This window comes from Falco peregrinus, chromosome W, assembly GCF_023634155.1.
Source record: "Falco peregrinus isolate bFalPer1 chromosome W, bFalPer1.pri, whole genome shotgun sequence".
Taxonomy (NCBI): domain Eukaryota; kingdom Metazoa; phylum Chordata; class Aves; order Falconiformes; family Falconidae; genus Falco; species Falco peregrinus.
Genome location: NC_073743.1, coordinates 26,184,417 through 26,311,370, shown reverse-complemented (window position 1 = coordinate 26,311,370; position 126,954 = coordinate 26,184,417). Strand labels below are relative to the sequence as shown.

Here is a 126,954-nt window from a genome sequence, read left to right as displayed (position 1 = left end):
GGCAAAAACCTTGCGGTTATGAGTTCTCGCCCCCTACGGTTGGCGCGGGCTCCCAGCGACGGGTCGCCTCTCTCCGCCCCCTGCTGGGGCCCGGCCTCTTCCGGGGCCGCTCGGCGTGGAGGTGTCCGCCCGTGCGTAACGGTGGCACGATGTAACGGCGTGCCGCGCCCTTCCCTCTTCCGTTTCCAGGCAACGAGGGCCAGGCGGAGGTTTCGCGGTGTCAGGGCCCGCACGCGGGAGGTTTTGGCGGACCCGGGAAGACGTTGGCCGCCGTGAGGCGGCTGTGCTGCTGCGTGCACCGGAGGAGGGTGCTCCGCCAGTGGCTGGGCGCTATGGGAAGCGAGTGGGAGATGAAACACTTCTGGCTGTACGTGGGGGCCCTGGGCTTTGACCCGGACGCTGGCAATGGCAGCTTGGGTCTCAGAACGTAAGTACGAGGGAGAAGCGGGGAAGAGGCGGCGGCGGACGGGGCCCCTCTGCAGGTCAAGACGAGGGGGTCTGGCTATGGCCGCCGAGGTCCGGTGCCTGTGGCGATGGTGACAGAGGAAGCGCCTGAACTGCTGTAGTGACTTGTGTTAGCTATGAAGAAGTGAAACCCAGAAATCATAGTAACTCCTGTTCTCCCGTTGATGCATCCCGCACAGTCGTATGGAGAAAGTGAACTGGCAGGCGCCGTACCTCTTGGTTTGAAAACGTCTTTGAGAGTAAAACGCTCTTCCCGAAATTATTTAAGCTTTGTTAAATAGGCTGGAGAACGTGTGTTTTTAACTATGCAGAAAATAAGGCAATCGATACATAACTTGCAACACTTTATAATATAATGCAGTATTTTGTAACCTTAAGCGGCCGGTAAAAATGCGGTGTTAATTCAGCATCCTAACTGCTTCTGATGTTTGTCTGTTAGGGAGATGTTTGATACATCGTACAGCCAGATGTTTCTCACTGTTGCCTATTTCATGTTTACTAAGCTGGATCAGAACCGTGCAGATGAAAGTTTAAAGTAAGTACTTGGCTTGTGAGGTTGCTGCTGTGCATATAATCAAGGGTATGGTTTATGCAGTTGCTGGAGGGTGGGGGTGGGGAAGTGGCTTCATGGGGAACGCTGTGGAAGAACATGGAGTCAGAAAATTGGTTTTGTTTTGATCACAACTCTGTAATGTATCAGAAACCATCCTGTAATAAGTAACTAAGGGTAATTTGCTGATCAAAGGGGTTTTTAACAAAAGGAATGATCTTGCTGTAACAGATTTGAGAATGTTTTGTCTGGTGAGAAAAGAGTTAACTGTTAACCATGAGGTTGCGAGATGTACCTCTTCAAGGCCAATGTTAAACCATAATCTCATGTTACTATGACAACGTTGTCTTTGTCTAGACTTTAGTGTAAAAATAGCTTAGTTTGTAATGTACAGATTCTTGCTACGGGACTGAGAGCATAACTGTTTGCTTAAACCGGCCTTGAAGATGAGAATAAAAGGGCTGTGTTACTTGTCGGAATTTGCGAGCCTGGATGGAGTTGCGACTCCCTGGCCTCCCAGCACACTGTTTTTGCTTTCCTGCCTTAATAAATACTTAGTGAATTTATTTCGGACTCTAGCTATTTCAACTATAACAATCCTTTACTTAAGTTGTTTCTGATAGGTTCTGTAACTTGGCAAGTTTGGTAAAAACTTTCCTAGCTGCAAAGTAGTCTACCTTTTCCATTCCTTTCCCAGACCAAAGAGCAAGTAACATTTCCCAGTTAAGGCTGCTGCCAGGATCTTCCATGTGGCAAGAAGTCTCCATTTTCTTGAACGCTTTTTCTTACATGGCTGAGCTATTGGAGCTTGCGCATTAAAGAAATAGCTGGAGAAAGATCAATGATACAAAAATTTCCTTCTTCCCTTCTCCTGAGTTAAAAAGAGTTGCAAACAAATCTGTCTCTGAAGTAGTCTGCATTTAGCTTATTATGGCAAGAAAACCTTGTAACTGGACAAACATCATTTAGCTATTCTTGACCAAGGTTAAATGCTGGCTCCTCCAGCAGGCATCGCTAAGAAATCTTTGTCTTAATATTGCTTATGTAGTGGTTGATTAGGTAACTGAGTATTTGAACATGTTTTGATACTGCTTTTTTTTTTTTTTTTTTTCCCCTTCTTTTTCCCATCCTTTTTAAATGCAGAAACTGTTGCTATTCATTATTCCATGCAGTGCCTCAATTTTGGAAGAATTACCGAAGACGGCTAAAAGAAATGGCAGTGAGTATTATGAAGAGTGGAAATTGGTGCTCTTCCAGTTTCTGTGACCGCATTCATTTTTGAGAGAATATGTAGTGCTTTTAAATAAGAGTTTTAAATCAGGTTGTTTTACTAAAGAATTCAGTTTTACCTTGTGTCTTATTTCACATGGTTTATCTTAAGACTTGTTTGAGGAAAAGATTGTGGCATGGTGGAATTTAGATGAATGACAGAGACTTAATCTTGGGTCTTAAAACTGCTGCGTCTTGCTTCAGGATAATGGTATTTGATTAAACAGAGGTGTGGAGGGTTCCTCGGCTCTGGGTGAGAATAATTTTCTTCAACTTGAGACATGTTTGCTTAGGTTGCCTGGGAAGGTGTTCATTATTGTGAAAGCGGTTTCAGACTAAAGTTTAAGGTGAACTTTCTATAGCAAAAGAGACAGACAAACACTGGTTGCTTAAGGTATCACTGGTTATTACGTTATCTTCTTATGCTGCCTTTTCTTTTAATGGTAGTTCTAGAAATCAGGTCTTTGTGTACTGGAACGCTTATTTTTCCATAGCAATGGACAAGGTGAAAGCCAACAATGCAGTACCTTTGAGTAAGATAAAAGCAGAAGAAAGTACACAGATTAATGACTTCAGTAGAAAATATGAAAGAAAACTTGAATGTTTTTTCAAAAGTAGGGATTACCTGTGAGGAGTTAGGAGGATGGAGATTTCTAACGTTTACCCAACACTGATTTCAGTCTTTGTGTTGAAACTGTCTTTTGCATACAGAATTAGGGATGGTGGGGGAACATGGAAAAAGTTCTAGTCTCTTTTGCTGACTGGAGTTAAAATAGCAGCTGTGGTGGCAAAGTAGTTTAGCTTTGCGTCAGGCTTGATAGCGAATAAGCTGCGGTATTTTGGTACTCAGCTAAATGTTTGATGGCTGTTGTTTAGGCTTTATTTCTTAGATTAGTTTTATGTTTAAAACTGATGTAACTTTTCTAGGATGAAGATGAAAGCTGTGTTCTACAAATTCCACCTTCTGTATTTATTTCTCCTCTTGGTCCTAAGTTCATTCACATGTTTTATCAGTTGGCAAGACATGTAGTGATTAAGGAGCTGAAAAATGACTCTGTAGGTAAGCCGTAATGAAACAATAAAAATGCATAATTTGTTGCGTTTGACAGTGCATCCATCAAGTCTTTAATATATGCCAAGAGCACTAAGTGGTTCTGAGTTGACTGCTCAGTTCAAAATCTTTTACAGGGTTCTGTGTGCTTGCATAGAGCTACTACTGATAGAACGATACGGATTGGTTTGCTTTATATTGCATTATGGGTCTTGCTTCAAGATTCATCCGAGTAATGCTGTACACTGTTACCCATACAAGCAATGGTTTGGTCCAAAAGTACTGGACCACTATACTATATTCTTACAACTTGGGGAATTCTGAAGATCAGAACTGTCCATTCTAGTCATCTTGTATTGTTTTGGTAACATAAAGAATAGGTAAAGGGTGTGAGAGTGAGGGAATGAAAATGTATACAACAGAAAGAACTGGCAAAAAAGACAGTGGGCTTCTTGATTTGTGATTCTATCTAAACTAGGTAGGTTAGGAAGCTGTCTATTTGCTAAAAGCAAATGATGTAATTAATCCAAACATTAATTTCCATTTAGGGACTGATACACCTTTTGCTGTAAAGTTGAGCCCTGAGTATATGTGCATGGCAGATGTAAGACACAGAGTTGCATACAATAAACTTCTGACAGTTTTTCAAAGAGAAAATTTTTTTCTTCAGGAATATGAGGAGAAAGCACAGTAAGTAATGCATTTAAAGAAATGGAGTCTTTTCATAAAAGCTGACTTTTGGGTGTGTGTTTTTTAAAAGGGTTTGAGGAGGCTGCATCTGCTTTACATCATGAATTCTGTTGAGCTTCTCCCCATTTTTTCCTCCTTTACTTCCCTTAATTGACTGTTCTACTGTTTGTAGGGACTTTGTGAAGCATAGTAGTCTAAATAAATTAGTTCTTCACTTAGGAGATGCTGGATTTTGGAAGATGTGGTTACTTGGGCTTTAAAAATGATCAGGGAGCTCTGCATGTATAGTACTGATTTCTTAACATTTGAAGGGTCATATCTTAGAATATAACTGTCTCAAGATGAAACATTTAGTCTTTGCTTAACCACTGTGGGACACATTTTATTTACATAATTGTCCTGGGTTTGGCTGAGATAACTTAATATTCTTCTTGGTAACTGGTGTAGCTGATGCCGTACTATGTTTTGGATTTGCTGTGAGAATAACGTTGATAATATACTGATGTTTTTAGTTGTTGCTAAATGGTGTTTGTATACTAAGTCAAAGACTTCTGTTTCTCAGGCCTTGCTAGCAATAAGGCTGGAGGAACATAAGAAACTGGGAGGGGACACAGCCAGGACAGTTGACCTGAATTGGTCAAGGGGATATTCCATACCATAGAATATCATACTGAGTATATAAGCTGAGGGAAGAAGCAAAGGGGGAATGTTTGGAGTGATGTCATTTGTCTTTGCAAGTAACCATTATGTGTGATGGAGTTCTGCTCTCCTGGAGATGGCTGAACACCTACGTGTTGAGCTTTCCCTATTAAACTGTCTTTTATCTCAGCCAACAGATTTTCTCACTTTTACCTTTCTGATTCTCCTTGATCCCACTGCGGCGGGAGCGAGCGAGTGACTGCTTAGTTGCTAGCTGGGATTGAACCATGATGATAATCCTTAGTTACTTTACCAAAATTGTGCTATTTTCATTCTTGTTTGAGAAAAGGAATAACCAGAACTTCCTATGCAGACACAGGGTTATATATCAGTGGAATTTACAGAACTTGAGTGGGATTGTTTACAGGACTGGATGGTCTAACCCCAGTCAGCAGCTAAGAACCATGCAGCTGGTTGCTCACTTCCCCACTCGCCTGTTGGGGTAGGGAGGAGAATGGGGTAAAAAGGTAATGCTCATGGGTCAAGATAAGAACAATTTAATAATTGAAATAAAAATAAATATAATCATAGTACCACCACCACCACTTGTAATGAAAATGAAAGGAGGGGAGAGAGGAATAAAATGCAAAACTAGAAAAAACCCAAGTGATGCACAGTACAGTTGCTGACCTCCAACTGACCAATACCCAGTCAGTCCTCGAGCAGCAGTCGGCAGGTCCTGGCCAGATCTCCCCAGGACAATATCCACCCCTTATTCCATACCATTTATGTCAGGCTAGACTTTCCAACACTGTCACCTTCCCTGTGCTTTGATATAAGGATGGACCATCCCTCTAAAAGTCCATTGAATTCATTTGGTCCATGATACTGAGCTCGATCTGTCGTAACAGTTGAAATTTCAAGGCAGGAGAGATGGTGTGAGGTGTTGGGATTGTTGCATGTTTAAGCCAGTTCTGATGCTATCACCGCGGTGCTGGTCTGGTTTCATCAAAATTCATTCCTGGTTAATATGGTGGTTGGAAGGAAGTCAGCTTCAGATGTTCAAATCCGGAATGGCAGAGATGGACGCCTTAAGTATATAGAAGTGTCAATATACAGTGTTTTATAACGATTAACATCACACAGTTTGAATGTTTTCACCCAAAATCTAATTGCCTTGAAGCACACATTGAAGTTCCCCATCCTCTTACATTACCCACCAAGTACATCCAGGTCCTTGAGCAAAACCAATCCTGCGGATGGGTTTGCTTTTGCCTGAGGTAGGAGTAACCCAGACTGCTTTCCCCAGCATATTTTTAATGTGCACTACAGGAACTTTATCCCCATTTACAGTAGGTAAAAGCTTTGACTGGGCAGGACCAGCTTGGCTGGCAGTTCCTCTAGCATTGACTAACCAAGTGGCTTTTGCTAAATGTGTATACCAGTGTATGAAGGTCCCACCACCCGTTGCTCTCGGTGTAGTCTTTTAACAATCTGTTGTATCATTTGATTTTCCCAGAGGCTGCTGCATGATAGGGAATGTGATATACCCACTCAATGCCATGCCCTTTGGCCCAGGTGTCTGTGAGGTTGTTTTGGGAATGAGTCCTGTTGTCTGACTCGATTCTTTCTGCGGTGTCATGGCACCATAACACTCGCTTTTCAAGGCCCAGAACAGTGTTTCAGGCAGTGTCATGGGGCAACGGATAGTATCCAGCCATCTGGTGGTTGCTTCCATCATTTTAAGCACATGGTGCTTGCCTTGGCGCATTTGTGGGAGTGTGATAGAGTCAGTCTGCCAGGCCTCCCCATATTTCAGCTGTTGCCCCTCATACCAGAGAGACTGTAACTGCTTGGCTTGCTTAATTGCAGTGCAGGTTTCACATTCATAGGTAACTGCGGTGAATGAAGAGATGGGACATAGCTTGATGCAAGCAAGATGTTGATTTATTCTACACAATCACAAGTTTATTGATGTTTTCAGAAGCTGCGTGCTTTAAACAGATTGGTTCTTTAAGCTAAGCATTACATACTAGGCAATCCCTGATTGGTTAACTACAAACAAAGGACACTTTAAGTAAGTTTTTACAGTCATCAATTAACAGCAACATGTTACTTCTCCTTGGTGCCATCCGGTACCCCATTCCCCTATCATCTCTCAGCATGACTCATTGCAGGAGTGGTCTGGAAACTAGGACCGCGCCTGGCAATCAGTTAGCTGAGGGGAATGTGCTCGAGCTTGTCTAGACAACAATTAACATGATGAGACATGTTTACAGAGCACAGGGGAGTGGGAGACGATGGCGCCAAGGAAAGGTAACACCTTGCTGTTAATTGCTGGTAGTTAACCACCAATCAGGGATTGCCTAGTATGCAAGGCTTAGCTTCAAGAACCAATCTGTTTAAAACCCGCAGCTTCTGAAAGTGTATAAAACCGCGTGCTTCTGTACAATAAATTGACATTTGCTTGCATCAAGCTGCGTCCCGTCTCTTCATTCGCCGCAAATTGGTGACCCCGACGTGATGCGTTTAAGGATCTAACATGAAGGGCTCTCGAATCGCCTATCTGAGCAACATGCAGCGAATCCCACAGAACTTTGAATGATCTGCTGAAAGGAAGCAGGAGCCGGCCTGAAATCCCTCCGGAGTTGAGAGGTGAGCTGTGGGAAATCCGTAATGGGGAATCAGGCTTTGTCCCCAGAAAGAGACGTATATGGACTCATAAAGGGTCTTCTAGTCAGATCAGGGAGTCCGTGCCTCAGTCTCCTCAAATGGTGACCCCTATGGTGGTGTTCCGAAGCCTTGGAAGAATAAGGACGGAAAAAAGACAGCTCGTGGAAGAGGGCTGCGTTCCGGAGGAGACGGCTTGGCTGAACGATCATCTTGCTGTCTGGACCAGGCGGACAACCTAAACCCCGAGGATAACACCTGTATGCATCGAGACAGGTGAGCAGCCAAGAAACTTTAGAGACTTTGAAAGAATGAAAGTGTGTACAGACAGCAGCCAATTGTATGATGCTGCCGCAGAGGGGAGCTCCGTGTCGGGAATGCATTTAACATCTTGGTGGCAAATTCTGACTACTCTTTGCCAAGTGTGGACTAATTCTACTATCGGTGCTAAACCAGAGGAAGCTGTAAATTCCACCGACAGCGCGACTCTTCTCAAGACACCGTCAGTGATGGCGATTCCGTCCACACCTCCTCTGCCCCCAAAGCTTCTGTCACTGATTGCAGCGACCCTCACAACACAGGACCAAGCACGGGAACAGGACAACTCGGACAATGATTTTATTGACACTGATAAACCTTTTGATCCAGGTCCTATAGATCCAGAAAAGGAGCTAGACCTTTCCCCCATCGCCTTGTCTCTCCTGATGCATTGACTGTATTTTTGGGGAGGGTGAAAGGGAGTCTGAGGGATTGGTGGCAGGAATGCAAGTGGGAAACACTTCAGTGATGGGTTTTGGGAGTCGCTAGGGCATGTTCAGTATTTTGTCAGACAAATCAACCTGCAGAGTGGCAGCCTGTGCAATACGAGGCTGTTAAAGAATTAAGCAAAGCAGTGCGGGAAGGGAGGATTCATAATACATTTGCTATGTCCCTTCTTGAAGTGATGGCAGAGCCTTATACACTCACACTGCATGATTGGAAGTTATGGCTTTGTATGGTACTAACTGATACAGTATATGATGTGGTTATTTGATTTTTGTGAGCTATGTGTAGTGGCCTTGACTGAAAACCTTAATCGGGGAATTGCTGTTAACTATGAGCAGTTGGCTGGAGCAATTAACTGTGCCGATTCTGTGACTCAGGCAGGGTATGCCAGGGACAACTGTTTGCAAATGAATGAGATGGCTATTAAAGCAGTCAGGATGCGGGAGTCTTGCCACAGTCTTGCAGGGTCCTAGAGAGTCACTAACTTTAATACTAACTTGATTGATTGGCTTCAGAATATTTTGCAACAAGTCGAACATCAGGAAGCTCAAGGGTTGCTTTTAAGACAACTAGCTGTGATAATGCCAATGAAAATTGTAAACGGGCAACTTTCACAATCGCAACCCCAACATGTGTCAAATGATTGTAACGCAGAACTCACAGCAGACTGTAATTCTCAAGCTGAGTTCTGGAATGCAGCATAACAGATTTTTGCTTCTCTAATCTCTTCTGTAAGAATAGTACACGCTCTTAACTTGCTTAGTAAATTAGGCTGCTAGCTTGCTAAACAAAGTAATACTACAAATACTATTTTTTTTTTCTGGCTTATTAACAGATGTTGATTCTGTCCATCATATGTTGCTACAGAACCGAGTTGCTATTGATTTTTATTATTAGCACAGGGACACAAGTGTGAAGGCTTTGATAGGATGTGTTACGTGAATCTGAGTGACCACTGTGAATTAATTTACAAAAGTATACAAAACTTAAAAGCCTTAAAACAAAGATCTGCAACAGAGCCAGGGGCGGGATGCCTTTGGTCTCTTCTCACGGCTGGGAAACTTTGGGGCATGACTCAAAAGTATTACAGGATTTATTATAATTATCTTTAACCACCTTAGTGATGTTTGCCTTATGTCTCCCATACCTTTTTTTTTTTTCCCTGTATTCAGTGTTTAGTTGATTGTAACATAAATCAGGTCATGGTCACCCAGCTACACACAACCTTTGCCTTGTCGCAATTAACAAGCAAAAAAGAGGAGGATAGAGAATGTCTGAAGAGAGAGATAGGAGAGGAAACTGGAGAATTATTTGACCTAACAAGAGATGAGAGAACAGCTGGGTATTGTGAAGGAGACTAGGAAAGATAAACATGGTTATCTAGTGTTTAATAGGTGTCTGCATGCGTGTAGTGATATATAGCTATGTAACTACATGAACGATTTCTGCCCTGAGCCTGGTGGAGCATACAGCTGCGGTTTGTGTCCGGGCTCAGAGATGTAAATAGGGGCTTCTCTGTTATGGTAAAAGTGTTTCTCTTTGCATAAAAAAGAGAGGGAATGACCCCAGAGGTATGTTCAGAGAAGGCATGCTATGTTTCGAACTTTTTGACTGAACCAGTTCTTGTTTGGTGTGCCCTTCCACCTATGTATAATGTTAATCCAAAAGAAGCTGATATTGTTTACACTTTGAATGTCGATAATTGTCTTTCTGTAGATGCTAATGTAGTAGGAGGCTATGATGGGAACGTGTCGCAGCGGTTCTTCTCTTATCCAGAGTAACAGCAGGGAAAGCATTAAAGAGTTAAATCACCTTGTTTGGTAGGCAGTTCAGAATGTGAGTCAAAATTGCCACGGCTTTTGTTATTGGTTCAGGGACATAGCTGTGAGGATTTTGATGGTATGTGCTGCGTGGATTTTAGGCGCCCCATTGCAGCAACATGTTATCAAAATCTGAGAAAATTTCAGCCTTTTTTTGGCATCCATTCACTCAATTGGCAGTATTGTTTGTTTGCTATTGCCTTGGTTGCTGTCATGTTTGCAAGGGCCCTGCAGAACATGGCAAACCTGGTACTAGCTGTTCAAAAACAAAAAGGGGAAATTGTAAAATTGTACGGAACAAAGACAGTGGGTTATTTTGACATTGATAATATGTCTTAGTTGGTTTTTTATTTGTTCTATTACTTGTGCCTTGTTTTTGCTCAATTTCAGGGGTTCTTTTGTGCAACAGGAAGGGGGAGATGCAGGAGCGGGCTGGAAACTAGGACCACGCCTGGCAATCAGTTAGCTGAGGGGAATGTGCTCGAGCTTGTCTAGACAACAATTAACATGATGAGACATGTTTACAGAGCACAGGGGAGTGGGAGAGGGATGGCGCCAAGGAAAGGTAACACCTTGCGGTTAATTGCTGGTAGTTAACCACCAATCAGGGATTGCCTAGTATGCAAGGCTTTAGCTTCAAGAACCAATTAGTTTAAAATGTGCAGCTTCTGAAAGTGTATAAAACTCGTGCTTCTGAACAATAAATTGACATTTGCTTGCATCAAGCTGCGTCCCGTCTCTTCATTCGCTGCAACTCATCCTGTTGATTGTTATCTATTCACATTCCTTGTCCTCCCAGGGTTTGTGGCCTACAAGCTCAAGCACATTACTTTCAGCTAACTGTTTGTTACTTATGGTCCTGATTTCCAGGCCCCCTCCTGCAGGTAACCTTTGTGGTCCTGTCCATGGGTCAAGTCCACCCCTTGATCCCAAGCCCATCTATATGTCAGATCTTTTCCTTGATGGCTCCAAGTATCATGGGCCCACTGAGCTGTAAATAATTCACCTTTATGTTGCCAATCCAGATCTACCTAAGCTACTTCAGTCTTAGCAGCCTGGTCTACCTGCTGGTTGTTTTGATGCTCTTCAGTGGCCTGACTCTTGGGCGTGTGAGCATCTATTTGGTGTACCTTCACAACCAGGCTCTCCACCCCGGCAGCGGTATCTTGCCACAATGCAGCAGCCCAGATGGGTTTACCTTTGTGCTGCCAGTTGCTCTGCCTACATTACTGCAACCACCCTCACAGGGCATCTGCCACCATCCATGAGTCAGTCTAACAGGTGAAGCGATTTGAAGAATCAGTCAGCAATATTCAGGCGAGCGGAGGTTATCTTTATTCGGCAGCGCTGGGTGCATGGGGGATCACTACCAAATTCATGCACCCCGAGGGAACCGTTCAGCCCCCTCTTTATACAAGTCACTCATGTCTATTCGTTAACTTTCCAGGAACTCATTAACATATCTCACACCTGGACAATTAGCACATTCCATTCAAGGACCTAGTATATCTTCAAGTTAACAACATTAATATATCTTGTGCCTGGACAATGTCCTTGAGGAGTTGTCTCTGCGCAGACTCTATTCCTTAGCGGCCATGTTTAAAGTCTCCATCTTCGCCACATTGCATGTACAACAGGAATCTAAGACCAAATGTCCCTTCTAAAGATAACCAACCCAAGGACTTAGCAGTCTGTGCATCCATCATGTTGCAATAAGAGTGCTTGGACATCTCCCGACTTTAACTAAACATAGGTGCGTCATCCTTTAGATAAGTGGTACAGCATTCGCTATTCAGAAGTATTGGCCACCTTTCTTGTTCAGCAATGTCTAACCTCTACAAACTGATTCAATTCACCTTCTCCTTCAGCAGTTTGTTGTAGAGGGCTCCATAGCAGCTCCCTTCCTCTGATGTTTTCCTACAACATGGCAGGACTCATCAGTAAACTAGGCATACTGCTTCTCATTTTCTGGCAATTTGTTATATGATGGGACCTCTTTAGCACATCACCTCTTCCTCTGGTGATATTCTGAAATCTTTGCTTTCTGGCCAGTCCATGATCACTTCCAAGATTCCTGAATGACAGGGATTTTCTGTTTGAGCTTGTGTGATCAGTATGACCCGCTTGACGTAACATCAGTTGTGTGATGTGTAGAGCAGACTCTCCCTTTGAACGTCCAGGCCAGCACAGTCTCCTGTTTAATTTGTTCAAAGGCTTGTTGTTGCTCAGGGCCCGGTTAAAATCATTCTTCTTCCGGGTCACATGATAAAGAGTGCTTATTATTGTACTGTAATTTGGAATGTGCGTTCTGCAAAAACCCACCACGCCTAAGAAAGCTTGTGTTTCTTATTAGTTGGTGGAGACATTGCTTTTATTTTGTTGATCACATCCATTGGGATGTCATGATGTCCATCTTGCCATTTTATTCCCCAAAACTGGATCTCCTGTGCGGGTACCTTGACCTTACTTTGTTTTATGGCAGAGCCAACTTTTAGAAGGATTTGGACTATTTTCTTCCCTTTCTCAAAAACTTCTTCAGCTCTATTACCCGATATGATGATGTCTTCAGTATATTGCAGGTGTTAGGGAGCTTCACGCTGTTTCAGTGCAGCTTGGATCCGTTCATGGCAGATGGCGGGGCTGTGTTTCCACTCCTGGGGTAGTCAGTTCCAGGTGTATTAAGATGCCCCTCCAGCTGAAAGTGAACTGTGGCCTGTACTCTGTAGCCAAAGGGACTGAGAAAAAAGCATTTTTGTTATCAGTCAGTGGTGGCATACAACTTGGCTGCCTTTGACTTCAGTTCGTATTGAAGTTATAGCATGTCTGGCAGAGCAGTACTCGGTGTCGTGACTTCATTCAGGCCACAATAGCCTACTGTTAGCGTCCACTTTCCATTAGACTTCTGCATTGGCCATATGGGGCTATTAAAGGGTGAGCCGGGTCCTGCTGATGCCTCCTTGGCTCTCCAGTCGGTGAATCAGCTTATGAATGGGGATCAAGGAGTCTTGGTTGGTGCAATATTGCACAATTGTGGTAGTGATTGGCACTGTTGTTCTTTGACTTTCAGCAACCCCACAACAGAAGGGTCCTCCAAGAGACCAGGCAAGGTAGACAGCTGCTTAGTTTCCTCCATCTCCAAGGCAGCTATACATAAAGCCCACTGGTACCCTTCTGGGTCCTTGAAATACCCTCTACTGAGATAGTCTCTGCCAAGGATGCACAGAGCCTCTGGGCCAGTCACAGTGGAGTACTTTTGCCCTCACTCCCAGCTGGGCTTGTTTCAGCCTCTAATACAATTAGCTGTTGGGATCCCCTGTCATTCCAGAAACAGTAATGGATTCTGCCTCTTCATAGCTTGATGGCATTAGGGTACACTGTGCACTGGTATCTACTAGAGCCTTATGCTCCTGTGGGCCTGATGTGCTATGCCATCAGAGCCACATCCGGTAAACCTGGTTGTTCCGTCCACCTGGCTGGAGGCAGGGCCCCTCTAGTCTTGGTCACAGGATTCTCCACTTACTTGTAAAAGTGGATTAGAATTCCTTTCCCTATGATCAGGAGTAAGATCAGTTCTTCCACTCTGTGGGAAACTGCCCACTGGAGACTGGAGCAGCAACCTTCCTGCAAGAACCCTTATTTGTGATTTTTCCTTGCAATTCATGTACCCATGCCTTCGGGGTTGAGGTGAGTTTTCCATTCCACTTCCTCATGTCCTGTCCGTGGTCCCACAGGGAAAACCACAGCGTACTCTGTGGTGTGTACTTCCTATGTTCTCCCTTTCAAGCAGAAGGGCACTTACTATTAGTAGCTGAGGTGTGGATCTGTACAGGTGGGGAGTAGGATTGATCCTTTTTGAGTTGCTAGACCAGTTCCTGGATAGCTGAGACAAGGGAGGTCGAGATGTTCCCTTCATATTCCCAGAGCTGGTGAGCCGCTTCATTTGTTGTCAGTGGTGCTTCATCTTTCCAGCTTATTACTGCCAATGAGTTGGCATATGGTGATGGTGTGCTCCATACAAATTTCCGCCCATGGGTTGTGTGCATGGGACTTCGTTGGGGTCTGTGGGTAACTGCGCATTGTCCTGGTCATAATAAATTATCTCTTTCATGGCTGACTCCCTCAGGTACTGGATACCTCGCTATTGCAGTCCACTTGCCTGGGCAACATGTAATGTCCTCCTTGAAGAGATACCTTCACACTTGACACTCCAGAGGCTGAGGACTTGTGTCCCTCTTCCAATTGCCTTGTCAATGCCCCCTTCTCTAGAAAGTGACCTCAGCTACTTGGCTTCCCTACCCTCTAATTCCAAACTATTAGACCCATTATCCCCGCATTGAAGCAGCCAGGTGATAACTTGCTCACCTGGATCATGGCTAAAATCTTTCTGTATATCCTGCAACTCATTCAGGGATAGAGATCAAATGGTTACCTCTTGTTCTGCCTCTTCCTCCTGTTCCTGTGATGGCCCTGCTTTGTCCTCCTTTACTAAACAAGCTGACTTTTCTGTCCATTTCTTCTTGTATATAGGGGCAACTGATAGCAGCATGGGTTGGTTCTCTGGTTCAGCTGCAGTGTCTGCCGTGGGGGTTCGAGTAGCTGCAGTGCCTGTCACTTTACCGTCAGATCCAGAGACTTTCTGTTGCCTTTGAGGGTGCTGAATAGCATTCAACAGGACTTGGTAGGCATGGGCTAGGTCCCAGCATGTTGCAGTATTTTGTGCCTCTCTGGAACTGCCAGGGTGACAACATACTTCCAAATATTTTGTTAGTTTTCCCCGATTCTGCACTTGTTCAGGGGTGAAGTTCTGAAACACTGGAGATGCCCACTGTCCTAGGTACTTGCCCATAATGTCCCACACGCCTTTCCACTCATAACTATCCAACTTGACAACAGATCTCTGTGTGGTATTCTTAATAGTTGTTTAACCTAAGACCAGGAACACATTCAGCATTCCTAGCAATAGGGTCATGCTGGTTTCAGCATCCCAAGAATATTAAAAATTTTCAGTGTTCTCAAAGCTACTGTAATTAACGTGGCGGGAAGGGCAAGATGTGGAAGGGTGTCTCTCTCCTCCACGGGAGACAAGGCAAAAGGTGTAATTACTAATAATAGTTCCCACTGGATGAGTCCCAAAGTACAGAGGGGATGGTAACTGAGTACACAGACCAAATTTCATAACCAGCAAGTCCTGTTGTATCAGAACCCCGCGCTATATAGTACAACACAATGATAATTTTTTTCCAGGCTCCAAGGACAATAAACAGCACAACAGGGACCACATTCTGCAAGTAAAGTACATAACACAACCCTGAGATCATGGGCAGCAACTTCTAGAGCAAAGAAATCAACACTGTGGTGAGTGATTATTCAACAAATATAGATACTTACGAGAAATTTGTTTTAACACACTAGTCAAATGTGTCGTTATCTCAACCCTTCGTGCCCCATGTTGAGCACCAACCACAAAGTTGTTTAACACCAGCTGGCAACTAAGAACCATGCAGCTGCTCACTCACTTCCCCACTCCTCTGTTGGGATCGGGAGGAGTATTGGAGAAAAAGGTAAAACTCGTGGGTTAAGAACAATTTAATAATAAAATGAAATACAATAGTAAGAATTATAACAACATTTGCAATGAAAAGTAGAGAAGGCGAGAGAGGAACAAAATCCAAAAGGACAAAGCCAAGTGATGCACAACACTTTTGCTGGCCATTACACATTAGCTGCTGACTAATGCCCAGCCAGTCCCTCAGCAGTGCTTGTCTGGCCCTGACCAACTCCCCCCAGTTTATATACTCAGCATGACCTTTTAGGGTATGGAATATGCCCTTGGCTAGTTCAGGTCAGCTGTCCTGGCAGTGTCCCCTCTCCATTTCTTGTACCCATCCAGCCCTCTCACTGGCAGAGCCTGAGAAACTGAGAAGTCTTTGTCTTGGTATAAACATGACTTAGCAACAGCTAAAAACATCAGTGTGTTATCAACATTGTTCTCACCACACCAAATCCAAACCACAGATACTAAGAAGAAGATTAACTAGCCCAGCTGAAACCAGGACAGGAGGGCTTCAGTTTACCCTGGTATTGAGGATGGCTTTGTAATGCAATCAGTGGGTGTGCTGAGTAGGAGTGGTGCTCTTTTGAATTTGCTGCTTACAGGTAAGAGAAACTTTTCCAGAGATGTAGTTGCCAACAGGAGCCTTATGGTCACTGCAATCAAGGCTGTAGTATTTAAGATCCTAAGGAGCATGAGAAAGTCAAGTGGAAGAATAATGGCACTGGACTTAAAAGAACAAATTTCCACTTGTCCTGGAAACTGCTAGGAGGTACCTTGTGGAAAGCAGAAGGGCTGAATATACCCTAGCAGAAGTGCTAGGGTATATTCAGAAATCCTTGCTGAAGCTCAAGTGTGGTCCATTGCCTTAAGTGGAAAAAGAAACCAACCTGGTTAAAACAGTTAGCTAGTGATAAAGCTCGGAAACCAAAGCAGCAGCATATTTAATATGGAGGAGGAGGTTGACTCCCAGACATAAACAGAGAAATATTTTTCAGGGGTGCAGTGGTGTAGTTATGAAGGTCAAAGTTTAGCTAAAGCTCCAAGAGCCTGAAAAAAGTCTTCCATAGGTATGTTATTAGGAAGTGGAAGTTCATAGAGGATTTAGGGCTGCTTCTGACCGAAATGGTAAGTTAAGTTACAAGTGTCACAGGCTGAAATACCCAATCCTTCTTTCCCTCAGTCTTCACAGATGAGGTCAGTAGCCCGGTCTCTGTGCCAAGAAGCAACAGTGAAAGAAGCAACAAACCACTGATAGAGGGTAAAGCAGAGGTTCATGTGTCCAAACTTCACATACAGAAACCTTTGCTACCTAAGGGGATGCATCCAAGGATGCAGAGATACTTAACTTACCTGGCATCATTTCAGAACTGCTCTGTCATCTTTGGAAAGATAGAAACCTAGCTAAAGGGGTGAGCTGAAAGGTTTGTAATGCCTTGAAGTCTTAACTGGTGGCAGATCATAAGTGGGTTTCCTCTGGGGTTGATACTGGGTCTATACTATTCCATGTCTTCATAAGGAATATAGATGATGGAATTGAACGCAAACCCACCAAGCTTCCAAATGATGCCAAACTGTGAGGAAAGGTAGGTATACTAGAATGGGGAGCCATTACACAGAGAGACCTTGCTGGGCTTGAAGACTTGCCCAACAGGAATTGTGTGAGGTTTAACAAAGATTAGCGTAAAGTCTTGCACCTGGGATGGAATAATCCCAACAGCAGCCCAGGCTTGCGGGAGATTGGCTGGGGTCACGGGTCAGCAGTGTGCCCTGGTAGACAAGAAGATCAACAGTTTCCTAAGCTGTATGAAAATGAGCACAGCCAGCAGATCAAGAGGTGTATTTCACTCTACCTGACAATTCTAAGGCCACACCTGGAATGCTGTATTCAGTTTTGGTTCTCCCAGTTGAGAAGAGAGATTGAAAGATAGCAGAGGTTCTGGAAGAGGACCACAATGATCACAGAGTTGGAGAACTTGACACGTATGGGTAAAAGCTGTAGAAACTGGGGGTTTTTAGCCTGAGGAAGACAGAGCTCAGGGGATTTAATCACAATGTTCCAGTATCTAAAAAGTGGTTGTAGAGAAGATGGAGGTACTGTCTTCGTAAAGATGTATGGTGACAGGACAAGAGGCAACAGGCCCAAGGTGCTTAAGGGAAAACTCCATCTGGATTAAAAACAAAAAATCTCTTGTGAGAACAATTGAACACTGGAATAGGTTGCCCAGAAAAGTGGTGGAATCTCCCTTGCTGCAGACATTCAAGACTTGGCTTGAGAGGACCACGAGTAACTTAACTGAAGGCTTTGCTTTCAGTGGAAGGCTCAACAATATAATTTCCAGAGGTTGAAGTATCCTAAGCATCTGTGATTTCTAATTCTGAATCTCCTCTTACCCTGCTTCAGAACTGTTACTGCTCTTGCTTACCTCGTGAGTGGTTCCCTTTAAAAAACAGTTCTGTGTATTTTTTTCATTCTCAACAAGGCATCAGAACTCTGAAGATCCTTTAGAATTCAGCATGATTCAGGCACCCAGTGTTTCTGAAAATCAGCCCACTGTGGTTTTACATGCTTAAAAATTTAATAAGAGCACTGTGGCTTTGGCAGAAGACCTTTGGTGGTCCAGCTGCTTGTACCCCAGTAGTCTGTTCTCTGATTTTTTGAAACTGAGGGATTTGGGTACTGTACAATTGCTGAATATATTTGGAGGTTTGTATTGATAATGTACGTTTCTAGTACACTGTTGTTCTTGGGTCTAATAAAAGCTCTTCCTATGCAATAGAGTAAGTGACAGCTTGATTGCTTAATTTGCAAGTATCTTCACAGCTTTCCTGTCTGTCTTTCTGCACAAAGTCATGGTGAATGAAGTCAAGGAAAATAAGTTTTAGGTTGGTTTTGAGTTTTTCCTGGGTTTTTTTTTCCCCCCATTTTTTTTCTCTGTGTGTGTGGTGTGTGTGTGTGGTTTTTTTGTTTGCTTTGGTTTGTTTGGTTTGGTTTTTTTTCCCATTGTTCCAAACCTACCTCAGTACACAGATTTTGAAAGAATGAGCGTGATTGTTTAGTGATTTTAAGGAATTCTGAGAATAGCAGAGTAGAAACTTGGATTTTGTAAAAATCTATGGTATCTGTTAACATTTTTCCTAGAATTTTAATTAAAGAAATAAACCGGATAGAGTCTGAATATGCAGCCCTGAAGATGCAGTCTTGCAAGTAAGTGTTTTTCCTTGTAACTAAGTTAGCATATATAAGATTGATTTCTTATTCAGTTTTATGAAATATGAACTATAGTTTTGTTGTAGACCACTTGAACTTCTGTTTTACGTGTGCTTATAGGACAGAACAACATGACCAAAACAAAACTGATAGAACTGAGAAAATAAAGAAGGTGAGCATTTTTCTTCTCCTGTGGCAACATACTGTATTTCTTCTTACATTTCTGCAACATTTATTCTTAGATTGTTATTTCCACTTGTCTACGTCTGATTATGCTAGACCCTTCATCTGCTTTTGTGCAGTTTTGATACTAATGATAAGTATTATGGTAAACATTTTAATGTAACGTTTTTTTCCTCCTTGCCTATTAAGGTCCGCAGTATGTGGACACTTGTAATAGAAATGCTTGCATCTCTGAAAAAAGAAAAGGAAGAAGTGGATTCTATACTTGATGTACTTGAAGATTGTGCTGGTCAGTGCGTTTTAGATGGAGCTAATGTTGTTTTTAGTGTTCCTGGGCTGTTGTGTGACAGAGTCAAGAGTGATGGATACCAAGTAAGTAATTTTTGTCCTTCTTGTTAAACTGTATTTTTTTTTTTTTTAGTCCCCAGGGGTGTAATTAGATACCTTTAAGAAAAGAAAACTTCACAGATGATAAGAGATGATTGCTTAAGGATGGATAAAATACGTGATGTGTATGTAAAAGTTTGTTATGATTATGGTGCCTTTTGGCATTGGTTATGTTTCAGCCATTAACCTCTTAAGTTCAATAACTGCATCATTAGGTTTGTCTCAGTATTTGATTTTTTGTTTTTTAGACATTAAAGCTAGGTTGATTAGTTTAACTATTGCTTTAACTAATGGGCTTTTATTTCCAGTGTGTAGTACATGGTGCTGTTTAGGCTGGCCACATCTTTTGGAACACTGGTTAAACAGAATACCTCATTGGTTGAAGTTTTCTTAGTTCATATTGCTTTACAGGCTCCTTTCAAACAGCTGATTCTAGAAAACAAACCTGAGGCTTAAATGTACAGTGCATTTTTTTAAAAATGAAGCAATCAGGGACTGAATCAAAATTACAAAGTGGAACTTGGTATCCCTGCTCTGACTACAGAAGACTTAACTTTCTGATGTTGATGCTGTTCGCTCATTCTTTTTTTTTCTTGCTTGCTGTATGTTGCGACGGAGGGAAGACACAGTCACTCAATATGAGTGATCAGCAGACTTCGTTTATTGTCCCTTACAGTCACCTTTTATGCCTTCTTATAATTAGCTCATACATATTACAAAAGTTAAGCTCATTATTGGTTAGTTGCCTAAATACCAAGCCCGCCCCTTGTTTCTCTTCTGTAGTTTTCTGTTCCCACCTGCAACATTCTTTTCCCACCAAAATCTTCCTGTTATTGTGTAACAAGGACAGCCAAAGACAGTGTATTTTGCTTTACTTCAGATAGGCTGAGAGCGATGTGCATTTTTGTTCAGCCAGCTGGACTATGTCTATGTGACCCTTTTCAGCTAGCCAGTTATCCACAGCTGTACTTCAAGCATTGCACAGGAAATATATATGAAGCTGAAAACCTGAATTTCTTAACAGTCATTAAGTTATTAAATGAAGCCCTGAGGGCACTGAGAGATGGAACATTGTCAGTGTGAATTAAATCAGCTGCTTCAGGTCACTGAGAACAGTATTATGCTCTGCAATGAAGTACTACAGAATTTGGAAGCGAACAGGTAATTGTCTGGAAATTTTCGGTGGTTCCCTGTTCTTTAGTCTAATGATCATGTCTTTCTACCTTTGAGTCTTTTCTGAAATAATATAATTTATACTGAGAACATGTTGGTTCAATATTTTTCCTTTCACTCGGGGAAATACAGTTGTCTTGATTGTCTGTGTAACGTTTAACTGAGATTCTTCTCTATGTAACTTCAGCTTTTTGTCCTTGTTTCATTAATATTTTTGGCTTTGTTCCTGGGGACTTTGTTTGCTAGGTGATCTGCCTTTATGGGGTTTTTTTCTTGTTATGTTAGTCAGTTCTGGGATTTTGAAACTTTTAGCTGAAACTGGCTTAGGGGAACTTTAAGTGTGTATCTGATTGTGTATATGTATTTTAGTATAGTTCCACTGTAAGAAACATGAAGACTACCTAGCAGCTGCTTTTTAGGTTGTGAATTTCAGTTAGTTCTTAGTGCAGGCACAAACTGATGCATAGCAAAGATTTCACAGGATAAGTGGAACACGTAATACTTTCCATCTTCATGCAGCATTGTTTTCTCCACTAACAGATGTGTTATTTCATTTTCCGTGCTTATATGTTATAGGGTGAAAACAGAGCAACAGGATCCTGTGTCAACAGGAGGATCTATTTCTAGAAAACAGGAGGACTGGGAAGTGATGTGGAAAAACTTTCTTGGCCAGTGTCCTTTTAATTTAATCTTAGATCAGAGTCCTGTAAGTAGCATTCAATTTATCTGATTTCAGGGAAGAGAAAGGATGAAAGTGAGAGAGGATGTACATCTAAGCTGGTGTGTTCCGTTGCAACACTTAAGCTTTATATGATTATACTACACTTGGTGCTAAGGACACAGAAGACCCAAAGACAGACACATCCCTGTATTTTCATGTTTGCTTCTAGCTTTAGATGGTGTCATGCTCAGTATTAGTGCTGTTCTTTGCAGGCTTGCCTGTCTGAACACACCATGCCTAAGTGGCCCATTGCATGGACCAGTCCTAGTTCCAACTCCATGACCACTCCAGAAATTTATGCATTACATTCAGTTTGTCATTAGTTTTCTTATGAAAAGTTTGAACATCTTCATTTTAATACCTTACTGCTATTTTTCATAAACAAGAGTGGAATATGATGACAGGAAAAAGCCCACACCACAAAAGTAATCATACATCTTACATCAAACATCTCTTAGATCTGTTAGCCGTGCACAATGGAACTATTCTTCTAAGTATTTCTACCAGGACTAGACCATTTAGCTAGAAATCAGATAGCTTCTAGTTCCTGGAAGAGCAAAATTCCTAAGGAGTTATTCTAGCTGAACAACTGACCAGTTTATGAAGGCAACTACTTGGCACAGTTTTCTGCCAAGTTGTTCTTGATGAGCTAGGAAGAGCCTTCCAGCTTGTTGTATAGTGCATCAAATGGTTATTGAAAGACAACAAAGCCTGAAGCCTGTTGTAGCAGCAGCTACTAGCAATCCCTTCTGGAAGTTTAAACCCTGTATTGATCTACACTAGGATCATTAAAGCATGGGGCCAAAACTTACCCTTGACTTCAACAGTCTTGCCTTTGACAGTGGATACAATGGCCAGAGAAAAGTTGATCTCAAAAGTGGGAGGAAGGGCAGAAAGAGCTGATAACAAAGACGTTTCACATGTTCTTGCAGGACAATTACAGGTTATGGTTTGGCACCTACTCTGGTAACGCTGGCGATGCTCTGTCTGGTGGGAGCAATTTTGAAGATCAGTGGTCAGCCTCTCACAGAGGGATGCAGTTCACCACATCTGACAAGGACCACGATCGATTCCTGGCAGGCAACTATGCATCAGAGAACAAGGGCAGTTGGTGGTTTAACAGGTATGGAAAACAGTTGATTCCTCTCGGGTGCATAGGGTGTGGGTGGCTGTACAGCCGAGAGCACTTGCCTGCCTTACAGCAGCTGGAGGTTGCTGTGTGCATTTGCCACCTCACACAGTCAAATCTAAGATGTTCAGACCTACAGATCCTCAAAGGAAAGCAATCTCCTTCTTTCACTATGAAGAAAAGCAGGTCAGTTGCATTCATTTTAAGAAAATGGGTCATAATAAATGCACAGGGGGGAATGACCTGGAAGGAAAAGAGCTCAAATAAAATTCCTTTAAGTGCTTTGGGTTATGTCCCAGGAAAGAAAACAATGGTAGCCACTGCAAGGTGAAGTGTGTATGAAGGACATTTCTCTGTTGTGGAGCATGTCTAGAGGGTGAGTTACCCCTTGTTAGTCCTGATGGTATGTTTGCTAGTTGGGCATACCTCACACATCAACAGATAGGGGCTCAGGTTCACCAGCCCTGGACACACCGCTCTCAGTTTTTTTCAGCTTTAGTGCTGAATGAGCCCCTTCTTTGACCAGGCCCTCATCACATACAAACTGAAATCACTAGAGCTACAAGAATGTATATCAGTAGTGGGATTTACCTTGATTAAAAGACATCTGCATTTTTAGGTGCCAATACGTAGCTGCCTACACTTGAGCTGCAGCCTACCAAATGGCACTACACCGCTCTGTTTAGGCAACTGAACTGAGTCCCTAGTTAATACACTTGAGGGAGTCAAGAGGTTGAATTATCTGACCAGCATAGGTGTCTACGTTAGGATGACCCACATACTTCTCTGGGTTCCACTAAATGCATTAACCAGATTCCCACAGGCTAATGCAGGACTTTAGATAACCAGTTCAGTACAGACAGATACATCTAGGTGTCTGAATTTGTCAGTGAATCCCGCCCTGGTATTTCTACATGTATGATGTGTGAAAACTGTACTTCACTGTAATGATGCAATATCTTCCCACACTAAACCTAATTTCCCTTTTTTCCCTTTCCTACATTGTTACAAGGTGCCACGCCGTAAACCTCAATGGAAGATACTACAGAACAGGGAAGTACAATGGATCCCATGACAGTGGCGTGGTTTGGTCTACATGGCATGGGATGTGGTACTCGCTAAAATACTCAGCTGTGAAAATCAGGGCTCCGTTCTTTGTTGACAGCGAGAGTGGAGATGGTGAGAATGGTCAGGGCAGCTGAAACCTGCTGCTTTGGAAAGAAAAAAGTACAGGCTGAAAAGAATTGTGTAAATTAATAGCCAGCCCTCTGCTGCTGCCAATTGACAAACCTGCACTGTGATAACTGGAGTTGCACCTGTTTGTATGAGCTGAAGCTAATGCTGCAAGTTATTTGAGCACAGCCAGCCAACAATTTAATGGAAAACTTATGGATCTTAGTCATGGAAGAGTCACAGTTTTCTTTTTCAGTGATTTTCAGGACTTCATTGGTAAGCGTTTTTGAAAAGCATTCTGGACCTTGAATGATCAAGAATGTTCTTTTAGCTATTTGTACTCTTCAAGATCTTTCTCATCTTGATTTTAACCATCCGCAGCTCAGTTACCAGAACTTAAGAACAGAAACAACAAGGTGATGGGGAACTGGAATTAATCTGGTGTGTCTTCGCTAGTGCTTTGATCTGAATCAGGAGAGTTTTTGTCGCGACGGAGGGAAGACACAGTCGCTCAATATGAGTGATCAGCAGACTTTGTTTATTGTACCTTACAGTCACCTTTTATGCCTTCTTATAATTAGCTCATACATATTACAAAAGTTAAGCTCATTATTGGTTAGTTGCCTAAATACCAAGCCCGCCCCTTGTTTCTCTTCTGTAGTTATCTGTTCCCACCTGCAACATTCTTTTCCCACCAAAATCTTCCTGTTACTGTGTAACAAGGACAGCCAAAGACAGTGTATTTTGCTTTACTTCAGATAAGCTGAGAGCGATGTGCATTTTTGTCCAGCCAGCTGGACTATGTCTATGTGACCCTTTTCAGCTAGCCAGTTATCCACAATTCCCCCGTTTTTATTTTGGGCGACATAGGCCTGGTTGACCATTTTCAATAACAGCGTTTTAACACAGGAAAATACACAGCCAACTTATAAAATCTCAGTTCAGAAGTATAATTCCAGAAATACTTGAAAAATAAAGTTAGCTTGAAGCTTTAATTTAGATGCTCTTTCTGTTCCAGTGATACAAAAAGTTTAAAAACATTCAAAGGTAATTTTACAGTTCTGAACATGGACTAATGCAAGCTCAAAACCCAAAAAGAAACCAAAATGATGTTTGACCAGGAATATTTGCAAATATTTTAGTGGAAAATCCCTGACCATTAACAATTTTCTGTCCAAATAACAACTGCCCTTATGCAACCAACCAGTCCCTACATTTTCTGAAGAATACCTCATTGATATCAAAGAATTAACAAAGGGGAAAAATTAGTTCTAAGCTATATACATTCATAAGTGGATTTTTCAATAGTTACATACAGATTTACACACTAAGCCATAATGGCTTGTAGGTGATACACACAAGAAGAGTACGTTGCTTATCTGTCTGAATGTCTATGCTAAATTTGACAACTATGCCACAAGCCAAGCCTACATGGGTGCTGTATGTTATGCACGTTCCTTAACAAACAGAAGTATAATAGACAAATTCCCAAGATCTAGTCCCCAACCTAATTATATTATTTTGTAGCCAATTAAGGAAAATAACACAAATGTGCATATCTACATGTGCACACACCTTTTAGTTCAGAACCGATCTGTGATAAAAGGCCTTAGCCTTATGGCATCATCGAATCTTAACGAGTACAGTAATTAAAAATGCAGTCTTAATGTAAGTGCGATTTATGCTGACATTCCCTCAAATGCTACACGTGAGTATTTCTCACTCAACTGCCTCAAGGTAAAATAGTAGTATTTGTTAATATGTATTAAAAAATCATTAATTCTCTACAATAGCAGTTGACTTCCATAACACTATGTAAGCAAAAGAGGCCTAAGATGGGTTTTCTGAATACTAACAATTTATTTTAGACTGTCTAAACCCAGGTCTTGAAAGATTTCACTCTGCCAGACATAGAAACACTGTTGCACTCCAGTTGTGATATCCCTTTTCCCAAGTTGTCACATGCACATCTCGCTCAAGCAACATTATTGTCAAAGTTTCTCTCTGCTACATAAAAGCATATTGCACTTGTAGACATAAAAGACAGCACCCTTACTTAGATTATTACCTTATTACCTCATAACTCTTAGTATCTCTGATTTCATCACTTCAAAAATTCACCAGAAGCAGATAAAACCACAGCATCAGACTAAACTACACCTTAACTGCTGATTCAAATAAAGGCATTCTCTTCAGATATGCCTAATGCTTACAAATAATTTTGGCTGGTTTTGATCAAAAAACTATTATTACAATAATGATCAAAAATAATAATCCCGTTTGCAAAATGCCTTTAAACCAGCCTCCTAGTCCCAACCAATTTCCACATTCAGAATACAGCATAAATACAGAATACAGAATAAATTATCTCCATCAAGGCAAAAAGGCTTCTTTTTAAACACAGAGATGTTTGCTAGTTCAAAGCAGAAACGCATTTCTTGTAGGTGACATCTGAAGCACTTTTTTTTTTTTTTTTTTGGGGGGGGGGGTTGGTGGGTTTGTAATCAATTCCGTATTTTTCCTTGAGAAGCTTAAGCTGTTCCTCTTGTTTCAGGAGAGTTTCCAACTCTGATTTGTCGAATAGGTCCGTATTTCCCAAAGATATCATACATTTCCTCCGCTGTGATTTTATACGGCAGGTTCCGAATATAAAGGACCCGATTGACCTCTGGGGGCAGCCAGATGTCAGCTCGCTTGGCCGCTTGCATCGCCATGGCGCCGATCGGAGCGGGGGGGTGTGGGGGGGTGCCGCCTTGGAGAGAAACCGCGGCCGGGAAGGGGCCTGCCGGGCTGCGCCGCCGCTCGCCGCTGCCGCGGGGGTCCCGGATCCTATCCCATACGCTAATAACCCGGGTAATTCCTTTTTACAATCTATGTCCCGAACGCTCCGCTTTTCTAAAAAGCATATGAGCGAATCGTACGTCGCTTGTCTCTCCATACCGTCGTCAGCGCTGTTGCAGCCTTTGCGAGACTTCGGCGACGCGTGGCCGGCGGGACCCTCTGTAGGTGCTCCCGGGCGCGGGGACTGTGCCCTTCCGCCTCCTGCGCTGCTTTCAGGACCGGTACCCGAATCTCCGTCGAACCGTGGCTCGCAGGTTCAGCCCTCTCTAGGGTCCCTGTTCGGGCGCCATTTGTTGCGACGGAGGGAAGACACAGTCACTCAATATGAGTGATCAGCAGACTTCGTTTATTGTCCCTTACAGTCACCTTTTATGCCTTGTTATAATTAGCTCATACATATTACAAAAGTTAAGCTCATTATTGGTTAGTTGCCTAAATACCAAGCCCGCCCCTAGTTTCTCTTCTGTAGTTATCTGTTCCCACCTGCAACATTCTTTTCCCACCAAAATCTTCCTGTTACTGTGTAACAAGGACAGCCAAAGACAGTGTATTTTGCTTTACTTCAGATAAGCTGAGAGCGATGTGCATTTTTGTCCAGCCAGCTGGACTATGTCTATGTGACCCTTTTCAGCTAGCCAGTTATCCACAAGTTTTTTTAAGCAACTCTCCCTATGGTTCCCAATTGCCACACTTCAGTTGCGAAACCGAACCAGTGGATGGACATGCTGCAGTTGCTAACGTGCATCCAGGCTAAGGCTATGTCAGAGTAAACCCCCACAACATGGACAGTGTGGACACTGGGTTTCCTTGCCAACAGCTTCCCCCTGCAGATACGCTTCTATAGCACACCGTGATACATTAAAGCAGACAGAGACAGTGCTGCCAACCAGGCTTAAGCCCCAGGTGAAAATTAGGCAGATTTTACTACATTTAAGACAAGCACAAATATTCTTAGGAGTTCATAAAATGCAGTCATGATTCATTTGTACATTCTCGTGGAGTGAAGGGGAATCAGTAAGTGGAAAGTGGTTGAACTGTAAGGCACACTGACTTCATTGTCTCATTGGAGTGAAACGAAAGAGCAACACAAATGACTGAAAGAAGTGGAATACTGAAAATTTATTTTCCACAAGTTTTTAATAACAACTTTGTTGTTTAATAACAACTATTAAAAATGAACAGTAATATTAGCTTGATTCAAATCATTGTTGTAGAATGAGCCTTTTAAAAAAAATAATTAATTACAATCATGTATTAAACTGGTAGTTATTTTCCATTTACTTGCTTTCAGATCCATACATATTGTAATTTGTATTATATATCCATAAAGGGTGAAATAAAACCATCTGAGTAGGACTTAACACTTTGTATCTGGTTTTCAACAGTACAAACTTGAACAGAAATTTGGATGAAAATCTTGGTAAAGCTCATAATGTGAGAAATGCATTCTTTTGGCATTGACTCTAGTGCTTTTGCACCTGCTGTCCTGGATAGTTGAGAGGGTCTGCAAGGTAAGTTTAATTTCCATGGCTCAAGCTGTCCTGGACAAATGCAGAGACATGTGAAGGTTCAGTGTGAAACTTGGTTTGGTTCCTCTGCTTTGTCAAGAGGTAAACCCTGCTCTCACTTCTTCCTAAACATCCCAGTGACTGCAAAGGTGAACACTGGAGCGCAATGGGCCAGCATTCCAGGGAACCATGCTCCTGAAGCCTGTGCCCTGGCAAGGCTGCACTGCTGCTCTCTTCCCAAGCATTGGCATGTACCCACATGGAACGAAACTTGCACTATGTCTCTGAAATGAGGTTGCCCTTGTGAAGAAACCACTGCGAACAGCCAGCACTTACTATTTCCTTTCTGATCACTAATTCTCTATTTTGCTATGGTAAAATCTTAGTGCCAGGTTGTAACTGCATGTTGGGAACGTAAGGAATCACTTTGCACATGTTGTAACCGTGGGGCCACAGATGCAGTGCTGAGGGCAGTAAGGATGATTTTTGTCTAGGCAGAAGACACAGAGAAACACAAATGAAATAAGTTAATGCCTTCTGGCAGATGATGCTCAATCCCATTCTTCAGTAGAGGGCTAGGGAAGCAAGGTAAAGATTACAGACTGGTGATGCTTGACTCTGTATGCTGGAAATCAACTACAGCACCAAAGAGACAGTGTTACCGAAATCTTGGAATGAAAAACTTATCGACACCAATGTGATGTAGATAAGCAGACACTTCTTTATTAACGGCCGGGTGCGTGAGCGAGTCCTCTCACGATCAACGCACGCCAGGTCCCAAAATCAGACACCATATATAAAACTTATTCATACATATTCATTAAGTATTCATGCATAACCATGATATTTCCCGTAAATCATTAACATATTCTCCTCCTATATCCGATTCTGCGCAGTAGAGCTTAGAAAGGTCTAGAAATGGGTCTGGGGTACGATTTGGGTAGGTGGTATATGAGTCAGTGGTCGCGATCTCCCCCTGCCGGAATTACCTTTTACTAAAGTTCACGATTTCTTGGCGGGTAACTACAAGCTGTTCCAGTCGACTCTCCCCAGTTCCCATTAATCTCATATTCTGACATTTCAATACACCTCTGCATACAGAAGACTGGTCAGATACAAAGAAACCTTTCAAACCCTAAATTATTACCTAAGTTTTAACAATGGTTCTAGCCCCTTCTTCTAGCCTTGGTACAGGATGTACAGAAGATCTCATAGCAGCTTTTACTGTGCAACTATAAGTTTCATTTAAAATATTTCTTATCCTTCTATATTTTAATTTTATAAAATTATTTTATAAAATCAATTAATCAAATAAAGTCAATCAATCTTAACTTATTAACAAATTGATAACAACAGCGTTAGTGGTTTGACAGTTCACTGAGCAGGCAATAAGCCATCTGATAATGGAGCATCAAGCTGGAAATAAAAGTCCACAAGGCTTGGTCAGACAACTGTTACCCAGTCCAGCTCCCCAGTGAGTGTGCAGTAAGCGATGTAAAGCCCATAGTACAGAGCCTCTTCCCCCCTCTATGTTAATACAGAGAGGCAGGCATTATAATTGGACTGCCTTCAGCCAGCATGAATATGTGAAGGTGCTTTTTTTTCTCTTTCTCTGAGAGAGAAAGGGACCAAGATCTGACAGGCTGGGAGGGAAGGGGTCTGCCTTGCTGCCTTAGATGTAAGATGTACCTAAGTACATGTAGTGCATTACAGTAGCTGTTCTGAACACAGTTCGACCCTGAGACAAGGTTTCAGGAAGCAGCATCTGGCTTAGAGTGAGGGTCCCCCTCCTCTGCCACGCAGGGAACCCCCTTGGAGATGCAGAGGTCACAGGGCTTTGTGTAGGACCCTGCAACTCCCACAGCAAACCCCAGGAAGTGTTTCAGAAGTCTCTTTACCTTAATAAACAGGGTAAAATGCCACTAGCTAAGAACTTATTTGATCTGAAGGCTACTGCCAAGCTCAAATCACTCCCACTGAGGGTTAGGAGACTGCTTGCTGAATGTTGCTGTGCTGTAAATTTGATCTCCTGTTTCTCCTGGGCCTCCCGTGTTGAGAGGCTCATGGAAGCTGTAAATATTGTAGCCCTGTAGCTCCAGCGCTGACAGATCACTGCTTCAGGGCAAATGTTCTTGACACTATGGAGTTTACCTTAGTACAGGGGTGGTAAGTAACCTGAGCAGCAATTGCTTCAGAGCTCTGATTTCCAGCTCATTTAAGTCAATTTAAAGACTCATCACATTTGATTAGCTTTGGATCACTCTTCAAGTGTGGACATGTTCTCAAATGCTTTAAACAGTATTTCAAGTTGATGGTTTATGGGAATGCATAGCTGGTACTAAAGCCACGCTGGGCCAAAGGGCTGAATGTCGACAATGCAGTGTGCTGGCACAGCTCCTGGGAAAGAGGGAGTTCACATCACCCTGCAAGTCAGATCTGGCACTCTAGCAGCAGCTGCGAAATGTTACCCATCAAAAAAAGGCCATTCAAATGGTGCGGTTTCGCTCTGGCAGCCAAATGCTGAGTGTCTTGTTCCTCCTAGGCTGTCACAGCAAGCCCTGTTGCTGTGTGCCTGTCAAGTTACCTGTGCATGCTTTGGATACTTCAGTGGGGTGCCACTGGTAACTGGCTAATGCACAGTGATGCTGCTCTTCCTTCAAAATAGTTGGTTTGGAGGGAAAAAAAAAGTGTGGCCCTGTGAAATCTATCTTTCTGGTCAGAAAGCCAGTGTTAAGAGATACCCAGAGAACTGAGCACGTGCTAATTTTTCCCTCACACCCACAAGACAGGCTATAGGGCATGTAGGGTTGGTCTGCTTATGGGGGAGTTGTTTTAAGACTGACAGTCCTCTGCCTGAAGCTATCTCCTTTCACTCCATCCAAGCATTCCCTTGGTCTTTGCAAACTCCCTGAAGAGACGTTATCCTAACAAATGGCAAGCAAAGTCTCTGAGTCATTCTCGCTGGCCTGAGCTCTGTCTCGGTTGTTAATTGGGGTTTCAACCCAGCTCTGAATACTTGCAGCAGTGTGTAATCACCAAATTGTGATCTCTGGTTTTAAAGCACAACAAAAAAACCAAAACGATGTAATTTTTGTACTTCACCGTGATTCTCCAGGAATCCCCAGATGTCAAGCCACTTTATTTTTTTTTTTTGTCCGCAAAACAGGTATTCATCAAATAAATCTGTTGTTCACTGGTTTTGTTCATAATTTATTTTGAGCTTGCTGTAGTAGTATTATTGTCAGTTATTTACATTTTTTAAAAGTTTAATAAAGGCAAAGATGATTACAGAAAAGATGGGTGATTCAAAAATTCTCTCACTGTCTTTTACCGATGCTTCAATGCTGCCATAACATTTCTGTGAGGACTAAAATTTGATGATCAATTTTCTCTGCCCTCCCAGCATCATGCCTTTTCTACTAATCTCCCACAAATATTTGCACATTACTGTTTTCTTAACATAAATATTGGCAGAAAGAAAATATAAAAGTCTTGAATGATGAAAAACACCTCCTCAATTTTAAGTTCAGTCCAAGTATTCAGCATCAATTGTTTGCACTTTCATGCAACCAGCTAAAAAAAACACCACCATATGACTTATTTGAGCAACTACAAACGACAAATCAACACAGTTCAATAACAACTACCAGAAAAACAATGAAAACTGCTCACAACTTGAGGTTTATGTTTTCTAAATGACCAATAATCCACTAATTAGGACAGATGGTTGAGGATACTGGACAATAGATGCCTTAGGATATCATAATCTACTAGTACATTGTCCACAAGGTGAGAAAGGCTAGATCAGTGGCATTCATCACGCATGAGGCACGAAACGTGACTGCTTTACACAATAAAATCTGTTGGCTATTCCTGCGTCACACCTTCACTAACATGTGCTTTCCCAGGGTATTTTGTGTGTATTGTACACACATACATACAAAAAATAATTACATGGAAGCACTTTCCAGTAATTAGAAAGGAATGTGTTCCCACAAGCCAGACTTGGGGCATTATTCCCTCCTGCTCCATGCAGAGGTAATGCAGTTCCTGCTGCCCCTTCCACCAGAAGCCAACAGACCCTGCAGACCCTCTCCTGTGCACGCCCCTCCTGCAGGGCTGCAATGAGTCACTCAGATCACCAGCTTCTCAATGCTTAAAGTACTTGTTTCATCCTCTTCATTTGAGCCGAAATACCCGGGGAGGTCGATCATCTGCTGCTCTGCCTCTGTTAAGCCAAAAGTAGTATTGTCATAAAAGGCAAACTCAGGGTCCAAGGGGAAGCTCTGGCACTTGTCCCTTTGGTACTGGGCAGGGCTAATGCCTGGGCCTCTCTGGGAATTATCCTTGCCAGTCGAGCCCGCTTCCTTCCGCCACGCACCTCTGGGATTAGGTGAAGGGCCCCTCTTACTACGGCTGAGCTCGGGCTTATCAGCTGCCTTCTCCTGACCAGCAGGCTGGCGGTCAGTGATCAGGTCCAGCTTCTTCACCGGGGGACCTGCCCTGTGGTGGCCCTTTGTGCCGTGGCCCTGTGGTTCGCACCCCAGCACAGTGCTGTGGGGCTGATCCAGCTTTTCACACGTGTGATTGGTGTTCCTCGATTTTGGCCACGTCCTGTCCTCCAAACCCTGGTCCCACATTCTGGTTCTGGAGTTGTAGAGGGGAGTCTGTCAGGGGGTGAGGGTGGACATACTTCTCTCTCTGAAAGGCCTGGCCTTTTTGGTTTCATGGAAACTGGCTGTTCTTCTAAACTGCGGGTTTCTGTGACAGCCCCTCTCGGGTAAGTCCCCTCTGTTATCCTGGTGCTTGAAATGAGCTCTTCTTACCAAGGTCTGAGTAGGGCTCATGGCAGGATTGGCCTGTGAGAACAGAAAATCCAGTCTAGGGTGAGAGCTTTCCCCCAGGAATTTGGGCTGACTGGCTGGCTGGTCCAGAAATGGAGTTTTGATCCTAAATTTGTTTGCCACTGCCTCCTCTTGGTTCTCCCCACTCAGGGGAAGCATCGTGGTAGCACCAACAACCATGTCCCTGAGGGGATTCTGAGAGACATGGTACACCTTAGTGGTCTCAGTCAGCCCTTTCTTCTTCATCTCTTTCAGCTGCTGCTGTGCCAGGCGGTAGCTGAAAATCGGAGGGATTATTTTTTGTGTGTTTGGCTGAAAGTTTTCGCTTCCAGAGGCATCATCTTCTTGGGCAAATTGGAGGCTTCGCCTGTAGGTCAGAGGAATGTTAACAGGGGCATCCCCTCCTTCGGCAAAGCTGTCCCGCTGCTTGTTGCCTTGGCAAATGTTCTCCTCATCAGGGTTTTTCCGGAAGCTGGGGGAATGGACAGAGTTTCAGCAGACAGCAGTGCTGCACTTCTGAGCTCTACAGAGCTTCCTCCAGAGGGTGATGAGAACAGTGGCAAAGATGATGAACAAGCATAGGGAGATACCTGTGACTGTGACTATATTATTTGCTTTCTGGTCCTCTCCTGGCTGGACAGAAGGTGGAGTGGGAGGCCTGATAGCTGTAACAAAGAGCACACATGTCTGTCAGAGTTGCACTGCCATCAGCACTTTGGTATTTTAGGATGAATACGTTACTGCAAAGAAAAAATAACAGATTAATACAGTACAGGAAGCTGTCCAACTGCCATTAAAATTTGCTCATTGGAGATGACTTACTACCAATGACTTCAAACTGGCAGGAACAGATCTACTTACTTTAAACCAAGGCTCCCATGGACCTTTTCAATGTAATCTTTACTTTTTCCTGTTCTGCCATTTCCTTAAGGCACTCCTAAATACGTGTAAAATGGGATAACACTATTTGTCCTCCTTTATGAAGTACATTAAGATCTCTGGTGAAAGATGCCGTAAAAGGGGAAAAAATAACCTGACCCACATTAGTACTTCAGGTACCACTTTAGACTTATTTTTAGGATAGCTTAAGCGGGTGTGAGATTTGCAGTGAGTTTGAAGAGCAGAGAGACAGCACTAGCATGGGCAGTGTATCTTTTCTAAGCAGTCCTCTGAGGATGATTCTTCCACTGCTGCCTGGTGTCACAGCCCCAGAGGCTGAAACCTTCCCCCACTACAGCAAGCTCCCAACTGAGAAGGCCACTGCTCTCATGCCCCTGGCATTCTAGTATTGACACTCTTCTGTTGTGGACTGGAGATGGGCCTTCAAAGAGGGAAGAATATCCTGCAAAACTCCTTCACTAAGGGAGTGGTCAGTCACCGGAACAGGCTCCCCAGGGAAGCAGTCACCGCACCAAACCTGTCAGAGTTCAAGGAGCATCTGGAAGATGCTCTCAGTCATGTGGTTTAATTTTAGGTAGTCCTGCGAGGAACAGGGAGTTGGACTCGATGATCCTTATGGGTCCCTTCCAACTTGAGATATTATATGATTCTAATCTGTAATGTGAACATCTCAGAGCTTTCCACATCCCTATTTAAACCTCTTACCTGCCCATTGCACCTCATTATAGAAGGCTGAACCAATGAGAGATTAATAATTCTTTTTGTGGATGAGGTCTCTAGCATTTCAGATGCAACCCTGAGCAGAATATAGCACAGTGGAAAGTGGATGATTTGGTGCAGTAGCTAATTTTGGTGTGTGTTAGCACTCCCCAGTTTCTTGTGGCCAAACGTCAGCTGTCAGGCCACAAAAATGCCGTCAGAGGATGAAGCTGCTCAGTTGTAGTTGACAAGAGCTGGCCACAAAGCCTTCCATCAGAGTGATAGACAGTCTGTTGTAAAACTTGGGAGGTGCTCCTGCCAGCACCACAGTGACTGTCCAGGCATAGGAAATGTGTCTGCAGAATAACAAGAAGGAGACACCATGTACTTCCCATAATTCAGAATAATACTCATTCCACAGCAAGCTGGTAGCATGGCTATTAGTTGTGCAGGATGCACAAATGCACTGATGAACACAGACCAGAAGGTCTCAGGCTGCTATGACAACAGACATGCAGGGTGCTGTGCTGGGCAGGAGATCTGTTTCTTTGACTCAGGACTACCCAACAGTCCCAAGCCCTCTGAAAAATCCTGCCATTGGGTTAACTCTGACCTTCATGTCACTCTGAGAGCTTGACATCAGCTTAAAGAACAAGACCACCACCTGCTGAGTCCTTTTTGGAGTGTCTAAAACTTGCATTCAGCCCAATGCCACCACGCCAGAGCATGGAACACTGCTGTTGTGGGGCCTGAGCAGGGAGTGAACATGCTGACCTCAGGGAAGAAGGCAGGACCAGCATTTGCTCTGTTCAGTACCACCACAGCAGAGCAATCCCTTCATTGCTCATCCTTCTCTCAGTCCTGTTTGCTCACAGTTATTTTCTAAAGACTCCATTTTCTATCTGTAATGCAGATACTGTGCTGTATTGTTTGGAGTAGAAAGCTAACAGCTAGGGAATGGTGAGGTTTGAAACAGGACTTAGTTGCATAGATTTGCCACTCTCTCCTTCTCATCTACCTCTGCCCCTAGGCTGTGTGCTGGTTTCATTTATTCAGCCATTTGCTCCATCTGCTGGACTAATGACTGCAAACAGTTATGCTGAAAAAAAAGCTTGCCTGCTTCAGAAAGGTGCAGTCAGGGGGTGGGGAAGAGTGACACTCCCAGCTTGAGATCAGGCAGCAGATGAACACTGTAATATCACGGTGTCAAGTCACTTCTCAAGCACCCTAGGATTCAATGAGATGAAATCATGTAGGTGATTCTGTAAAGAAAGCTGCCTGACATGGGAGCAGGAGTATTAGAAACCACGTGCAAGAGAAAAGTGAGGCAATTCCTCCAGATGATCCCAGGGCAATGGGTGCAGATGCAGGCCTCCTGTGCATCTGTGTTTTCTATATATAAACCCTCTTTATCAACCCATAGACCTCGCTAGAATTTGAAGATTGTCCAGACCTGCTGAGTACTGTTAGGCTGTATCTCTAACCAGGCTGGCACAGGATGGCTGATCTCTCTGGAAACCACCGTATGCATTATACAGTTGTGCACCTGCATAGAAAGAGTGACACCTCCGAGAAGCACCAGAGTCCTGTCACTTCTGTGCATGTAAAGCAGGGTGTATGCACAAACCACGTGTCCAGCACATGCTCCACATGCATGGAATATCCTCTGGCGAGCTCTCTGCACTGGGACTGCTCTCAGAGCTCCAGAGGAGTGGGGTGAAATTGCCCAGCAAGGAGCCAAGCCAAATACTGTCCTTACAAACATACCCCTCCAGCAGGTAACAGGAGGCACGGAATAGCACAGCTCAGTATCAGCTTTAGAAAAATACCAACAACCCCACTGCATTTTGCTGGTGGCATTACTGCCCACAGCATTCTGACTGCTCAGCATAGAGAAGACAACCAGACCTAGAGCAGGGAATTAGTTTTAAGCTGGGGCCCTAAACATTTGACTTGTTCCTCCCTGCTTACACTTGCAGCATTACAATATAAGCAAACCCACATGGCCAGCATTTTCTAGTCATTAAAAACATCAGACAGTTTAACAACAAGCTGTTTAAACATCCCAAGTGCTGCACAAACACTGACAAAGTGCAATATCTGGCTTGATAGAATACAATTTTTAATATTTTCCCTTCACCTGACCTTTTGTTCAACACAACCCACTTCTTAGAGTGCTCCCAATACATTTCAGTCCTGCCTGTATACTTCTGAGGTCTTCATTCAACAAACACCCTAAAGCTGGTTCAAGCCAACATCTCCATTTAAAAAGTCGTCCTGTGGCCTTCCTGCTCCAGCTACACATTCTCCCCCTCTCCTGTCATTCCCTTTTCAGTGTCCATGTGAGAAACAACCTCCCTACTTTCCCAAACTGTCAGTTCTTTAGGTGGCTGCATTCCAGTTCTCCATACAGCACTTTTGCCAGCACAAGAAAGTTCACGGAAGCAGCCAAAACAAGGGGTGAGGCATTGCTCACTTTGCAATAGCTTAAAATATCTGTTAAATTACATCCTGAGAGCTTAGGAGCTTGCACAGTCACTGGGCACCTTCCCTTCCCCATCCCTGTCCCCTGTGGCACCTGTGGGACAGAAGGCATTGATTGGAGCTTGTAGATGAGCCAGTTTCTGAGCAGATGGACCTCTGGGGCCCCTTGGCCCTGCTGTAGCAGCTCTCCAGTTCCAGAGACGGCACCCTCCTTTCCAGCAGGGAGTTTGCAAGAAGCGAAAGTTTAGCATGGACTAAGTACCAGCACCCTGTTAAAAGGGGCCACTTCTGCCCCTTATGATGGCTGCAATCACTCAGCTATGGGGCTGGCACAGCCTCATCCAGCCTCACCACGGCCATGTGGCTACTGTAACCCCCTCTCGCCTTACAGGATGCTCAAGTCTCTTGTATCTGTACCCACTGGCCACCCACCGGCACTGGCCAGTCTGCCCTGTCACTGGCCCACAGTAGTGGCAGGCTGGAGCAGGGGGAGACCTGGCACTGCCACCTCAAAACTCCCAGAATGGGAACCTCACTGTGGGTCTCAGCTGGAACCAGCCCTCTTTTAATAGGTTTCCACTGCCTGGGGTCTTTGGCTTTCAGTACTGAACATGTTCTGCTAGCCCCAGGATCTCTCCTTCAGCCCTTCTCTGCTCCCTGGCCATGCTGGAGATTTTAAACCCCTTCCATAGCACCCACAGGATTCAGAAATCTTCTTACACCTTGGAGCCCTATCTCCAGCTGTCCTACAAACACATGTAGGCTCCCACCCTACTCCATCAACTACAGGAATGTGACACCCCCCCAAAATCAATATGACTGAAGGAGAAATCAGATACTTCCATTTTACAAAGCCCTTCTGGTAACAGGCCCTTTGCTTTTTCCAGGGGAGACATGCAACCACAGGGAAGAGGACAGCAGAGCTACGTACACAAACACTCCTCCAGTGAACACAAGGAAGTCTCCCTCGGTGATCCAGCACAGCCTGGTTTTGCCGGCGAGGAGGTGAGGCACTCTCTGGAGCGCTCCTGGACACCGTCCCCACAGGTGACACTGCAGGGGCTCCAGGGCTGCCATGGGCTCCACGTTTCTGCAAATACATAAGCTCACAGCAATAAGGAATGCATCTGCCTCCTTACCTTTAAAGACACAGCCATTTGCCTTCTCTTATTTGAGAAAACCAGCAATAAATAACCTAACAATCCAAACAGCAACCCCAAAAGAGCAAGCAGCATCCAGGGACCTGCTCCTGTTCCCATCAAGAGTCTGGGGCAAAGCTTCCACTGTTTTCCTTTTTTCACTCCAGTGCCAACCAGCAACACAGCAGTCGGTCAACTGGCAGGCAGGTTCTGCCTGGAACAGCAAATGGAAATTAATCCACAGATCTTTGGAATGGGTTAGTAATTTATATATTCATCTAATTCCTGCCTGACAAATAGTGCTTTTACAGCAGGATAACTTCATTGACTAAAGTGTAGTTACTCCTGATTTATATGATTGTGAAAGGAGGATGAGCCTACAAGGTCTAATGAAACGGCAATACTGTTTTTTTTCTTTATTATCTTCTCAGCCACACAAACATGTTATTGAATCACTCATTTGACAGCTTACAGGCCCCTATTGCTTATGGTTAGACGATTAACTCAAGATAAAATTTTGCAGGTTCATTTATTTATTTTAAGTGGAGGCAGACTCAAGTTCTAATACTACCTCAAACATTATCATTTTTTAATGTTTAATGAAATCCCCCTTTTGCTTAGACAACATCCTCATCCGGTGTTCAACACTCAAACTTTACAGCAGCAAAAACCCAAGAGGGATAAAGGGACCATTCCTGCCCATATCTGGTCCACTGAAGCAGGACCACAAATTTAAATTCCAAACTAATGCATGAGTCCAGGTGTAATCTTAAAGGACAAAACCCTGGGGACTCTCCTATGGGTCAGTTGACTTGGTGGCCTGGTTTTGAAATGTGCCAGGAAGAAAAACAATAGACCACTTAACTCAATTTCACCACTCACAGCTAAAGTGGAAAAACAACTAATTAAAAAAAAAAAAAAAAAGAGATTAGGTTTGTTAAAGTTTGCTCTTTTAAATAATTTATGGTGCTGCCACTGCCAACACAGGTCATGATCTTTAATTTTATGATACAGTTGCTTTGTTGCTAGCACGCCCCTGAGCTCCTGGACAGTGACCAAGTTACCATATCAAAGGACTAGACAGTGTTGCATGACTGGAAATGGCTTTATGATTTCATGTTATCTTGGTTGCTGTATTGTTCACTTGTTCACAGTGTGTTACTATTTTAAAAAATAATTTTTAATTTTTGTCTAACAAAAATTAAATACATCTGTGTTTCAATGAACATGAAATTTTAACTGGTTTGGGCCCTGTCCTATGAATTTTTGTGCGCACGCCGGTAGGAATAACGTTACCACAAGCAGCGTAACAGAACCAGCGGGGCTGGTCTCCTGCGTGCAGGTACTCAACTGCATTGCAGGATGGGGCCCAGAGGGTTTGAGCTTACACTTGTGCTGTCAGCCAAGGCTGTAAAGCGTGTGTGGGCACATACTCACGCACATCTGTGTGCATGCACGTTTGAGTATGTCTGCCTTGCCTAATGCAGAGTAGAAATGGGCATGGCAAGATGCCCTGGTGGTGCTGTGGTTGTAAAGCCCACACAACACCAAGTGACCTCTCCGGCTATTTGCCACTGACTCCACAATACTGTGACATCCATGATCCCAGGCTGTCTTTCACTTTGTGCTCTTCGTGCACCTCTCTGCTTTCGCCCCTCTGTTTCTGGAGCTGGAGAGCTGCTACAGCTGGGGTGAGGAGCCCAGAGGCAGGCTGAGCTTTTGCACTCCTCCTCCAGTTTGCAGCTGTGTCAGTTCCCAGTAAAGCGCAAAATGGAGCAAGATTGGATGGTGCGTGGTCTCAGGAGGAAAAGGAGTCAGAGGATGCCAAGGGAAGCTTGTTGGGGTAAGGATCTCTCAAAGGTATGACCCTGGACAGTTGCAACATCACATCAGCTAGCAAGCAGAGCTATTAGCAAGGGCAGGAAGGAAAAAAGGCCATAATTTAGTCAAGGACTCACTGATCCATCCTCCAAAATTACTCCAAAATGACTTCACGGTTATCACAGTATTTGGGGATCTCACAACACTTTTCTTCATATCAGTATCATGAAAGACTCCAGCAGTGTTCCTCATCACTGGCAGAAGGAGGTAGCCCAGCTGGAGAAGCACCTACCTCCTCACAGACTACTTTATGTGAGCAGCTTGATGAGTCTCTACCATATTTTCAGTGTGTGAGCTAGCTCGTTTCCTTCTCTCCACACTCCCTGTTCATTTAAAATTCTGTTAACTATAGTGAGATATAGACCCAGATCCTGAAAGGTTCCAGTTGCCTCCGGTATTAACACTGGTGATAGTGAAGGGTGCTCAGCAGCCTCTGCATTGATGCCTGTGGGCTTCAACGTACAAGAACATTTAGGATGAGTAATTTTCTAACTTTGACGTCAAACGTATGATGTGCCCATTGCTCCAGGGCACTTTTCACTGACTTCAGCTTCAGCTGAGGGCACAGAGTTCCTTAGCAAAAACACTTGGCATCCATAGCTTTGGGGCTAAGAATATGCACCTTAGGCAGCAGGAGAGCAGGAAATGCTCCAGCTCCCACGAACGACGGGAGATTTAAACTCCTGCAACTTGTTCTGCAACCTCCTGCAATTACCAGAATGTAAAAGAAAATGAAGCATAGTTTATTCTCCCCCAAGGAAATGAAATGATTAACCTTCATTTAAGACAAAACAGATCCAAAGCGCTAGGGGAAAACCCAGAAGGTACACACTGCAAACTAGCCCTAATAAGTGTGATTTTTTTCACATACAATTGAGGATTCAATTATCAACGTGAAGACATCTAACTGATGAGTTAGTCTGAAATAGCTGACAGTTGGCAGATCTGCCAGCATGAAAGATAAATGCGATTAACTGTGTTAATTGTTGCTCTGCATAAATATCTCCCCTCAAATTTCTGTGTTCATAAGACTTTGAGCATGTAGTGCTATCCAACGGCACAGCCAGCAAGGGTTGCTGAGAGCATCATCCTTACAGCACATGATAGTCCTAAGCACTTCAACAAGACCAGTGATACAGGACAAAATCACTAATTATTTACAGGCTCATGTAAATGCCTACACTAGCCTGGGGGATTGCAGGATATTTGTGGAAGCTGAGATAGTTTTTAGGTCCTGAGCCTGGGCGCACACACATTGTATTGGTCTTTGGATAAGGCCTGGGCAAACACTCTTCTCAGCTATTCCGTGTTTCTCTCTTCCCATGGAAATGAAGCCTGGGTGCACTGAAACGGTGGCATGCTCCCACAGGTTACTAATTTGGACAACGAAAGGACGAGGATCTCTTTAAAAGACAAAAACCTGGATTCCACCTGGGCAAATTACAGACATCTTTAAGAATCATGGCGGCACAGCCTAAAAATTTTTTTCAGAAGCCAAGAGCTATCCCAGTGAGTCCATAACACTCGATTTATTCCTAAAACGCTGAGGGTGTGGAGATGAAGTATTCACTGACACAGGAGAAGCTGATGGGGTACAAACCAGCCCTAGCATACCCGCATCCCCTGCATCTGCCTGTTTCTAAATAAATGCAAACCAGATACAGATTCAGGCAACAGAGCTAATTAGTTCCCAGAGTTTCCTACAGATAGGCAGGTCTGATTCATACAATCTTATTCAGGGAGTGAGAATTTGATGGAAGCTGTGTATCTCTGCCTGACCCCTAGATACTCCGCTTACTCTCCTCCTCCCTTACTGACCACTTTTCCCTTCAGAAGGTCTTCTCCTGCCTTCCTCTTTGCTGGCAACAGCTGCACTTCTTACATCTTGCTGACCCCTCAATAGCTTTTTTTGACAGTTAGCAAAAGACAGATGAAAAAAATTAATCTCTGCTGTCGGCAAGTGCAAGAAACTACTGGGAGTCACACAGAAGTTGAAACTGGTCTCAGGAGTGTAACTAAGAACTGTAAAAGAAAGTTAATTAACACTGGAAATATGAATAAAAATTTCTATGGGCATATTACTGATTCATTTTATCAGTCTCATCCCTAATGTTTCACGTGGGATACAGGCTAGGACATGGGACATCCTTCTAAGGAGTGCATAAGTCTCACTGCTGGGGACACTTAAATTCCAGATGAACAAAGCACAGGATAAAGCATTGAAAAGAATGAGCCTGCAATGCGTCTGTTGCTGGGTAAGATGATCTAACAGAGTTTCCTACCTCAGACATTCAAATAATCCAGTGAAACAGGGAAAAAATTAGCTACATGAATCTCTAAGTCACCTGTGTGAAACAATATCCCACCGAGACGAATGAAATGATTCACATCTCACTGTTATTTTTTCACAGGTTCTCCAATTGGAGTCTAAAGAAAGCTGCACAAGTGCTAGCTCACAGATGTATTCCCCACCTTTAAGAGACATAGTCACAGTCTTAGGTAGTACAAGGTTGTTGCAACTCATTTTGAAGCTGCTGCCCTGGGCTGGAAAAGCTGCTGCCCTGGCCTGCTCAAGGCCACTGGGAGCCTTCTTCCTACCCTAGACACAAGCCAGATTCCTGTTCCACAGGCTGTACTAAACCTGGCTGGGATGAGGAGTAAAGGGCACGACTGACAAAAGGTCAGGAATACAACTGATGCCTGACCTATGGAAAATGGGTGTGACAAAATAATCATATTTTATCTCATCCTCTGTGGTTTGGATAAAGATAATTTTAATGATTTAGGAGCTTTGATCTTTTACAAGACAATATCTCTGCTTCATAACAATAGAGCATACGCTAAATGAAGTAAGAACTGGCTGAGTGACAGATTTGATACGCAATTGTCGACAGAAAACCATCACTGAGTGGGAATGCATTTGGAGACATTCCAAAGGGATTAGTATAAGGCTCAGTGCTGTACAGTGCTCGCCTAGTTGACATCAAAATAAATATAAAACCATTACTGAGAAAATATGTCACTCTTGTGATGACAAAAATAGACAGTGCAGTTGTATGGAGCAATGTGGGGTACGTGCTAAGTTAGAATAACTCAAGCAAAGTAGATCATAAATCGGCAAAATGCAAAATGTAAGAAGAAGGAATACTAATTGTACCTGCAGGAGGGTAGATTACATACTGAAAGGTCATACACAAAAACAGCTCAAGATGAGTTTACAGGGTAAAATTTACGGCAAAATTAGCTAATGCAATCGGTGGAATGAAAGCAGAGGTAGGGATAAGGAGAGTGCTACTGCTCAAGCAGCATCAGTGAGGAGGACATCTGAACACAGCACCCAAAGCTGGTACTCCTGTTAAATAAAAAGGATTGTTTAAAATAATGGAAATGGAGCCAAAGAGAGACAGAAAATTAATCAAATCCTGAAGAAAATGCCTTCCAATTAAAGACTCAATCTTTTCAGTTTATTAGGAAGAACACTGAGATAATCTGGAAGGACTGAGATGATCTGGGTGTGCAAATGCCTTCGAGGGGGGTGGGAGACTGGATAGGAAACAGCTGTCTCCTCTAGCAGAGAGCAGCAGAGTAAGAGCCAGTCACTAGAGGATGAAGCTAGATGAGCTTTAGTTATGAAACACACAGTTTCCTTTTTTAAAAAAAAATAAGTCAGAATGCAGTATTAAAAGAAATTATCGGAAAGGTCTCTGTTTTGTGCTGCCTTCAACAGAAGACTAGATAACTCTCTGGAGGATAAGCAGCAGAAAAATGCAAAGACTAGCTGTGGGGCTCAGCACCAGGGTAACTGGATGACAAGTGATGGCCCATGCTGCACAGGAGCCCAGGCTAGAGGCTTATCAGCTCTCCTTCCCTTAAACTGAGTGAGTTCAGGAAGCCCAAAGCAGAAAATCAGTGACTTGAGGAGAGGTGTCTGTTGTGCAGCGGCTGCGCATTTTGCACTAACAGCTATCGGGGTCTGGGTCCACGCAGGCCATCTCTCAGTGCCCTGCAGCAGGGTGAGAGGGCTCAGGAGAACTTTCCCAAGCAGCCAGGAGGCAGATGGCCATCACAGGTGGTTCAGCTCTCTCTGCCTGTCATGGCTTCAGGCTGATGTGCCCCTCCCAGCACGCCCTGCTCCTTTCAAACGCTACCTGCAGGCTTTGAAGTCTCGCAGATACAGGCACAAAGTCAGATGTGCTGCAGTCTAATTAATTTCAGGCTGACATTTTATTTACGGCTACGCGGTGTGGTTTCGCTTTCATCGGCTTTGTAGATTTGACACTTCTAACTTGGCAGCTATTGACTTAACTCTGTTCTTCGCAGGCATAGCCTGATTCTTTTGACTGTGGTTGTAAGGGTGGTGCAACTGGGGAGCCCAAGGAAACAAAGCAGATTGCAGGGATTCATCGTTTAAGGTGGATCTCATCAATTAAAACAGTTAAACATTGGGCACTGAAACATCTATGTCATATCCTAGGTATTCATCTGTCAGGGTAATTATCTAGATCATATCAGTGTAACATACCACCCAAGCACAGAGAAAGAGTTAGAATTCTATCTTCCTTTTTCCTTGAGAATTATCTCCGTTACAAAAACAATATGCTTTCATTTTTAGATAGACTTTCTTATGCCAAAGGAAGAAAGAGAGTGCCAACAGAGAACGCAGACGGGAAGTTAAGATGAAGAGAAGAACTATGTGCCCAGGTTGGTATGTGGTGAAAATAAAGGTCATTTTTAGTACAGAGTATTAATTAAACAGCTAACAGTTTTAGAATTTATGAAATAGTGCAAAGCTAGACCAAGCTAGGAACCTAATTAAGGTAGGCTGTGTCTGGACTGTGTGCTATGGAGCATGTCCTACAGTTCTGGTCTCCTGATGATCCCACTTAGCTGCCCGTGAAGTGCAATGACCGTTTTTTGGCTTGAGTTCCTGCACTTCCTTTTCAGGGAGACCAGGGCGGGGAGGTGTTGAAAACAGTGCACATCTCAAACCTTTCAACCCAAGCTCTTTGAAGTGTGCAGATGGGAAAGACTAATTCATGACCTATAGACACAAGCCTGCTCCAAATGACAGAATTTACTTTTCCATTCCAGGGTGTAGGCAACACAGGCTAACCCAACCCAACCCCAATCCCCTCGTGCACATACTGCCCATCCCGCACTGTGGTTGCCTTCCACAAATGAGGGATGAGGACATTTGGCTCATCTGCTTCTTCTGCCATGCTACTGTGATTTGTAGACTCTGCCAAACCAAGGACTGCCACCTCTGGAGCTACAGCTGCATAAGATGTATAGATATTAATGGAATGTATAAATACTCCTTAAGCAGGGCTGAGGAATGGGCTCAAGCTCTGTCTTGTTATCGTACTTAACTGTGACCACTCCTTAACCATGATCATTCATACTCCTGGACATGGTTTTGGCTTCTGCTAACTAGCACTCTCCCAGACTATATGGACCATGGACTGGTAGTTTGTATGATTCTAATCTTTCCTGGAAGGAAAAGTTTAGCTATATGAATGTGACCCATGATCTGCCAGGTGGTCTCATGGGTCAGAAAATGCATGCTGGCCTATTTTAGGCAGCAGAGACATGTCTTGAAAGGCTGGCTGAAAAAAACAGCAAGCTGTCCAAGTGACACGGTGTCTTTTGGTATGGCCAAACCCTGATTCATCTCACCAAAATTTTGTGTATCTAATAGGTAGGACTCTAAACAGCAAATGGGCTAGAGAAAAAGACACGCAAGTGAGGATTCAGCCCATATATCTTCTATACCCATGAATCACCCTTGTAAGATCCCCATCTCTCTTGACTAAAAAGCCAGACAACTACTTAATGTTGGACTTTTGGCTTTTAGACACCTAGATGCAGGTAAGACTAATGCTACCTTTAGTGTCTCCAATGGGCCAGATCTACTGCAGTATCTTCTTACCTCACTGAGCAGGCCAAGTTTCAGTTTTACCCAGACTAGATAGGTACATCAGTCAGAAAGCCCCAGATGGTTTTGATTGGTACTTCATGTTAACTTAGTGCAGTTTTAAGCCACCAAGTGGCATTTGTTACCAAATGTCCTTGTGTATGCCTCTATGTAACAGTCTACTCCACCTTGTTCCCAACTGCATATGACATCACAACTATTTTGTCTGGTGTAGGAGACCCAAAAAGTAGCTATTCAATAGGGGACACCACAATCAAACCTATTTATCATTACCCACATTGGCTGGAAAGAGTGCTGAAAGAGGACAAACGTCTGTACAAACCCATATTCCTTTGGATCATCATACACTCCGTAACTCTTGTTGGGAAATGGCTTTGGTTTGAGAAATTAAAGAGGACAAAGCAGTACTTGTTCTTCCCCACATCAAACAAAGTGCAGTTAAATTCTGTCCTGTTGTCTCCTGGGTGAAGGGCATTTTCATACAGCCAAGTTGTTCGTTGGCTGGGATGCTTGACAGCCTCTTTATAGACGACAATTTTTCCACTGATAGAAGTGCACGGTGGAGAGACTATGAAGACCTGAACCAAAGTCTTGCATGTTGTTTCTGGTGCCACAACCAGTCTGTATCCAAATTTGTGGAGGAGATCTATGGGTCCTATGGAGGAAATGATGGAATGTGTTTCTAACGATTTCAGTAACACTGTGATATATGTTTCTTGACCAACAGGCGGGCAATCAAACTCTATCCACTGGGACCTGGAGAGCAGGATTCTTTTGCTAGTTCTAATGCCCAGAGTGTCGTCAGAGCTTACTCTTCTGAATTCATAAAGTGTGCTAGTAAATATCACATCCAGTGAAACCACTGTCTCGTTCATGGCACACAACTGCTCATTTGTAAAAATTCCAACCTGAATGGAGCTCCCAAGCACCTCTGAACTCCTGTTCAAATCAATGTGAAATACAGGCCATTCCACATGGAGGGCAGACATGCTTCTTCTGCTCCACTGGGCAGCACTGCTGTTGTTGCTGGGAGAGACCATTCTGAACAAGAAGTCCCTGGCACTCTTAAAATGGAAACACTCAAATTCTACCCTTCCGTGGGACTGATTTGCTGGAAGTTGTTTTCTTGCAATTATCTCGTTGGTGCTGGCATCCAGCAACAGGACGGACAGATGCTCTGCTGTCACATTACCACCACTATAGTACTGATATTCCACAGATACTGTGTCATTGCTGAAGGCTACATGACCTGGGCGATCCAACATGAGATACTCCACTTCGCCGAGAACTGCAAGGAAAACAGTTTCACAACAGTATTAAGAGCCAAAGAGACAACTGATTGTTTATCTACCTTATGGAAGAAACCAAGGATTTATAAAGTGGATATTTAAGAAGTGGATCTCAAGCTTTTTAAAGTGAATCAGTTCACAAAAAATAGGTCCTAGCTATAGCAATTAAAGCTCACAACCTCCCCTTTGCACAGGGACATGGTTTGCAGCAGCAAAAAGCCCACTGCAGTAACATGTTCAGGAAGGTTAAAAACAAGGTTTAAAAAAAACCCCACACAAATGACCCAAAACATTCACAGAAAATCTCAAACTTCTCAACTTCTTTCACTTACAGTTTCTTTAAATCCACTTCACAGTGGCCAGCTGATGTTCCACTTACTTTAGCTATAATTGAGTAAAAAAAGCACAGTAGTTTCTTAATAGAGAAACATGAAAAATGTCCCCCAAATTAAATAAAATAGGAAGTCTGCATGATGCTTTTTGAAGCCTCTTCTCTTGCTCTGTCTTATGAATCTTTCATTTTGCTCGTTTGCATCACAGAGACACTTGAGTGAAAGAGCTGAAAATAACAGTGATGGTGACTGCAGCACTTTTCTTGTCTCAGATGTGGTGCAACATGTCTAAATGACATAATTTCATTACAAATGGCCCAGTCTTTTTAAATGTACTTCTTGCATGACCATGTTTGTGCAAGTTGCCAAATTATCCTGAGACGTGTTATAACTAGCGGGGATAGATGATATCTAAAGCAATGGATTGGGAAGATCACATTTCCGTTCTCAGCTCAGCTAGCTTTTCTGCATTGCTTGAAACTTAAGAATTTAAAACATAGAAAGGTTATCTAAAAAATGGGAGCTACATACATCTATTCCAGATACAGAATGCACTGTGAGACGTCTTTATGTAATTAATTGTCTGGGAAAAGGCTTCTGAGTCTTGGATGATGCTACAGAAGCATAAAACTTCAGTTAAAGCAATCCTTTCATAAGTAGTATCAACTAACAATACTTTGACTTGTTAAATCTGTTACATATGTCTTAAGATTACCTCAAAGAATGCTTTGCTGGAAAAACACTGCAACTGCCAAGGCAAGCACTCAGCAGTCAGGAGTAGCAGGACTCATCTCACATAATATTAGACGCCTACCACTCTCAGCTTCTATTTGAGTTAGTCGCCTTGGATTCACTTTCTTGTCAGCAGGGAAAATTTTCAGGAAGAAATTCATCTGACCAGCTACAGACATTTACATCAGTGCGGTGCAGTGTGCACTAGAAGAGCCTATTACCCTCCACCAGCTATAACACATCCTCAAAAAAACCGGCTCCAACCACATCCATGCAGTCCGAATGAAGGTGGCACGCACAGCCTTACACATACAAATCATGCATATACTCTTACATATACGTACTATAACTTTCATTTGCATTTCCATAAGACACTGCTTTATTTGGCAGATGGATGGTGCTCATTACCAGAGGGCTCTTTTCCTCTCATTCTTCTATGGGTGGTCCCATGCATTATTGACTGCACACCATCCAAAATCCACCCTGATAACACAGATATATTCATTTCCCGCATGTACTCTTCTGTTGTGCTCTTACCGCAGTATATTAGCACATTAGAAATATTAGTAAGTTTATCCTCCCAATATCCCTGGAAGATGAGAGGATGACTATTTGTGTTTACTGTCTTAGGAACAAAGCACAAGCACAGAGGTGAAAAGTGTCAAGTATCAACTAGCTGCGGGTGCCCCTAAGAAACCCAAGACCTGATTTTAAATACAATGGTCCTTCAGACATCCAAAGCAGGATCCCATTGATCCCAGCTGTGGTGAGCACATGGCACTCCAGGAAACCTGATCTCAACTCGGACACTCAGAGAGCAGGAAACAGATCCTGCATGCCTGTTAAAAATGGCTCTCCATGAACTGTCCAGCAACACGTTCTCCTTGCTCTTCATGTTTTGGTTCTGTCATCTGTGCCTGCCCATATTTTCCAGTCCTACTGCCAATATCTCTTGGGTACTATCCTAACTCCATTACCATTGTTCTCCAAATTCCTGCCTTTGTCTCTTTGCCTTATAGCTCTTGTACCTTCTCCTGCTCCTTGGGCCTGCAATGAACTCCAGCAAGTTCCTACTTTTCTCACTCACTGCTAGCATGACAGCAGAGAGCACAGGACAAGAACTCTAGTGCCCAGTATTACAAACGTGGAACATGGGGGAACTCTGCTGCCCTGGGCTGAAGCATGCACAATATTGCGTGGGGCTGGCAAGAAGAACCAGCAGGAGCTGGGGCATGCTTAACCCTTCAGAGAACTTCATTACCGTCATCTGCAAGGACTTAGATCTGGACCAAGTCTGGGCAATTCTTCACGACAGCAGAAAGCATGTCCCAGGCCACCGCGAGCACTCTAACATGAAGTTCCCACAGCTGTGTGAAGAGTTTCCCAGGGAAATGGTTGCAAGTTGCTGAGCTTTTGTTTCTTTGAACATGGGCAAAATGATGTATTTCTCTACAAAGGAATTGGCTAGATTCAACTTAGCTGAAACATTATAAGGGAAAAAGGAATCAGACCACAGCAAAAGTCCAGCACGAAAAATTTCAGCTTCAAGCTTTGAACTTACAGCAAAAACATTAAAGTGACAGTAATGAAAAACATTGATGTTTGTACCTACTGTTCTACTATCTTTGCTCTGTCTTGACTCTTGCACTATTTTTTATTTGGAATGTCTCAGACAAGAAGTACCACTGTGTATGTGTGTGGGAGGACTGGAGAGAGGCCAGGGGACTGACATCTAGCTCCCATCAACCTTAATGCAGATCATTTGGGAAGTGAGGAAAGTGGGAATTACTGGAGGATGCTGTTATAGCACTGCAGAGCTCTGGCTGGTACACCCCAGTTCACAGCATCCTTTCCCCCATCTTTGGTTAATAACACAAGAACTTTGCACTCATGGACAGCCCACACAGCAGCTTTTTACGATGCTCCAAAATGCTCCAGTCAGAAGTGGCCAGCTTCTGCCACAAGCTCCTTCAGCTGCCCTCCAGCCTATTGTGTGTGCATGACTGTGTCCATACACCAAAACTTGGTCCCAAGTTGTTTGGACAGCCAGTCAGGGCAGCTTTCAATGCATTTGTATATTTTTGGTTGCCGTTACAATGGTCTCCCACTGAAAGGAGCCTGGCTGTGGCACCAACAACCTGCCAGAGGAGTCTTTGCAAGAACTCACTCTTAGAAAGATCAAAAGAAAAATCCTTGTTTTCAATGAAGAGTGAGAAGAATTATTTGAGGCTGCTGTTCTGATATTTATTTGTTTCTTACTGTGTTTAAGCCAACTTGGGTTGTGTTGTTGGCTTGTCAGCCACCAGTAACACAGAGCTAAGAAAAACAAACACATCAGAAAAAACTAATAAGAAACAAGAATAATGTTTTGTTGTATGTTAGGGCATTTTTTTAGCATTACAATAATTTTCCAGATCATACTGGATGATTAAAAAAATTAGTCTTGGTCTGAAACAGAGAAGTATATGAGTAAAATAATCATCTAAAAACTAGGTACACATAGGATACTCAAAGATGTGTATACGCAGAATTGCTTGGAAGTAATCTTCTGAATTACGGTCTGCCTTTTAACTAGAAATAAGGCAAAAGATGATGCACCTAAAGTTTGCAGTAGGGATTTAGCTCTTTAACTGTACCTTGTAATTATTGTGCCACACTCTATAAAGTTCAGGAATAATAGCTTTTACCTCTGAGTCAACTAGTTGTGAATGCCTGCAGGACTAGCTCACCAAGAACCAGTGGACAATGCAATCATTCACCTCACTTCGTGGGTTAAGCAAATTTAATACTTACCTTCACTGTGTTCTCCACTCAGTGCAGTGTTCCTAACTTGGCTAATTAACTTTGTCTTATTAAAAGAAGAAACAGTACTAAAAGCCATAGCCAAGTATTGCTACCCCTACTGGAATTAAATTAATCTAAAAGATGGCAATTCTAGGTTCTTTACACATTCTAGTGATCCCTTGTTCTAGAGCGGAGACAGAGGCATGAGTAGCGTCCTTAAGTATTCAGTCATTACCCATGATCAGATTGTTCTCACTTACACAAGGAGAGAAAACTGCATACACTTTTGGTCCACTTCTCTCCTTTGTAAGACATCTTCAGCTGTTTGGTGTGTGAACTACGTGCTACCACAGCTCATTCTGTAAAGGGGGACTAAACAATCCTTTTTCCATTTTTTCCATGCTGTAGACATTTCAGCAGTGTGGGGCTTAATCCTTTAGCGTGGTTTGACAATATACTGCAGCTGTCAGAACACCACCTACTTTTATATTAGGAATGTAATTTTCAAAAACAATTTAGGAATTAGGAGTCCCATTTTCAAAATTTCTAATTCACTGTGCAATAAGGAATTAATACTCTTTGTGAACCTGCTTCCTACTTAGTACATTCTTGGAAGAGAGAAGACAACATGCATAGGATGCCCCTCAGCTTGTAAACATCTTACAGTTGTCTCACTTGAACTTAAGATGTCTAACCTCCCTCCTTGGCAGCTGATGGTGAGAAGGCGGCGCTTTTTCACTCCACCCATCTCAGACTTCAGATGGGTTAGAGCTGCTTTCAGTATGTGCTGATCTGTGTGTGAACTACTCAAACAAGACTGATTGACTAGATGCCTAATTTTACATTACTAAAATTGAATGAGTATGAATACCATCCTTTGGCTTCTTATACATTCAGAGAAAAGAACACCTCTGTTCTTAAAGGTTCTCTAAGTGGCAGCTTAGGTCTATCAGATGGGGGCTCACTCAGTCAGAGGAGAGGAGGTTGCCTGTACTGTAGATGCTTACATCACAGCCAACCATCATAGGTTCCTTTTATAGTTAACGGAAAGAAACAGGTAGTTGTACGGCACATACATCCTGGTACAGATACCTAAAACAGGACTGTCTTCCAAGATGCTCATTAAATATTATGAAATACGAGTCTTACAAGACAGCAGAGTTCCAGTCACTGCTTCAAACACAACTGGAAAGGATCCTGGCACTCTGATCTAAAGGGACAGTTTATGCAAACTGTATTTTCCACCTAAATATTGCACAAGATCTGAACTGTCTTCTGTGTTTATCAGTGGTGTCTTCTGTGGCACCTGATTTCAACAGATCACCTGGAAACGGCACCATCCAAAATCGCCTTGTGAATACACATTTCACAGTTTTCCCTTGATAGCTCTAATACTCACCGTAGTCACAGAGCACTACCAGCAATAGATTTGAAAAAACTTTCAACATCTGTTTCATTCTGACCAGTGAGATCCCAGGTTCTTTTACTCCTCACGTCCTTCTTCAGCTCCAAAGTGCAGGCACGTTTTCCCAAGAATGCCTGAAAATTAAAAAGTTACAGCTGTGTTGACTTTGCTTCATAAAATATGAGAAGGAAGACATCTCACTAATAAGTAAAAAAAATCCCACCCCAAACACTATTAATCAACACTTTTCTCCACTTTATTTAAAAATTACTAATACTGTATCAATGGACCTGAATAAGCACAACTACAATTCACTGGACAATAAATTTTTCCTCCTGAAATGTCAGCTCCTGAACCAGAACAAAGAAGACAGGCCACAACAATTTACCTTTGCACCACAGCAACTGCTGCTGTGCACATCTTATATTAAGATAAAGACTCGTGATAGCAAAATAACAAGTATTTTATACAAAATGTAACTCTGATCCAGCACATACTGATAGTGGAGATGTATTGCTGCTGCAAAATTCACATCACTTACTGTCAACTACTTTCAAGCATGAAACTGACTCAGCAGAAAACTACCATTTTGGTTCTCAAACTGCCCTGTTATTCAGGTCTAGTAATATATTCAGTTACCTTACTAGATTTATAAAAGATCTATAACTGCCTTTTTTGTCATTCCAACTGCTCAGATCAAGGAAAAAGTGGAAGTTAGCACTTTCTCCATCATTTTTTAAGTTTACGTACTCTGCAGCCTCAGTTAAGCCAACAAAAAATAGAGCTCCTTTTGGCAACTTTCACAATTTTATGTCCATGTGTTTTAAACTAGTCTTTATGAGGCTTGTAACAATCACATAAAACAGGTTGGAAGCACAACGATAGCAGCAAAACCAAGTTTGCTTCAGAAACAGAAATAGGGGAGAATCTCTAAAAAGATACAATCTAGCTCAAGGGAACCATTCTCAAAATATAAGGAGTGCTCTTTCGTATTGCATGGAGTGCCAGCAAGTCAGTCTTACTGTGCTCACCATCACACAAACATGCAAGAAACTTCTTGTTCCATAAAGTTTACAACCTAATTTTACGTGAGAAATCTGGCACTGGAGCAGGCAGAAGTTAGAAGCAAACGGAACTGCAGAGCACAAAGGTGAAACACAGGGACCAGGTACGGCAAAGATCAGGTACGTCTTTAGGAATCACAAATGAGGTATTTCAACAATTATATTGCTAGGCTTGTTGAACGAAGATACAGCAGACATGTTATTTGAAAGCTTTTTAAACTGGTCTCTGTGCCAAGTGGCTGGAGAGAATGATTTCTAAGAAAAGACTAACAGCACGGCTTTGCTCAGTAAAAGCCCATTACACCGATAGCTGTACACGTCTGACAGGAATAATCACCACCTGGCCCACAAACTTGACAAGGCTCCAGACAGAATTAGACAGGGACAGTGATACCACCACCCCTCATGATTTCACTTGATATGCCGTAAATTACAGCAAGACAAACCTTACAGCTCAAGACAGGGCGGGCTGCTGAGAGAGGGCGGTGCAGAGCCCAGCCTGCCCCCTGGGGGGCGCTCTGTAACTGCCCCGCCTACCGGCAGCGACACAGCAGCATCGCGCCAGGGACGTCGCTTCTTCCCTGTGCTGTTACTGATCATGAATCAGTTAATCGAAACAAAGAATCAAAGTGGTCCAAAGAAGAAAAAGCAGGTTTTGGTTAAAAAAAAAAATAAAAAAAATTGTGATAGATGCCTTGGCCTCTAGCGTTAACTGCTCAAGGAATAAAGCAGAAGTTACACGGTGTTGCTGTAAACTGCTCCAAAAAGGAGGGGGAAAATGCTCTGTGAGGCACAGCCATGACTGTGCTGGATGATCTAACAGTTCCTTTCCATTTCGAGCTTTCCTAGCTGTGTATTTTTCAAATGGCTTTTACAAATACTTCTTTCAGAGAGACAGTCACACACTAACAGGTGAAATTCAAATAATCCTAATCTCAGTCTAATGAGTGACACACTGCAGAAAGGAAACAAAGGTATGGGAGAATAAATCCTCGAGAAGAAAGAAAAAAAAAAGCCTGTGTGGGAGAGTACTTTTGAGACGGTGGCCTTACATCTTCATTTGCACATCAGCCCGACTGAGGGAAAAGCGACATGGTTCATGAGACAGGGCACTGGCAGGAGGTAGAGGAGACGGAACTTCTGTCCCTATCCCTGCCATCACCAGACACGCGATATCAAACCGCAGCATTAATCTGCTCCCCTCTTCCCCATTCCATCTCTCCTGCTCTGTATTTATAGCACAGATTTGTCAGGACAGGGACTCCTTCTAACCCAGCCTGCGGACAGAGCGCAGCACCAGAGCCCTCGGCTGTTTCAGTAACACCGATCGTTTGTCAGACCAAACCCTCCTGCCCTCTCACCCGTCCCTCTGCGTTATCTTGGCTCGCTTGGGAAAAGGCTCGGGCGTGCAGCGCAGGCAACACCCAGGCTGGATGGAACTGGAGTACTTGAAACGGGACCAAAACTAACTTCCAGCCGGTGAGATCAGGTACCTCTGGAAGCCTAGCCTGCGGCTACTTCACCCTCCACAAGCCTCTGTTGGAGCTCCTGTTAAAGGGCCTCCATGAAGCCTCCCGGAGTGTTTGCACCTTTGCTAGCTCAATTCTAATAGCAGCTTTGAATGAGAGAACTGCTGATCCCGTTCTGGTGTGGTGTTGCCCCTCTCCTTCTCCTCCTTCCCCACGGGTTTCTTCCTCCCCTTTCCTTCCGTTTTCCATCCGTTTGCCTCGCCCCAGTTTTGGACAGCCCTTACGCTGACCTCTACGCTTGGTTCAGACTTCTCCCCTCTCCTCTCAGCCTTCCCTAAGCCAACTTCTGTCTAGATTTCTTCTCATTTTTAGGTCTTCTTCAAAACTCTTCACATCTTTTCCCCCTGCCCCCACTCTATTATTTTTTCAACTTTTCATACTTACATAAAATTAATACTTTTCAAGGCAGACAGTACATCTTAAGTGGTTTCAACACTATTTAGATCTTCTACCTCAAGTTCATCAACTTAATGAGATGAAAAATGATCGAACAGAGAAGGCTATCAGACTTTGAATAATTTGCTTTTTTAATTTATTGCTCTCGTGGACAAGCATGGACTAAGGCTCTATTGTGTGACATGCCGCAGAAGCACAGCAACATAAAAAGATGATTTCTTCTTCCAAGAGACAGCGTAATGGGCCGACTGGAAGTGGAAGACTTCCTCTCCAAAGGGAATTAGAAATGACGGTTGAGGAGGGGATAAGCCATAAAGCACCTCGGAGATGAAAACCAATAGGTTTGTGTGTAACACAAATGATACTGGAACACTTCAAGTCCCTGCTCTGCAACAGATCTCCTGTGTGATCTTGGTCACATCACTTAGTTTTCCTGTGCCACAGCTCTCCACTGGAAATAGTACCTCACTATCTGGTACAGGAATTACAAGAATAAATCTACCATGAACTTCAAGACTTACAGGCACCACAGTGTCAGGACCCATGTAAGAACCAAACATAAAATTTACAATTTTATTTACAATAGGGTTTTTTTGCAAATAAAGAATAAAAGAACAGGTTATATATACTGACTACTAGAGTCACATACGTTAACCTATTCATATGATGTCCCTATTTCTCTACATCATTAAAATCATAAAGTATTTTGTGATCATTTTGGTTTTACAAACAACAACGACAAAAACCCCAAAACAACAACAAACCACAAGCCAACTGGATTTACAACTCCCATTACTTTTTGCGGCAATATCCAGGGTCACAGAACAAACATTTCACAAACCAGCCATCTCTTCCGAGTGCTGTCACTTGCTAATTTAGCACAGCTAACCAGTTACCAGCTTCATCAGCTGCAACAGTATAGCGCTCAGCAGCTACTCCCCCTTCATGTAGGAGGATGAGAGGCAAATGATCCCTGCAGTTAAGAAAGGGCCATCAGGAATTAATCAGCTATTCCATGACCAAGCACTGAGCTTAATGAGAACGCAGACTCACAGCACTTGAAACCTCTGCACTCTGGAGCCTCATTCTCATGAAGAGTGCCATGCATGGATCCTGTATTTCACCCCAGCCACGGGTACCCTCAGTCCCTTTGCAAATCCCCCTCCCCTGCTCCAGCCTCCTTCAGGAATCGGGAAGAGGCCTGTCCTTGCTCACCTCTCCTCTGAGTGCAGCCCTGCTCCCTCCTCTCCCCCCAGGCCCCCCAGCTCCAGGTGAAGGTGGATCCAGCTGTGGCACAGGTCCCCCATGACTTGGGGCACACATGAGCTCAAGGCAGGAGAAGGGCTTGGAAAAGGAGTAAGCTGGGGGTCAGGCTGAGGACTGCCCTTCTCAGAAGCAGCCTTCCCCCCCCACCCCAAGCACTGCCCCAAGCAGCAGCACCCTACCCCAGCTACCCCGATGGATCCAGCAAGTAGCTGAGGTCTGGAGTGATGCTGTCTGGAAAATAAAGTTATTTATTGGAATTTAAAGCAAGCAAAATGTTGCCAGAATGTAAAGGGGAAAAAAAATCCCAGATGAAAACCAGTTTCCTTAATAGCTGCCCATTAGTAAACATTTTTCAGTTGTATTTGCAAACTGAAATTTGCACAATTCTCGTTATGCATGAGAGACTGACAGTAAAATAGGCTAGAGACGGAAAAGCCTGAAAGCCCCCAAACCCTCCCTACATTCCACTTGAGGGACACCAAGCAGCACAAACAGCAAAAAGAAAAAAGAAACACGTATCTGCAACATTTCAACAAATTTAAGGTATTTTATCTGTATGGCAGGAAAGAGATTAATTATTTTCAACCAGTATTTGCTTATTGCAATGGGATTAGGCAGCTATTGAAGTGTTACCACCTGCTGGGAATTTCAGAACTTCCCATATAATCCTCCTCCTTCGACATTAAAGAGGGAGCACCTTAGGTGTGCATCACATTTTATCAAAATCTAAACACTGCTGACCAGTCTGAGTGGTCGGGGCCAAAAATACACCACTTCTCAGAAGACACAGAGTTTAGCAAAGAAAGTATAGGTATGATGTCTGCCACAGCAGGGGGCTAGAGCTGACATCCTCAAAGGAATCTTTCATTCTTATTTATACATCAGACAATTTTACACTGTTATCAGATAATGGCTTTATTAAAATTATGCATCTAAATTCACTGGGCTGAAACTGACAGCACCAGACTCTCTGTGTGCAAGAAAAAAACCCCAATAATTAGATGGTAAAGCCTATTTTCATCAACATTTGGGGTCATATCTCACAAAATGCTGGGATTTCTCAGCTCCTTCTGATATCGACTCAGTAATTCAAGAGTTAGCTGGCCGGCAACATCTGTCCTTTGAAACCTAAGGGCTACAGCAGACTGAATAGATGGATGAGATTTACTTTGGAAAGTAACTTTACCTCTTTACCTGCTGGCCTAGACAACTACCTGGGAGGTATGACACTTGGGCCTCTGCTCTAAAAGGTATTTAAGTATTTCCTTAAAATAAAGACAAATGTTGCCAACATACATGCCCAGAATATCCTCTTAGCATGAGTACTTGCTGCTCATTCTTGGGAGAATAAAATGACAAATGAAGTCTTCCCAGCAGATGACCTGTAACTACAAGGTCTGGCATTTCACGTGGATGCCTGGAGCACTGTGAATTAGGATGAAATGGGAACTGCTAGAATAGGAGAAGCAATGTGTCAGATTCATGAATCTAGCTCAGGAAAAAAAAAGCATCAGAGAGGGGGTTCCTCCCAAAGAAAACAATGATTTCACATCAAATTCACAAATAATTTTGAATCAGCCATTCCTGCCTTTTCAGTGTGTATTTTAGAGAACTGTCCAGTTGCAAACAAGAGCCTCCTGGGCTTGAGGAAGCAAGAACTTCTCCTCTTGGCAGCAGGCTCCTGCTGTCTCCCACTACTGCCCTCACGCATTCGGTAAAAATACTTCCACTAATTTTACAAGCAGGACAGTCAGGTCCTTTGGACAAACTGTAAAAGTCCTGTTAGAAGAACTGAGCATTGAAGAGTTTAGCTTATCAATACACAGCCAATAGTGATTATTAAAGATACACTTCTGAAGACTTCCAAATACACATACATACATAAATAACTGTCCGAGGGAAAAAAAAAGTTTGCACTTCAGAAATGTGGTTCATATTAGATCCATATTTCCATAGGCTGAATAGAATTTTCCTGAAAACAAAGGCAAAGGAGAAATGGACAAGAGGTACAGATTCCTGAGCAGCACTCTTTTCCTGTCAGAGGTATAAAAAAGCCTGTGTTTTCAAATGAAAAACAGAATCATTATTTAAGACCACTCCATAAAAAAACCCAAGCACTTTTTGAACTGACCTCTGATACAAACTTCTGTTTGAAGGACTGTACAATTGGGCAGCCCTGGCAAAATGAGATAGTGATTTTTTTGTATCATGATACAAATATTCTAGGAACAATCAAAACATGAAAGGTTCATATAGGCATCTACTGTATTAAACTAGAATGATCTGTGAGGTTTTCCTCTCCTAGAATCCTGCTTCAATAGATTTTTTTTCGGGTAGTATCAATGGAAACGGGGCTGGGCAATGGCACTTTAGGACAGTGTGATGTACTACCATGATACCACAGACCTGTAAACATGTCACTCCCTCTGTTCGCCCAACAGCTGGCTCCAAGTGTGGCACCAGATACATGACTTCTGTTGTCTTTCAGGTTGGAAAATACATTTCAACGTGTCAAAGACCTTGCCAGCGCTAGCACAGGGTATATGCTTGGCTCAGACTCGGACTAGTTTCCTCATCAAACTGGTGCTTGTGTAGGTATCTACAGTTCTGCGATTCTGGCTGGGGTGGGTCACAGGCTACTCAACGGAACCACGGCATTCTAATTACATTTAATTTTTCCCTTTAATCAAAACTACCTTGGCACCCTTTTAGCTACAAAAGGAGAAAGCAAAAATATGATGCACTTTAAAAACCTGCCCCACAGAACCACAAGATTTTGATGTGTAAAGATTTTAAAGCCGGCCAAAACATTTAGGAAGAAAAAAACCAGAGAACAGCCTATTTAAGAAAATCTTTTAATTTTTATTACTTTCTAGTAGTCATTTTCCCATGTTATGTTTAAATTCTAAACCAGCTATACAATTTACCCTATAGATTTCTTCCCTGTAGAAAAAAAAAAAAAAGTCAAACAAAAATCTTGGAAAAGAAAAGCTCAAGAAGGTACCATCATTCTAAACAGGTTGTATCATTATTTCTTAAAATGAAAAGCTCAGGGTTGGAGCAACCGAGGTTGGGAATTGACACTTGGCATTTCCTTTCTCATTTTATTCTTTCTGCAGAAGACATGCCCCCTTGTGGAGAGAGGTTCTGGCCCATAAACCACTGGTCTCCCTTGACATCAGGTAGAAGAAAGAGTTGTCACAAACCAGCTTTTTGCTTCTGAATTTCTCACTTTTCAGTCCCTCCTTAGATGTGTGATGCTTAGCATACCTCGCATAGATCTCTTCTGTGGGTTGTGGGAAGGATGAAGAAAAGCTGCAAGCCATATGACTCCTGACGAGATGACACTAGATGGTTAACACAGTAAGAATAGTGTGAACCAGTTCCTTCAGCTGTGCCAAATACATTAGGCTTAGCACCTTCATGAAACAGAGGAAAGCTGCCCTAAAGAAAGCACCGCTCTTGACAAGGATAAGAGGACACAATTCCTTGGACCTAAACGAGCATCTTACAAACCATAAGCATCATCACTGTAGGGTTCTCTGCACTGAACTCCTTATTAAATTTGTCTAAGCTATGGTAACACCTAAACAGTTCTGAAAGTATTTTCAAGCTCTTAAAAGCTTTTTCTCCTTTTTTGTAGTGTCGATTTGGCCATTACAACCACAATGCCATAATCTATGTGTTATCCTTGTCCATATCTTGACTGAATTTTGTTATTTATTAAAACTGGTGACTTCAAAACGCCAAAAATTTTAAGTGATGTGGATCATAAACATCCACTTACTGTTATTACCATGACAACAGATCTTCAAGTAACGTAACTACTCCACTGGAGTTATGAAAACTGAGACTATCAAATTGTATTCAGTGTGAACACAGGGTGAGGAATACCAAACAATATGATACCTTGTGACTATTAAACACAGGGTGATAGTCTTCTTCCCTTCAATACTGAAAGCAGATTAATTTTCACACACGAGATATAAGCTAACAAACAGTCTCTCCAAAACAGGTAACAGGCTGTTACAAACAAATGATCTTTCATTAGAAGTACAGGATAAAACACAAGCACATTAAAGCACAGAGTTTGGTAGAGTGATAAGAGGGTATTCCACTCTGCTACATGAAGAGAGGACAGAGAAAGGGCACCTGAAGTACAACATAATGAGACAGGAAGGAAGATGGCAAGGAAAGAGAAGAGAGGAAGTCTGCGCTAACAATGCTTCTATCTGAGATATTAGCATAAGACATAACAAAACAAACACTGTGATTTCTAGATTCACATGACATACATTTTTCTCTTCTGCAGCAGGTTCTTTCTGTCTCAAAGTACAAGAACTCCAAGATTCTCTCTTAGGAAACTGCTCCTTGCTTCAGGGAGAAGGGGTTACTCTACCCTGGGTTTGTTCCTTATACTTCAGTACACACCAAAGTCACTTTTCTTATCACTATGGATACATCTGTCTGCTTTGTTGCTCTAGACATAAACAAATTGAAATTGGAGTATGCAGTAATCTGTCTTCTGGGTGCTGACCCCCATGGCAGACTACAGAGATAGTCTCTCCACTTTCACTTGTGTGGAATCTTCATCTGACTTCTCTTGAAATTAAAAATGACAGAACACGCCAAATAAAACCTGAAACATGAGCTAGCCAGCTTGAGACAATTAGCAAACTTCTTAGTGATTCCTACTTCCATTCAGTTCCATGTAAGAGGGTTCAGCACTTGAAATACCCGAGAACTGTAAAGCATTGCGATGTTCATCACTGTTGCAGTTGACTAACAAAATTAAAATTTTAAAGTCATTTGTTGGAAGGGTTCTGCTCCCTTGTTCAACTGTTACATAGTAAATTGTACACAAATGACATTAGCTTTGCGTCAGAAATAAATTTGGGTAGAATCTCAAGCCCTCCACTGAATCATCTCTGCAAAGATGGCCCATCTTTTCAGCAAGAAGCAGCCTAGAGAAAGCAAAAGAAGACGTGCTGTATTACTTGAGGACAACATGGTAACAGAGGTACTAAACACAACAATTATTACTTACCTTTCTTTGGCTAAGAGAACAGACATCCCCCACCAGCTTAGCAAACTCGTCAGCTGTGAGGGAACCCTTTTCAGACACCTATCAAAAAACAAATACACAAATAAACAAACTACAGCATTAAAAGAAAAATGACATTCTCTTAGCTAGTGAATCAGGGTTAGCCTTGTGAAGTGATAAATTGGTAGCAAATCCCTTGTGAAAACAACTAGTTTGTTTGCATTTTTAAAAAGTACAAATAATTATGGGTATTTGCCCTTAAAAATACCTCTTCTCTGTCCTGGGAAAACTGCCAAATATAAAAAAGGAATGTAGAAAAGACTCAAATTGCAAAAAAAATAATCACATGGTACCCTCTCCTTTGGATTTTTTTTAAAAGATGCCTTGGGACAAAGAGAACAGAAAAATCAGAATAGCTCAGGTACAGTATACTGTCACAATCAGTATTTACACAGCTCAGCTATACTAAGTGATTCGGCAAACTTCAAGTGATTCAAGTGAAGCCTAAATGAGGAAATAAAAGACCTGTTAAGGGCAGGTCATCGATTTAGAGATTTAAGTTGTCTCAGATGGAAGTAGAGAATTTGAGTTTAATGAGATTTAAAATATCCCCACTGTCTATAGAAAAATCCCCACACCTTAGTACTCTACCCTATATTATGGCATACTAGAGGGATCAGTAAAAGCCACCATCACATTCAGCTGACACAAAAGATAGGTTCAGTCTTGGGACTCAAAACTTTGGCCCCATTGTCTCACCCACGCTAGTTAATACATGCTAAAATGAAACCTCACAGGCTGGACATGCGTGTTGGGGCTCTTGCTGTATTGAATGATTATGCTGAACTCTGAAGCAAGTGGAAAAATACTGAAGAAATAAGACGAGGTTACGGCCAGAACAGTGGGATGAAGAAAAAGGAGCAAATTGCAGATGTTTGCTCAAAACCAAGGCCAACGGGACGTGATAAGAGGAGCTGGGAAACCGCAGAAAGGAGCCTACATGCCAGAACAAGCAGAAACAGAAATCTTCCCAGTAAACAATTGTTAACCAATCATATTATTATACGCTTGTAAAATAGCCAACCACATTATTGCACGCTTATAGAATGCCTTATAAAAGTCTACCTGGTTTGTACAATAAACGGATCAGATCTTGAACTCTGTGAGTATTTGAATCTGACTCCCGCTCGCCCGAAATGCCCGCAGCACATGCGGATGCTTAAAATATTAGATATGCAGTCTAGACTTATTATTGCCTTGAATTTCCCAGATAAACATGTTTTATTGCCCTAAAAATTATTAATTCTTCCATTTCTCCATTGCTTCAGATTCAAGCAAACTTGTAAATCCAGACATGGTTCCCATTTCCTGCTTCCCACGTAACTGGGTAGGGAGGGGTCTATTCTGCATCATTCTCAGCTGTAGTATTTTTATGGAAACTCAGATTAAGCTAGTCCTAACTTGAGATTCTATAAAGCTAAGTGATCAAATCTGAGTAATGGAAGTCAGCTATAGAATCTAATATGCATATGGGTGATTAATTATCTTTCCTTCCCAAACCACTACTCTCATCAGGGGTGACTTTGGGATGCTTTGACTTCCATCTCATTTCCTGTCTTCACCAGCCTTTCAAAACATCTCTCTCCTGTTTGAAAGACTGGTGACTTCCTTTCACCACTTCTCAGAGGTTTCATGTTACCGTACATTACACATTAAGTACAGGGTGCTTTTGGCCACAATTCTGATCTCATCTTCCCTCTCCCGTACAGGTTAGCCTTCATCATTCAAAGCCTTTCCTTTACGTATTTCTATGGAGTCAGTGTCTCATATTATGAAAATAATAAAAAAAAAAAAAAGGCGTTTCAATAATAAATCCACCATCTGTTGCTTTTTGCAGTTGACCTCATTTGTTATCAAGAAAAGGTTTTTCCTTTCCTTTCAAAGAGATAAGCCCTTTACTGAAGGCAACAAATTAATTAGAAACCAAAAATAATCAGAAAAAACCCCCCTAAAACAAACTAGGTATTTTTCTGTAAATATGAGAAAATAAACTGAAAGGATTAACATATATTGAAAAATTTAAGCATTTTAGTTTTGATGATTTAGGATGGAATCTTTTAGATGGCTACATACATTTCTCTTATCTAAAAATCTTTTTGATGAGAGAAAGCTATACGGTAACAATCACGCAAAACGCACTGAAGAGCCTACCTCATTTATCAAGGGAGAAGGTGCCTGTGATAGCTCTACTTCTTCCTGACTGCCCAAGTCACAGTCCTCTTTGATGTTTAACTTTGGGTACACTGAATCAGCCTTTATTCAACTTTATGAACAACAAAAAAATCACATCCCGCTGAAAGAGACACAGGAATATGCATCAAGCAATAGGATAGCAGGACTTTAAAGACCCAGAGGTAGTAAGACCATGAAGGTTTACCACACTGAGCAATTTATACTATTTTTTTCCCTGATGAAGCTAGCCTATGTGCACTAGTCTCCAACTGAATGCTCTTTACAGTGGCAAACTCAGTAGATGTTACACATACAATGTGCTATTTTATGAAATAAACCCAAACTAAACAACTGCCTATATCAATATTTCAGAGCTACTTTCACCACCTTCAAGCACGTTGTGTACAGTGTCTGAAGTCCACTTCTGTTAAATTAAGTGCTTAATACATGCCATGAATTTCATTCTGCAGAGCAAAAGATTTGGAGGAAGGTTGAAGGTTAATGAAGTTTGAAAAGAGAGGAAGTGATTTATTCCTTAAGGAGAATGCAATGACTAAGATGTGCCTGCGTAGCACTTTGAAGATGAAAAGTGCTATTTAAGTATTACTGTTAGAAGACTGGAAGTGGAGTATTTTGTATTTCAAAACCTCAAAAGGAAATCCTGTACCTCAAGTTTTTATACCTAATGTGTTTAAATTCCCCTAGCATGGTCAGAACACTGAAGGAAATGAAGTACACTTACTGTCTCCAAAGCAGAAGCTACCATTTCCTCTTCATTATGAGACTGGAGTTCAATCACCATCACACCACTGTCAAATATCCGAAGCCTACAATCAAAAGAGAGTCTAAGTAACTGAAAACTCTGTACACGTCACCTATGGTCACATTTCTGATGCATTCACACCTAAAACCACATTACAAAAGGAAAAAAAAACAAACCCCAAACAAAAGCTCTGTAAAATGAATATTAAAAGCATCTTCAAAATCTGAAGACTGAAAAGAATGGGGCATATGTCTGAGTTTAGTTAAACTTTTCCCAGTATGAAAAAAAACCAACCTGTATTGGAAGTGAAAACAATGCTGTCTTCCTAGCAAAGTGAACCATTGTTAAAAATTCATATTTTAATGTAGAGTGGATATTGGTGCTTACAGCAGCATCCTTTAAGCAAAGGATGACTTTGCTTAAAAAGCGAGAAAATCTACTGCAGGTAAAAATATTAAGTCTTCCAAACACCATGGTCTGACGTGCGAGTGCCAGGTTTAATAAATACATCTGTAAAACTCTTACCTTATTGGTAATTTCAGTGACTCCAGCATCTTACAAGCATTTACTAAATCTTCCGGTGACAGCAACTACTAAAATAGTAAAATAGATTTATTTCACAGCTTGCATTTTAAGTATACAACATAACACCAAAACAGTTTTAATAACTACAGCTATAAAACACACCAGGCTATACAATATTGTTAATTTCTTTCTATTTTGCAGCCTACTTTCATTGGCTTCTATGCTCCTTTCTGTTTCCTTACTATGTGTTCTGTAATAACCCTTCTTGCCCTGTTTACAGAAAAAATTGATGTAATTTGTTTAAAAAAACCCAAATTCACCATTCTTTAGTATTCTCTGTCCTTTCAGTTTTCTTTCCAGATAAGGATGAATTTTCCCTTTTATATGGTATTACAAAAAGAAGCATACATTAAAACAACTTGTAGAGCATACATAAACATTGCATGGAAGAAGGAGAAAGAATATAGGTAAGCCCCACATTTTAATAAAGGGCTGATCAGTTCATGCTGTTAAGACAAGTAGAGTGAGCAATTGGGAGGGAACTTTTTACACTTTTTCTTTAATTACCTTATCACTGAAGTACACTTTATAAAATATTTAATTAAACCAATTTCTCACCTCTAATCCTCATACACGATTTACCAGACAGTATACTTCTGTAAGTGACATGATCCCTCCTCGCTCCTGTGTTAAGCACAAGACTGGTAAGAGAAATAGCATTTATCTAGTAAACACGGTATCTTTACTTGCATTTGAGTGATTAAACAGGTAAAACAGAGGAGCTAAATGATGGGCCTTAATGAAAGAAACTACCCAGGCAATACCATATATTTCTAGCACGAGAGGTAAGTTGTAACATCTTTCACCAATCATTTTAAAATGCAAACCACTGATACTACATCCAAAGACTGAATTACTTTGATTTTAAAGCAGAGAATAAGTCACAGGAACAAGAAATTTCAATATATTAAATCTACCACATCAACTTGTTTTAGTAGACACATAGCCCTTATAAGTTGCAACATGAAATCTTTTTGGTGAGAATCTTGAATTCTCTAACAGCTTCAGACACACTAGAATATATTACCAAGGAGGGATAGTCTGTGTAATAACTCTGTGTTGTATTTGCAAAATGCATAATTTTAAGGCAGTTTAAAGACTACTTATATTTTTAAAGTCATGTGTTGTTTCACTCTTTCTTTAAAAAAATAATATTCTGCAGCAAGGGATGAATACAGGGCTGTTCAAATGGAAGGAAGACTGCTCGTATGATTTTCTAAGTATCGCTGATATTTTGCGGATTAGAAGTTGAGATGCTATTACTCCAAAGAAAAATTCTTACTTCTTTTAAACTTTCTTAATTCAGGAAGAAAATATATATATATATATATATATATATTTTCTTTCCATAAACACTGAATGTGAAGCTATGCTGCCAAATCTGAGACTTTAAAAACAGGCACAGTGCTACAGCCAAACAAATTTACGTCAAAATTCAGCAACGCATGGAAAATCTTGGTGCAAAATTAGGTGCTTTACCTCTAATGGTGTCTGGAGTATTCCAGCTAGTTGCTTCGCCAGCTGCATGTGGTAATGTGTACCAGATCCATGTGTTTCCCTGGTAACTGGATTAGCTATACCCATACTCAGCAGACAGGACTTGAACCTAATAGTCTAAACAAATAAATTTAGAAGTACATCAGCTAGTGAATGATTCTGGTTTTGAAAAAACTTTTATTTTATTACTATGCGACAGTTTTGGTGAATAAATCCATTCAGTTTACTACCGATAAAAGTCAATTACTATCAAAGAGAAGGCAAGACTTAATACAATTCAATTTTGACTAGCAGAGGTCAAAAATACAAAAATTCACACGAAGGCAGTAAAATCTGCTTTTAAGAAAGGGTCAAAAGAAAAGCTAATGCTAAACAAGTAAGTCACTTTTACTTTATGTAGGCACTAAAACACAAAAACACCCAACCATGAAGTGTTCCTTATTAAATTACATGTATTAAATGGATAGCTTTTTGCTTTGCATAGGAACATTTCTGTTGACTTTAAAAACAAAATTCATTTACCTCATCCTCAGTGATGTCACCTTGTTTTTCTTTAATCTTATTGGCTATTGACTTGGATAACTCCACCATTTCCTTAGCCTATCAAGAAAGACACACAGATAAGTCAACTTTCAGCTCCACAGAGAAAAGCATGCTTAAAACTGAGAATACAAGTGTAAGTCAACTTGGATAAGTGACACATGCCATACCTTCTCCATTAGTTTGCTAAGATCCTCAAAAGCCTGAAACAAAAAGACACCGCAGATCAGTACAATTACAGCATCAAGCTTCATGGGTACAGTGAGCTGCCTTTGTCCACCTACCCAAGCTTTTCTAAGAGCTGCTATCCCTTTAGATCAGTATGTTACAATGTCACACATTATATATAATTGGTTGATATATCTGTTTTATACCAGGTCTTAAAAATCAAAATTACGCAATCCATAAACAAGAATGAAGAAAAGAATCAATCAATCACACACTTTACTAGTATGTGAACACTAGTTCAATATGAAGTCCATACAATAGGAAGGAACAACAAGACACCAAGGCCCACAAAAGATTAAACTGTCCTAGTTTATTATGCTCTCCTAAAAGCTGGGGAAAGGTTTCTTGGTGGTGATGGTAGTTTTTTTCCAACAGTTAACCCTCACTCAAGGAGATCTATTGTATCTGGCCAGCAGCAAGACTACTTTAAACCTACAGAAGTACTCCTCCTGACAAGACAATTTTACTTTAATCAGTAGATGTTATGAAGTTCTAAGCAACAGCCATTTCAAATAAGCAAGGAAGAAAGTATATGTTTTTCACATGTATGTTTAACTGACAAGACAAAACCTCTGAAAATGTGTGGCAATTTCTCTTCATTTAAGTATTGCATACATAGGACCAGTGGTGCTAGCATAATAAACAAAAACCAGTTAAGAAAACGAATGAAATAAGATCCACAAGATAAGTGATCAGATTTCAATAAGTTAAGATAAAAACTAGACAGAAAGCATCCTCTGAAAACTCTAGTTGTTGGACCTAAAAACCAAAATAAATACTAGATAAAGGGAAAAAATTATTTTTACAAAACATTTATTTTCTTGTCTAAGAAACTGTTAATTTTGTTTCAAAAAAACCCAAAGAAGTAATATACTGGGCATCCACCACAGGACCATAATTATATCAAGCCTATTAAGCTCAGTAAACTGCTAAAGTCTCAAATACAACAACTCTACAACAACTTACAAAGGGCATTTTTAGGCTTAAATAAAACATACTTCAAAAAATGCTGAGCATATACTGAAATGCAAAAGTTTTAGTAACGATAACCAACTAGCATTAAAAAAAATCATGTACAAAAAAAGTTAGCAACCATATTAACACAACTATATTAAAAAGCAACTACCATTTCTCCCACCCTCAGCAACACATATTCAGCCTTCTCGCCCACATCTCTCAAATACATGACAACATGCCCAGGTGGTCAACCTTTTCAAACAACCTTTTTTGAACAACTGGTGTGAGAAAAATTCCTGAAACTTTGCAGCTAAAGCTTGTCTGACAGCAGCACCCAACCCCTCCAGCCACAAATAAAGAAGGTTGTTCAGTTAAGAGTATGTCAAATGACCCTCTAGATATGTCTCGCCTAGGCTTCTAGCCATTGCTTCTGTCTGCTTCCTAGCTTGTCCTGCCTAATCCCCCGCTAGAAAGACACCTTAAAAGAATTTGCATAGGAAGACCTAACTGTTCCCACCTACACTTAGGTGCCTTACTTAGAAGCTTATTGGTCTGAGATTCAATGTGCAGAGACAGAGATGCCTCCAGGAAGGGACAGGGTTTGCTTTTCATCAGAACCCTTCCTAATGGTGCCAGTGTTTGTCCACTGACTGGAGAAGTCTAGCTTCTTAACACTTGGTACCTAGGTTAGGTATCCAAAATTAAGTGGGACAAAGCTAGGTCCAAGGTGAGAAAAGATAATATACTAGTGTATAACAATAATCTACCGCTATCAGAACAAAAGCTTCTCTTTGGAATATTTCTTCTTACTTCTTATTCTGCCAAATTCAATAATTTAAAATAGATTTCCTAATCTATAGTGTAAATCAAAGACCTCCTACTGTATTTGTATGATATCAACAAAAAGTTTTCTAACAAGGCTTTTCCCAGCTTATTTCTAATCTCTATAGCCTGCATGAAAACATCATTCATCAAAAGAACCCTTGATTTAGCTAAATAAACAGCATGCTGTGTCTAACTCCTCCTCTGCCTGACTCACCAAGGGCAGGCCTGGAAACAAAGGGGAATGTGCACACACCTAACAGGAACTTCCTCAGATAAACAAAAGGCTAAAGAACTGGATTCTTATCAGCAGTGAACAGCAGATGCAGGAAGCCTTTTCCTGGAAGCCAGGGCACCATTTTTTAAATTAAGTCATTTATAACATTTACAGCTAGAGGAAGGCAGGATTTTACAAGCCATGGGTTTCCTTTGTTCATACAACACGTATAAACAGATTCATTTTACTCTCTGACAAAGCTGCTGAAGGAAAAAATAACCAGACAATACCTTTTGAACTATATACACAAGCATGTAACCACAATACCTTTTGAACTACACACAGAACTTCATTCATTACATTCCTTATAAATAGAAAGGAAAAATTTTAATGCTACCAGTATCTGAAACAGTAGGCAGCCTGCAAAGGTACTATAATTTTCTTAGGTACTAGAGCAGTGAATGTCTTTTTTTATTGTGCCACACTGAATTCCATAGAGCTTTGTCACAAAAATGAAATCTGTTGCATGTAGTTTATAAGTACTTCTGTATTAATCTCTACTACCAAGACAGAACCAAACTATTTTTGAGGCTACTGTTCCCAGGTATATATGAAGAAATTAATTGCCTCTGTTGTCCATCAGTATTGAGATCTGAAATTCAACTATTGTGCTGTTTCTGGGGAAAAGGATGGTCTCCATCTAGCCCAGGTATTTTGCAAAGATACTTGTAAAATCTTGCTGATGCTTGGACTGCAGAACATTCTACTGTAATTATAAGCCTAAATCTTAACATTTAAAAACTGAGTAAGATTAAAATCTAACTTTACCAGTTACATGCAGACACTTAGATCAGCATATTATCCTTAATATATATTACATTTTCAACTGAAATTAAAATTAGCTGTAAAAAAATGAAGGACCTCCCCCCACGCCCAAAATTGTAATAGTCTACTTCTACAGATGCCTTTGTGTTCTGCTTCCCCTGATCAGAAGTCACTGAACTCTAATTTCTAATTCTACTAAAGTTAATTTCATAAATACACACCGTTAGTTTCAAAGAACAGTCTTCTTGAAAGGAACTGTTTAAATTAAGTACCTTTACATATATTGAAAAGCCAGTTAAACACAGTAAATAACCGTAAATTATACACTCGTAAATGAATTCAGACTTCACAACAAAAACAATAAATAGTCTCAGCTGCCCCTAAAAGAACGTGTGAATGAATGTAAATGGATCAGGTGGTTGACCTTGAAACATCAGTAGTATTTACCTCGGAAATGTTTTTGTCAGTCTCTTTTCTTTTTTCCTCTAATTTCCTTTCGATCCCTACAATTCCTACAGCCCTTATTCTTCCTGCCTGCAAAAGAAAATAATGAAAGGAATCAAAATAGGAAATGCTAAATTTTCTCATCCGCCTCACTGTGAAAAACTTTACATTAGATGACAGGAAACATTCCCCCAAAGAGCTGGAATCACACATACAATATTTCATGTATTTCTTGAAAGTATTTTTTAAACCAGTGTAATAAAATAAAAAGTAAGCATGAAGCACGTATGAATTTGCTGTAGTAGACAGATAAGATTACTATATTGAAGCTATTAATTATGAAGATGCTTAATAGCCTGATCCAGACTGTGCATGCCAGCTCATCTCAATTAGAGCCTCTGAGTCCATGTGAACATCTATACTAGAGCTGTGCAAATGCGTGAGTGTATCTGAACAGGATTACCTCAAGAAATCTACCCTGAAGAAACATAGCCACAGAAACACAATGCGAAGTGCAGTCTAATTTACCTTGCTGAGAAGTATCAGAAGGGAGGTGATGGTGAACCTTTCATTTGATACCAAATGTGTTTTCAAAAGACTGGTACCTAAGCGGCAGTGGTGCCAGCCCTCAAATCTCTGACTGCAAAGCTTAGCACTGGTGTTAACAATTTGCTATGACTCAGAATTAAGAACAGGAGGTAAGGCATTTTCATTGATTCTTGATGCAGGGTACAGGCTTTGCCATTAATCCAAATGCAGCAATGTTTATAGGTACTACATTTACAAAGGAAGACATGTGATCTGACACGGAACAATCTTTAAATCATCCTATTTCATTCATATAGTACTATATGTTCAATATATTCATATATTCAACACATTCATATGCAGAAACAATATCTACATATTTATCACAGAATGGTCTGGGTTGGAACAGACCTCTGGAGATCATCTAGTCCAACTCCTTGCTAAAGCAGGTTCACTAGTGCAAGTTGCACAGAATCACATCCAGGTGGGCTTTGAATGTCTCCAGAGATGGAGACTCCACAACCACTCTTGGGCAACCTCTTCCAGTGCTCTGTCACCCTCAAAGTATTTTTTTCCTCATATTCAGATGGAACTTCTTATGTTGCAGTTTGTGCCTGTTGCCCCCTTGTCCTGTTGCTGGGCACCACTAAAAAGAGCCTGGCCCCATCCTCCTGACACCTGCCCTTAAGATGTTTGTAGACATTGATAAGGTCCCCTCTCAGTCTTCTCTAGGCTAAACAGGTCCAGCTTTCTCAGACTTTCCTCATCAGAGAGATGCTCCATCCCCCGAATCACCTTTGTAGCCCTTTGCTGGACCCTCTCCAGTATTTCCCTGTCTTGCTTGAACTGGGGAGCCCAGCACTGGACACAGCACTCCAGATGCGGCCTCACCAGGGCAGAAGCAGAGGGGCAGGAGAACCTCCCTCCACCTGCTGGCCACGCTTCTCCTAATGCACCCCAGGGTCCCACTGGCCTTCCTGACCACCAGGGCACGCTGCTGGCTCACAGGCAACTCGCTGTCCACGAGCACTCCCAGGTCCTTCTCCGCAGAGCTGCCTTCCAGCAGGTCAGCCTCAGCCTGTACTGGTGCACGGGGTTGTTCCTCCCCAGGTGCAGGACCTTACACTTGCCTTTGTTGAACTTCATGAGGTTCCTCTCTGCCCAGCTCTTCAGCCTGTCCAGGTCTTGCTGAATGGCAGCACAGACTTCTGGTGCATCAGCCACTCCATCCAGTTTTGTATCATCAGCAACTTGCTGATGGTACACTCTGTCCCTTCATCCAGGTCATTGGTGGATAAGTCAAACAGGACTGGACCCAGCACTGACCCCTGGGGAGCACCGCTGGCTACAGGCCTCCTGCTGGACTCTGCACCGACGATCACAACCCCGAGCTCTGCATTCAGCCAGACCTCAGCCCACCTCACTGTCCGCTCACCTAACCCACACTGCCTGAGCTTAACTATAAGGATGTTATGGGAGACAGTGTTATCAGTTTATAACCCAGAAGTATGCAGACAGATAAAGAAGGTAATCTAACATATGACAAAGAGATTCTCCATAACAACTGTCCATTTAGCATACACATTTAAATCAAACATATAAAGGTTCCAAAGAGTTATATAAATTACATGTTATATATTTGACTTCCAGCCACAAAAGTAAAACAGGAAAGAAAGCACAATTCAGACCAAAAATCTTTCAGCTTCATTAGATCTCTCATGCTGAATTAATATTTGCATAATTGTGTATGTGCGCATGTGTGTGTGTCTGACTATATAAAAAAAACGGAGCTAATTATCAACTATTCCAGTCTAAACACACTCAAGAAAGAGAGGCCATAGTGTTCTGTATCAGGTGAAAACTGTAAAGGAGAAACTAATTTATGCCAGTGAAGAAATAGGCAAAGTAAAGCTGAATTCCCACATGTGCCCATGGTGTTGGTTAGAGAGGCATGCCAGATGCAGTAGATTGGAACAGCAAGAAATGGAAACAAGAGATTATTACATACAGATTCTGCTCAGAAGCTCTGCACGTACCTGTGGATCCTTGTTAACCTGAATGGTCTGACCAGTGGGCATGTTCTCCCATCTCTCCTATGTGTGATTTCTTCTGATAGCCATCTATAGAACTGCAAACATTAAAGAGTGACAAGAGAGGTTTCATAAACCGTGCAGAGTACCTCTGGGTATTTTTAGCATCTTGGTGGTAGACGAAAGAAGCTTCAATGTAAGGACAAAGCACAGGAACACCTACACATCCACAGTACAACATTACCTGAATTTCTTAATGTCCAATTTTCAAAAATATATACATTAGAGAAGGAGCCATGTAGTTACTAATTAAACCTGCATGATTACTTTTATTGTAAAATATTTTTTTCAGATATTCAAAAGGTTCCAAAACATGCTAAAGTTAAAAATGTCAAGGTTTGCTTTTAAAGGAGGGAAAGTTGAACAATCCAATTACTATTGAACTGTTAATTGAACAATATAAAGATGACCACACAGATCAATTACACTTATTTGTTTATTGCTAATACCAGAAGCTTGCATTAGTTAATTAGTTAACAGTAGTTAACACTAAGTGTATCCCACTGACCAAAATCCAGAAAGAAAACCTATTCCATTGTTAGAGCGCAGAGTTTGCAGGAAGGCATTCTGAAGTCATAAAGAAAAAAATCTGGAGTGTAATTGATATGCTAGGTAAACAGTAAATATAGTAAGTTTGATTTTCAGACACTAACGTTAACATTAAAATAAATAATGTTATAATTAGGCAAAACAGCTATACAATTATAACTAGGCATAAATCTACACTCGTTCTAAGCTGGAAACAGCTCACAAAGAAATGAAAGTGAGTCTGATCAAGCAATGCATTTATAAGCCAGTTATAAATAAGTCAAGTTGAAAACCAGATTTTCTGCAGTGAACAGATACAGCTTTTTTCATTGTTCAAAGTTAAAGTTCTCAGTTTCTTCAAATGAGAATCTTATACTGTGAAATTTCTTTACAGAGTGCAATTTCTTTGGTTTTTAGGATAAGCCTTCTTTTAAAAATATATTATGGTTTTTTAGAATGTTCAAAGCCTTTGAGATTTGGTGTAGGTAAAAAAAAAAAAAAGATTTACAAAAAATAAAATGAAACAAAGCTCCAAGGCGTCAAAAAGTCAGCAATAAAACTAAAAGAGATGATTAGGAAGGAGTAAGTTGCTTGATTCAGGTTCAGTAGAAGGCTAGCTACAAAGAAACATATTTTACTCTGTTAAGCATTTAACAGATTTCAGACATATGATTTCAGAAAACCCTATGTTCAATTTAAAATACTAAAAAAGGAAGTATAAGATTATATTAAAACTACTAAAATAAGGACAAAGCTTAATAATGCCTCTTGGATTTTTGAAACTCCATTTGTATTATTTAACCAAAGTACAGAACCCTGAAGGCTCACAGTGTTTGTCTTCAAAAAGGATGTATTGAAAAAGCTCCACCTCAAAAGTAACATGGAAAGATCATGGAAAATTATCACTAATGCAGCAAGAGGGGAAAAGCATGTCCAAAGATCTGATGTACTGGGCTTGCATGGTACAAAACTCACCTCAATCTGCCCATGTTCTTTGAAAGAAAGTTTGATGTAGGAATATTTGCTGCTTTGGAATGGACCAGGCTCTTTGTTTGAAGAAGCAGGATGAAGATGAACTACTATTTTGGCACTAAGAAAAAGTTATAGAAAAGAGGTAGCTTTCTGTAATAGCTAAAAAAAATTGTTTCTACAAAGTTTATCATCTAATCAAAACCTCTATTAAATTTATCTCACATAAGAGCTTAAATACATCAAATAATGTTTTATGTTTGTATATAAATATTTAAGTATTTTGACTCAGTATTATAGTAGATCTTGCATAAAAAGTACTAGAAACGCTAAAACACCAACATCTCACAAATTTAAAATGTACCCACTGCCAATTCTTAAGAAATAAACATAACAAATTTTAACATTTCAAGCAATAATTTCTAAAAAAATCTTTTAGTTAAGATTAATCATCAAATAGTCATTTGATTTGGCTTTTGACTTGCAATAACTACTGCCAAAATACACTATCTTTGTAACAGGAAAACAAAAGGTCTCAATATTATGTTTAATCTGTCCCACTTGTATATGTCACTTGTGAACACTGTATGTGAATTTGTCCAAAACCAACATTCAAAGTTAGCACACATGGAAATTAAAATCTAAAATGACACCTACCACCAAAGCAAACTCTGAGATAGCATTATTTTAGGAACATAACAAACTGCAATCACATTATAACTGCAAGTCCACCATTATAATTTCACTTTACTGATACTTTTTTCATGGGTCTTTTATATGTGACTTCTCAAGCATTAGTGACTTACCTGATTTATTCTGGACACCTCAGCACATTACCTTACCCATCTGACTACAGGCTGCAAGCAGATGTCAACTATATATATATATATTTCTCCAGTTAATATTTTTCTCTTCTTATTATGAAACTTTGAATCACAGAATCATAGGCTCATTTAGGTTGGAAAAGACCTTTAAGATCATCAGGTCTTCCAAGTCCACCACTAAACTATGTCCATATGTGCCACATCTACATGTCTTTTAAATAACTCCAGGGATGGTGATTCCACCACGTCCCTGAGCCGCCTGTTCAAATACCTGACAAACCTTTTCAATGAAGAAATTTTTCCTAATATCCAACCTAAACCTCCCCTGGTGCAACTTGAGGCCATTTCCTCTCATCCTTTCACTTCTTACTTGGGAGAAGAGACCGACCTCCACCTGCTTACAACCTCCTCTCAGGCAGTTCTAGAGAGTGATAAGGTCTCCCCTGAGCCTCCTTTTCCCCAGGTTGAACAGCCCCAGTTCCCTCAGCTGCTCCTCACCAGACTTGTGCTCCAGACCCTTCACCAGCTCCAGCACCTCAGTGTCTTTCTTGTAGCGAGGGGCCCAAAACTGAGTAGATGTGGTCTCACTAGTGCCGAGTACAGGGAGACAATCGCTGCCCTTGCCCTGCTGGCCACATGGTTTCTGATACAAGCCAGGATGCCATTGGCCTTCTTGGCCACCTGGACACACTGATGGCTTTATACGCTTATACACTTCTTCATACACAAACCATACTGAATTAGTTATTCAAGTGAGGGAAACACTTGAGTTCCTTCTAATCACTGCTAGCATTTCCATGCTCAAAATCAATCATATTTGGTCATAAAAAATATATATAATAAAGGATTTGGCAGAGTTTCTATCCCTAACCAGTTCTGTGGCACAAAAGACTAAAAGTAGCTTTCAAATTTAGATTCAGCAAAATCACTGTTGTCATTTATGACTAATGAAATTAAAATGGCAAGTTACAATGCATACTTGTTTAGTGATTACAAGATTTAACAAATCATATCAAACGCTGCTTTGTCATGACTCTCTTACACACTTGACCTCAAGTGAGGAAAGCAGGTCCTTGTGGCTGTCAATCTTAGATTACAAATGGAATCTACCATGAATTAATATATAAACTTGGGTACCTCATATAACATGCATGTGCAAACTATCCATCTGAAAAAAGACTATCACCTTACCTTTTTCCTATCCCAGCTGCCTGCTCTTCAGTAAAGACGATCTGAGACAGAGGTATAGCAATGCAGCACTCCTGGAATAATCAATGCAAGCACAAGTGAAATTGAAGCCATATACTGACTATTCATTCTCTAAAACCAAGTGTTCTCTTTCCTTATTTCACAAACAGTATGGATCTCTACAGGTGCTGCCTGAGGCACTCCATATGAAATACAACAGTAACAATCAAAACAATCTATTAAAGAGAAATGTAAGTAGAAAACTAATAGAAAGTTGCAACTGAGCTCTAGTTAATAAAAAAAAAACCACAAATGTGTCACTAAAATTTCCACACTACTGCAGCGTATCCCTGTAGGTGCACAATACTCATAGATTCTTAACATTTTTGAATTGATGTTACTTTGGGAGCTAAAACAATATCCAAAGGCATCAGTCTTTTAAGTGTTGAACATCTACAAAATTAGAATATCCCTGAGTGGAATATTAATTTCTCCATCTATCCCATACCCACGGACTTAATCCAGAAGTTGATGGCTGCATCTCAACACACATTTATTGGACTGTGCTTTAGACAAAACAAAGTGGAGCAAGAAACAAGACTATAGCCATCTGTGGGAGACTAACCTACCCAAGATAAACTCTTAGTCTATGTATTTGAGACATAAATTGCTCAAGGGAGTGAGTGATTCAACGTATCTAATTAGGTGCTGGTCTTGTTTTGGTGAATATCCTTCGGTGAAGTCTTTTGCACAATAGCTTGGTGATTGACATAGTCACCCAGAATACAGGAAACACAGGTTACATTCCCTCTTGGAACCTCTCTCTTCCATCTGCCATGAGGGTGTGCCTAGCACCAGGTTACAGTGAACACTGTTAGGGGGCCCTCTCAATCCCTACTACCAAAATTGTTCCTCTTTGCATGGAATAATTAAATACTCATTAAATTGGAGATTAGGAAAGTATACATGCAGGAACTCTTGACTGATCAGTAAACCTCTCACTGGGAAAAAGCATGGACTGCATTTCCTGTTCTAAAAACTCTTTATACAAGCTATCTAGATTCTTCTGTGGCTCCAGATTCTACAGCCATTACATACTGTAAAACACCCACATAGCTCTGAACGCTTTAAAGACAGGCAAAATGATACTTCTGTTAAAAAATGTTTTTGAAAATTACAAGAGTCCAACTATATATAATATGTACACTTCCAAGATGATTAACTGATTTAGTTCACAGCTAGAAAGTTTTGGACTTATTGTAAGCACAAGGAGTTAGAATCACTCCTTCCTGGTGAGAGAAGCAAGAGGAAGGGATACAAAAAGACAGATGTGTTAAAAATGCTGTGAGTTTATTTGGATACTTTTTTCCTAACATCTCATGCTCACATTATGCACGATTTTGTGATTTAAAATGTACAAATCTAGCTATCTAACCAACTTAAAAGAATCAATATTTTTTCCTTTGATAATCACTGTATTTTCTAAACTGTTCAACTACAGATGGTACGTAACAACAGCAGCTATAAAATACAGCTGTCTGGTTTTGTAAAAAGGTTTGCTATGTTAACCTAACGATAACTGCCCAATTTATTATTAAAGTTTGCTGACACAATAAAGGGGATTTTCTCTACAAGTTTATTCTAGTAAACTAGCTAAGGTTTCTAAGGCTGATGTTATATCACAGCTGAGCTTAGTCAACAACTCACCATGAAAATAAAAGGGCACTGTGCTCCCCATGTTTCAGTCCTCAGAGCTTGAAAAATAATCAGCTTTATTTACCACACGAACAAAGTTATTTATATTTACATCCCCCCTAATCAGAACTGGCTAATTTTTGCCAATTTCCTAGCCACATGTACCTGTCCCTTCTGCTAATCAAGCCTGGAACTTGTCAGAATCTTTGCCGAGTTCAATTAATTTGCTAAACTAAAACTATTTTTATTATTCTCCAAGGTTCTCCTCTGCTGATTTAGCAAATCAAATGATCTTGGAAGAGTACAAAAAGCCATGTGGCCCAGGAGCACAGGGGGAAGTCAAGGAAAAGAGACATGTGTCATCCTTTTGTTGGGAAGGAGAGAATACGGATGTGGACAGTTGTAAGACTTGCTGAAGTCATAATGCTTAATGTCACTCCAAGCAAGCAAAAAGGCCAAGTCAGATCAGAAGCAATGCCTGTTGCAGTACATGCCCATCTCTCAAAAAGAGATGCTGATGAAGAAAAAAGGATTAACACTGTCAGTTTAGCAGTTAAATTATCTCACACTGCCTGTGCGCATAAAAAGCTAATTTATACAGAATAGTTCATGGTCTGGACAATCAACCCCTGACTTGTTTAACAGTAACCCCACCCTGGGGACCAGCTCTCAAAACATTTTTAAAAATGTGTATTAAAAATAGTTCTGCTGTTCCTGCAAACAATCCCTGAAGAAAAAATACATTGCTTTTCCAAACTAAGAACATCCTTGGTGACCTTACCTTCTTCAGAAGGCTCTTAGTAGCTCCCTGCTTTGGAGCAAGGATGTGGTATTTGGTAGGGAACAGCCTTTCGGTACGAGAGGTGCTTCAGCTATCCTTGCACAAAATTAGTCCAGTGGAATATAATTCACCTTTGAGAAGTTGTCACCTGAACATGCTCTGTCTAAACTTTGGTTTCCAGGGGTAAGTTTCTAAAAGACTGTGTCCAAAACAAGCATTAATCCAAATTGGTTCTGAGGAGGACTTCTTCAGTTGCAGCTGTACATTGGTGCATGCTGTCACACTCTATACCTAGAGCTTCGTATGTGTTTGTAGTCTTTCTTGCTCACTTCTAGCCTGCAGTCTCTGGCTGTGGCTTAATGGTACAAAGCATTCAGCAGCAGTCTCACTACAGTGTAGTTCTGACATTGCCACTTAACCTCTGAGTCAATTCTCCATAGCAGTACAGACAAATGTTCTGGCTTATTGAAGAGATTGTTGAGCACAGGAATAGGCAGTTGGGAGGGTAAGACCAGTACAAAATAACACTGCCACCAAACACATTCTGTTATCAAATCATGGTCTGGAACTATATGGTGGGAGCAGAAGACAGGGGAACTTGGACTTGAAAATAATGAAGAAGAAAAGGCCTTTCTAGACAAGGAGCATGGGTGAGAAGTTCACATTTTGATCTGCCTGACACATTCAACTTCAGTCTCAAACCCAGTGTTTTTTAGTGCATGATACCAGACTCTTTTCTCCTTTGTGTTTGTGCTGTAGAAAAGGAAAATTTATATGATTAATGCCCATCCCTGCTTATCTCTGCATAATTATTTTATTAAAGCAGAAACAGGTGAAAGAACATTTCTGTCCGTTATTTTCTCTCCACTATGAGGCAAAAAATGGACTATATTTGTAAAACAAAACACACAAAGGAAAACACCCATCTCCTCTCCATGTGCAGTCTTTTCATTGCAAGCTACCCGTTATGGAATTTACAATTGAACAACATAAAAGATACAAAAGTGGGACTTACATGATTCTTCTGATCCCTCCGGATTAGTCTGTGCGTGCTAAGCAGTAATACTCCACTATCAAATTTAACCTAGACAGGAAAAATAAAAGAGATCAACAACAAATTTGACCAGTAAGTTGCATAAATACTGATCTTGGACACATTACATGTTACCACAACATAGCAATCAAATTCAACAAGCCAGTATTTTAAGAAAACTTCTCCCACTCCCCCTAAAAACACAATAAATGAAGTTTAGGAAACAATGGAGAAAATTAGTATAAAAGGATTAGATGGATATACACAAAGTTCCTTTTTCAACTGTATAAACTTTCCCCCAGGAAATCCTGAAGGATCCTCCCTCCATATGCTGTGCAAGATACACAAACATTCTTAATATCCTATTTTAAACATGGCTATTGGCTTTGGAACACTATTTGCTGACAAGGAAAGTAAAAGTTATGCAAAAAAAGCAAAGCACCCTGATAAGAATATACTGTGCACAGTCTGAAATCTTCTGGCCTATCACACGGAAGCATTGCTTCTATCCATTTTACTGTTGAAAACTTCTTCACTTATCAGACAGCAATCAGCATGTGGAAAACCTGTGTTAGCAAATTGCTTCCTACTTGCAAAACTTGAGGCACGTTTTTTTCACAGCTTTTTATGAGGGTATGCAACTACTGCGGCATGGAAAAATGAAGAGCTCAAGAGTCAGCCCAGCAGCAAGGCGAAGCGGTAAGTGTGCAGGCTCAGATCCGAGCAGAGGGCAAGGGGGCAGCCTTCACGACCAGAGCCAGAGTATTTTACAACTACCAGAAAGACTCAGGTGTGAGTTGTATGACACGGCCTGTGTGTGACACCCAAGGCGAGAAGCACTGCTTGCGGCACCGAGCGACAGGGGTGCGCTGAGCCTCCGGGACGGGCAGGGACAGCCCAGGCCATGGACATCAGGTTTCACCACAGTGACACCGGCTACACGCGCCCTACGGGCAGCCCAACCTTCCACCATGTGGCACACACCGTCCCAGACTTTCCTCGGTCCCGCAAGGCCCGGATCTCCTCCCCAACAAGCTTCTCACTGGGCCAAACCCTGCCCGACCCCGGGGCGAAGCGTACTCCGCCCCCCTCTGCCGTGACCGATGCTCCGCCTGCAGCCCAGGCCCCTTCACACCCCGCGTCGCCCCACCTCGCCCGGTACCACCCGTCCCCCGCCGTCCCCCTCGGCTGACGCCCACGGCCGCGCCTCTTCCCCTCCTGCCCTGCACCGGCCCACCGGGCCCCACTGCGCCGCCAGGCCCCGCGCAGGCCGCGCCCGCCACCTTCTCCTCCCCGTCGCAGAGGCGCACGCCGCGCTGCTGGACCACCAGCGTCTCCCCCAGCTCCAGCAACCCGCTGGTCCACACGAACCTGTCCGTGGCGGGCGCGCAGCTCCCTCCCTCCCTCCCTAGCTGCCGCCGGCAGACCAGGCCGCGGCCGCCACTCCCAGCCCGCAGCCGCCGGGCGAGCAGACACCATCCCCACCCACACCGCGCATCACCCTCTAGCGGCGGGCGGAGGAACGGCCGCCATCTTCCCGCCACGGCCGGGGGCGCACGCCCCAGCATGCACCCCCTTCCGGCCCCGCCGCCGCACCGGGCGCGGTCAGCCCCGTCCTCCCGCCCGCCATTGGCCAGTTCAAGTCCCGCGCCCGGCCCAATCAGGGAGGCGCTGCGCGGCGGGTGATTCAAGGGGCCCTCGCAGCCTCTCCTATGGCCCTATGGCGGCGAGCTCTGCTCCCTAGCTCTCAGCCAGTCGCAGGTCTGAGCTGGCCTTCCGAGGTAAGGCGGCGGGACGGGCACCGGCGCACGGAGCCCCGAGGGGCCGTGGAAGCGAGGCGCTGGCTGCCGGAGCTGTCTGTCGTTAGCCGCCCCGCGTAGTCCCGAGCAAGGCCGCGGCGGGTGAGGGAGGGGCCGGTGGACGAGGTGAGCTGGCCGCGCCCGTCGGGAAGCGGGAGGCGAGGGCAAGCGCCTCCGGTGGGGTGGGAGGCTGAGCAGGTCTCGGTAGCGGCGCCCGCTGTCGTGGGCTTGACCGGTGCGAGCGGGCCTATGAGACTCCACCTTCCCTTGGCAGGGCTGGGGCTCTCCCCCCGCCCCTGGGCAGGGCTTCTGGCGGGAAGGGCGCCCTTCGTGATAACGAGTTGCTTAAGAGCATCCTATTGAAACAAGGAAATGCTTTGATCTAGATCTGGACTCTTCTGTTTGTTACTTTCTGACCGGTTTGGTTCGTGCAAGCTAAACGAACTGAATTGCTTTGATGGGGCTTTGCCGTTTGGAGCTGGCAAGACCTGAGTTTCTAGAGCAGAGGGTGCTTGGGGGGCTCCAGGACGCAGCACCTCTTCGCAAGTACACTCGCGGGTGGGCCAGCTGGTGCATGCCTCTGCAGAGCAGGTGACACACACTGCCTCTTGAGCTTCCTTCGGCGTGGGATTTGGACAGCTGTGCTAAAAAAGCACTATATCCTGAACGAAACAGCGCTGCAGCAAGCCTAAGTCTCGATCCATTCTGCTGGCTGGCTGTTTCAGGCTTTGGCGTGTCAGTGTTGAGGAAGAACTTGCCTTTTTCAGCTCTCCCATGCTAGGAGGAGGTTCTGAGGACAATTACCCCGTTTTGTGGGTTGACAACTTTTTACCACATAGAGTGTGCAATCAAGTGCTTAATTCTTTCAGGATTAATGTTCAGGTCCTCAAAAGCAATCATGTTTTAGCAATTTGTACAGTGTGAACTTCAGTAATATAGAAATACCTCAGTGTTGAGGGACCATGTTGATGAGCCTTGTGGGGATTTCTGAAGTGTGAATAAAGAACAAGGGGCAAGACAAAATATGAAAGATAAAGAGCACATGCAAAGAAATTAAAAAGGGGACTCAAGCCTGCTTAGGAGGAGGCCAAAGTCAGGTTTTATGTGAGTTCATTGAAGGCTTCCACAGCTGAATGAGCTTGTCTGTGATGGAGGATGGTGCAATGCCATGAGTTCCTGAATATGATAAAGGAATTGTTGTTCTGAGTCAAAGATAAGGCTTTAACTTTATGCTGCCATATCCCCACTGCATGTTAAACAGTTTAAGACTTGGAGTCTTAACTGTCTAGACTGGCTGCGTGGATGCTTGAACTTGCTTTGGGTGGCAGGACCATCTTACCCAGCTGCTTCTAGCAATCCAAGATCACTGCCTCCCAACAGGAATAAAGAAAGGTCTCTGAAAAGATCAACAATGCTGCCTTATGAAGGATATAAGCCTCTGGTGTGCAGTCGGTCAGCGAAAACATGCAAACTAGTATCCTGTTCTGCAATTACTTTCTATATTAAGAAGTGACAGCTGGCTTAAGACCTTTCCATGATCACTTTGTGCTGTTATTAACACTCCCATTGATTCAGCGTTTATGCAAATGCCCAGATGACAGCAGAAGAGAAGCAAATGATTTAGCAGATGGTCAGCTGGGTTCGCGTGCATGGCATTTTCCATGTGTGCTAACCTTACCTTGCTACCGTTATAAGTGAAAACTGTGCTTGCTGAACCAACAGCAAGTATGTGAAATGGTGGACAGGCATTCAGAAGGTAGAGGGGTGAGCCTGACTTCTTCCCGTTGCAAAATCATGTTTCTTCTAGCTTAACGCAGCAAAACGGCTATCTTGTACAGCTGTGAGTTTACGTTCAACTGCCCCTTGAATCTAGTCTTTCTCAAGAAATAAGAGAATGTGTAAGACGACATAAGATGTGAAAATTAAAGATTTTTTTAACCCACAATGTCTATGTTTCATGATGTCCTGATGCTTTTCTAATGTCATTTACTTTTTTCTAAGAAACAAAGTTTGGCATGATTATTTTAGCTGAAAATGTAATATTATTTTTTTTTATTAAACCCACCAGAACAAAGACTATAGGTATTCTTCAACTTTTTATCAAGAAAAAAAGACCTTTTCTGGTGTGCCCATTCGAAAAAAGCAGGCATCAATCGGGTAGTATTTCTGCTATGGCTTACATTCTTTAGAAAGCTTTGTCTGTGGTTGGGTGGCTGGTGGGAAAGACAATAGCAGTTCTGGTCGAAAACACCATCCAAAAGGTGATACCACACAGTGAGGCTAGTGACCACACAGATTTCCTGAAGCCCTTTTATTGTCAACAAATACTAAAAGCTTTTGTTAACCATATGCATAATAGATGCAATTAATGAAGTATATTATCTGCTCCTCTAGAGACTGAGACGGAACATAATACCTTCATGACAGAGCTCTTGTTTGAGATGACACTCTGCTGTTTGCCTCTATGACCTTCTTTCCACAAATGTTTTCCCCCTCTTTCTACTCGGGCTATGCTGCATGTGTTTGTTCACAATCCACTTGATCTAGCTTCATTGTGCTTTCATAGTTAGTAATTCACTATTTTGTGCTAAAAGCAAACAAACTAATAAAACACAACCTGTGTGGTGGCCAGCATGTCGGCATGATGTTCTGTAAACAGAAGGTGGGCACCTATCATCGGCTGGTGCTTCTTTTTATTGTATTTAAATCTTCCTGCTGTTGTCTAAAGTCTGGACATATATTGTAAGACCTTCTAATAAGCAGCAGAAATATCTCTAGAGAAGACAGTGGTGTAAAGGAGCACAGAAGGTTCTAGCTCTACCGTTAGTTCATGGTGTAGCAATGTCTTTGCAAATTGTAAATTTCAGTCTGAAATTTATTCCAATCTAAATAGGAAGTCTTGTTTGCTATTCTGTATACTTGAGGTGGCATGGTCCCATGTTCAGTAGCACAGAACTACTTGGTAGCACAAATCTAACTGAACAATGACCTTTGAATATAAAATACACATAAATTAAAAGGATGAATATAATCTGCCAAAAGACTTACTCTGTAGTAGGAAAAGGCAAGTGCTTTCATGTTTTAGAAAGCTATCTTGTGTTAGAAAAATCAATGCCAACTATTTTCATTACAGCAATACTCTTAATTTAGCATTTGTTTTACTTTATTTTCCTTGCTTTCAGTTTCTTCTCTGGCAATTATATTCCAGGACTTTTCATAGTCTTCAGTTAACTCATTATTTAGAGACATCATGTATGTGGGTATGACTAATACTTTTATTTTGCAGATATTGTGAAGCTGTTACTGTTGTAATAGCTTTTTGTGAAGCTTTTACTTTTATGAAGCCATTACTGTTCCACACTGACTACCTGAAAGGGGGCTGTAGCAAGCTGGGTGTCAGTCTCTTTTCCTAAGTAACAAGCGATAAGATGATAGGAAACAGCCTCAAGTTCCGCCAGGGGAGGTTTAGATTGCGTATTAGAAAAATTTTCTTCACTGAAAGAGTGGTCAAGCATTGGAACAGGCTGCATGGGGAAGTAGTTGAGTGACCATCCCTGGAGGTATTTAAAAGACATGTAGATATGATGCTTAGGAACATGGTTTAGTGTTGGGTTTATAGTTGAACTCTGTATTAAAGGTCTGTTACAACCAAAATTATTCTGTGATTCTATAACTTCTGATCAGTTCCCTTAACGTGTGTTCTCTATCGGGTGGCGCAGAAGTGACAGCAAGATGCATGCGTTCTGCAGCACTTCAAAGTCACTAATTATCTTTTTCTTTATTTTCATTCATGTACCCTCATTTTCAGCTTGGCTGGCTTCCAGAATGTCATCTGATGGAAAGTTATCAGTTGCTAACTGAAACGTTAATTTTCAGTCACATGCAGTAGTGCCACATGTTTCATATTATGCATTGTAAAGCGCCTGAGGAAGGATTTGGATTTGTAACTTCAAGCTGAGGATATTTTTCTTCTTAGCTGTCAATATATTTTCCTAGCTTCTAGGAGACAATACTGGTCTTGGTGGTTTTGTTACTCATTGGGTAGTCTGATGCCAGCTGTGGTGCCTGACTGCAGGTTTTGGAACCTGTCAGTGTGCTAGGAGCTACGTATCCTTGTTCAGACTTGCCTCAAACAGCCTGGCCCCTGATGATTGCAGTAGCCGAGCTTCAGCTTGTTGTGCTGCTCCCCCTTCTCCCTCAACTGCAGCATTTAGAAACTTGACCTTGTGGCAGATGCATCAGGCCAGACAGGCTGGTGCTCATCCTTAAACATGAGAATGGTACCTGCAGTATATAAGGTCTATTCTCTTTTCTCCCTCTGTTAGACAGCTCATTATGGTGTAAGAAGGGATGTTTTGCAGCCTGAGCCCTGCTCAGTGGTTGCTTAGCCATTTATTTTTTCTGGAGGAAGAGTACAAACTGAGATGAAGTGCTTCAGCATGAGTTTAGCCTGCAGACTACCACCTGGACCATGTGAACTTATTCTAAAAATAATTCATTTGTTACATTGTAGGATGATTTAAGATGTTGTGGTTTGGTTTTTTTTTTTTTTTTAGCAGTAGCAGAACTAGGAGCGCAACTAGCAATAAACTGCAAGACAAAATACAGCTCTAAAGTTCTCCAAAGCCGGAAATGGTAAGTTTTTGACTGATAATCACATACTGATGGCACTCTGTTTCTGTGGCTACAACATTCCACTCACTTAAAGCGTATTTAAGTTCTACAACTTCCAAAGCATGAGAAGTTTGCAAGTGCAGAGGTGCAGTTTTAACAAACTGTTCAGTGACTGCTTATTATATGCTTTTTGGAGAGCTGTCGCATTACTATGTGTAATGGACCATATTGATATTAAGTTTGTACCTGACTGGAGAGGGCATTAAAGAGGATACCGTTATTGCTGAAACAATGATTAAATTTTAACAACTTTTCTTGAGACTCTCAGAACTTTTTGGATATATTTTCAGTCTTTGGGGAATTTATTTATAATCTGAGCAAGGTCTTCTGTCAGAGTAGAGAATTCTTGTATTGTGCTCTGTTACTTGGAAAACAGTAGTAGAGGGGGAAAATTCCAAAAGGGAGAACAAACTTTATTTAGAAATTTCCTGAAAGGAGATATTTTGGTCTGTGTTAATATCTCATGTGATTTTTAAAGTTAAACTACATAGCTTCCTGAAATAACAGCCCTTGTACTCAAGCTCTAGTTATTGGCTTGGTCAAATCTTAACTTCTAAGCCTGAATGACAAACCAGGAAATGAGATGTGGTATAATTTTCTTACTGTTCAAGGGTATCTTTCTTGAAGGAGAAGTGTCAATTTCTGCAGACTTTCATGTGTCATTTGCATGTCTTTTTCCTGCATTTGGATCTTTCACTATTCCATGAGCTGCTGCTTGGAAAATGCTGCCTTAGTTGCTGTAGAGTATCTTCTTTGGAGGAAAAGACTAGGGCTCGCTCCTTGTAGCCTCTAGGCTAGGGTTATGCTGAGAACATATGGCTGAGAGTTTTCAGGGAGTAGTAAGGCTACCTAAAACCCATGTGTCTATTCTTAACTACAGCATTCTAGAGCTCATTAGTAAGAAAATTCTCCTTCTGGTACCATGTCCTAATGCCCTAATTAAAGGATTTACTCACTACCTTGCATTAGCAGGGTATCCAAACTAAGCAGAGGAATGGTGTTGCCATTAAGTGATGGGGTATACAAACTGAGATACTGCTTTTGTCTATATATAGCCTAAAGCAAGTTTCTACCTTATGACTCTTCTTAGAAATTGATTTTGGCAGTTAAAAGTCAGCAATTACTCTTCTTATAGAAAGAAAACTCTCAAAGTGTAGGCCTCGGGTTAGGCTGCCTCACTTCCAAGGTACAGTTTACAGAATTCACATCAAAAAAATCAAGTAAGGATTGTTTAATGAGAGCTGACAAATACTCTGTGTATACACACACACACACCCCTTTTGTGTTTTGTAGTTACCTTTAAGTGCCATTTACTGTTAATCACTTCAGTCCTGTAAATAAGTGAAACCTTCTTTGTGGAAAAAGTAACATGCAGCATGAATGTCCTTCTAATATGTTTGTGGATATGCTTTTGACTTCAGGAAAGCAAAGGGAATGCTAATAAACTGTCATGGGACCAATCAAGTGGTCTGAGTGAAAAAAGTGTTATTTTAAACTCTTCCACAACCACACTGACAAATTCCATCTCGGGAGCAAACTATAATGAAGATCATGCTTCTAAGGATGAAGTTACTGAAATAAAATCTCAGCATGTGTCACTTAACAAGCCTGTCTTGCAAATGAAAAGCATAAAAGAGAAGCAGTCAGTTGAAGAAAACCCAAATTCAGGTATCGGCCTACCAAAGAAACCAGTGCTTGGTGTGTATCATGGCAAAGTTATCCAATCCAAGGTAAACTCCTTCCAAAAAACACCAAAAAGTGAGGGGGAAAAGAGCTCTTTGCCAGACAAGAAGTTTCTTCCTCCTGCCACCAAACCAGCAGCAACATCTTTGCTGATCAGCAGCCGTAACGTAGTCTTGAAGACCATCGAAGTCACAAACAACCCTAATTCTGTAAAAGCAGGTTATGTCCTCCCATTTCAGAGCAAACCATCTAACAAAGCTGCTATTAACTCCCAGTCCACTCTGAAGGAATGGCAACTGACATCTGTTGTAGCACCCAAGAAAGTAACAGAAAATATGATTTGTGGAAGGGTTGCACAGCCACTGAAGGCTGCTTCTAACAATTCTGACCACAGGATACTAAGAGTGAAGAAATGCACAAGTTCTTGTGAAGATGCAAGACCAGAAGCTCCAGCAAAACCAGTTTCTGTTGTTCTTGGTACAAAGTCAGGACAGAATTTGAAAACTAATGGCAATAGAATATCTCTTCTACCAAAAATCTCAGGAGAAGAGAGAAGGTAACTGAATTACTGACTATTGTAGCTTGATCTTGGGAGGTATTTAGACCTTTTTTCCAATAATGTCTATTTTGATCTATTTCTTGCTGTAGATGTGCTGAAAAATGACATCTGAGTGTTTTAACTTGATGCCCAAGGGCAGTAGACTGAAACTGTAGACTTAGTCTGAATCATGATTTCTCAGTATTAATTACAGCAGCTCCTCAGGTTTACGGCTTGTCCTGTGCAGTTATAAATAGGGACCACAAGCAATATATATTTTCTGATTATTAGGCTAAGTGTTGTGACAGCCTTAAGCATGACAGATAATTCTTGAAGTGAATTGCACATGCACGCCACTGCTAAAAAAAAAAAAAAAAAAAAACCAAAAAAAAACCCCACCACAAACAAAACAAAACTGATACAGAATGTATATAGAATTGACCGTGTTTATGGACTGAAGGAGAGCACTTGTCAATGACATTATATGGTGGTTCTGGCCTGCTCTCCATGCTTTGTGTCTTTAGAGATAGCTTTTAGTTTTCTGGTTTGAAGTGGGATTAGGGAAGAGGTGGTACATATGAATAAATCAGAAGCATTTTCTACCCCTTCTTGGAAAAAAAAAAGTCTGTAGCTGAAGTCTCTTGGTGCTGCTGAAAAGGGAGAGATTAAAGTGAAAGGGTGGTCAAGCATTGGAACAGGCTGCCCAGGGAGGTGGTAGAATCACCAACCCTAGAAGTGTTTAAAAAAACCCACATAGATGCGGTGCTTGGTGACGTGGTTTAGTGGTGAACTTGGCAGTCCTGGGTTAATGGTTGGACTGCATGATCTCAAAGGTCTTTTCCAACCTAAATGATTCTATGTTTCTATGAAAGCATTCTGACCTGATAGATACCTACAGCATAAGTGATATGCATGGTTCTGAAATATCCATGCAGGTCTAAATGGCAGCTGTATCCTTTTTAGAATTAAAGGGATAGGACTCAAGGACAATCTGGAAAGTATTTGTATGACTTACCCTAGTTAGTGTCAGTCAATGTAAAAAATATCTGTCATGTCAGCTAATATTTTTAAATGCAGAGCTTGTCTGGATGAATGGAGGGCATCTAGAGGAAAAGTGTTGAAGAGACCTCCTATACATATGCAGCTGGGACCCAAGTCTAAAAGTAAAGAACAAGGGTTCTCTTCTGGTGAATCTTTAGAGAACGTATTCCATAATGAAAAGGTCAACAGGACTCTTGCAGAATGTCTGAAATTAACTGAACAAGTATTCAGTCCCTTGCCTAGCAAGTTCTAATGATATAGATCCCTACAACATGCAAGTCCTATAGGCATGCTGGACTTGTGAACCAGATGCAGGGCACTAATTGCTCCCCAAGTTAGGCAATATTGTAGCTTTTTGCTGACACCTGAAGGAATTAGTTCTCACTGAAGAGTCGCCAATTTACTGAACTACCCAATAAGATTAGGCAATAATGGTAACATAATAAAGTAGAAAAGTTCTAATGTAATGAGGGTAGTATGAAATAATTAATCTAAAATAAGTTTGCATTTGCGGAAACTTGCCTAGAGTTCTGACAAAGTCTGGTTTAAGTAGTTTTGAAGATGTCTATGCATTCTACTATCCCTTCTACTTACAAGACTGTAGAAATAATTTCCATTTGGAAGAATAGGTGAATGACAATTCTACTAAAGAAAGAAAAAATACTTGCTTTTTAGTTCAAAACCAGCTAAAATATAGCACCTCACTGTTCACTGCATTTAAATCTCTGCACTTGTGTTGACTTTAGGGATGTCAAAGTGATGAAGTACATGCCATGTTGGAAGATATGGCACAGAGCACTCCTGGGGCTAAAAAGCTTGTGAAATATTGGATCTGCTGTATACGTCTTGAACAGATGGGCCCTCTTGAAAAGGTCATTGCTGTCTATGAGGAGGCCATTTTGGCAGGGGCAGTGGTAAGCAGCTTGTCTTGAAGTTTAAGATTAATAAATATAAAGGCATGAAAGTATGGTATATCTGATTTTAATAAATACTTTTATAGTAGGAGAGCCATGTAACCTACGTGAACATTAAAAAGTTGGATTTGGTTTGCTCTGTAACCACTGTAGAAACTACTTTCAAGAAGAAAGATTTAGGATCATCAAAATAGCATATGATGCTCTGCCTAGAGGAAATTAAGGACTGAGAATTCTAGTGTCACTAGAAACCCAAAACAGAACTTAAGTTCATCAATAAATGTAAAATTAATTCCTGTACTTTGATATCAGCAAGGTTTCAGGACATCAAATAAATACAGCCTTAGCGCATCAAATACAGGATTCACTTGTGTCCTGACTTGTGTCTGAACAGCATTAAATAAGCATCATGTGTTCTGTACCACTTTCCCTGTAAATGTTATACCAAATAAGCTGAAATGATGATTAATTTTGGAATTGTTTTTCTAAAACAATGCAACCTTTTTTCCAGCCTAAAGATGAACTACGACACACACTAATAAATATTATAAAAATTACTGGAAGCCTCTTTGAGCCTGAGGATGGTAAGTCCAAGCATACTCTATTCTAGCTAAATATCTGATTTGACAGGCAATGCAAGCTGACTGTTTAAACCATTTATGCCTGTAAAATTCTGTTTCATGGAAACTTCTCTGTGATCATTTTTTACTCGGTTGTCTTTGGTTTACAAGGTTGTCTTCAATCTATTTCAACTGTGGGCATGTTAAAATGAGTACTGGAGATGCTTGCGTGTTCGGACTTTCTACTTCAGCTCTATCAAAGCAATGTTGTCCAGCTATTTTAGCCTGACAGTCAAAGAGTAAATAAGCATTCTTGCTAGCTAAAAATCAGTTGCCTCTTTGACACATAAACTCCTTTACCAGAAGATGCATGGTTGTGTTATGGCATAGTGTCAATTAAAGGTGGTAAATCTTCCAATTTTGGAAGCAAAGTAGCCATATACACTCGTGTTCAATATAACATAATCTGCCAAGTATTTAATCCCAACTGAATGAAATACTTGCTCAGAGCTGCTGTGCATGGGAATGAAGAGAATGACTTCTTGGGATGTACTTACCCTGAGTTCTCAGGTTTCAGGTTCTTGAAGGCCACTAAAATTATTAGTAACTTAAATTGCTGTGGCTCAGACTCAGTACATGCTTAACTTTCTCATGTAAAGTTTTAAGATTTCAGATCTCTCAAACATTAATTTATATTTTGCTGTAACTAATCACAGCTGTACTTTTTTTAATATTTCAATTTTAGGGGGAGCTGTGGTAGAATCTGGTTTACGTGAGGTAGTGGAAGTCAGTGGAAGTTTAGGTTCAGTGACGTGCGGAATTAGACTCTATAACTCAAAAGTTATAAAGTAGGTATGTTTATTGCACGCAGATGCACGGGGGATCGCTCCTCCACAAGCGTGCATCCCCGAAGTGACGATCCATCTCACATTTATACAATAAAACAAATGAATATTCAATTAACGCCTATACATATTCGTTACCTAAACCCCGCTTCGTATGTTAATTAGCTTATCAGTCCTTTGCCTGGAATGTGGTGGTCTTGCAGGTTTGTGGGTGATTCATGTCCTTGTGACCATCCAATCTTCTCCAGCAAGGAGACTTAGCACTCCCTCCCTCTAGATAGCATTTGAATGTCTCTCATCCTTTTCTCATTCTCTTTTAAATAGCCCCTTTGTTAGAGGAAGAAGGGCAGGCGTCTCCCCTTTGTTAGAGGAAGAGGGGCAGGCATCTCCTCAAAACTGTAGTTGTCTCCTCAGAGCTGTGTGCCTATGTGACCAGACACCGCACCCATGACTAGTCACCATACCCACATTCCTGAGTAGACATATACAATCACAGTCGGTGTCCATTGTCGCCATTTCACACTATTTCTCCATATCATCAGGAGCATCGGAGCAGGTTCAGGAGGCCTCTAAGGATCTCTGCTCTGATGACCAAAAAGCAGAGAGTGATGACACTAAGGCAGAGGCTAGCAGTGAAGTGATCAAAAACAAAGAAATGGATTCAGACTTGAAACCAAGAGGAGACATTTTGCCAAAAAAGAATAAAAAGCAGATGACTAAAGAAAGTACAAAAAAGAAAGGAAAATGTGGAACAGAAGAGCAGAATGAAGATTGGGCTACATCTTTTACCCCATCAGTTAATTCTCCTGAGAAAGAGAATGGCACATCTTATTTCATGAGGTACAATCAATCTACCACACCATGCTTGGGAAGGTAAGATCACTTCAGGTAACTGGAAAGTTTGCAGTGTCAGGGGCAACACTAATGTTTGTGTCCTGTTGAAACAAGGAGGCACTGCATTTGTGAAAACCTTGTTAAAAGCTCTCAAGAACTTAACTTTTTAGTATTGCTTCCTGTTCCTTCAGAAGGAAGTCTTTTTAAAAAAAGTCCTCTATTTACTCAAACTGTTTTGCTTTTTGAATGCCTTACTCCAGAGTAATCTAATCTCTTTGAGGCAGAGACATAGATTCCAGATTTAGGATCCCTTCCCACAGCCCATGTGGCAGTAGCAGTGCTACACTGAGCTAGACAAAGTAGGTGTCTCCAGCCATCCCCTTTTCAAATGTAGATGTGGTTGTATGTCCTACAACACAGAAGCAAACAAGATGTAACTGTCCTGTAAAGATTATCTTAATTGTTTCCTGAGGCAAAATTCTGGTTAGTAATCTCGGGACAAAACAGATAACATTTAAATTCTTTTTTTGCCACAAAGTGTCTTTTAAGATAGCAGATTTAAAGTTGTGCTTAGCTTTGGCATCTGATGAAGCTGGACTCTTGGCAGCTGTCTGCTATGCCTCATAGCAGGAAGAACACTCCCCAGGTGGAATGGGGGGAAATCTTCCTCTTTTTAATACATTCTTCAAATTGAAGTATTTTGTCCAAGAAGAAATGTATATCTAGTTTTAACTGTATGAAAGGACCTGTTTTCAGTTTCCTTTGGCTATGAGGATGGGGGAGAGTTGAACGGGAATCACGACTTACTGTTTCTGCTAGATGCTACAGAGGTAACTTGTATGATGGTGTGCCTATGTTTAGTGATTATTTTTTTTATATATATATATTATTTTTTTTATATACTAAGGGTGAAGATGCACCATAAGGCACATGACTCCAGTGCTAAAGACCTGAAAATTGTAACCCCTTTGCGATGTTGTAAACACATTCGGGAGAAGATGCACAAGCTGTTGGATACTGTTAAGGATCAAGATCCATGTGTGTCTTCATTTGAACAGCTAGGAGAATTGGAATAAGAAGCCACTGCATTTATCCACAGACAGCAATGCACTCAAAGAAATAAGTGCTGAAGTAGAAAAGTAAAATGTAGCATTACATTACATGGGAATAGTTCAAAGCTGTGACAGGGGAGGTTTAGGCTGGGCGTTAGGAAGCATTTCTTTGCTGAGAGGGCGTTCAAACACTAGAACAGGCTTTCTTGGTGCACCAAGCCTGTCAGCATCTAAGAGGCATTTGGACAGTACCCTTAATGTTTTAACTTTTGGTCAGCCCTAAAATGGTCAGGCAGTTGGACTAGATGGTCGTTGTGACGTGCAGAATTAAACTTTGTAACTCAGGATAAATTATAAAGCAGGTATGTTTAATTCACTGGCGGGCATCAGGGTGGATAATTCAAAAAGCACCTGCTGCCCTGACTTCTTTGTGCATGTGTGATTTAAAGTATACATTCATACATATTGAATAGATGCCCGAGAATAGGTTGGGTTAGGATAATTAGTCTACCGAGAAGTCATTAACATAAGTTTCCTCCCATTTGCACTTGCACACTATCTCCTTGCTGGTGGTTGTGGGGGTCGTTGGGGATGAAGGCTTAGCAGTCTCCCTCGCTCTGATTACCTCTTAATGCGTTCTCACGTGCACCAAGTATAGATGTCAAATATGTCAATCGTTTTAACATTTTCCAATTCCAAACATACAATATCGTAGATAAAACAAAACCGACTAGAACTAATATCGAAAGAACAACAATGGGGTGACATAACTTATTTGGGATACCAGTAGTAGTAGGTGACTATCCAAAAAGTGCATCCCACCAGTTATGTTCTGCATCTTTCTTTATACTTTTCAGGATCCTGTGAATTTCCTTTATGTCATGGTGGACAGTTATCAGGGGGTTTTGTCCATTTTCTTGGACTTCCTTCAAAATTTTGAAGTCTTGATGTTTCACTAATTGTTTTACCAATATAAGATTCATTCCAATAGGTGCAGGTGTCAATCTGTGAAACATTGTATATTTGGACTGTATCAACTGGTGAGATATGATTGGTGCTAAATAAGAAAAGTCACACCCAACTATCTTAACAAAATTACAAATGCAGAAATAAGAATGGTTGTAATTATTCACAACAAGCAGTTCTCAAACACACATAACCTTGGCCAGTATATATGTGTTGTTTTCTGATCAGCGTCTGAATTGATTTCAAGATGACAGATATTTTGTTCAGTATCGAGACAAATGTCTTGAGTGTCAATTGTACTACTTTCACAAATAAATCCCTTTTGTTCTTTCATAATGCAGGATTCTAAATTTACAGTTTGCCATTTCTCATCTACTATCCGTGCCAGTGTTCTGTGTTCAAAAGGATAGAGTACAGTTCCATTGAGGTTCAATCCTAATGCAGTGATGGGGTGGACTTCCTGTATTGAAGTGTTATGAATGCTCAGCACAAAAGTCGTGTCTATCAGTGATGGGGCCATATGTAAAATTCGTTAGAGTCCACCAATACTGGAGTTCTTTTTCAAAGTCAGTGGCACTATCCCAAACGATTTTCCAAATTTTGGTAGGAAAAGTGCCTTCTTCACCTTCTCTTATAATTGAGGCAGCCACTGATTGCATCCATAATTGGGCCTATATGCACCTAAGGGCTAAAGAAATGTTATCTTGGACTTTACCAAGTGCATCTATTATCAATTCATGATCCTCCTGTTCATTCACCTTCTTCCACTTGGGTAACACTTCTGATAACTATTGACTGGTTCCTAAAGCTAGTAGAGAAGGCTGTAAAGGTTGTTGTAGTTTTTCCAAATCATTAGTTGCAGCAACCATCTTATTAATATTTCTGAGTCAATTCCATTTAAAATACCTAATCCTGTTCCTAACACACCAGTTGGGTCTCTTTGTGTTCACCTTTTAAAGGGCACCTGTTTTCTCAGCCAGGTTGTCCATCCCTCGAAGGATGTTTTCAGGAAAGGAGAACAAGCTGGTTGAATTTCAGAGACATTGGTTTGTATTAACAACTCAACATGTCTGAGAGACCATTCTGGGTTGAACATCTGTTGTCCTGTTTTTCTGATCACATAGGGTCCAATTTCAAAAATTTTTAGGATTAAGCATTAATGGGGTCGATGGAATTGTGGTGGTGGGAGAAACGGTGGTTGGCATGATTGTTATTTTAATCTTATAAGTCAGAGCCGTTCTTGGTGATTCCTGTCCTAGGCATACTATAAAGACGGGCTCGGTTAAGGTAAAAGTATGCCAACATTCCCGTGAATTAAAGCATGTGGCCGTATTTAGAAGGGTAAATTCTTTATCTACCTTTCTGATATTAATCAGAGTGTCTCCTGAAATTTTGGTGTTATCCCTTTTATTATATATTTGACACCCTACTTTTATCACCTAATTTTCCCCACAATCGGGCAACTCTGTCCTCATCATTCCGGTCCCACTGATTCCTTTGGTACACCTCATTTCCAGAAAAAATTACCATAGCTAGTTTTGTCTTTGGATCTATACTTCCCATTATTCCAGTGTGGGTTTTTTGAGCATGATTCCAAGGCCAGTTATCAGGCTCTTGGTTGTAGGCAAGAGGGAGGATACAAAAAAGCACTAACGGTCCAAACCTGTTATTGAACATTCTAAGAATCTAGATGTCCTGTCATCCTGACCCCATCCCCGCCCCCCCACACCCCATTGGTTGTCGGTTCTTGTTATGTAAAACCTGTCTTGATCAAGAATGTCTTTGTCTCAGTCGGAGTTTTAAAGGTCCAGTTTCCATTAGCTCCCAGTTGTTTAGAGGCTTTCTTCACCCTGGAACAATGTATCCATGACGGCTGTTCCTGTATTTTAACAGCTGTGTGTGTTGTCAGTAAGACCTGGAATGGTCCATTCCATTTTGGTTCCAAAGGTGAGTCTGAAAGAGATCTAACATATACATAATCACGTGGCTTTATGTAATGTATTGGTCTATCCAGACCCCGAGCACAAGTTCCCAAGACCAGTTTCTCTATTTTCCTAGGTTGTTTCTGTAAACTTAGCACATAATCAGTTAATACTTCAGTACCTACTTGTGTTGATGTTCCTGCTTGGACCATATAAGGCAGGGGTCCTCAAATTTTTAAACAGGGGGCCGGTGCGTGGATTAAGTGGAAGGCAGTCATCTGCGGCTGCTTGGTTTCCCCCCCCAACCCCCGGTGGGGGGGGGGCGGGGGGGTTCTGTAAATATGGGGGGCCGGATTGAGGACCCTGGGGGGCCGTATCCGGCCCGCGGGCCATAGTTTGAGGACACCTAATATAAGGTCTTCCACATAGCATTTCAAAGGGGCTCAATTCCTCTTTAGTTCTTGGTTTTGTCCTGACTCGCCACAAGGCTAGGGATAGTGACTGAGGCCAGGTTAATCCAGCTTCCTGACCCAATTTTAAAATTTGTAATTTAAGAAGGTGGTTCATTTTTTCCACTTGACTGCTCGCCTGTGGCCTAAAAGGAGTGTGTAATTGCCAATCTATTCCCAGAAGTCTACTAACTTGTGTGACTTTGGCTACAAAATGAGGGCCTCTGTCTGAGGATATTATTGCTGGAATCCCAAATCTTGGTATAATTTCATGTAATAAGGTCTTAGTCACTTCCCTGGCTTTGTTTGTTCAGCAAGGAATGCTTCTGGCTGTCCTGAAAAGGTATCAGTTAATACCAACAGATATCAAAATCCCCTTTTCCTTGGGAGTTCCAAAAAATCAATCTGCCACCACTGCCCAGGGAGATTACCTTTCCCTATTTGCCCTACTTCAACCTTTTGGGTTATTTTGCAAACAAATGTCACACTGTTGTGTCACTTGTCTGATTGTTGTATACACATTATGGGCAACAATGTATTTTCTCAGGTGTTTATACAAGGCTTCAGCTCCCCAGTGAGTCTTTCTATGCTCAGCCATTATTGTAGCCCAGAGTAATGTGCTAGGCACTATTACTTTCCCTTGTGGTGTTTTAACCCAACCATTTTTCTCTGCTATTCCCCTTAAGTCTCTAATCAGTTTTTGATCTTCTTTTGAATATTTAGGGGTTTGATCAGTTTGAATTTTACCATCTGGGATTAAAGACTGCAATTCCACTAGGCCTTCTTCAGCCACTTTTCTGGCTTCGCGGTCTGCCATGGAATTACCTACTTCCTGATCTGTAGTCCCCTTCTGATGAGCCCTGCAGTGTGAAATTACTACCTTTTCCAGTAGTTGGATTGCATCTAACAATTTAAGGATCTCTTCAGCATGTTTTATATGTTTTCCTTGGGTGGATGAAAGTCCTCTTTCCTTCCATACCGCTCCATGAACATGGACCACCCCAAATGCATACTTAGAATCAGTCCAAATGTTGATCTTCCCTTTTGCTAACTGCAAAGCTCAAGTTAGAGCTATGACTTCTGCCTTTTGAGCTGAAGTGTTAGGAGGGAGAGCCTTGGCTTCTATTACCTGGTCAGTAGTGGTTACAGCATACCTGGCCTTACGTTGACCTTGGTGGACAAAGCTACTGCCATCTGTATACTACGTATCTTCGGCATCCTCCAACGCTTGCTCTTTTAGATCTGGCCAACTGGAATACACTGCTTCAATGGTCTCCAGGCAATCATGGGTCACAGACTCCCCTATTGCTCCACTGAGGAAAAATGCTGGATTAACAATATTAGCAACCATTATTTGAATGTCATCTTGTTCCACCATAATGGCTTGGTATTTGAGGAATCTTTGTGGGGATAGCCAATGTCCCCTTTTGCCTCTAATACAGCAGAAACAGTATGTGACACTAGTACAGTCATCTTCTGGCCCATGGTGAATTTATGGGCCTCTTGGATGTTGGTCACTACTACAGCTACTGCTCTTAGGCAGCTAGGCCAGCCTTTGCTTACTTCATCCAATTGTTTAGAGAATTATGCCACTGCTCTTCGATCTGGCCCGAGGTTCTGGGTTAAAATTCCCAATGCAATGCCCTGCTTTTCATGGGAGAACAGCCAAAAGGGTTTTGTAGGGTCTGGTAACCCTAAGGCAGGTGCCTGCATGAGTTCTCGTTTTAAATTGTGGAAAGCCTGCTCGGCTTCTCCATTCCAAGTGAGATCCCTTGAGTTTGTTTTAATAAGTTCATAAAGCGGTCTTATCAAGAGTCTGTAGTTGTGTCACCGAAATCGGGAATCAAACCTCTTAACACCAATGCAGTGTTAAGCAGCAGGCACTCCTTTATTGCAGCGCTGGGTGCTCGGTGACATCTCCACAAATCAAGCACACCTGTGTAGATTTTACTGTTACATTTATACACAAAATTACAAGGTCGTACACTCCCAGTTAAAATAATTGGTTAGTAATTTGCATATAATTGTAATATTTGCTGTGTCATCCTTTTCTGTTACTACGCTTGTGCAGGGGAAGGGTCTTCACCTGGGCAAGGGTCTTCTTGACCTGTGGGCGTGATTTTTAGTATTATAATGAAGGTAGTTCACTTCAGGACACCTTAAAAGTAAGTTTTGTTGCCAAGTTGGACGGCTGGATATCGGCCTTGCCAAGCTGTCCAATAACTCATCCTATACACAATAGAACCAGGGTGCTCTGGTTATGGTCTAGAGAATAAGGACCTTATAAGGGTATGATGATCTATAGCATAGGGACTTCAAGTAACAGTCTCGAATAACAAGCAGCACAGTGATTCATACGTCATTGGTTAATAAGTGCTAACATAAGTCTAACATGGAGGTTAACTCCTTAAAATCAAAAGGCTCTTATAACTAACTGTTGCATAAACACAAAATATAGAAAGATTCAGTAAAATCTTAAAATAATCTGCAACAGCTGTAGATCCACAAATGACACCAACCTGTCATTCCCAAGAAGGTTCTAAGTTCCTTAACCGTTTGTGGCTTGTGAGTCTGGCAGATGGCTTCTTTCCTTGCTTTTCCCATGGTCCATTCACCAGCTGTGATTTCATATCCTAGATAAGTCACCTTCTGTTAGGCTATTTGAGCTTTCTGTGGAGAGACTCAATAACCGCTTAGTCCAAGAAAGTTCAGTAAACTCACTGTCCATGTTATATTCTGTTCTTTTGTTTCAGTGGCTATGAGAAGGTCATCCACATATTGCAACACAGTTTCATTTCCAGATGGTGATTCCCATTGCTCTAGATCCTTTGCTAGCTGGTTGCCAAAAAGAGTGGGGCTATTCTTCAAACCTTGTGGAAGTACAGTCCATTAGCTGCGTTTTCCTCCCAGAATCTGGATTTTCCCACTCCAAGGCAAATAACAACTGGCTTTCTGGGCTCAAGGGTAGGCAGAAAAAAGCATCCTTTAAGTCCAAGCTGGTAAACCAGGCCAATTCGTGTTTTAATTTGGTTAACAAAGTATACAAGTTGGCCACCACAGGGTATAAATCCTCAGTTATTTTGTTAATGGCCCTAAGATCCTGGACTATCCTGTATTTTCCATCTGTCTTTTTCACTGGTAATATAGGAGTGCTATATTCAGATTCACACTCCGCCAGCAGTCCATACCTTAAAAATTGTTCTATGATCGGGCAAATTCCTTTTCTGCCTTCCATCCTCAAGGGATATTGTTTCACCCTTACCAGTCTGGTTCCTGGTTTCATTTTGACTGTTATTGGTAAAACTGTTCTTGCTTTGCCAGGTATTTCAGTGGCCCATACCCCTGGAAATACTTGGTCCTGAATCTCCTTTGGTAATTCTCTCTTTTCAGAGGGACTTATCAAAGCTAAACTTAAAAGCTCAGTTAGCTGGTCATTCCCTACCTTAAATTCTATTCCTTCCTTTACAAATTTTATTTCTGCTCCCAGTTTTTCCAATAAATCTCATCCCAATAAGGGCTTTGGTGAATTTGGCATATAGAGGAATTTGTGTATTCCTAATTGTTTACCTAATTTGAATTTCAGGGGCTGGAGGAAATATGCCTTTTCATTTTGACCGGTAGCTCCCTTTACCATCACAAAACCATTATCAATAGGTGTTAAAGCCTGGTTTAAGACCGAAAACGTCGCCCCAGTATCCACTAAAAATTCTAACCCCCATTGTTGTTTCCCTAGCTTTAATATAACCAGTGGATCCGCCAGGGTAGATTCCTCAGGTTTCCGTCAATCATCACAGTCTCCTGCCACAGGGGCCTGGGTTCTAGGGGTGTTCATGATTTTCCTGCCTCCTTGTCTCCTTTGAGGACAATCCCTCTTCCAGTGTCCTGTTTGTTTACACCATGCACACTGATTCATCCCCAACGGGGGTCTCCAAGAGTCTCCACCTTCCAGGGTCATCACTGTTTTCTCTCTTGTCAGGACCCCCCTTGTAAGGCTGCTATCAAAGTTCTCCTCTCCCTTCTTCCTTCCTTCTCCATGGCTTTACAGTCTTTTTTTTCTTTTCTTCCTTTTCCCTATTATTAAATACTTTCCAAGCCTCGTTGAGAAGTTTTTCTAAGTTTTGCCCCTCGGGCATGCCCAGTTTCTGTAGTTTTTTCCATATGTCTCTGGCCAATTGGCCTATAAAAAGCAAGACTTAACTGCTGAATTACCACCTCTGATTCAGGATCTAAAAGAATTTTTCGCCTCATTGTGTCCCGAAGTTTTTCCAAGAACTCTGATGGAGATTTGTTTGGCCCCTGTCTAGTTATGTATAATGTTGACCAATTTATTATTTTGGGGATAGCTCTCTATATTCCTTGTGCTACCCAATCTCGATATTGTTCCAATAGTTGCGTCTGTGCAGCTCTATTGGGATCCCAGCTGGGGTCTTGTAGGGGAAAATGATCTTTTGTATCTTCCCCTGACCCTTTAAGTTGTTCCTCAGCCAGCTCGTGGGCCTTCTTCAGTATCAATTGTTTCTCGGTTTCAGTTACATGATGTAACATTAATTGAATATCCTTCCAATCAGGGTTATGTTGTCTGACTAAGTACTGGAAATGTTTTGCCACCCCTACAGGATCCGTTCTATAGCCCCTTGCCTTTTTTTCCCAGGACTCTAAATCCAGCGAGGTAAAGGGTACCCTTATTACAGCACCTCCCAACCACCTCCCAACCACTTCCAGTGCCTGGATGGGTTTAGATTCAGGTTTTAACTCTTTCCTGGCCCGGGTACGGGAAGCCACAGGCATTTCAGGGGCACTATCAGAGTCTGACTCCCCGGAGGTTTCCCGGCTTTCCCGTGCTGTTACAGGGGGTGGCCTCTCATATTCAGGTAAACTTTTATTCTGTGCCTTTTGAATCTTGTCTGGGTTCGTACATCTCTGTCCGATACTACATGAGGAACAACGCCTCTTCAATTTACCTTTTCTTCCTTTTAGGTTTTCCTTTTCTAATGCTAACACCATGGGGTCCTGTGGGGTTTCATGCCACAAACTTTCTGGTACTCTGGGTGATTACGGAGAGTAAAGAATAGGTTGGCATATGAATACCCTTCGCATTTTCACTCCCTCCTTAAAAATAATGCTAATTGCAAAAAGGGTATTATAAAGTACCATTTATCAGCCACTTCATCCTCTAATTTATAGAGGGGCCACCACTGATTACAGTATTTTATCAATATCCTTTTACTCATTGAGCCTCCATGCTCTCCCCCTGTCTTTTTCCAGTGTTTTAATATGCAACCCAAAGGGCTGGCTTCCGGACACTCTTTACTTGATTTGGCACCCATTATTAGACTTATATTCTAGACTTCCTTCTTATAATTTCCACAAAAACAGTCCCTAACACTTGCTTATTTCACTAATCCTTGGGAATGTCCCATAAATCAGGTAACAGTGATTCTCACCCACAGAGTAAAGTTATAATATCAGTCTGATCCCGATGGGGTTAAGGGGGAGTGTGACAACAGGCAGATAACAAGCATAGGAGCAGCTATATAAAACCTTTCCACACCCTAAGCATCTAAGTCCATGTTCTGTGTCTGGTATTTAAGTCTTAAATTCCTGTTTGATTCCCTACCATACATTAAACAACAAGAAAGACAGATTGCATTTATAACACTAGACAACGACCTCTCGCTTCGTTCGTCTCTGGCTGTTTCCCTCGCAGGAGAACAGAACCACGGATCAGAACTCCACAATCACTTTGTGCTTAATTGCACATCTCAATCACGCTATCACACACTCTCACACACTCTCACACAAAAGCGCTTTCACTGTTCAGTTTGGTTTTGGATTTATGATATTAAGACACATTCTCACTGATGTTAAAATACACACAGTACCGAACACTTAGAGCTATCCCACACAGCACTCCAGCTATCCCAGCAAGGAGTGCACAAGTTACTATTCCACCACAACTTACAGGATCTTGGGTGCTCCCTCACCCCGCGTGGTTCTTTTTCTGTTGGGCCCAACAAAACCAAGGGGCGAGCAATGTTGCTTCCTCACCCTGCGTGGGATACCTCCTCACGTCTTACAGGGTCTTGGTGAGCGTTATTACTCCTCACCTCACGTGGGACATCTCCACAAGGCTTACAGGTTCTTCCCCTGCCCCCCTGCAGGTATTTTAAATTCACATACCTTATCCGCTGCTTGCTGCTTGCTGATGGTCCTTGTCTACCCCTGCAGCAGCCGGAGGAGCAGGGAAGTTCCTCCAAGAATCCCCCAGGGCACGCCTAGGACCGTCCCCCTCAACCAACTATGCAATCAGGCAAAGAGGCGTCCCATCTGGATTGCCAAATTGACGTGTGGAATTAAACTTTGTAACTCAGGATAGATTATAAAGCAGGTATGTTTAATTCACTGGCGGGCATCAGGGTGGATAATTCAAAAAGCACCTGCTGCCCTGACTTCTTTGTGCATGTGTGATTTAAAGTATACATTCATACATATTGAATAGATGCCCGAGAATAGGTTGGGTTAGGATAATTAGTCTACCAAGAAGTCATTAACATAAGTTTCCTCCCATTTGCGCTTGCGCTCTATCTCCTTGCTGGTGGTTGTGGGGGTCGTTGGGGATGAAGGCTTAGCAGTCTCCCTTGCTGTGAACTTTTCACCTTCACTTTTCACGCAGACTCAGTCGTGTCTTGAGTTTCTTCCAAACCATAAAACAGGATAGATCCAGTTTTCCTATCTAAAGGCACAGATGTTCGCATACCGGTGTCTTCTTTTTGGCACACAGAGCATCCCAGGTCCACCTTATTAGTACAAAGGGCCCCAGGACCGGGCCTAATTTGCAAAGTTGTACTCTGAAGCTCCTTGCCTAATTTGCAAAGTCACACTGTGAAGCTCCTCTTTATACATATAATGAGAATTTTAATTATTCTAAGTTTTCCATATCCTATTAATCTAGTTATTTCTAAGCTTTCTATCAGTTGCAGGTCCCTTCCAACTGAAATATTATATTCCTATTCCTGCCTGTATCCCTATTCTTTCAGCCAGTCCTTGAGGTTTTTGCACATAAACACTGGTAACTTTTTCCGGTTTGATCCTTCTTGTGCTGTTTTAGGTGAGAATTGTCACTGGAAGCTTGAAGCTTATTGTTTATATTATTTGCCTGTGAGTTTTGTTTAGCATTATGAAACCACTTGCAGAAGTGAAGGTAGCAAAAAGAAGATGCTGAGTTGTAGGTCTAGAATTTAAATTTTCGTAGAGCTTTAGTGTTACTGGAATCTCGGAATGAAGAACTTATCGACACCAATGTGATGTAGATAAGCAGACACTTCTTTATTAACGGCCGGGTGCGTGAGCGAGTCCTCTCACGATCAACGCACACCAGGTCTCAAAATCAGACACCATATATAAAACTTATTCATACATATTCATTAAATATTCATGCGTAATCATAATATTTCCCGTAAATCATTAACATATTCTCCTCCCATATCCGATTCTGCGCAGTAAAGGTTAGAAAGGTCCAGAAATGGGTCTGGGGTACGATTTGGGTAGGTGGTATATGAGTCAGTGGTCGCGATCTCCCCCTGCCGGAATTACCTTTTACTAAAGTTCACGGTTTCTTGGCAGGTAACTACAAGCTGTTCCAGTCGACTCTCCCCAGTTTCCATTAATCTCATATTCTGACATCTCAATACACTTTCTACATACAGAAGACTGGTCAAATACAAAGAAACCTTTCAAACCCTAAATTTATTACCTAAGTTTTAACAATGGTTCTAGCCCCTTCTTCTGGCCTTGGTACGGGATGTACAGAGGATCTCATAGCAGCTTTTACTGTGCAACTATAAGTTTCATTAAAATATTTCTTATCCTTCTATATTTCAATTTTATAAAATGATTTTATAAAATCAATTAATCAATCAAAGTCAATCAATCTTAACTTATTAACAAATCGATAACATTAGCATTCAAAATTTAAAAATGCAGAGATACGCTGTATGATACTTCAAGTTGAACTTTCTGAAGGCCTCATTTTCAGCAAAATCACAGTAGCAGTGGTTAGGAAGACTAAAGCCCTAATAGAATTACAACTGGCCGGGGACATCAGGGGCAACAAGAAAAGCTTCTGTAGATACATTAGTAATAAAAGGAAAACTAGGGAAAACATGGGCCCTTTCTGGAAGGAAACAGGAGACCTGGTTACCCAGGACATGGAGAAGGCTGGGGTACTCAATTACGTTTTTGCCTCAGTCTTCACTGGCAAGTGCTCCAGCCATACTGCCCAAATCGCAGAAGGTAAAGGCAGGAACTGGGAGAACGAAGAACTGCCCACTGTAGGAGATAATCAGGTTCAAGACTGTCTAAGGAACCTGAAGGTGCACAAGTCCATGGGACCTGATGAGATAGATACATCTGTAGGTCCTGAGGGAACAGGTGGATGAAGTGGCTAAGCCTTCCATCATGTTTGAGAAGTCGTGGCAGTCTAGTCTGGAAAAGGGGACATGTAATCCCCATTTTTAAAAAGGGAAAAAAGAAAGACCCAGGAAGCTACAGGGAAGTCAGTCTCACCTCTGGGCCCACAAGATCATGGAGCAGATCCTCCTGGCTAAGGCACATGGAAAATAAGGAAGTGATTGGTGACAGCCAACATGGCTTCACTAAGGGAAAATTGTGCCTGACAAATTTGATGGCCTTCTATGATGGGGTTACAGGACTGACAAGGGAGGGAAGAGCAACTGATGTCATCTACCTGGACATGTGCAAAGCTTTTGACACTGTCCTGCATGGCATCCTTGTCTCTAAACTGGAGAGGTGTGGATTTGAGGGGTAGACCACTCAATGGATGAAGAATTGGCTGGATGGACACGTCAAAGAGTTGTGGTCAATGGCTTGATGTCCAAGTGGAGACTGGTGGTGAGTGGTGTTCCTCAGGGGTCTGTATTGGGACCGGTGCTCTTCAACATCTTTGTCAGTGACATGGACAATGGGATCAAGTTCACCCTCAACAAGTTTGCTGATGATGCTAAGCTGTGTGGTGCAGTCAACATGCTGGACAGAAAGGATGCCATCCAGAGGGACCTTTACAGGCTTAAGAGGTGGGCCTGTGTGAACCTCATGAAGTTCAACAAGGCCAAGTGCAAGGTCCTGCATGTGGGTCAGGGAAACCTCCAGTATCAACACAGGCTAGGCTGAGAATGGATTGAAAGCAGCCCTGAGGAGAAGGACTTGGGGGTGCTAGTGGCTGAAAAGCTCAGCATAGCCCAATGATGTGTGCTTGCAGCCCAGAAAGCCAACTGAATCTTGGGCTGCATCAAAAGAAGCGTGGCCAGCAGGTTGAAGGAGGTGGTTCTCCACCTCTGCTTGGCTTTTGTGAGACCCCACCTGGACTACTGTGTTCAGCTCTGGAGCCCCCAGCATAAGAAAGACGTGGACCTGTTGCAGTGAGTGCAGAGGAGGGCCACGAAGATGATCAGAGGGCTGGAGCACCTCTCCTATGAAGACAGGCTGAGAGTTGGAGTTGTTCAGCCTGGAGAAGAGAAGGCTCTGGAGAGACCTTACAAGTGGCCTTTCAGAATTTAAAGAGGGCCTATAAGAAAGATGGGGACAAACTTTTTAGTAGGGCCTACAGTGATAGGACAAGAGGTAATGGTTTTAAACTGAAAGAGTGTAGATTTAGACTAGACATTATCTTTCCTGTGAGGGTGGTGAGGCACTGGCACAGGTTGCCCAGAGAAGCTGTGGATGCCCCATCCCTGGCAGTGTTCAAGGCCAGGCTGGATGGGGCTTTGAGCAACCTGGGCTAGTGGAAGGTGTCCCTGCCCATGGCAGGGGGGTTGGAACTAGATGGTCTTTCAGGTTCCTTCCAACCCAAACCATTCTATGATTCTATGAATCGTATTTGTGGTAATGCTGAACGGTTGTAGGTACCCACATTTATCACTCATTATTTTGCTGGGGTTTTTTTTCCTCATGCAGATTATATTAACAACAAATTTCAAAAGAATGAATCAAGGTAATGATAAAGTTTAGAAGACCATCCTGTGAAAGCGAGTGTTTGAAGAGAAGTGTGTTGGACCTAGGCTTGTAAAGAATGGAAGAATACAAAGTGTTGAAAATACTAGGAGAGGGATCCTTTGGCCGAGCTCTCCTAGTTCATCATAGAATCAGTGACCAGAAGTATGCAATGAAGGAAATAAGACTTCCCATGGTAAGTGTGACACATACATCACATCATCCACCACTTTAAAAACAAAAAACAAACCAATATAATTCTGGATCTATTTTTGAAATGCTGAACATTTTTGCTTAGAGTTTTGTGTATTAGACAGGTGTATGGTATGGCTACTATGTAACTATGTCTGAATCAATGTTGATTATAAGTAAGGTAGCAAAATCTGATCTGTTTCAGAAAGCATGTGGCTACATTTTGGGAAGTGTAGCACATAGGAAGACACTTAGAATGAAACCCCTGTTCTGCTGATGCCCTTGGCTGCATTCCCATTGATTTCACTGGATAGACATCATCTGCAACACCTAATGAGGAAATTAGCCTCATATTATTGCTGGTAATCAGTTATTCAGGTTACCTTCTCTGCACTTAGCTAACCAAAAAAAAAATAATCACAAAATGAGAGGCACTGGCTTTATTGAGGCTGAAGCTCAGTTAATACCTGAGCACTTGGCTTTATACTGAGTTCATGAAGTATAGACTGTCATCTGTTCCAAAGTCTTTGTGCTGCTTTGTTACATAGTTCTGCATTTTCAAAACATAAAAAGTAACTAAATAAAGTAGCAAAATATCCTCTCAAATTAATAAGAAACAAAACCCCACACACCTCCCCCAAAATGAAGAAGTCTTCAGCTAGTAATAAACCATAGATTAAAAAATGATGGGGTTTTCAAGTTTATGAATGTCTTATTAAAATAACTGAAGAATAATTCTTAAAAATGCTTTCCTTTTGGAAAGTGAGGTGCATCATCTATGTATGAAAATTTGTTAGTGTGACATTTATATGAGCATACTTACATTTTCAGTCTTCATCTGATGTAGAGAACTCTAGGAAGGAAGCAGTCCTTTTGGCTAAAATGAAACATCCAAATATCATTGCCTATAAAGAATCATTTGAAGGTAAATATAAAAACTTAAAATACCTTTGTTTATAGTTGCATACTCTCAAGAGATCAAGATTACTTTTATTGTTGTTTATAATACATTATAAACAAAGTACATGTTTATTGTAATATTTAATACATAGCATGTAGTCGGAGCTTTATAGTAAAAATAACATACTTACTCCGCTAACGAAAATACTAATTATTCTTAAATTACCTAAAATTTAGCTGGTGGACATCTGTATATAGTGATGGAATATTGTGATGATGGAGTTCTAATGCAAAAGATAAAACACCAAAGAGGAAATTTGTTCCCTGAAGAAAAGGTAAGACATTGTTTTGAACCAAGGACCTAGGAATCCTTTTTCATGTAAACTGAAGCATGCTGCATTGCATAACACAAATTATAGATATACAAACACCTTAAATGAAACAAGGACACTTATAGAAACATTTTTGATTTGATAATTTCCAGCAGAACAGCTGGACTGAAAGGAATAAAAGACAAATTGCTGTCTATATCTGAGAATTGTGCAGGCAGTGTGAAAAAACAGAGTTGGGTTTGCATGCATAAATTTATGCAATTAAGTAAGGATTTAACACAAACTTCAGCCATAATTTCAAGCATGGGAAGAGGTACTGCAAATGGAAAGTAAATAAAGCATTCTGGTAAGATAAATGAAACTAGCCAGGAGACTAAATACTTGCATTTTATGTATCAGTTAAATGTTTGAACCATTCAGCAGGCATTAACTCCTTTTATCAGATAGGATATAATATTACTTAGGAGAAGGTCCAAAGTGGCATTGTAGTGATTGAAAACTGCTTCCTGCCACAGTTAGAAGCATCATCTTAATCAAAATGAAAAGACCAGTATCCTCCCCTAATATAATATTTAGGTTGGCCAAACATCTCCAAGAACTTTATTTTGTACTTTTAAAAAGAATACATTTCCTTTTAGAAACAGTATGTTATCTCAGTGTGGATTTTTTTAATTTGCTAATTTACTATAAAATTGTAATTCACTTGCTTATAAAATGACCGTCAGGTAAAGTGCCATGTAGTGACTCCCTAGCTTCATTATTTTTATGTATTATTAGTTTTCTAGACAGAGGTAGTAAACATTTCTTCTGGCATGTTAAAATATACTTTATCTTGAAGAATTCAGTCTTTCATGCTAACTGGGGGCCATTATGCTACAGTTACTTTTAACTGCCAAGTATTCTGAACATGCTTTTTTTTCTTAATGGTTTTTTATCTATTAGTAAAGCATTCATTATATGCAGCATTGAGCTGTTATAACTCTTACTCTTTTCAGATCCTTCATTGGTTTGTGCAGATGTGCCTGGGTGTGAAGCACATTCATGATAAACGTGTGTTGCACAGGGATATCAAATCCAAGGTGAACAGAGCAAGTTTTGTTGCCATTAATAAACTCTCTTCTGCATGCAAAAGTTCAAATCCCTCTTTCACAATTTCCTGTTACTGCTGCATGCTGTGTTTTTCATTTAGGCTTAAGAATATTAAGTAAATGAAATTGTGGAGTGTATGGGATGACATAATATTGTGGGTGTAAACATCGTCTAAGTATACCTGTACCCTTCATGTCCACACTGCACCAATTGCTTGTGACAGACTGCATATAATTTAAATCAATAATAGATGTAGAAAATGTGTATGAAATATGCAGTTTGTAAATAACTTGCCTCTCACTTTTTCTTTGTTACTCTTTCCTAGCAGAAAGAGACACATTCAGAAGAAAGTGTGACCTTAGTGATTCGAGTACAGCATAGAGATAAGGCATTTCTAAACTCTGATTCTTCTCTGTTCCTGATGCTGGAGCTTTAGGCCCATATAACCTTTCTATTTCCCTTTAAACATAGTTCTTAACTTTTTTTTTTTTTTCTTTTGGTGGAAATGTTAGGAGAAGCAAGGAAAAGGAAATATAAGGATAAAATATCAGAAGTGATAGTTGCGACGAGCGAGGGAAAGCAAGCAGCCGACTCAATATGAGTGATCACACAGCCATTCTGCAACATTTCCCCCTTTTTCTCTTTGCGCAAGCAAAACTTGTGCAGTTACACGCTCGAGTAATTTTTGAATACAAGAGAGAGCACAGCTTAAACATACGAGTGCAATGATAACAATTATTACTATAAGCAACACACTTTACAACAGCCCTTTCAAACTACCAGAAGACCGCCCTAATAATAGAGCACCATAACTTTGTCCATTAATTATCAGAGGTCCTCGGACACGAGTTGCGATTTTTTGTGGTCGGTTGTCAATTAATGTTGTATCTACTGCTGTTGCCAGGTCCAGGCTGAGGCTCCTTCGGGTGGCGGGTTGTAACACGGTGTCTGCCGATAAGAGTTGGTCATGTCTCCTGGAGGGGGTGTCGTGAAGGTGACAGGAGTCGCGATTGGGGTCGATGCGCTGCGGCTCCTCGCGCTCGGTTTCTCGTTTCCCATCTGCCGACAGACGTTGGTGCTGTGGGTCCCTCGCTGACAATTTTGGCACCACACTTGACGTTGTCAACATCGGTCACGGGTATGTCCTGGCTTCCCGCATCGATAGCAGGGGAAGTCTCGGCGCGTGGTGGTCGCTGGCTTTGGGGGCGCGGTAGCCCCAGGAGGGCACAGAGGTGCAAGCGCTGCAAAAGCCTGACTTTGGGCTTGCACTAAATCTCTCCCTACTGCTTGGATTGCTTCCACTAGCAAGGCTTGCTGACCTACTGGCACCCGACTCATTCGCTCTAGCATTGTTTCTACAGAAGAATCTAAGGGCAGGGTTACTAAAATGCCTTTGGTGTAACTGTTACTATTCTCCAGAATACACTGGCACAATAACGGCCCTTTCATAAAGTTAGGTATATCTGGTGGGCTCACTGTGGAGGCCTGACTCATTCACTGTACTACGTAACTGACTTAATATTTTCCAATCAAAGCCTCCCAGGTTCCCTGTCTTTGGTTAGCGGCATTCATCTGATACGTTACAGGGAAAGCTTGTGGGGGGTTGACTTGCTCAGCAATATCAAATATTCCCTGAGCAGCTGCTTCTTGTGCTATTTTTTGCCAATTAATGCACGTAGAACGCACCAGTTCGTTTACTGTATTTTTTTGTTCCTTTTTTTTTTTTTTTTTTTTTTTAGAATTTTGTATTGACTGCCCACTGCTATTTTCTTCCTTTTTCTTCCTCAGCAGCACATTTGTCAGATGTGTCCCTGCCCTCTGGCCCCCCCGAGGCTACTTCACCGGAGGGTCTGGAGGTGGTGCAGTGGGCTCTATAGGTGGTACAGAGGGCACTGTTTGTGATAAAGGGGGTAGTGGAATGTGATTTTCACATGGCATAATTTTTCCTGCATTAGGATCTGCGCTTGCAAGTCAGCTTGTTACTGCTGCAGCAAGGCGCTTTTCTGCTTGATATCTTTTTATACAATTAGTTACTTCATGCCATGATTTCATCAATTTTTTTGCTGCCTTATCATCATCTATTACTAAATCCCATAAACAATCCCCATAATTATGCCATTCTTCTACTTCAAACATATGCTCAGGATCTGCAAAATATCCTTTTGCTTTACCTAATGCAATTAACCCGGCCAGATCTTTTAAAGGGCCTAGTCCCCGCTTTTCTAAAAAGCATTGTAAAAGTGCTAGCGCTACCTCTTTTTCCACTGTGCACTCGTTAAAGTCCTCTGTTGCAGCCTTTTCCCTTGGGTAGCAGCTCACGGACGGCGAACCCCTTCTTTAATTATCCTGGGCTCAAGCACGGATCGGGTACGATGCCAGCATCAGCCGATCTTCTGCTCTCTGGTCGCTGCTACCAGTGCTTCTCCGTCCTCGCTGTCCGGTGAAGAACAAGGTTAGGGGTCCCTTGTTCGGGCGCCACTTGCGACGAGCAAGGGAAAGCAAGCAGCCGACTCAATATGAGTGATAAAGCAAGCTTCGATTTATTACGGCGCGATTATGTCTTATATACAGTTCCAGTTAATTATGCCTACTAGTCATCTGCTGATTGGCTAAGCTCTAAAGGGTTACATTTTCATACGTCCTCCTACTTGCGGTTTCTGCGGATAGCTAGCTACATATTTTTTTTTCCTCTCTTGTCTACGTGAATTCCTCAAAGTTATTTACAACATTAGGCACAAGGTCAGTGTTTTTCTCAGCTTCCTTATCAGCATGCCTCAGCATAGCTGCAAGGCCTGCTTCAGCTAACTTACGCTAACTTTGTTTCACAAAGATCTTTAAGGGAGTCATGGCCATGATCACACAGCCATTCTGCAACAGATAGTCACTGTTTTCTGTATATACAAACTGCAGAAATGTTTCCTAGAATAATGTTTAACTGTGTTAATCTATGCTCTTGAAATGCAGAGCATCTTCCTCACTCAAAATGGAAAAGTCAAATTAGGAGATTTTGGATCTGCATGCCTTCTTGCACAGTATGTGGATATCTCCACTGATCTCAGTGGTGTAAAGTTTTATTTTACCACTGATAAATAGTACAGAGTTGTTAAATAATTACTTTTCATCTGGCATTTCTTCTTTGTCATTTCAATAGTCCGGTGTCATATGCTTGCACATATGTGGGAACTCCTTATTATGTACCTCCAGAAATATGGGAAAATATGCCATACAACAACAAAAGGTATTAGTGTTTTCAGTGGTCACAAATAATGCCTGACTAATGTATGTCTTTTTATTGTTGACTCATTCTGGTTTTGTGGCTTATCCATATTTGGTTTAGAGAAGATATTGAGCTGAAGAATATTTAGAAAGAGGTAATTACAGGTTTTTTAAGATGAAGAGGCATAAATTCCTCCTTACTTGGGTAACTAAGAGTACAGTGTCTTTAGTCTTACAAGTTTGAAAACTGGTGTGCAGACCTCTCTCTGTGTTTGGGAGAGTAAATATATACATAAAAACATACACACGTATGTATGTATGCACGCACACATATATATATGTATGTGTTTGTGTCTTTTTTGCTGGTCTTACTTTTTTGGCTGGTCATATTTTTTTAAGCTCTCCTTGCCAGTCCTGATAATGCAGGGATAATGGCTACAGGACTGATGAGATTTATACAGCCCAGTTGTTCTGGTCTTTATGCAAGAACTTCTGAGAGCGTCTTGATAGTATGGTGTTTACATCTTCCTCCTAGACTCCCAAAATCCTAAGTCACTTTACATTCCCTCCCCTAGATGTGTTCTGTGACCCTACTTGTACCTGAACCAAGTGATTTATTTTCCAGAGGAGGGAAGAAACCTTCTAGCACTTAAGTTTTTTTCTGCTCCTCTTGCAAGAAAGGCATCAGTTGCTTCTTGTGCAGGTGGCACTTTTGATGGAAGACGAAGGTTTTTTTCTCAGTAGGAGAACTCTTAATGACAAGGCCAGAATTCCAGCTCTCAGGATTAGGATTGTGTGCCTGCCTTCTGATGTTAAGGGCCAAGGTATACAAAGGCTTTCAAGTGTGGAAGGATAAATATTTTTGCATCAAATCATTGAAGAGGTATTCTAGGAATAAAAAGCCAACTACCACTGTATGATAGTCATCCTTTTTTACATCTGGGTAGGATAAAATAAGCAAGATAATTTCCACTGGAGAGGTTAAACCCATAATTGTATTGTTTTTTATGGTTGCTTACATTTCTTTTTAGTTTATTCAATTCAGTTATGTACACATATTAATTTCATTTTTTCTAGGCAGGATATTAAATTGTAATTTTTGGCTCAAAATTTCTCATCTTTCTCTATACCTACAGTAATATATGGTCTCTGGGATGTATTCTATATGAGCTGTGCACTCTTAGACATCCGGTAAGTATAGTTTTCTTGCTATCAAAAAAGGTTTGGAATTCCTTAAAACTTAATTAGCAGTTAGGTGTAGTTTGGTGGATACACGGTCAATTATATATTTGACTGACATGTTTGCTTGCTGCTTCTGAAAGAGGGAAGTATTGCTCCACCCTTCCCACCCCTCTTCCACTACATCTTCTGTTTTTCAGCAGCTCTTGGGACCTATTGGACCCTTCTGTAAAACACTCCATTTTCTACACTGTTAGAAAGCAATTATTTTTTTCTTTCTTGGTTAATTTTCCTCAGTATCAGTGAGGTGATATGGGGCTTATTAAGGAGTCTAGCAGCTGCCAGACTGGTTCCAGATATCTGCAGGGGTATTGCAATGAGCACTGTGTTTTACAAGATCGGGATGATCACAGAAGGTGGAGGCAAGGACACTCAAAATCTTTGCTAGTGAGAATATATTGTGTGCAAGTATAGCAAAATGTAGTGAGCTATAAGCAGTTTTGTACCTTGCATCAGTGATATATCTGTTTGCTTATTTTTCAAATCAAATAAGTCACTGTCCAAGCACTATCCTGCTATTGGGACAGTGGGAGCCTTGATGGATGGTTCTGCCTTTCTGTTATTTCTGGGACACTGTCTTTTACAGTGTTGATGCTATGCTTCTTATTTGATAACTTCCTCTGGCTTCTATATACAGACACATGGCTAACATGAGAGCCCTTATCAGGGTGTTTTGCAAGACAATGAGATCATCCTAACTTAAGGTTATTTCATCTTAGTTTTTTTAATCATCAGTTTCCTTTCATTGAGCTAATCCTATCCTATGAAATCCTGTGTATCAGCAAAAGATTCTCTACAGCTGCAACTACTAGCAGTGCAAGAGTTTAGTTTACACTGTACGTAACTGAGTGATAAAGGAGTCTGTGCATAGATGTGTGTTGACCTAAGTAGGTCTGTGGCAAGATGTTGGCAGTGTCATAGCTATTCAGGAAGTGCTCAGAGCTAAGATACCAAGGAGTGGAGTATTTTTCCCTTTTCAGCAGCAGTGAAACATTATGTGTCTGGTTTTATGTGATGGTCATGTGTTCTTGCATAATCTATCAGAGGTGATATAAAAGGATGCCACACACCACGGATGCTTGGCACTCTGCAGCCAAGCCAGTGGGGTGTGCCACGAGAAAACTTTCTTCATGGGGATAGAAGTTCTCAGCTGTTTTCTCTCAGGCTGTTGCCATCCATAGTTATAGCTGTCCCTGCTGATACTGCAGTTGACCAATGACTTATACTTGGAAGCAGTAATTCCTGACTGAAGACGGGTTAACAGTTAGCTGAGGAAAGTAAAAACTTCAGCCATTTCATGTAGATTTGCAAGAGGAAATTTGTACCTTTACAGGCTACTTTTGATGATTATTCTTTTTTAATCAAAGTCTGCATCTTTCCTGGCTTATAGTTTCACTCTTGCAGTTCGCTTCTGATCTCAAGTATACAAAGTAAAGCACACCAAGATGATCCAAATTTCCTCCAAATTCCTATAAAAATAAAATTTGAACAATCCTAAATTTATTGGAGTAACTCCCGCCTGGTTTCCAGTTGTACAGGTTAGTTTGCAATGTCTGTTATGATCTGGTTTTAGACAAACTTTGTATGCAAACTATGACATTTTCATTCTCAGCAAATTTCTGTCAGTGTTAACATAATCAAAAGCCTATGTAATAGCCCTACAAAATGTAAAGCTACTGATGTATTGATTCAGGGTCATCATTCCCCACCTCTGAATTAGAGCCCTGAAACTGTCAGACTGCGTTCCAAATCAGTATGGTAATAGGCAGCCTACATAAATACATACCAAGCATTTTTATATAATAGGTGTTAAGGTTGGTCTTAAATTGTATCAGCTTTTTTCTACCTTATGCTTAAGCTCCGTGCTCTAATGTTTGTTTGTTTTTAATGCAGTTTCAAGCCAACAGCTGGAAACAGCTCATCCTTAAGATATGCAAAGGGTCCTATAATCCACTACCATCTCATTATTCCTATGAACTTCATTATTTAATAAAACAGATGTTTAAGAGAAATCCCCAGAATCGTCCATCAGCCAGTACTATTCTTGCAAGAGGTTCCTTAACCAAACTTGTAAAAAATTGTTTGCCTTCTGAGGTATGGTATATTCTTTATCTCTAGATTTAAGCAACAGTATGTACATTTTAGATACTAAATCAGTTTCTTTTGTAGTTTGTTAGTGTATCACAATATGAAAAGTAGTGTTGTGTAGGTCCTACTCTAAAAGCCATAAATATAGCTGTAGACTTCTCAGAAAACAGTTTTTAGAAGGGTTTGTTTTGAAAATAAAAGTTGAATATTGACATGATGCTGCTAAAATTAAATATTGTTAGCTGTTATCCATTACAATGCTTTTGTATAGCGAGTTTATTTTTAACAAATAGCATATACTGTAATTTAAGAAAGTTTAAAATGGTACAATACTTGCATCTCTTCATACACATTCCGGATGGCAAATGAATTTGACCAGGTATTAAAGGAAACCAAGAAACTTGAAGGCAATGCAGCAAGGCCAAAGGGTAAATCAGCAACATTTTTATTTATGTAAGAAATTATAAAATGGCTAGGAATTGTAAGATCTTAAACACAGCTAGAAACAGTATTATATGTTCAAATCTACTTTTAATTATTTCAAAATCTAATATTATTGAATCTATATGGAAAAATGCTTGAAGGGCATAAATTATATTCCCACATGAGAAGTACAGTGCAAAGCTGCAATGCATACATTGTAGGTCTTAAGATTTGTGTTAGAATTAAACTTTTCAATTTTAAAATAGGCAAACCTTTCAGCTGTTGCATATATGTTAAATATGATGGTGCTCTCTTTCCCAGAACACAGTGAAGCAAGTTATTTTCATTATTTAATTTTTAGAGAGAATGTTGGATTTTTTCTTGTGCATAAATTTAGTTACACCAAAATTTGTACACATTTGGAACTCAGTAGAGGGACTCCCTGTTGAGAATGAGCTACGTTGACTGAATTGTGAAGAAGCTTTCACATAATTTTCATTGCTTGGTTCAGTGGTGTTGCTGTCATACCTCTAGAATACCACTGTACCACAAATGCTTGCTAAAGGCATTAACTCTTGAATCTGTTCCTTAACGTATCAGGTAATGTCATGGCTGCTGGAAGCTCAAATAATAAGAAAGAAAATAGGGTAAGTATTCAAATATACATATAATATTTGTATTTTAGTAATTTAGAATGTTCTGTATTACAGAAAAGTTCACATGGAAATTTATTAGTATGCTGAATCATAGATCAGCCTACTAGGTCAGCTGTCATCTGTGTTCAAATTACAGAGTTTTCCTGTGCATTTCCCATGTAACTTTTTTATGCTTCACATTAGTTTAGTTTCAAAGAGGATTTCCTTATAGCCCTGTCAAACCCTGTGCCCCCCAAAAAACCCTCTCCTATTTTTCTAAGTTTTGGGATACTGCAAAAATTGATGCATTTTCTTTGCTTTAGGGACACATTTTGAACATGCTGCTGTGAAAATGGTCTAATCTGGACATAATCTTCAGTGGGTTTTAGGGCCCATGTGAGATTTCAGGTGAGGAGAATTAAGTCACAGGTGGCCAAGAAGTCATCCATGGGTACATTACAGCACAGCCTAGTGCAGCCTTATTGAGTATATTTTTCAAAACATGTTGCCAGTAGCACTTCTTTTTTTTCTTTTGATAAACCTGTCAGTCTGAGGAGCTTAATATTTGGGTGCATCTTCCTTTCCCTGGGAGTATGACTCATTTGTCTTTATATTGCTGCTGTTCTTAAATGTAAAAAAAACTAACTACAAACTGCATCAAGTAACTACATATGTGTAACTTGAAACATGTCAAAAAATGGCATGCAGTGTGAAATGCAGTGCAATAATACATACAGTGCAATTGCAATTGGCTTCATGGTGTCAGTGGATTCATTTTCAGACCTTTAGACCACCCATTTTGCAGCAAAACTCAAATAATGCCATGTTAATGTTACGGCTTTGTTTTTCTTGACGACAAGGATAATGATTAATACAGTCTTTATTCTTTTAAAGCAAAGTAAAGATGAAAGTAGCAAGCATAGCCCCTTAGAAAGGAAAAATATTACTAAGGATTTGAGTGAAGGCATAAAGGAACAAAGGAAGTCCAATGAAAAGGGTAAGTTGTACAGTTTTAAGACTGATGCATTTCCATCTGTGTGGTGATATCTAAATGTCAGCAATCCAGCTGTTTAAACAGGTAGAGCATACAAGTCTGCACCTATAGAAAACCATGCCACTGTTACTTATGTGATGATATTGATTCTTACTGCTTATCTGAGATCTAAAAGAAAAATTAAAAAAAAAAAAACAATCTTGGCCAAAGGATTAGAAAATGACTGAAAACATTTGGTGTAGAGTAAATGTATGGTGAACTCTTACCAAGTTCAGATTTGTGCCCATAGAATCAGATATCACTGTCAGCGAAGTGCTGTATGCTTAGTACGAGTTTGCATGGACAGAGAATGAAGTTAGATACTGTTTATCATCCTTTTTTTGTTGTTGTTGCAATTGCAGTAGAAACTTCTGATGTCCTCCCAGGAATTACTGATGTGTCACATCCCCACAGGAGGCAATGGGAAAAGAAGATATCCAATACTGTAGTGGATATCCTGGAAAATGCATCCTTGCTTTCCTCCAGTTTTACATCTGAAGAGGCTAAAAGTAAGATTTATTTAAATATGGGTTTAATTCAAGTAATATCAGTGATTCTTTACAGATTTCAAAAGCCAAAACTTTACAGGACATATTTAAAATGATGCCAAAATAATTTTAAAATATTTAGTAACAAACACTCAACAAGTCCACTGTGCTGAAGAGAATTTCTTAGTGGTTTTGTGTGACAAGAGGACTGCAAAGAGCAAGAAAGCCACAGATAACATTAGCAACCCTAGAATTACAATCATTGCTAAGAAACTGTCCTATCAACCCTCCTCTTAGTATACCATTTGTGGGGGTAACACTGAGGAATTAATCTGATGCAGAATGCCGCTGCCTGTCTTTCATTAGGAGCATATAACATCCATACCTCTACTTCTGTAGTCATTTAACATACAGATAATGCCAATGACAAGAACTATTAATGATATACTTCAGATGTGAGGCAGAGATTTTGCTTCCACATCAACAGCTTTTAATTAGAACATATAACATGGGGTTTCTCCTGAAAAATGATTTGGTTTTGAAATGCCCTACACTGTATGCAATTATTATAATTATTTTATGTGATTATGGATAGGTATTCTAAGTAAATGTGAATAGATGCTATTGAAATAAATAATCAAGATATGAGTAGTTAGAAAATTCCCAAGCTGTGGTAGGAACATTACATGATAATTATATGCAGGGCAAGGGAAGAGGACAGAAGAATGCATGTATTCAGATGTTCTGCTATTAAAAGGCACTCCCTGATAGCAGAAGGTTCCACTGTGGCCTTCTGACATTTTCTTTCCTCTTAATGTTGGTAATGTCAGCCTCAGTGTGTTGAGAGGTCAGTGGTGCTGCAGACAGAAACATCTAGACTCTTTTCTTCCTGTATTTCTCTTTTGAATATGGTCTTTGTAATCCATGCTGCTAATGCGATTTTATGTAAGTAGTATTTATTAATGATTTTATACCTAGGTGGCTGCGTTATAAACTACAGTGAAAACAAGCCACGTAAGCAGTGGAACAAGGAAACTCCTCAGACCCTGATGGACATTCTCAGTAACGCAGATGTCAGCTTAGCATTTAAAACATACACAATTTATAAACCAGGTAAATCCCCAGTTTGTGAGCAAACATTTTTGCAAACAGGTTTATTAATAAAGACTGGTGGGGGTTTTTTTACACGCATAGCCCCTATGTATAGAGATTGTGCATTTGAATTCATGTCACAACAGGCTATTTCAGGTTTTTTTGTTTACCAAATGAAACGTGGGCTCACAAAAAGCCAGGTTTAGAATTCACAAGTGACTGTACATCTCTACTACATCTCTTTATGATGGACTTTCACTTGCAGCTCAATAGCTGAATGAGGTTGTGGCAAAAATGCAGCCACTGTAGAGCTCTATGTTCCCCATCCTGCTAAGCAGCCTGGTGTATGTGTTAGGGAGGTGCAATAAATACACGGTAGTCCCATCAGGTAAACCCACCTTCACAAAGTCAGTAGTGTCTTATCTTGATGACAGGATGGTAAGATGGCACAGCTAAACATAACTGTCATCTATAGATGTGCACAGCCACAGTTGTAAATACTTGTTCTGCACATCAGCTGCACTATTAATTTATCTCCCCACTTAGAATAGGTAACAGCTTGTACTGGGATCTGCTAAGAACCGCAGGCAAATTAGAAAGACTATATCATATTCATATTCTTAATAATTTTATTTTGAAAATTATTTTGGTAACATTTTCTAACATTTTCATTTTTGCGTTTTAAAAGCTTCTGAAAATATATTAAAAGGTCCACTTACTGATGAAACTGAAGCATCTGATGAAGTAGATGGTGAACATGAAGCTATTGTCATAGATTCTGAGAGACTTGAGCCTAGATCTGATGATGATGACACGTATGTCCAAATGACATCCTTGCATTTTTGTTTTCTTTGGTTCCTCAAAGTGATTCTTCCAAAAAGACATTCCCCTGAGAAAAATCAGTATTTTTCTCAGCATCTAAATCCATCCCTCTCCTACGTAATGATACTAAAATTTGGTGGTATTTGATATCTTACAGGTTTTCTTTGCTATATTTATGGTTATTGATGATGTTGAGATTAAACAAGTTGCTTGTTATTAGCAGATTGCTAATAATTTGCTGATGACTTTGCAAAAATGAAAGCACGAGATGCAATTAGATCCACAGGAAAGTGCAAAACCTTCTTGCGTGAAACATCTTTGCACTCTGACCTTGGAATCATAACCAGTGGCAAAACCACTTGCCTAGCAGTATGTTTGCTGTATGTGTGTACTCTTTCATGCACAGTGCAATAAAATCACTTTGGTACCTTATTACTGAGGCATGTTTGTAGAAACTTTTTAATGTTGGTGACCTAGCTTTGAAAGAGCAGAGTGTACATCAACACACTCTGAACAGAAATACTGTATTTTACAGATGTGTGTATGATTTGGGGGGGTTCTTGGGTTCTCAGAATCTCAATTTATGTCATTGTTTATTTCTGTGGCACTTGGAGATAAACTTCTTAGGCATGTATTACTGCAGTTCAGCTGCCAGCTATTAATATCAACACATTTGCAGTCTCCTAGATGCATTTGCTTTTGCTTTTGATAAAACTTATTTGGGTAAATTCAAAAGAGAATGTCTATTGGGTCCTTAATCACCATGCTTCAGGAAATAAGTCTCTCATGTTGATATTTTTAACATAATTGCTCCTAGTTGTAGGGTAATTTTTTGGGGGGGAAAGCAAATACAGATTTATAAATTTGTATTTTGTTTTGCAAAATAACATTCTGAAATCTATTTTTAGGGACTTTGAGGAAGATGACCCAGACTGAGTGTCAGAACTGAAAATGATATTGAAACACAGTGACTGAAAACTTGAATTTACCTACAATAACTGAGGTTAGGCTTGCCAGTATTTATAATCCAAGTTATTGTTGTTAATAGTTGTAGTTATAAATAAAATTATTTCAGTCAAAAAAATCTGAGTGGGCATGTTTTCTGCATCACAAAACGGAGGGTGGAAAATGCATGACAAACTTTTTTAGCTGGAACACTTTCAAATAACTAAATAAGCCTAGATATTAAATGTATTTTGAGTTGGTAATAGCTTTGCAGAAATGTTTAGTCAAAAGCATTAGCACTAATAGCATTGTTCAGATCCCCTCCTTGTCATGTTTCAAAGAGATGGTGTAACACTGTGAGAATGTGTAAAGTTTTAATCCTTGACCACATACAGAAATATTACATTGTGGTGGGTTGACCCTGGTTGGATACCAGGTGCCCACCAAAGCCGGTCTGTCACTTCCCTCCTCAGCTGCACAGGGGAGAGAAAATACAACAAAAGGCTCACAGGTCCAGATAAGGACAAGGAGAGATCACTCATCCAGTAGCGTCATGGGCAGAGCAGACATGACTTGGGGAAATTAGTTTTATTTATTACCAATCAATATTAGATTGAGATAATGAGAAATAAAACCAAATCTTAAAACACCTTCTCCCCACTCCTCCCTTCTTCCTGGGCTTAACTTTACTCGCGATTTTCTCTACCTTCTCCCCCTACAGCAGCACGGAAGGACAGGGAATGGGGCTGCGGTCAGTTCATCACATGTTGTCTCTGCCACTCCTTCTTCCTCAGAGAAGAACTCCTCACACTCTTCCCCTGCTCCAGAGGGGGTCCCTCCCATGGGAGACAGTCTTCTGTGAATTTCTCCAACGTGGGTCCTCCCCACGTGCTGCATTTCTCACACCTTGCCCCAGCCGGGTCCCCCCACGGGTGCCGTCCTTCAGGCACAGCCGGCTCCAGCCTGGGTCCCCCCGGGGTCCCCAGCCCCGCCAGCAAACCTGCCCCAGCCCGGGCTCCTCTCCCCGCGGGGCCACAGGCCCTGCCAGGAGCTGCTCCAGCGGGTCACAACCTCTTTTGGGCACCCGCCTGCTCCACCATGGACCTCCACAGGCTGCAGGGCCACAGGCTGCCTCACCGTGGTCTTCAGCATGGGCTGCAGGGGAATCTGCTCCAGCGCCTGGAGCACCTCCTGTCCTCCTGCACTGACCTGTGGGGGGGTGTCTGCAGGGCTGTTTCTTTCATGTATTCTTGTTACCGATTAGTTAATAAGTTAAAATTGATTGATTCTATTTGATTAATTAATTGATTTTATAAAATCATTTAATAGAATTAAAATGTAGAAGGCTAAGAAAAAAAAATTTATAGGAAACTTGCATCTACGCAATAAGAGACGTTATGGAATCTTTTGTACGTCTTGTACCAAGGCTAGAAGAAGGGCCTGGAACTATTGTAATAACTCTAGGGTTGGAAGGTTCCATTGTATTTAACCAGTCTTCTGTACGCAGAGGTGTATTGAAATGTCAGAATATGAGATTAATGGGAACTGGGGAGAGTCGACTGGAACAGCTTGTAGGTGCCTGCCAAGAAACTGTGAACTTTAGTAAAAGGTAATTCCGGCAGGGGGAGATCGCGACCACCGACTCATATACCACCTACCCAAATCGTACCCCAGACCCATTTCTAGACCTTTCTAAGCTTTGCTGCGCATAATCGGATATAGGAGGAGAGTATGTAAATGATTTACGGGAAATGTTATGATTATGTATGAATAATTAATGAATATGTATGAATAAGTTCTATATATGGAATCTGATTTTGGGACCTGGTGTGTGTTGATCGTGAGAGGACTCGCTCACGCACCCGGCCGTCAATAAAGAAGTGTCTGCTTATCTACATCACATTGGTGTCGATAAGTTCTTCATTCCGAGATTTCGGTAACAGTTTTAGCGACCCAGGTGGGACCTCGCTGAAGGAGACCGGAGGAGTCGGGGACCTGATCAGTTCTGGCCGGCACCGAGGATTTCTCGGGGACACCCATCGATCCCCCATCCGTAAGGCTCTTCGCGACGTTCCCTGGATATTTGGTAAGACACTTCTTTTTTTAATTGTAGTAAGTGGGTGGGAGTCCCACTAAAGTAAGTAAGTGCGTGCACTGGAGAAAGTGGGGGGGAGTCCCACTATAATAATTGTATGGGAAAGAGTGGGATGGAGTCCCACCAGTGGGTTGGAGTCCCACTGAGTAAGTCTACCTGTCAGACGCGGTGAAAGAGCTGCGCAGGGTAGGACTAGGAGTCTGCCCGTAAGACATAAGCGAAAGCTATTGCAGGGTTGGACTAAAAGGATCCTTGTGGAAGTGGAAGCCTAGGCGTCTGCCCGTAAGACATAAGCAAAAGCTATTGCAGGGTTGGACAAAAGTGTAGACAAGAGAAACTATATGCTATAGTGTTCTCTAAGGTAGTGCCTCTAACAAGAAGTTAGAAGAAGTTTTTGGTGTTCTTTGTTGTTTTGTGAGTTTGTGTATTAAGAAGAAAATTAAGAGGTATAATATTGTGTTATATGTTTGTTTAAAGTAACTGTGGGAAAGTGTGAGCGTGGCTGTAAGGGTGAAACGTATAATTGAGAACGAAAGCGAGTGTGGAGTGCGGATCCGCGGATCGGAGTGACAGAGTTGAATAATTGTGTATTGTACTGTGAGTAATTACACCATGGCAACTAAGTTAACTCGGTTGTTTAAAAGTAAAAGCATGGGTAATCTTGCTGTAAATGATAAAATCCCGAAAAATTCTCCATTGGGATGTTTACTGGCGCATTGGGGGGATTTATATGAGGATTTGCCAAAGAGCCAGATGATTGAATTTTGTAATAATTGGTGGCCACTATATATATATTAGAAGATCAGGAAAAGTGGCCCACGAATGGGACACTGAATTATAACGCTATTTTGCAGTTAATGCTGTATTGTAAAAGAGAAGGGAAATGGAATAAAATGCCAGATGTGGATTTGGTTTTTTTTACTTAAGACAAAGAAAGGATTGGCAGGATGAATGTAAGCTAACTATTAGAGATAATTTGGTAATAGCTATAACTTCTGATAATAAGAAAGTGGAAAAAAAAAATGTTGTTTAAATTGTGAGGTTGGGAGTGGATACAGGAGCGACATTTTTTTATTAAATACCTGTAAAGGAGAAACTGGAACAAAAACAGGCCATTCCTGCAACCCCTGGATTTGAAATTTGGAAATAAGATAATTACACATGATTTTTTGTATGTATCAGAATGTCCGATACCCTTCTTAGGAAAAGATTTGTTATCCAAATTAAATGCACAAATTGTTTTTGACGAAGGAGAACTTTTCTTGAAAATACCTGAGTGAAAAACGGGAGAAATCCTGATGATACAAGAAAAGGTAAAGGAACAAGAAATTCCACCGGAGGTGGATTTGGCAGTGATCCCTACTGTATGGGAAACAGATATTCCTGGTAAATCGAAACTAGCAGAGCCTGTTAAAATAGATTTGAAGGAAGGCGCAGGAACAGTGAGAATTAAACAATATCCAATCAAACCGGAAGTGAGACAGGAACTGAAGAAATTGATTGATAAATTTTTGGAGTATAAAATTTTGGAAGAATGTGAATCTGAGTATAATACTCCTATTTTACCAGTCAGAAAACCATTGGGTGAATATAGACTGGTACAAGATTTGAGAGCAGTAAATCAAATAGTTAAGGACATTTATCCTGTAGTAGCAAACCCTTATACACTGTCAAGAGCGTTAAGGGAGACTTATCAATGGTTTACAGTGCTTGATCTAAAAGATGCTTTCTTTTGTATACCTTTGGAAAAGGGAAGCAGAAAACTGTTTGCTTTTGAATGGGAAAATCCTCAAACCGGGCAAAAGATGCAGCTGACATGGACTAGATTACCCCAAGGATTTAAAAACAGTCCAACTATTTTTGGAAATCATTTAGCTAAGGAACTTGAGATCTGGAAACAGGATAAATCAAGACCTGGGCATTTACTTTTACAATATCTGGATGATATATTGATTGCTACAGAAGAAAGATTTATTTGTATACAGGTGACTATTGACCTCTTGAATTTCCTGGGACTAAATGGATACAAAGTGTCCAGGAAGAAAGCCCAGATAGCCTGCCAGACTGTGATATATCTGGGCTTTGAGATTTCAAAAGGACAATGACAATTAGAAAAAAATCGCAAAGAAGCTATTTGTGGTATACCTGAGCCGAGAAATATTCATGAACTCAGAGCGTTTTTGGGAATGACTGGGTGGTGTCGCCTTTGGATCATGAACTATGGGCTAATAGCTAAACCGCTGTACGAGGCCCAAAAGAACTCTCCTTTTGTATGGGGCCCACAACAACAAAAGGCTTTTGTAGAGTTGAAACGTGCCTTAATGTCTGCACCTGCCTTGGGACTGCCGGATCTAACCAAAGATTTCCAGCTGTTTTTACATGAAAGACAACACCTTGCACTGGGCATGTTAACCCAGAGGATAGGAAGCTGGAAACGACCAGTCGGATATTTCTCTAAACAACTGGACACAGTGAGTAAAGGGTGGCCAAACTGCCTTCGAGCAGTGGCAGCAACAGTGATGCTCATACGAGAAGCTCGGAAATTGACTTTGGGAAGAACAATAACAGTCTATGTTCCACACATGGTGATAACTGTCCTAGAACAGAAGGGGGGACATTGGCTGTCCCCCAGCCGAATGATGAAGTACCAGGTGGCATTGACTGAACAAGATGATGTGATTCTAAAGACAACTAACCTGGTAAATCCTGCAGTGTTTTTAAGCTCCATACTGGAAGAAGGACGACTGGAACATGATTGCTTGGCTGCCATCGAGTATGTTTATTCCAGTCGTGAAGATCTGAAGGATGTGCCCTG

The 126,954-nt window shown here is 41.5% G+C and overlaps 5 protein-coding genes and 1 pseudogene across 5 annotated transcripts; 4 read left to right on the top strand and 2 right to left on the bottom strand.

Moving 5' to 3' along the window:
* Window positions 1-123: 123 nt before the first annotated feature.
* On the top strand, window positions 124-4,741 carry LOC129783183 (HAUS augmin-like complex subunit 6). Its single transcript, XM_055793035.1, has 5 exons — window positions 124-427; window positions 905-1,000; window positions 2,159-2,234; window positions 3,212-3,344; window positions 3,884-4,741. The coding sequence occupies exons 1-5, from the start codon at window positions 333-335 to the stop codon at window positions 4,027-4,029; spliced, it is 546 nt and encodes a 181-aa protein (XP_055649010.1). The 5' UTR covers window positions 124-332; the 3' UTR covers window positions 4,030-4,741.
* A 13,732-nt stretch (window positions 4,742-18,473) lies between these two features.
* LOC129783184 (HAUS augmin-like complex subunit 6) lies at window positions 18,474-20,371 on the top strand. The gene is made up of 4 exons (XM_055793036.1): window positions 18,474-18,678; window positions 18,802-18,853; window positions 19,054-19,236; window positions 20,227-20,371. The coding sequence occupies exons 1-4, from the start codon at window positions 18,587-18,589 to the stop codon at window positions 20,332-20,334; spliced, it is 435 nt and encodes a 144-aa protein (XP_055649011.1). The 5' UTR covers window positions 18,474-18,586; the 3' UTR covers window positions 20,335-20,371.
* Window positions 20,372-30,980: 10,609 nt separating this feature from the next.
* On the bottom strand, window positions 30,981-48,192 carry LOC129783069 (thrombospondin type-1 domain-containing protein 1-like). The gene is given in 4 exon segments (XM_055792729.1): window positions 30,981-33,305; window positions 37,655-37,813; window positions 46,001-46,966; window positions 48,114-48,192. Coding segments are annotated over 4 exon segments (2,580 nt in total). The 3' UTR covers window positions 30,981-31,929.
* An 11,121-nt stretch (window positions 48,193-59,313) lies between these two features.
* Window positions 59,314-81,833, bottom strand: LOC101916037 (vacuolar protein-sorting-associated protein 36). The gene is given in 16 exon segments (XM_055792727.1): window positions 59,314-61,439; window positions 61,523-61,551; window positions 61,553-61,600; window positions 64,494-64,578; window positions 65,040-65,104; window positions 65,658-65,723; window positions 66,579-66,713; window positions 67,119-67,196; window positions 67,307-67,339; window positions 70,633-70,719; window positions 73,194-73,247; window positions 73,250-73,285; window positions 74,751-74,865; window positions 76,760-76,830; window positions 80,248-80,316; window positions 81,549-81,833. Coding segments are annotated over 16 exon segments (1,350 nt in total). The 3' UTR covers window positions 59,314-61,345.
* Window positions 81,834-83,475: 1,642 nt separating this feature from the next.
* On the top strand, window positions 83,476-94,296 carry LOC129783068 (cytoskeleton-associated protein 2-like; annotated as a pseudogene).
* Window positions 94,297-107,512: 13,216 nt separating this feature from the next.
* On the top strand, window positions 107,513-122,144 carry LOC129783185 (serine/threonine-protein kinase Nek3-like). Its single transcript, XM_055793040.1, is given in 15 exon segments — window positions 107,513-107,746; window positions 108,574-108,667; window positions 108,880-108,977; window positions 109,970-110,053; window positions 113,028-113,095; window positions 113,215-113,301; window positions 114,416-114,470; window positions 116,412-116,616; window positions 116,957-117,034; window positions 117,630-117,676; window positions 118,559-118,661; window positions 119,060-119,206; window positions 120,164-120,298; window positions 120,966-121,092; window positions 122,008-122,144. Coding segments are annotated over 15 exon segments (1,512 nt in total). The 5' UTR covers window positions 107,513-107,629; the 3' UTR covers window positions 122,075-122,144.
* Window positions 122,145-126,954: the final 4,810 nt, after the last annotated feature.

Excerpts from the sequence above, each read along its gene's own strand:
- LOC129783183 (XM_055793035.1), top strand. The coding sequence starts at position 333 with ATGGGAAGCGAGTGGGAGATGAAACACTTCTGGCTGTACGTGGGGGCC. Across the intron at positions 1,001-2,158 it reads CGTGCAGATGAAAGTTTAAA|AAACTGTTGCTATTCATTAT; the intron begins GTAAGTACTTGG and ends TTTTAAATGCAG. Across the intron at positions 2,235-3,211 it reads GACGGCTAAAAGAAATGGCA|GATGAAGATGAAAGCTGTGT; the intron begins GTGAGTATTATG and ends TAACTTTTCTAG.
- LOC129783184 (XM_055793036.1), top strand. The coding sequence starts at position 18,587 with ATGGTATCTGTTAACATTTTTCCTAGAATTTTAATTAAAGAAATAAAC. Across the intron at positions 18,679-18,801 it reads CTGAAGATGCAGTCTTGCAA|GACAGAACAACATGACCAAA; the intron begins GTAAGTGTTTTT and ends GTGTGCTTATAG. Across the intron at positions 18,854-19,053 it reads GAACTGAGAAAATAAAGAAG|GTCCGCAGTATGTGGACACT; the intron begins GTGAGCATTTTT and ends TTGCCTATTAAG.